Raw genomic sequence first — 144,179 nt, 5'->3', positions numbered from 1 at the left:
AAGTTTCATTTATTTTGACCAATGTATACACATTTAAACAAGAATACTAAGTCATGTATGTATGTTTTCTGCATTTTAATCTAACGTTACATTGTTATGTTTCATATTTTAAAAAAGAATCATGAAAATCGGATTTGAGGTTTTTGAGTTATGGACCCTCAATGGAATCTCTACTCATCATTGTAGTCATTGAGAGAACCAGTCCAGATTACGTCATCTGGACTGGTTTTGACTTGGGGAAAATTAAAATTTTCTAGGACAGGGTTACACTGACAGTGTTTACAAAGCCTACTCATATAATTTAAACATTCAATCCAAATAGCCTTAAGATAGTATAGCATGACAGTGCCTCTTTAAAAAAAAATACACACAATATGGTCATGTATTATACACATACATAGAATACACAATATTCTTTTCTGTTTGCTCTTCCACTTATCCTGTCAGGAGAGCCAGCCAGTGGTCCTGGCAGTCTGGAATGGATAAGAGTAGAAGAGAACATGAGCACAAAACTGAGAGAATTTTGATTTGAAATGTACCATTAACTAATTTAACCATGCAAAAGCATCAGAAAGACTAAACAACAACAACAACAACATAATGCAACTGTATTAAAATACAAATAGCCCACATGCTATAACTAGCACCGATAAAATCCACTCATCAGAGGAACATATTCACAGCTTTTGTATAGAAATGCATTAAGGATCAGGTCATGTTTCTCCTTCTGCCTCTCTCTCTCTCTCTCTCTCTCTCTCTCTCTCTCTCTCTCTCTCTCTCTCTCTCTCTCTCTCTCTCTCTCTCCCTTACCTAATGTGCATATTTCTGAAGAATGTATCTTCTTCAGGATGGCTTTGTTGCTGGCTAGCATATCCATGATCTCCTGACAAGGGAGGTTGATGTTGTTCTTCACTATTAGCATGGCCTTGATGGTCTCAACGGTGAATCTATTTCTGCTGTCTGTCCAAATGTCATTCATGAGGGACAACACCCTCTCTACTGGTGCATTACTCCCAGGTAGGCACAGGACAACAGATACACATCTGGCCAGGTTAGTGTGTGGGATTTCGTTGGCTTTAAAGTGAGAGAACACTGTGCTCCATCCCTGAAAGAGAGGTGTCTCATCTTTTCTCCAGTCTTCAAGTGCCCCCCCTTTCCAGAATTCATGCAGAGCAGAGACCTTGTCAAATAGTGTATCCTCATCGATGTGGACTCCAGGGCACTTTTCTTTCAGTCTTGTGGCTGCCTTCTCAATCTCCTCACGCTGAGGTGTCTTTTTTAAAAGTAGACAGTTTAGGTCTGTATGTAGTTGACAGCGGTGGTGAAGAATGACCGGGATGTGGTTAGAAAGGTGTCTCGTCATTGCTCCATTTACTTCAAGCTCCCTTAGGAGTCCTCTGGCCAGAACTGAAATGAAGTTGTCGTCATGTCGTGCAGTCAGTTTTGCCTCTAGGTTTCTCAGGATTGCAGCAGACTCCACAGCACAGCGGCCCTGGCCTTCAAGCATCTTGATTGTGTCACTGAAAATGGTCATGTTTCCGTGGGCAAAGGTCAGCCACAGCCCAGTCAGTGGATCTTCAAACATCCTTCGCAGGACAACAGGGCATTTCTCTTCAGAGAGAAAAAAGGATTTCAGTGGTGCCTACATTTTCAGCACTCTTTCTAGTGCAGGGAGCATAGACAGCCAGCGAACATTGCTGTGCCCTAATATGTTGTGGTACTCCTGGCCAACAAACTCACAAAAGCGCTTCAGTCTTTCTACTCGAATGGTAACGTTACGGTAACGTTAGCCTACTTCTGAGTCGCTATTTCCAATGTAACTTTTCCTACTGTATGCCAGTGTGTGGCCACTCCTAGCTTATGTTACACTGTTTGTGCTACACTGACTAGCTGAGGGATGTCGAGGGTGAGGGGATGAGGGATGTTGGCACTAGCGTTAACTGTTAGCTGAGGGATGTCATGGTTCACGTATGCTAACGGTTAGCCCAACTCACACTCCCACCGTATAACCGTATAACGCAGTAAATCCAGCCAGGACCAGGTCCCCAAAAATCCTCAAGCCTTGGATCAGTGACAATATAGAAGCCATGGCACGAATGACGAGAGCTCTTCTTTTGATTTCAGCGCGCTCTCTGCTCGCTCGGGCTTCATAGTAGCCTTGCAACAGCAGTGCATCGGCAGCAGTGTGACCACCAGCTACCGGTCTCGTGCATAGATGACGTCTATCTATCTGGTCTCGCGTAGCTTGCTCCGCCTCCAAACAGGAGGCGAAGGGCGAGAGGCTACATTGTTTCTTTGTTATTATTAATATCGAAACATTAACACACCGTTGTTCTGTGTTCTAGTCTGCGCGCATCAAGACGTATACCATACATAAAATGCTGAAATCGGGGACATTTCCGGGCACAACTTTAGCCGGGGACAGGACATCCAAAACGGGGACTGTCCCCGGAAATCGGGGACGTCTGGTCACCCTACTCTGGGGTGCCAGGGTCATCGTACTCCCCCCCCCCCCCCGGTCCGTTCACAGATTTTGGAGGAAATACACAAGACTAACCCAGGTGTGTCGCTGATGAGAAGCCTTGCAAGATCCTATGTCTGGTGGCCAAGATTGGATCAAGACCTGGAGAGCAAGGTCACATCATGCACACAGGTGTCAGACAAGTCAGAACACGCCACCAGCAGCACCCTTGCGCCCGTGGGAGTGGCCAGGCCGCCGCTGGTCTAGGCTACATTTGGACTCTGCCGGCCCCTTTATGGGGAAGATGTTCCTAATAATGGTGGATGCACACTCAAAATGGATAGAAGCCCACATCATGAGATGTCTGTGAATGTTCTCATTCACCCAGGTCATGGGTATCCAAAGGAATTGAATCAAGTGCAACCAAGTCCAGTTGCACTTGATTCAATTCCTTTGGATACCCACATCATGAGCAACATCACAGCCCACACAACCCTAGACAGACTCAGGCAAGTGTTCGCCATACACAGGTTTCCGGACACTCTGGTCACTGATGACGTCACCAGTGAGCTGTTCAGTGAGTTCCTGCAACAGAACGGAATCATCACATACGAACGGCTCCTTTCCATCCATCCATCCATTATCCGAACCGCTTATCCTGCTCCTCTCAGGGTGGCGGGCATGCTGGAGCCTACCCCAACAGTCACTGGGCGGCAGGCAGGAAGACACCCTGGACAGGCCGCCAGGTCATCACACACACACATTCACACCTAGGGACAATTTAGTACGGCCGATTCACCTGACCTACATGTCTTTGGACTGTGGGAGGAAACCGGAGCCCCCGGAGGAAACCCACACAGAGGACGACTCGGGACGACCCCACAAGGTTGGACTACCACGGGGCTCGAACCCAGGACCTTGCTGTGAGGCGACCCCGCTAACCACTGTGCCACCATGCCACCACAGGCTCCTTTCCACCCAGCCTCAAATGGTTCGGAGGTGCGGGCTGTTCAGGCAATGAAGGAGGGGCTGAAGCGGATGACAGGGGACTCGCTTAGCACTCGTTTTTCATGTTTCCTGTTCAAATATTACCTCACGCCCCAGACTACAACTGCACACACTCCAGCAGAGATGCTGATGGGTTGTAGGCCCAAGACAAGATTGGACCTGCTGCACCCGGACGTGAAAGTAAAAGTGGAAAGGAAGCAGGAAAAACAGAAGGAGGGTCATAATCAAGATGCACGAGAGAGACAGCTAAAACCAGATGACCGTGTCTACGTGAGGAACTTCAGCAGGAACAACACTCAGCAGTGGCTACCTGGGGTTATTCTCATGCATAGTGGTTCAGTCTCCCATGTTGTTAAGCAGACATCAGGACTATGTGCGACTGCGTCATGATCCAGGCTCGGAGACAGTCGGTTCCACAGTGTCCTGTGGTGGGACAGACCGCTGGGGGCGCATGTCTGCCAGAGACTTTGTCAGAGAGAGAGAATGAGGGAGAGGTGTCGGTGTACCCCAGAGAGGATGGACATTCTCACACTAACAAACAGACCCCTCCCAGTCCCCCAGCACCAGATCCACCTAAAACTCCCTCGCCAGTGGCACCTGCTGGGTCCCCGGGGGTAGTGTGCAGGTTACAGTGCACCCGCAAACCTGCAGCACACTGAACGTTTACAACATGGACAGTTTTTGGGAGAACGAATGCTAAATCACCCATGTGTTCCAGCTGTTTACATGGGTAAGTTGTTGCCGAGACACCAGTATATGTTTGAGGCGTACATCAGCTAAAAAGAAACAGAACTGAAAAGAAAAGGAAACGTTACTGTTATTGTTCTGCAGGCTCGTTTTCATTTGGGGGATGTTGGAATTTAAAGGGGGAGAAGTGTTGCAACATGAGCTTTTATTTTGGAGCTTAATTTGGAAGAGAACGGCTGTGTTCCCGGCATGTGTGTGTGTTCCCGTGTGTGTGTGTGTGTGTTCCCGTGTGTGTGTGTGTGTGTGTGTGTGTGTGTGTGTGTGTGTGTGTGTTACGCCCTCCAACTTCTTGGATGTTCAGTGCACGCTGTCGAGTTTTGCCAGTCCAAGGTAGAGTTCATTCAAAGGAGAAGAAGTTGTCGTGGGCTCATCTACCACATAATGACCAGTGGCGGCTGGTGCTAAAAATGTTTGGGGGGGGCGCAATTTAGCTTGGCGCAGCACACCCGACAGCTGCTTTAATGTCCAAACACTCACAGAGTTATTCAGAAGGACCATGTAGGCTGTAGATTTTATCAGGGTTCGTAGACGATGGATGATTGACAGGCGAGACGAGGCGTCATGGTGGGTGTGAACATGAATGACAGCCACGAGAGTTGTCCAATCACATTAGATCAAAAAAAATTAAAGCAATACCAATTCACTGCCAATAAAAGTGGGCGTGTCTGGGGCGCAGTTGGAAAACCTGAAGACGCCAGTCAGACAGCAGCCTCAGGTCACCTGCTCGCCATAAGTTGGAGGGCTTACATAAGGTATGGTTTGGCCAGCACCCCTCACCCAGGAAGTATATGTATTCAGACAGGAACCAACCAAAAACCATTTGAACCAATATTTAATGCTGCTGACAGGCGCTCACAGACTGACAAACACTTTTCTTTCATCATTATTTGCATCATACAACTAGATTATATTTAACATGTTTAAGTAGATTTTCATCTCTTGATATTTGAAGGGGGCGGCACGGTGGCACGGTGGCCTCACAGCAAGAACGTCCTGGTTTCGAGCCCCGGGGTAGTCCAACCTTGCGTGTTCTCCCCGTGTCTGCGTGGGTTTCCTCCGGGGGCTCCGGTTTCCTCCCACAGTCCAAAGACATGTAGGTCACGTGGATTGGTGGTACTAAATTGTCCGTCCATATGTGTGGGTGTGGGTGTGGGTGTTTGGGTGTGGGTGTGGTTGGGTGTGGGTGTTTGGGTGTGGGTGTGGGTGTTTGGGTCTGAGTCTGGGTGTGGGTGTGGGTATGTGTGTGTGGGCCCTGTGTGATGGCCTGTCCAGGGTGTCTCCCTGCCAGCCGCCCAGTGACTGCTGGGATGGGCTCCAGCATCCCTGAGAGCAGGATAAGCGGTTCAGATAATGGATGGATGGATGGATATTTGAAGGGGGCGGGGCCCCAGCACCCCGTATTTGTCAGCCGCCACTGATTCTGCATGATTCAAGATTCAAATGTGAATTTGTCACATACTTTACAGAAAAGCACAAAGAGCAGTGAACTCCATACTAGTTTGTGGGTGTGCATGTGTTCCCGTTAGAGCAGCCTCCTCTTTTTCCTGACTCTTCACACAAGATGACTTTGTATTTTTTGTAGGCCACTGTTGGTGATGCAAGAGGTTTAGGGTATGATTCACAATCAGCAAGAAGCCAGCTGGCAGTCACAGAGCTGGGATGACTGGAGGGCTGAGCTATGTGACACGGGCCAGACTCATCTGAACCACAGGACAGAGGCACTGACAGCAAATGCTGGGTTCCAGAAAAGAAAAGAAAAAAAAGAAAAGGGAGGGAAGGCAAAATGAGGGGAAACAAGTGTTGATTAATTTCTTCCAAAAGCATCCGTACCCTAAGATGCATCAAAGTGTGAAGTGAGACTATACGTTTTTTCAATCACTGCAAGATAGTTAAGTTAGGTTAAGGTGAGGTTAAGTTAGGTTAAGGTGAGGTTAAGTTAGGTTAAGGTGAGGTTAAGTTAGGTTAAGGTGAGGTTAAGGTGAGGTTAAGGTGATGTTAAGTTAGGTTAAGTTAGGTTAAGGTGAGGTTAAGTTAGGTTAAGGTGAGGTTAAGTTGGGATAAGGTGAGGTTAAAGTGAGGTTAAGTTAGGTTAAGGTGAGGTTAAGGTGAGGTTAAGGTGAGGTTAAGTTAGGTTAAGTTAGGTTAAGGTGAGGTTAAGTTAGGTTAAGGTGAGGTTAAGTTGGGATAAGGTGAGGTTAAAGTGAGGTTAAGTTAGGTTAAGGTGAGGTTAAGTTAGGTTAAGCAGGGGCGGCTGGCCAGTACGGGGTGCTGGGGCGCCGCCCCCTTCAAATATCAAGAGATGTAAATCTACTTAAACATGTTAATAATGATGATAATAATAATAATAATAATAATAATAATAATAAATTAAGCTTATATGGCGCTTATCCAGCACTCAAAGTGGCTTTACAGTAAACGGGGTGAAACGAGACAACAGATAAACAACACAGACATACAGGGGTGGATGGGAAGGGGGGACGGAGAAGACATACGGGGGTGGATAGGAAGGGGGGGCAGACATACAGGGGTGGATAGGAAGGGGGGATTGAGAAGACATACGGGGGTGGATAGGAAGGGGGGCAGACATACAGGGGTGGATAGGAAGGGGGGATTGAGAAGACATACGGGGGTGGATAGGAAGGGGGGGCAGACATACAGGGGTGGATGGGAAGGGGGGGCAGACATACACGGGTGGATGGGAAGGGGGGAGGGAGAAGACATACAGGCGTGGATGGGAAGGGGGGAGGGAGAAGACATACAGGCGTGGATGGGGAGGGAGAAGACATACAGGGGTGGATGGGGAGGGAGAAGACATACAGGGGTGGATGGGAAGGGGGGGCAGACATACAGGGGTGGATGGGAAGTGGGGAGGAAGAAGACATACAGGGGTGGATGGGAAGGGGGGGAGGAAGAAGACATACAAGGGTGGATGGGAAGGGGGGAGGGAGAAGACATACAGGGGTGGATAGGAAGGGGGGAGGGAGAAGACATACAGGCGTGGATGGGAAGGGGGGAGGGAGAAGACATACAGGCGTGGATGGGGAGGGAGAAGACATACAGGGGTGGATGGGGAGGGGGGCTACGAGAGGGAGAAGCGGCAGCCACACACCACGCCAGCAGGACTCTCCGAAAAACAAACATCATAAATCTCAGATGCAGTCTGAAGAGGTGAGTTCCGACCAATGACCTGAATGTGGGCAGACCGCCGCAGTGTCCGGTGCGCTTGGGGAGGGAGTTGAGGGAGGGGGCAGGTCGAGCACTCAGTCCCCAGCCTGCCCCAGACCAGGGGTAGACGAGAGGACGGGGGGGGGGGGGGCACGAGAAGGCAATGGAGAAAAGGTGTCTCTTGAGACGGGAGTGGGAGGGATTCTGAGTCTCTAGTGATTTGGGGAAGTGAGTTCCAGAGCCTGGGAGCTGCTGTGGAGAAGGCCGGGTCACCAAAGCCGCGGAGGTTGGACCTGGGGGTAGAGAGAAGGGAGGCTGAAGTGGATCTGAGGGACCGAGAGGGTTGGTAATATAATTGTATAATGGAAATAATTATGAAGTAAAAGGGTTTTTCAGTCTGTGAGCACCTGTCAGTGTCAGTGGTGAACCACAGGCTTGGACTCAAAACGCAGACTCAGTCTCAGTTCACAAAAATCAGTCCTTTTAATAAAATGAGGTCGGTACACAGGTGATCAGATATCAAGGCAACAGTGTCCAAATTGGCAGGCGAAAGGCGAGGTCAGAAAAGGCAAAAACAGGTCAGGAAACTATAGGGCTCACACAAGGGGAACCATGCTGGAACGCTGTCACACGGAACAAGACGACCTGGCCCAGAAGGAAGGGAACACTACGACTATATACTCTAGAGGAGGGGAGACAATGAGACACAGGTGCAACACATTAGGACAGGGCAGGTAATCACACAGCAGGGAGACACGTGAGGGCAGGAAGTAAAGGACCTGAAACGAGACAAGAGGTGAGTAACAAAATAAAACAGGAAGTACGAGACAAAGAACACTGGGAGAAACACAAGATAACTTAAAGATCCAGACGGGGCGTGACAGTCAGCAGCATTAAATATTGGTTCAAGTGATATTTGATTGATTCCTGTCTGACTACATATTGTAACGTGCGTGGATAAGTAGATGCGTTAACGGGTCGGATCCTTTAGTCGAGCGGTCAGCGATGTCGCTCGCGGTGCGGGAGATACGGGTTCGCGTCCCGGCTGCGGCGGTTCCTGTGGGTGCCCCCCCCCCCGAATTCACTACAATGTACTTCCTGGGTGAGGGGCGCCGGCCAAACGATACCTCATGTAAGCCCTCGAACTTGTGGCGAGCAGGTGACCTGAGGCTGCTGCCTGATTGGTTTCTTCAGATTGTCCATGTACCCCTGTGGTTTGCTCGAAATGCTTCGGCGCCAACCAGGGACAGTAAGTGACCGCAACCCTAATGTCGTTTTACCTACTTTTAATTTGAGATAGCTTTACGTATGTGTGGGGACTTTTATTTTGAAGGAATGTTTTCTTTGCCGTCCGACTAGCTGAAGTTCACGTTGGCTCAACGATAAAGCAGGTGAAGGCACGTGCACGTGAGATCACCGTATGAAACGGATCGTAGTGTTCACTGCATAACTCCAGAATTGGCCTAAATGTTTATGATTACTGCACAACAATTGATTCGAAACACTGATAATCAGTTTAAAACGTTTGCGACCAGAAGACTGTTAGAGACGAAGAGCAAGTTGCAGAGTTTCTGGCAAGTTGCTAGCAGTTCCAAGACGTGTCTCAGGTTGGCGTTGTAAGAGTTTCCTAGCCCCTTGATAAGCCGAGCGAGGTACGTCATCTTTTACGTTAAGTGTAGCCTACTATTGCTCATGTGTTTTCTTTTATGGTACATTCCTCTAAATGTGTATTATTTTGTGAGGCTATGAAGTAGTTAGCATAATTGACTTCCATTCACTGTGGACAATTTAACCCAAAACTTAACCTTAACAATAACCATAACCATAACCAATTCATGCCTAACCTTAAGCTAAACCTAACCTCAATTCACACCTTACCCCTAACCTCAACCAGGACGTCAGAAATTATGTTTTGCCTCACTAGGACCTGGCTTTGGTCCCCATGAGGACTACTGGTCCCAACAATGTTAGTGTTTATACTGGGAAAGATAGCAAAAATGCGCACACACCTATGGCATAGGCGGAAGTCACAGTGTTGGTGGGCACAAAGATAATCAGGTGCCCGCCCAAGACCAGGTTCTGAAACACATATGTTAAACAAAATAGGCCATTACAACGATACTTGCCTGAATGCACCACAGTTTACCACAGTACCTTTCTGCTTCAGGTGTGGGAAGATGAGGGGCGCGAATTCACATTTTCAGTGGCCTCACCCAGTACTGGTGTGGGAAGATAGCGGTGTGGATTCACATTTGCAGCGGCCTCACCCAGTACCATCCATGCAGTGTCTTTGTCCACGTCTGCGTCTAATTTTTGTCTTTGATTGGTGGCTGGGAAAACAAGCGCTGGATCAGCTGGGAGAGCTTGGTCTGCTGCACCCTGTGGGCCCAGGGACCACGGCCTTGCCCGTAGCTGTGCCCAAGGAGGTAACACCGAGGGCCGTCTGACAGGACGCGGAACGGTGCAGGCTAAGCCAACTGTTAGCCCATGCAGACCAGTGGTTCCAATAACCCCGAGGGCGGTCTGGCGGCGGCCTCACCTGGCGTTGACTGTGGTGTTTTTGATGTCGTCGTGAGGAGTGCGGGGAGGTGTGTCGAAGGTGTCTGGCTGGGAGAGCTTGGTCTGCTTCATCCAGTGGGCCCAGGGACCACGGCCCCAGCTGGGAGCTGCACCCAAGGAGGAAACACCCGAGGGTGGTTTGACAGGACACGGAAGTGGGGCGGGCTAAGCTAACTGCTAGCTACCCGTCCATCCCCAGCCTGCAATCATTGCCACCAGTGCATAAGTTGCAACGTGTCCCTGATAGGATTTCGGCGTTACCGCCCGACCTCGTCGTGTGGGATTACTGATGTTGTACTTACACTCACTGGCCACTTTATTAGGTACACCTTGCTAGTACCGGGTTGGACCCCCTTTTGCCTTCAGAACTGCCTTAATCCTTCGTGGCATAGATTCAACAAGGTACTGGAAACATTCTTCAGAGAGTTTGGTCCATATTGACATGATAGCATCACGCAGTTGCTGCAGATTTGTCGGCTGCACATCCATGATGCAAATCTCCCGGTCCACCACATCCCAGAGGTGCTCTATTGGATTGAGATCTGGTGACTGTGGAGGCCATTTGAGTAGAGTGAACTCATTGTCATGTTCAAGAAACCAGTCTGAGATGATTCGAGCTTTATGACATGGCGCGTTATCCTGCTGGAAGTAGCCATCAGAAGATGGGAACACTGTGGTCATAAAGGGATGGACATGGTCAGCAACAATACTCAGGTAGGCTGTGGCATTGACACGATGCTCAGTTGGTACTATGGGGCCCAAAGTGTGCCAAGAAAATATCCCCCACACCATTACACCACCACCACCAGCCTGAACCGTTGATACAAGGCAGGATGGATCCATGCTTTCATGTTGTTGACGCCAAATTCTGACCCTACCATCCGAATGTCGCGGCAGAAATCGAGACTCATCAGACCAGGCAACGTTTTTCCAATCTTCTATTGTCCAATTTTGGTGAGCCTGTGCGAACTGTAGCCTCAGTTTCCTGTTCTTAGCTGACAGGAGTGGCACCCGGTGTGGTCTTCTGCTGCTGTAGCCCATCTGCCTCAAGGTTCGACGTGTTGTGCGTTCAGAGATGCTCTTCTGCATACCTCGGTTGTAATGAGTGGTTATTTGAGTTACTGTTGCCTTTCTATCAGCTCGAACCAGTCTGGCCATTCTCCTCTGACCTCTGGCATCAACAAGGCATTTTCGCCCACAGAACTGCCGCTGACTGGATATTTTCTCTTTTTCGGACAATTCTCTGTAAACCCTAGAGAGGGTTGTGTGTGAAAATCCCAGTAGATCAGCAGTTTCTGAAATACTCAGACCAGCCCGTCTGGCACCAACAACCATGCCACGTTCAAAGTCACTTAAATCACCTTTATTCCCCATTCTGATGCTCGGTTTGAACCGCAGCAGATCGTCTTGACCATGTCTACATGCCTAAATGCATTGAGTTGCTGCCATGTGATTGGCTGATTAGACATTTGCGTTAACGAGCAGTTGGACAGGTGTGCCTAATAAAGTGGCCGGTGAGTGTATATGTAACCCATATGACATATAGGGCTACTAAGAGTCATTGATTTAGAGGTGTAGTGACATGCCGCTCCTTAAGGGGCGCACTATGCAACTCGCTAGGGTAGAAACTGCTACACGTAGTCGTCTTTTTTTCTCCTCTTCTTTTTGTGAACATCCTGGAAATTGTGCTCTTGAACCGACGACTTAATTTTATTATACATAGCCTCAGAAAGTTAAACTATTGACATTTTTGATTGTGAAAAGTGTTATGTATAATCAGAAGCTCATCTGTGAGTTTACGAGACGAAGGTGTGTGGAGTTTTAAGTATTGGGAACTCCGGTGAGCAAAGCAGGGTTTTGTGCTAGCTTATTGCTAACCACTGAAGGGGAAAGCTAACGCTGGGTCATCATATAGCTGTTAAGATACTCTTCATAAAACCAGTCGGGGTTAAAGAATGTCTAATGTTTGAATAGTCCGTACTTTGGTACGTATTGTATCATAGTTATGAGAATGTTAATGTTTAGAATCCAAAGGAGTTGAATCAAGTGCAACTGGACTTGGTATATATCCGTGAAGACGTTTCGCCTCTCATCCAAGAGGCTTCCTCAGTTCGTGCCTTTCTGACTAGACCAAGCTAGTCTGTCTGGCTGGTGATGAGACTCAGAATTTATCCTCTAGGAGTCATTGTCAGAGCTATTGATATGCGTGGCTCTTTTGTGTACCGATGCCATAACATCGGTACACAAAGAGAGACCTACCTGTGTACAAAGCACAGCCCATACATGGAGATGATCCTATCTGAATCTTACATAGGGACCTCTTACTCCCTTGTGGTGACTTATCTGAAGCAGCGGAAGTTGAACAAGACGAGCCAAAGGCCTGCAGGCCAAGAACCAGGCATGGTCCACCTCAGCCTCTAGAGGAGCACTCTTGAGTGTGAGGATGACTCACCTTTCTTTCCCACCCAGCTGTCTGTCCTTCCTGAGGAAAGATACGTTCATGTGTATGAAATTCCATGGACACAGCAACCCACTGTAACATAAGCAGTGGACGGTAAATGCTCACCAGCCCTGCCAACGACCTCCCATCCTCAGGACGAATCTCATGTTGGTCATTCTGTAATGCCAGCTGAACCTGTTCAGACGCCCCCTGGTATGGTTGAAGGACAGACGCCAGACACTAGGTATGAACATTCCCCTACTGGAGAGGATACAGCTTCACTGGGCATGATAAATGAAATTCCGGCCATTGCTGTTGATGGATATGACGCAGCTCCTGTTAATCTGGAGGATCCTGAAGATGACAATGCTGTTGAGGAAGTTCAGCAAAATACTGACATGAATGATGAACCAACCTGTAAGACGACTGATAAAGGAAAGGAAAGTGAAGATGTGGCACATGAAGAAACAAAGGATTCTACACGTAAATCTGAGAGGTCACAACGGCCACCCGGCCGTTTTCACTACCCCCAGTTGGGGAAACCCTTAATCTCCTTTGCACAGAGTCTCTTAGAAAGCTTTAATGTTGCGCTTGACACCATTATTGACTATAAGGCTTCCTCTGTTCAGTCTTTTAGACTGGCAATAGGTCAGCGCATGAAGGGACTCATGCAGAGTCAAGGGGGGAGGGTGCAACCCATATGTTATATAGGGCTACTAATAGGGGTGTAGTGACATGCCGCTCCTTAAGGGGCGCACTATGCAACTCGCTAGGGTAGAGACTGCTACACGCAGTCGTTTTTTTTTTGTTTTTTTTTACTACCAGATAGAATTTGGAAGATGGTGACAGCGAGCCCAGCCCAGTGAGACTGTGGACCATCATAGAAGCGGTGGCCTATCGTAGGATCTGTCCCAGGAAACGTCTGACAAGCCTGACTCATTCATCCAGACACCAGATAAGAACCCATACACACAAGCCTATTTCCTCTACCAGGGTAGAAATAGTCATGGTTGAAGTATATTCAGTACACTCACAGATGAGTAACTGAGCTCTTGGACCAACACATACACTCAAGGACCAGGAACTGAACTTTTCTTTCATCTCAAACCGCTAACACTCATCGAGGGTTGTGATTGAACAAGGTGCTCTTTGGTTTATTATTTTATTTACTTTAAAGAGCTCTGTTTTGTTTTATTTCAATTCTTTTACGTGAAAGTCAGCGTTGTGTATATTTTGCTGTTGTGAGGCAATAAAATTGTCAACTGTTCAAGTGCACATCAACTCCTCTCGTGAGTTAGTCAAGGCAAACCCCTCACCGAACCTGGTTAGATGTTAGCGCCTTTACTGCCACCCCTCGTTTGCCCTGGAGGCGCTACATACATGACATCAAAATGTGTTGTATGTGACACCACGTTTAATGACCACTGCTCTTTTAGCAACGTGTGGCACAGTATGTGTCATGTGTGGGTGGTCATGAAACAGAATACTTTCTTATTTATTTAATGTAAGCTAAGAGTTTTTGTTATGGTTCTTATGTTGTTACGGGGAAAAGAAAAGTGTTCATTCTAGTTAAAATTGGAGGTACAAGGTTAGTCAGTGTCACAGTTGGGCAGGACCATCAGTAACTAGCCAGTAGGTGGAAGTATCGCTGCGTGAGCCGCGTGTGTACAGGGAGAGTCAAAGGGAAGTCTCGCGTGAGTTCGTCAGAAAATGAGATTCTCTGTGTCCAAGGCGGAAGCCGGAGACGCCGTGTAGCGATCGGGAATCTAAACACATATTCTTGCATTTCGCAGGTAAGCTGGTGAAGCTGATTTGGTGTTCTGGGTTAGGGAAATTTTTAGTGACACTGCGTTAGTTTCTGTATGTGTGTATTTGCGACCGTTTTGCCTGTGTATGCTTAGCTAGCTAGTAGCAGCTAATGCCAGGTTCATGGCTGCCATTGCAGTAGCAGAAGCGCGGGGTGGGAGTCTGAACAATGGGCCTTCGTGCGAGGAGCTCCCGCCACTCATATAGTATTTCTTATGACTGTGTTTAATTGTGTTTATTGAGAAATATGGTGTTATACTGTGAGCAGTAGTGGATCTAGAGATTTTTTTCCTGGGGCGGCAAAGGGGTGGCAAGACTGTGTCCCAGAGGTGGCAGCTGCCAGCCTGTAGATCCGCCCCTGTGAGGGGGAGGGGGGATTCTAAATCGGCGACTTCTGTTTGAGATGAGTTTGGTGCGGGTCTCATTGACCTTCACCATGCATGTACATAAAATATACTTTAAAAACATATTATCTGATTTATAAATGGGGTGGCAACAGGGGTGGCAAGACTGTGTCCCAGAGGTGGCAGCTGCCACCCCTTGCCACCCTGTAGATCCGCCCCTGACTGTGAGACATTGCCCTCGAAAGAACTGACCCAAATCTCGGAGTGTGAGAGGTGGTGTAATTATTTTATTTTTGTGCATTTGTGATATTTTGTTATTGTTTATCTTGAGTTCGTCAGAAAACGAGATTCCCCGTGTCCAAGGTGGAGCAGAAAACGCCGTGTAGCGATCGGGAATCTAAATACACGTTCTTGCATTGTGCAGAGACTTTAATTAAATGCGTAGCACCGGATTGAGTCTGTGTGACGTCATTCTGTGCACCGCTGCAAACGCAAAACAGAAACACACAACATAAAATGTCCCTTTGTTTATATTGAGCTTAAGACCCGGAAGCTTCTGAAAACTCCCCAGTTAGTTACATGTACTGCACTCTGTATTTGTCATTTATCTTAAGAAATAATACCGTGTCATCGGCTGGCTGTGTAATTTTCATCCGTCAACAATAGTTAAGCCTCGTATATCTGGACTATGTGAAATATTTGGAGAAAAGTTCAGCAGTAATCAAAAACAAAAAACAAGAAGTAGGACGTCCTTGGCGTACACCTCTTGAAACGAGAAACCTTTTTGAAACCTTGGGCTATAGAATGACACAGCTGTTTGTCCTTATAGCACATGGCAGTATTTTTGATAGTATTGTTTCCAAAACCAAAAATTTGCAGGGCTTGTATAATGAAAGAATGTTAAAATGAATCGAATGCCTTATAAAAAAAAAATCATGGAATACAAATAATGCATTTGAACTTATGCAGTTCGAATAGTCAGTGAAGTCTAATACTAATCTGATGTTGGAGCTTGGAGTTTAGCATGAACCTGCAATAACGTTTTATAGTCTGTGAAATGGGCCTCCAGTTTTTAATTACTAAATTATCTTTATGTGGTTTAGGAATTAGGGTTATCAGACCTTGTTTCATGGTTGTTGTCATCTCTGTTCTGGCTATGCATTGTTTGAACATGAGTAATCTCACAACCCCCGGCTCAAGGGAAGTAAAAAAAGGAGGGGAGACAAGTCGAGGGTTGCAATGATAATCAGAATATTTGATAATACAAAAAAAGAGGAATAGTCACAAAAGAGTATGAGATGTGTCAGTCAGTAAATCAGTGCTGTAAGGGAATGGATGTGTGGTCAGTCAGTCTGCGGGGTGTTGTTAGGTGTAAAAATAAAGATAATAAAGTTCTTCAAAGATGCCACCAAAGAATAAAGTAAAAAAAAAAAAAACCAATGTGCTGGTCGGAGAGAGGAATTGCCGACTGCTCGGTAGGCCCCAGCTTAAAAAGGCCCCAAGACAGATGTACTCAAGTCAGCTGCAATCAGGCCTCCTCCCCCACCTGCCAACCTAAAACTGAAACAGAGACAAAGCCAGCAGGCAGGAAGAGGAGGCCGTAACCCCCCCCCCCCCCACACACACACACACACACACAAATCGGGGACGATAAAAGACCCAAAACTAACAGGCACAACAAAAACAAGCAAGACACAAACAAATCCAACTAGATAAAAAACAAAATCCTGGCCTGACCTGGGACAACCTCTGCCTCCTCCGGTCGGCTCCCCTGGTGGACCCCCACCCCTCGGCAACCAAGAGCCTAGGAAGCAAATTTAAGAGGTGCAAGAGAGCCAGAGGATGGGGAGGTGCGTATCCTCTGGCTGCAACCCCACTGAATATTCAGGCCAGCTTTCGGGTGACAGGGATTCAACCTTACTACAGGGACGTATTCTTGGAGACAGAATATGCAACATCCTATGTCTCAGATCGACCCTTTCAGGACCCAGCCGTTCCAGGCCCCAGCACCATCCCAGTCTTGCCAGGCCTCAACACTAACCCAGCCCTGCCCATTAGCACCCACCTCACCCTTGCCTAGTAATGCCAGCTCCACCCACCAATCAACTCCAGAGGACATTTGGCCATATCCAAAAGCTGGTACAAGAAAACTAGCCTGCCAACCAAAAAAAAAAAGCAAAACAAAAAAACAAGAAAAACTGCTATTCTCACTAACACACCAGTGAAGGGTGCACTTGTGGCTGAAAGGCAAGCACAAGGTAAAAAGAAGATATTCCCAAAGAAATGCAGGGGAACCAAATCTAAAACACCAAAGAAAAAGAAGGCAGGTATAAAAAGAAAAACTCCAGATGTCTCTTCATCAGATGAAGATGAGTGCCTGTGCCTTGTTTGTGTGAGCCATTTGCAAACAGCCGTCCAAGAGAGACATGGGTCCAGTGCATGAAGTGCAAACAGTGAGCTCATGGAGAGCGCACCCCTGGCAAGGTGATTTATGTGTGCCAGAACTGCATTACTGACGATGAGTCTGACTAGTGAGGTCTGAGACCTGGTTTGAGATTTGGTTGAATGCTTGACATGTTTTATTTGAAAGTTTTTTGAAATGGTTTTCCAGTTGTTGTAGTTGGGACTGATTTAAGGGCCATGTTCCAGGATTGATTAAAGTTCAATGATTAATCAGTCTTTTTTTTTTGTAGCTGAATTTGAAGTAAAAAAAAAATAACCAAACAATGAATTGGTTCTTGTTTTATTTGTTGCAAAATCCAGCACACTGTTTCCCTGGAGTCACAGTCCCTGTCATCTTGGCTAAGCTTCCGGGGCTGCTTAGCTCGCGCCCAGCTTCTACCAACTGCGTGATAGTGCATGTTGGGACAAATGATGCAGCTCGTCAACAGTCTGAACTAACCAAAAAGGATTTTATTGATCTTTCCGGCTTTTTAAGTACGTGTGGAAAGTCTGTTTTTATCTCAGGTCCTATTCGGACACTGGCCCGTGGAGCGGAGCGTTTCAGCAGAATCCTCAGCCTGCACACGTGGCTCATCTCTGCCTGCAGAGCTCACAATATTGGCTTTATTGATCATTTTAATCTGTTTTGGGATCGTCTCTCCTTCTTCAGAGCTGACGGAGTCCACCCAAACAGTCTGGGTAGTCGGATGCTTGCAGCCAACTTGCAGCACGCAATACAGTTCTCTCCGTGTGACTGACTATTTACATCTCACCCTTCCCACCCGGAGCCTCCGCTTCCGCCTGTGGTGGCTCTTGAAGGTACTGTTCCACCTGCTGTCTCCCCCCGCTGACCTCATTTCTCTTTGACCCTCTTGCCGGGACTTTTCCCCATACAGACTATTGTCAGACACCGTGCCTCTCATCCACACGATGTATCTAATAGCAGAAATAACAACAACCGAATATCTGGGGAAAATATGTTCAATTTGCGTCCTATTTATTGTACTCCTGTTGGTGTTAATTCTGCTGTGACACCAAACAATTTTGACCTCTTGAATGTGAGATCTCTGGGTAATAAGTCCTTTATCTTTAATGATGTTATTGTTTCCAATAATCTGGACTTTTTTATGATTACTGAGACATGACTGTCCCCAGGGGACACTGTTCCCCTGATTGAGGCTAGCCCCCCTGATTTTGCATATTTTCAAATTTCCAGGCCCCCTAGGAGAGGGGTGGCCTAGCTGTGTCACAGTCCGGCCGAACTAGCCTGCAACATGGCGTGCATGTGCTGCTCCGTGCACTCCAGGCCAGGTTTTCCCTTCTGCCCTGTCTCCTGGTTGATGGACATGTGAGACAGCCAACAATCAGCTCCTGCTCTACCACACCTGCTGCCACTCTCCTCGTCAGCCATGGCTTTTTAAGCCATGCCAGGAGCTAAACTCCTTGCTAGATTGTTGCGTCGCTCGGAGGGAGATCTTGCTCATGCTTACTACTTTTGGACTCCTGATTTTTGACGCACGCCTGTCTCTGGATTGTGTTTTCGGCTATTGTCTTGGACACTTTGCTCTGCCTTGTCTTGTTGCCAATCTCTGCCTCTTTAGCCACGTGAGTCTGCCTCATCCCTGCTTGTACCTTTGCTGTGTTTCCATGCTCACCTGTGTATCGAACTCTGCCAGTTTTTGACCTTTTGGATATCTGCCTGATCCCTACCTGTACCATTGCTAAGATTTTTTGATATTTTTGAGTTTGTCTTTTTACTACCTCATCGGTTCCTTAATTCCATGTTTGGCTTCTAAGTTATCTGCTCTCCTGATTAAGAACACCTAAACCCATTTTCTGTCCCTGAGTCTGCTTTTGGGTCTGCAGTCTTTACCCGGCCACACCGGCCCTGACAGTACAATCTAGCCAACATGGACCCAGCGGACTTGGAACAGGTGAGGGCTGCTGTGGAGAAACAGGGGGCATTGCTGGGCACTCAGCAACAGGAGCTCTATCAGGTGAATCAAAACCTTTTGAGATTTAATGAGTCTTAACACCCTCTCTGCCCAGGTGCAGCAGCTACTGACTAATGCCCCTCAGGGCCCTGCACAACCAAGCCCGCCCCCACAAGCCCCTTCCCCTTCTCCTTTCAGAGAACCAAGACTCCCTGCTTCTCAGCCATATGATGGTGGTCCAGGTACCTGTCGGTCTTTTCTCTCCCAATGCTCTCTATCTCTGGAACTCCAGTCTCTCGCTTTTCCAACAGAGTGCTCCCGTGTTGCATATGTCATCACGCTCCTCATGGGAAGGGCTCGAGAGTGGGGAACTGCCTTGTGGGATTCCAACGCCGCGTGCTGCTCAAGCTACCAGGAGTTCACTACTGAAATGAGGAGGGTTTTCGACCGCTCTTTTTCTGGCAGAGAGGCAGCGAGAGAGATCATGGGACTTCACCAAGGCACACGGTCAGTGTACGATTATGCCATTGAATTTCGTACACTAGCAGCTTCTTGTAACTGGAATGATGACTCCCTGTTTGATGCTTTTCTGAATGGTTTATCTGATTCCATCGAGCTCGAGTGAGGAATGCCGACGAGGCATGCTTCTATTGTGGGAAGGTGGGTCATTTTTGCCAGTCATGCCCTTTAAAAGGAGGGGCCCACCAGTGAGATTGGGGGGCCTGGTGGGTACGGTCCAGAATCACTCCCCTATCCAGCATTCCTATCTGCCAGTTGTGTTTTTTCATGATGCAGACAGGAACTTGATATGCTCCGCTACTGCTAAAAACCTTGGAATTCCTCTTGTAGTTCTTGATCAGCCCCTCACTGTTCAGACCCTTGATGGCAGCTGTTTGAGCTCGATCACCCAAAGAACAGCTCCCGTCTCACTACGAATTTCAGGTAATCACTCTGAAGTGATATTCTTCCACGTCATAGAGAGGCCCCATGTTCCCATTGTTCTTGGACTCCCCTGGTTGTCCATGCATAATCCCAACGTTAACTGGTCAGATAACACCATTTTAGGGTGGAGCCCCTTTTGTTTGTCCTCATGCCTCGTCTGCCTTCACGCCTGTCTCTCCCTCCCCAGACATTGAGGAGTTCCCTGACTTATCTAATGTGCCCCAGGAGTATTTGGACCTCAAGCCTGTGTTCAGTAAATCTCGTGCTGTCTCTCTACCCCCTCATAGGCCATATGACTGCACCATAGAGCTTCTCCCTGGTACCTCTCCACCTAAGGGCAGACTCTATTCCCTCTGTCCCTCAGAGAGAGAAGTCATGAACAAGTATATTTCAGACTCCCTAGCTGCTGGAATTATCCGGCCATCCTCAAGCCTTCTCTGGCCTCTGGTTCTTTTCCAGACAGTTTTAAGCATGCCATCATTCACCCATTGCTGAAGAAACTTCATTTAGACCCCCTGTCCCTAAATAACTACAGGCCAATCTCCAAATTGTCTTTTTTATCTAAGGTTCTGGAGAAAGTAATTTCTTCTCAGTTGATTTCTTTTGTGAACACAAATACTGTTTTTAATTGTTTCCAGTCTAGTTTTAGAGCACTTCATAGTGCTCTAAAGACAAGGAACAACTCCCTAAAAAACACTTTAACAGGTTAGATACGGGTTTGTTTGTTTGTTTGTTTGTTTTTTTCTTTTTTATTTAAGATAAAGATTTTAACAGTCCTTCATCTCTTCCCTCTCTCCCTCCCACCAAAAATACTGAAAAAAACGTGCTTGAACCCTTTGTTGCTAGCTTGTTATTTCCTTTTTTTCCTTACTAGCTTGTTAATTCCCTTCCTTCCTTTGTTACTAGCTTTTTGCTTTGTTTACTTCCTTTGTTACTAGCTTGTTACTTCCTATCCTTCCTTTGTTACTAGCTTTTTACTTTGTTTACGTCCTTTTTTTACTAGCTTGTTACTTTGTTTACTTTCTTTGTTAGTAGTCTGTTACTTCCTTTCCTTCCTTTATTACTAGCTTGTTACTTCCTTTCCTTCCTTTTTTTACTAGCTTGTTACTTTGTTTACTTCCTTTGTTAAGAACTTGTTGCTTTTTTCTTGTGTACTTCCTTCCTGTCTCTCCTTCCTCCCTTTACAGTAGCAACCTTCTGGGAGCCATGTCCCTGTAAATCATATATGTTAATATCAAGGCCCGCGGGCCAGACATGGCCCTCCGAGACTTGTAATCAGGCCTGCCAATAAGTTCTGATAATTAGTTTAATGTGGCCCATGTGCTGGTGTTTAAATTTACATCTGTGACAATACAACATTGAAACACAGGGGGCGCTGCTGCGCTCCACTGTCATGCTTTTATCAGAGGCCAAATAGGCTATTTAGGTTACAATACAAACAACCAAAGGTAGCTAGCATAAAGAATAGCCAATAAAAAAAAAAGTGGACGGTGAATATCGACAATTTCAAGAAAGCTGGGAAGCTGAATATTTATTTTGTGAATTCAAACCAAAGCCAACATGTCTCGTATGTCGAGTCATTTGTAGTTTTCAAAGAGTATAAACTTTGGAGGCATTTCAAAACAAAGCATGAGCAATATGGACATTGAACAGCGGCTGCAAAAAGTCAAAGAATTGAAATGCAACCTTCAGCAACAGCAAAACGTGTTTACTCGCATCAACAGTCAGTGTGAGGGAACTGTGAAGGTGAGCTTTATAGTAGCAGAGGAAATAGTAAGAGTATGCAAGCTGTTCACAGAGGTAGAGTTTATTAAAAATTGCATTGAAAAGGTATGTCATGTCATATGCCTCGACAAGAAGTAGGCATTTGTGAATATCATCCATCCATCCATTATCTGAACCGCTTATCCTGCTCTCAGGGTCGTGGGGATGCTGGAGCCTATCCCAGCAGTCATTGAGCGGCAGGCAGGGAGACACCCTGGACAGGACCGACATACACACACACACGCGCACACACACACACACACACACACACACACACACACACACACACATTCATACCTAGGGACAATTTAGTACCTTCATATTTTTGGACTGTGCGAGGAAACCGGAGCACCCGGAGGAAACCCACGCAGACACGGGGAGAACATGCAAACTCCACACACAGGACAACCCAGGACAACCCCCAAAGTTGAAGTACCCCAGGACTTGAACTCAGGACCTTCTTGCTGTGAGGTGACCACACGAACCACTGTGCCTTTGTGAATATCAGCCTTTCCCAAAATACCGTGGCTAGTTGGGTGGACGAGGTGGCCCAACTTACAGATCCAGCTAAAAACTAGAGCCAAGGAATTTATTTCATATCCGTGGTTTAGTCGGTTTGGATCAAGACAAGATGGGGCACACGGGAGAAAACTTGACAGCCTACCACTGCATCATCCACTAGGAAGCCTTCTATGGAAAGATGTTGGGCATGAGACATGTAATGACAGTTGTAACCAAAACAGTGAACTTTATTCATTCACGGGGCTTGAATCACCAGCAATTCAGGGCACTTTTAGATGAGGAAAGCTCTGTGCACGAGGATGTGCCATAACCACACACAGAGATGTGCTGGTTGAGTTGGGGGAAGGTGTTGCGAAGATTTTATGATACCCGTGTTGAGATCGCTCGTTTCATGGAACGCAAACAAAAGGTCATCCCCGAGCTTGAGGATGAAAAGTGGTTGAGCGACTTGGCGTTTATGTGTGACGTAACAGAGCACCTCAGTGCCTTGAATGTAAAACTCCAGGGTCGAAAGTAGCTGATCACGGAAATGCGAGACTCAGTAAAGGTGTTGCAAATTAAACTGCGTCTATGGGAGGGCCAGATGTGCCAAGGCAACTTGCCTCACTTTCCTACTTGCCAGTCAGTCAGTGACATAGTCACCATCCCATTATCGACCAAAGTGTATGTTCACAAACTGAACACAAAGTGGAATTCAGCAGATTTGCTGATTTTGAATCACAGAAATTCCACATTGATTTGTTCACAAATCCATTTGCAATTGTTGTCGACACTGCACCTGAGCACTTGCAGTTGAATTGCAATGTAACGGTGCCCCGAAAACCCAGTACCAGTCAGCTGGGGCTGCCGAGTTTGAGCCTCTACTCCCTGAATCAATGCCACAGTTTCGCCTTCATGCTGCACATCCATCCATCCATCCATCCATCCATCCTATATCTGAACTGCTTATCCTGCTGTCAGGGTTGTGGGGATGCTGGAGCCTATCCCAGCAGTAATTGGGCGACAGGCCGGGGAGACACCCTGGACAGGCCGCCAGGCCATCACAGGGCCCACACACACACATGCACCCGCGCACACATGCGCACATTCATACCTAGGGGCAATTTAGTACGGCCGATTCACCTGACCTACATGTCTTTGGACTGTGGGAGGAAACTGGAGCTTCAGGAGAAAACCCACACAGACACGGGGAGAATATGCAAAGTCCACACAGAGGACGACCCGGGACGACCCCCAAGGTTGGGGGTTGTCCGCAAACAGTCCACTTCGCAAACAGTTTTTGTGGAGTGTCTGTTGTTGTCTATGTATGTATTGTGCTGCAGAGTGTAAAGCTTACCAAAAACAAATTCCACCAGCCTCGGTCGTGCGGCTAATAAAATAATCTATTTGTTTTATTTAATACAGTTACTAGCCTACTTACACTACCGTTCAAAAGTTTGGGATCACATTGAAATGTCCATATTTTTGAAGGAAAAGCACTGTACTTTTCAATGAAGATAACTTTAAACTAGTTTTAACTTTAAAGAAATACACTCTATACATTGCTAATGTAGTAAATGACTATTCTAGCTGCAAATGTCTGGTTTTTGGTGCAATATCTACATAGGTGTATAGAGGCCCATTTCAAGCAACTATCACTCCAGTGTTCTAATGGTACAATGTGTTTGCTCATTGGCTCAGAAGGCTAATTGATGATTAGAAACCCCTTGTGCAATCATGTTCACACATCTGAAAACAGTTTAGCTCGTTACAGAAGCTACAAAACTGACCTTCCTTTGAGCAGATTGAGTTTCTGGAGCATCACATTTGTGGGGTCAATTAAACGCTCAAAATGGCCAGAAAAAGAGAACTTTCATCTGAAACTCGACAGTCTATTCTTGTTCTTAGAAATGAAGGCTATTCCATGCGAGAAATTGCTAAGAAATTGAAGATTTCCTACACCGGTGTGTACTACTCCCTTCAGAGGACAGCACAAACAGGCTCTAACCAGAGTAGAAAAAGAAGTGGGAGGCCGCGTTGCACAACTGAGCGAGAAGATAAGTACATTAGAGTCTCTAGTTTGAGAAACAGACGCCTCACAGGTCCCCAACTGGCATCTTCATTAAATAGTACCCGCAAAACACCAGTGTCAACATCTACAGTGAAGAGGCGGCTGCGGGATTCTGGGCTTCAGGGCAGAGTGGCAAAGAAAAAGCCATATCTGAGACTGACCAGTAAAAGAAAAAGATTAAGATGGGCAAAAGAACACAGACATTGGACAGAGGAAGACTGGAAAAAAGTGTTGTGGACGGATGAATCCAAGTTTGAGGTGTTTGGATCACAAAGAAGAACGTTTGTGAGACGCAGAACAAATGAAAAGATGCTGGAAGAATGCCTGACGCCATCTGTTAAGCATGGTGGAGGTAATGTGATGGTCTGGGGTTGCTTTGGTGCTGGTAAGGTGGGAGATTTGTACAGGGTAAAAGGGATTCTGAATAAGGAAGGCTATCACTCCATTTTGCAACGCCATGCCATACCCAGTGGACAGCGCTTGATTGGAGCCAATTTCATCCTACAACAGGACAATGACCCTAAACACACCTCCAAATTGTGCAAGAACTATTTAGAGCAGAAGCAGGCAGCTGGTATTCTATCGGTAATGGAGTGGCCAGCGCAGTCACCAGATCTGAACCCCATTGAGCTGTTGTGGGAGCAGCTTGACCGTATGGTACGCAAGAAGTGCCCATCCAACCAATCCAACTTGTGGGAGCTGCTTCTGGAAGCGTGGGGTGCAATTTCTCCAGATTACCTCAACAAATTAACAGCTAGAATGCCAAAGGTCTGCAATGCTGTAATTGCTGCAAATGGAGGATTCTTTGACGAAAGCAAAGTTTGATGTAAAAAAAATCTTATTTCAAATACAAATCATTATTTCTAACCTTGTCAATGTCTTGACTCTATTTTCTATTCATTTCACAACATATGGTGGTGAATAAGTGTGACTTTTCATGGAAAACACAAAATTGTTTGGGTGATCCCAAACTTTTGAACGGTAGTGTATATTTCTTCAGTAAAAGAATAATCATTGTAATAAATGTCTGGACCCTGATTTCGTTCACAACCCTCAGTAAGTTTGAATTTCACACCCCTGTTGTAAATGTTTATCACCTCATTGTGGTTTACAGGAATGTCTTTCTTAATAGTGAGGAGGAGGAGGAGATCCGGTAGGCTCTCTTCCATGCATAGGCCTCTTGAGTGTTTATTTCAGCAGCTTGACATCTGCACTGTTGTTGTTGATACTGGAATTGTTCCATATGATCTTATCGTTTCCACCAGTGTTGGAAAGATATCCTGTCCACTGTTGTTTCTCAGTGTTTTTAACACCCCCTTCATGATGGATGTGTCTGGAAAAGAAGCATGAAAAACGCTGAGCTCTGTTTTCAACTTCTCCTTGCCCCCGACTCCATAGAATTCTCACAGTCTGTCTCTCTTATGGTGAATGTGGCTAGGGCTTTTATGAGCTCGTTTTGGGTTCTGTTTGAGAGGAGCGAAACCTGACACCTCTTCTTATCCATCTCTTTCTCTTTTGGATGTGATAAAAGAATTTGGCTGTATCTCTGGGTACAAAATAAACACCTCAAAATCATCCATAATGTTCCTTAACTTGGAAGAGAGGTCTAAACTACCCAAAGAAGTTGGTCATTTTAGAGCAGCAAATACTTTTACTTATTTAGGAATCCAGATTGTTCCCAAATTGAAACATGTCGTAGATTCCAACTACAACCCTATTACAGCATCTATTTCTAATTCGGTTGATAGATGGACAAAACTCCCAATTTCCCTAATCGGAAGAATTAATATACTCAAAATGAATATACTCCCCACGCTGCTATACTTGTTTCAGAATATCCCCTTGCCACCTCCACCAAACTTCTTTTCTAGAATGAAGAAATTATTTAGTAATTTTTTTTTACGGAATAATAGATGCCCCAGACTACGTTTTTCTCTTTTATTTTTACCTTATGATAGAGGAGGGGGGCAGCACGGTGGCGCGGTGGCACAGTGGTTAGTGCGTTCGCCTCACAGCAAGAAGGTCCTGGGTTCGAGCCCCAAGGTAGTCCAATCTTGGGGGTTGTCCCGGGTCGTCCTCTGTGTGGAGTTTGCATGTTCTCCCCGTGTCTGCGTGGGTTTCCGCCGGGTGCTCCGGTTTCCCCCCACAGTCCAAAGAAATGTAGGTCAGGTGAATCGGCCGTACTAGATTATCCCTAGGTATGAGTGTGTGTGTGTGTGGTGGGGGGGGGGGCCCTGTGATGGCCCGCGGCCTATCCAGGGTGTCTCCCCGCCTGCCGCCCAGTGTCTGCTGGAATAGGCTCCAGCATCCCCACGACCCTGAGAGCAGGATAAGCAGTTCAGATAATGGATGGATGGATAGAGGAGGGTTACAGTGTCCCATCGTGCTGTGGTATTACTGGGCAGCTCAATTAACAACATTGATGTTTTACTACAAAGCAGAAAACTCTGCAGCATGGAAAGACACTGAGTCATACTCTCGAAAGCTACCACTTCCCACATATACAGTGCATCCGGAAAGTATTCACACCCATTCACTTTCCCCACATTTTGTTATGTTACAGCCTTATCCCAAAGTTGATTAAATTCCTTTTTTTTTCTCATCAATCTACATACAATACCCCATAATGACAAAGTGAAAAAGGTTTTGTAGAAATTTTTGCAAATTTATTAAAAATAAAAAACTGAAATATTGCATGTACATAAGTATTCACACCCTTTGCTATGACACTCAGAATTGAGCTCAGGTTCGTCCTGTTTCCACTGATCATCCTTGAGATGTTGGAGTCCACCTGTAGTAAATTCAATGGATTGGACATGATTTGGAAAGGCACACACCTGTCTATATAAGGTCCCACTGTTGACAGTGCATGTCAGAGCAGAAACGGAGCCATGAAGTCAAAGGAATTGTCTGTGGCCCTCCGAGACAGGATTGTATCGAGGCACAGATCTGGGGAAGGGTACAAAAAATTTCTACAGCTTTGAAGGTCCTGAAGAGCACAGTGGTCTCAGGACTCTTCCTAGAGCTGGCCGCCCAGCCAAACTGAGCAATCGGGGGAGAAGGGCCTTGGTCAGGGAGGTGACCAAGAACCCGATGGTCACTTTGACAGAGCTCCAGCTTTCCTCTGTGAAGATGGGAGAGCCTTCCAGAAGGACAACCATCTCTGCAGCACTCCACCAATCAGACCTTTATGGTAGAGTGGCCAGACGGAAGCCTCTGCTCAGTAAAAGGCACATGACAGCCCACTTGGAGTTTGCCAGAAAGCACCTAAAGGACTCTGACCATGAGAAACAAGATTCTCTGGTCTGATGAAACCAAAATTGAACTCTTTGGCCTGAACGCCAAACGTCACGTCTGGAGGAAACCAGGCACCTCTCATCACCTTGCTAATACCACCCTACAGTGAAGCATGGTGGTGGCAGCATCGTGCTGTGGGGATGTTCTTCAGCGGCAGGAACTGGGAGACTAGTCAGGATCGAGGGAAAGATGAATGGAGAAAAGTACAGAGAGATCCTTGATGAAAACCTGCTTCAGAGCGCTCAGGACCTCAGACTGGGGCGAAGGTTTACCTTGCAACACGACAACGACCCTAAGCACACAGCCAAGACAATGAAGGAGTGGCTTCGGGACAAGTCTGTGAATGTCCTTGAGTGGCCCAGCCAGAGCCCAGACTTGAACCCCATTGAACATCTCTGGAAAGACCTGAAAATAGCTGTGCAGCGACACTCCCCATCTAACCTTACAGAGCTCGAGAGGATCTGCAGAGAAGAATGGGAGAAATACCCCAAATATAGGTGTGCCAAGCTTGTAGCTTCATACCCAAGAAGACTTGAGGCTGTAATCACTGCCAAGGGTGCCTCAACCAAGTACTGAGTAAAGGGTGTGAATACTTATGTACACGCAATATTTCAGTTTTTTATTTTTAATAAATTTGCAGAAATTTCTACAAAACCTTTTTCACTTTGTCATTATGGGGTATTGTGTGTAGATTGATGAGAAAAAAAGGAATTTAATCTATTTTGGAATAAGGCTGTAACATAACAAAATGTGGGGAAAGTGAAGGGGTGTGAATACTTTCCGGATGCACTGTATCTAGTATCTACTTGGATAAGCCCCAAAAGCTCAAAAAGATAACACCCAACTCTACAGTCGAAAACATGATAAGTGTATGGTAGGAAGTTAAAAAACACTTAAAGTTAACGTCTTCCCTCTCACTTTATTCCAGTCTGGGGTAATAATAATTTTGTGCCAGTTAGGGCTGATAAGGGCTTTAAAATATGGGCTGACAAGGGGGTAGGACGGTTGAAAGATATCTTTGGGCTCAAACCCAGGACCTTCTTGCTGTGAGGCAACTGTGCTAACCACTGCGCCACTGTGCCACCTGAAGAACTTGTCATTAAATATAATATCCCTCGTAAGCACTTTTGAAATATGTACAGCTCAGGAGCTTTATTGGAGCTAATCGAAATCAATCCATGGTGGTCCCTTCTTTGTGTCTATTGGAGAAAGTTGTAAACAAAAACCCCTTTGGGAAGGGTATCATCTGAACTCTGACTTGTTGTTAGCATGTTCTTCAGAATCCTCAGACTAAACTTAACGCACGGGAAGTTGACTTACAGGAAGAACTGACGCCAGAACAATGGAGCAAGGTCTGTGAGATAGCCGAAACACAGACAGCTAATACACAGTTAAAACTCCTGCAGTATAACTGGCTAATGGGAGTGTAAATTACACCAGAACAACTTAATAAATGTAATACTAACATTCCAGACCTATGCAGCAGATGTGATGAAATAAGGGTACACTGTTCCATTGTTTCTGGCAATGGCCCAAAATAAGGGAGTTTGGGGAAGAATTTTAGACCAACTGCAAGAGATTTTACTGATTCAATTGCAGTTGGAGCCTTGTGTGATGGCCTGGTGGCCTGTCCAGGGTGTCTCCCCGCCTGCCGCCCAGTTACTGCTGGGACAGGCTCCAGCATCCCTGCGACCCTGAGTGGGAGAGAGTGAGTGGTTTGGACACATGAGTGGTTTGGACACATGAATGGTTTGGACACATGAATGGTTTGGACACATGAGTGGTTTGGACACATGAGTGGTTTGGACACATGAATGGTTTGGACACATGAATGGTTTGGACACATGAATGGTTTGGACACATGAGTGGTTTGGACACATGAATGGTTTGGACACATGAGTGGTTTGGACACATGAGTGGTTTGGACAATGGATGGCTGGAATTACAGCTGGAGCCAGAGTCTTTTTACTCGGCCTCTGTCCAGATGGACATAATGTAAAACACAGTGAACAAATCCTCATGAACACGTGTTTCTGACGAGCAGAAGGAGTGAGTGCGCTACCATGGAAAAAGATAGGCGGTTCAAGTGTTGCACAGTGGTTAAGGAGCTATCTTAATGTTTACCCTTGGAAAGACTCACAGGCACTCTTAAAGATAAACAAGAGGCGTTTCAGAAAGTGTGGGGGCGACGATACATTATGTCAACAACGGTTTATGTGACGTAACGGACGAGTGTGGGGCAGGGCGACAGCTCCCGCTGCAAAAACCCGGTCGTCTATCGGGATGGACTGTCATACTCTAGTGCCTTGATTGAACGTGCCTTTTTAGTATTATTATTTGTTTTTGTTGTTGTTTTTCCCCTTTCACTCTTTTTTCCAACAATTTTGATATCCTACAGTCTGCGTTGCCCAGCGTCACGCCCCCGTCCGGTCCGACCGAAATTAGGGGCTTGACGCGGGGCAACGCAGACTGTAGGATTCTTCGTTGAACCACATCAGCAGCTGATGAGTGCGATAGAAACAGGCCCTGAACTGCAGCGTATTAAAATCTTTTTTCCTGAATCCTCGGTGATGTATATATAAAGAAAGAAAGAAAGATAGATAGATAGATAGATAGCAGAATATTAAGATAATGTCTCTTAATATTCCGCTCCTCATTTGTTGAGCACTTTTACCAACACCATTGATGGTTTCTGGAAGAAAATGCGGCACGGTGTCGCAGTGGTCAGCGCGGTCGCCTCACAGCAAGAAGGTCCTGGGTTCGAGCCCCGGGGTAGTCCGACCTTGGGGCTCGTCCCGGGTCGTCCTCTGTGTGGAGTTTGCATGTTCTCCCCGTGTCTGCGTGGGTTTCCTCCAAGGGCTCCGGTTTCCTCCCGCAGTCCAAAGACATGTAGGTCCAATACACTCCAGCAGCAGCAGCAGGAGTCAGGAAGTCTCGGCACATCATTGGCTTGTCTGAGCGCAGAGCTGTCTGGGATGGAGGCCTCCAGGCGGAGCTGCTGCAGTTGGAGTCTTCTCTGTAGGTCAGATGAATTGGCGGTACTAAATTGTCCCTGTGTGTGTGTGTGTGTGGGGGGGGGGGACCTGTGATGGACTGGCGGTCTGTCCAGGGTGTCTCCCCGCCTGTCGACCAATGACTGCTGGGATAGGCTCCAGCATCCCTGCCACCCTGAGAGCAGGATAAGCGGTTCAGTTCAGATAATGAGTGGATATGTTGTAATGTTTTTGAGTTGTAGAAAGTTCAATAAATATATTGACGATAAAAGAAGAACTGATATGGGGGGGGGGGGCGTCCGGATAGCGTAGCGATCTATTCCGTTGCCTACCAACAGGGGGATCGCCTGTTCGAATCCCCATGTTACCTCCGGCTTCGACAGGCGTCTTAACAGACACAACTGGCCGTGTCTGCGGGTGGGAAGCCGGATGTGAGTATGTGTCCTGGTCGCTGCACTAGCGCCTCCTCTGGTCGGTCGGTCGGTCGGTCAGTCGGTCGGTCGGGGCCTCTGTTCGGGGGAGAACTGGGGTGAATAACGTGATCCTCTGAGGCAAATTTTTTATATTGGGCTATACAAATAAAATTGATTTGATCCTCCCACGCGCTACACCCCCCCCCCCCCGGTGAAACTCCTCACTGTCAGGTGAAAAGAAGTGGCTGGTGACTCTGCATGTATGGAAGGAGGCATGTGGTAGTCTGCAGCCCTCGCCGGATGCGAATTTACGAATCTTACTATGGCCACGCCAAGACCCGCCCTACTCTGTCTGTGATTGGCTGGGCTGCATGCAACTCAACCGGACGCTGTAGAGCTCCATCGTAGTCTCGCTGTGAGCGCTCGAGAGCGTCACAGCTGAGCTTCTGAGCTGCTTCAACGCTGTATTTGGCTTTGCGGAGACGTTTCGTTTGGCTGCTAAAGACACGTTTTGCTTCCACGTTGACAAGACGCAACGAACCACTCATTTAAGTATATCTGGCCGTGGAAGTTGCCCATTATTTGTTCATTGCCTTGCTGTTGTTGTTTTTTTTGTTTGTTTTAATAACTGTAACGTTGTGTAGCCTATAGGCTACCCTTTTGACCACATTCTTCATGAGTGGTTTTATGTTTATGTTTATGTTTAGGCATTTAGCAGACGCTTTTGTCCAAAGCGACATACAAAAATACAACAATCTAAATTAACATCAAATTTAATCAAATTGTAATCTAAATTATTACGTGAATTCTAAGATGAGAAAAAAGCTCAACAATCCCAGGGAATAGGAACAGGTGCTAACACTGGTATCCCTCATTGATGTTGCAGGTGTTAAAATCTATTGTGCAGCAATAGATTTGGTTGGTCCTCTTCACTGCTGTGGCCTGCCGCCATGATCCATCAGCAACAGAACAAAGGAAACCCCAACGGAACGATAAGCTCCCAACAATACTTATAGATACCAACAATACCAACAAACCTCACCACATATGCCGAGCAGGACATGTAACTAGGTAAATATAAGGTGAACAGACGTGTCTTCAATCTCCTATTGAAGGACTCTAAACTATCCAGATTTGGTAACTGCAGCAATATGCTCAGTAACAGTCGGTCCATCATCAGTCAGTACACCCAGATTCCCTGCAGCTTTACACGAAGTCAGGGAGGGGGAATCAAACTGGATGCTGACCTGCTGGGAAATAGCTGGTTTACATACAATATGACATAGCCTAGTTTCTCACTCTTAGACATTCAAAGCCAATGTAATGAGTCATGTTTACCAGAGCAGTGTTTGAGTTATCATGTGTAATAGTGGCACTAAAAGGTGTTCATTTACAAAATATGTAGCCCACTAAGCCTAGTAGCAATACCAAAGGAGTGAGCTACCGAGAGGAAAATGGTTAGGCTACATGATAAAACTCTCTCGCTGAACCAACAGCCTGCTTTATCAGGGGACATCGGACAGACATGTTCCACCTCCCATATGGAGCCATGCACTTTGGCTATACCTTCTTCAGAAAGAACGGTTGTTTCTCTATAAGCGTATCCTTCTTGAATAGTACGCCTGATTATTTGTGGAAATGGTATAAGGAATAAATTATTATGGTGCCAAGGGAAAAAAAAATCTGGTCTTGAAAAGATTTCCCTTTGTCTCAAGAAATGAGTCATGTCGAATTGAGATCTCACGCTTTTTCAAAATCACCCTTGTAAAATTATTGAAAATAACATCTTGAGATATAACAATAGCAGGAACAACTGTAAAATCACCCTTCAAGAATGCTATAGTACTTTATACTTTTATACTTGCAGTACAATTCGGAGACTATACTTTCTTACTGTAACTTGAGTAAAGCAGCTGTATCAGTACTTATAATTTTACCAGTAGTTTTGTGTACAAATATCTATACTACTTGAGTATGGGAAGTGTGTACTTTTGACACCTCTGTTCAGAATCCACTAAGGCATGGTAAATGCAGTCTGGCTAGATGTGGACTGAAACTTAAACCGCCTTGGGGAGCACTGCAGGTGAGAAGAGGGTGATGGTGATGCTAGTACTACAGATGAATGAAGAACCAGTCAGCCAAATCAGTGACAAAGTTTAATTGGATTCGTGACAGTAGTCAGAGTTAAAATCACATTTTAACATGAACTTGAACTCTTCGTCATAACATTGATTAGACATAACAATGATTTTTTTTATGAAATTCTGTATTCTTGTTTTAGAGAGGCAGGTGGGGGATAAACCACAATACCCAATTCACAACAAGCGACTGTGATATGACACTGTTACTGAGCTCATGACCACCTAGCGGCACAGGCTCTTACAGTGATGAGCAAGTGAGCAATCAAAAGTTAACATGAACTTGAACCACAGAACATTGATTAGACATAACAATCACAACAAGCAACAGATTGAACTGAACTCTTCAACATAACATTGACTAACAGGCTCTTACAGTGATGAGCAAAATTATCAAAACATACCAACCTGTTACTTACCTTTCCTTTCACCACACAGATGGAATGGGGCTACAGAGTGGCACTGTAGTTGAGTGTCCGATGAGGTGGGTGGAATGGGGGGGGGGGGGGGCTGGTGAGTGTCCATTGGGATGGGGGGGTGGCATACAGGGTGGCACTGCAGGAGGGTGTCCGATGCGGTGGGTGGGCAAGGTGGGGGAGTGGCACTGTGGAATGGGTGGGGGCAGGGGAAATACAGGGTGGCACTGCAGGTGAGTGTCCAATGGGATGGCTGGAGGGGAGGAATACAGGTTTGCTGAGAACTACATACAATATAGTATATAGGGGGAAGTGCTGCCAGGGGGAAGTGCCGTGAGGGGGGAATGGTGTGAGGGGTGAGTGGTGTGAGGGGGAAGTGGTGTGAGGGGTGAGTGTGGTGAGGGGCACTCAAATGCAGAGTGTCCATCCTCAGGGAAAGAGGAGTGGTGTGAAATAAATCCTTCCAGGTTGCAGGGGACAACTGATGTTCCAAGCAAACACCCGTACGTATAGTCACCGGGGAAGCGAGGACACACACAAAGTCGGATGCCAAGACGCTGGAGGAAATAATATTAAAAACAAGTGCACAAGCAGAGCAGGCAACTCAACAGGAGTGAGGAAGGCAGAGCAGGACCACGGGCAGCATAACAAGAGGATGTGATGTCAACCCTGGTTGACCCTGGTGTTTCTCAGAACAACCTGGCGCTGCGTGTTCAGTTCCTCTAGGTGGACCTCGAAAACATCTGGGGCTGTCCAGGGAAGACGTGTCGTCAACTTTGCATGCCCCCAGGAGTCCCCACCCTTTGCCAGGCGCTGCATGTTCAGCTCCTCTAGGCTCAGGGTTGGTCTCCCCGGGGGAATACCACACACCTCTTCGGCCAAGATGGTCCTCCACATGCAGTAGGCCAATACAGACGGGGAGGGGGCGAGTGGTGTGGGGAGGGGCGCTCAGTGGAAGGAAGTGTTCTCCTGGACACAGTACGAAAGGTTGTGTGGTACACCCTTTGGTCTGCCTTGTCTGGAGTACACATGTTCCTTTCTGGAGCTCTTTGGGGGTCTGCCAGCTCCAAGGGTTCTCCTACCACCCAAAGCTGCCTTTCTCCGAGACACCGCTGTCGGTTGGACACCTACGGTGGCACGCGTTTGAAGGAAGCCCTTCGGTCTTGCACGAACGCTAGATTGCACTTGATTGGTTTTCCCGAAGGAAAACAATGCTGACTGTAAAGCGCTGTCAGTGTGGAGCTTCCCAAATGTTTCTACAAACGATTTCCCTGGAGCAGTGAAGGTTGTATCCTCACGCAGCTTGCGCTTCAGGACCCCAACAATGTCCTCAAGCTGCTTCTCCAGGAACGCTGTCCCCTCAACTTCCCCTGATGTGCCTAGACAAATTGAACAGCAAACAAATTAAATGCTGCCTGTGTCAGTGTAAAGGGAAACAAGTGGTTTAATATGAGATTTTGTAGGGTGAACTTACTAGCTCCTGCTTCCTCAGCTTGATAGGACTGGGAGTTGTCTGTATATAAATACATAAATAATTCTAAAATCTTTCAAGCAGACTTACATGTTGCACATATCTAGCATTTTCTCCAGTGTAACACACATTATTATCTTACTGCAACACCGTTATTACCTGAGATGGTCTTTGGAGCTGGTCCAGCTGAATCTCCATCATCGCACCCACAGTACCCATCTTCTTCTTACTTGAGAAAAAGAAATGGAAGTTGAGTATTTGAGCTGCAATGAATTTCACAGCCATACGCTGCAAAAAGTCAAAGTCTTGAAAAGTCTGGGTAAAGATAAATCCTCTTAAATCAAGGGAATATATGTTTATTTTAAGACTTTCAGGACAATTTTGCTTACAATGAGAAATATATGCACTTGTTTTAAATATATGCACTGACACCACAGTCATCGGCCGTATCACCAACAATGACGAGATGGCCTACAGAGACGAGATTCAGCACCTCACATCATGGTGTACTACCAACAATCTTGTCCTTAATGTGCAGAAGACAAAGGAGCTGATTGTGGACTTCAGGAGGTCTAGAAGCTGCAGCCACTCCCCCATACACATCAATGGTGTGGAAGTGGAGCGTGTCTCCAGGTTTACATTCTATGGAGTCCACATCAGCGAGGATCTTTCCTGGACATTCAACACCCAGGCCCTTGTGAAAAAGGCCCAACAACGCCTCTATTTCCTGAGGAGGCTGAGGAGCGCCCGTCTACCCCCCAAAATTCTCACCAACTTCTACCACTGCACCATAGAGAGCATCCTGACCATCTGCATCTCAGTGTGGTACGGCAACTGCCCCTCAGTAGACCAGAAAGCTCTGCAGCGGATCGTCAAGGCGGCCCAGCATATCACCGGTACCCAGCTCCCAGCCATAAAAGACATTTATCACAAACGCTGCCTTCGAAGGGGTCTGAGCATCAGCAGAGATCCCACCCACCCCAACCATGGACTGTTCTCCCCCCTGCGCTCTGGGAGGCGCTACAGGAGCCTCAGAGCCCGCACTACCAGGCTCAAAAACAGCTTCTTTCCACAAGCTGTTGCCCACCTGAACCTGGCTACCCACTGAATGTCTGTAGATATTTTTTAAATATTTTGTACTCCAGCTCTCTTTTAACTTATTTTTAGCTTTTGGTCTTCATGTGTGTATATCTTATACTGTGTTTGCTGTGTTTGTCTGTGTCTGTCTTGCACTGTTTGGTGAAGCCACAGCCCTCATTTCATTTTTAACATGTGCCTGCACATTGTTTTTAATGACAATAACATTGAATTGAATTGAATTGAATTATTTTAAGCTTTTTTGAACTTGTTATAAGTGAAATTCTACTCATTCCATTGGCAAATCTAGACAAGTGAAAATATCTTATTTTAAAGGAAAATGTGCTTGTTCCATTGACAGATAATTTTGCTTATTTTAAGACAAATTTTACTAATTCTAAGACATTTTATCCTTAAAACAAGACGCAAAAAAGGCTGCAATCGGACCTAAATTTCTCCGAAATCTAAAATCAAGCAAGTATTCTCTTGATTTAAGGTGATTTATCTAATCTAGAGTTTGACTTTTTGCAGTGTAGCCTTGCAATTGCAACTACAGCTAAAATCAAATGTTTGTACTCACCCACCAAAGCCTTGTCATACGCCAGTGTCTCCCACCAGTCCTCGGGAGTACTACCCCCTGAGTGGAAAGCACACATTTGTTGTTGCATGTGTCAGTATATACTACATCTAATAACAAATAATCCACAATGACTACGTCATTATCGTGCACAGCGAATTTACTGGGATAGCCATGTGTGAGAATGCACTGGTCCCAATAAAGTTGACCTGGCTACTACTAGTGTCAATCTAACCCGGGACGGTTTTTGTGGGAATTAAGTGGAATTAGTATGAGAATGAGGCATATAGTACAGCTTCTCACTTACCGGAAGCGAGTCTATGGAAAAGCCGCCTCAGAAGAGGCGCGCTGGTTACAGGGACTGCCTCTGTGATGTTAAATGTCTGCACAACTGCACTTTGGTGCTTGCATGGAGCACCGGTCATACCAACTGGACAAGTGCAGCAACTTGCTAAGGTGTTACATGGTACCAGTCATTGCTTGATGCACTGGGCACCACGAAGTTGCTGTCATCCTCCTATTTTTAGGAAAGACAAGGGACAATTAATAGTACCATATAGTAGAGTACAGCACACATACTGGCGTAAGTAGAGTAGAGTACAGCACACATACTGGTATAAGTTCTATAAATATTGATGGTTAAAATCCCTAAAATAATAACCAATAGTAAATAGGTGTGCATGGGCCTTTACTACAGTGCTGTGCTTAATTTGTGCATTCTCTTTGCATGAGTTAAAGTGCATTGCTCACTGGGCCGCAGACATACATACACATAACATTACCCGTATGATCCGCTGACAGTCCACGTCACCGCACTTGGGAGGCCTTGACTGTAGACTTCCCACGCGGTTGTTGGCGAAATCGGTGAGGCGCCTGATGTAGTAGGCCTCTAACCGTGTCACCATGAAGTCCACCAGCTGGGTCAGATTATATGCCTTCAGCCTGTGCAACACTTTGTCCTTGACGATCCTCATGGCGCTTTCAACATAGTTGTTGGTATTGTGGCCACGTGTTAGCGGGTGTGACCGCAAGCACAGTGCCCACTCGTTACGTCTCCCAAACACCTCTGCCAGATGTTTTGCAAAGTTCTGGTATTTGCTGGTTAAAGCACTACCGGACAGCAGCGGTGGAATGTAACGAAGTACAAATACTTCATTACTGTACTTAAGTGCATTTTTTACGTATCTGTACTTTACTTAAGTAGAATCAATAATGCATACTTTTGACTTTTACTTAGTTACATTTTGCAGCAGTTATTTATACTTTCTACTCTACTACATTTCTACAATACGTTCCGTTACATTTTATGATCAGTTTTTTTTTCTTCGCCAAAATGCTATCTGACCGGCGCACGTTTGTTTCAACCGCAAGTTGGTGGATCTCTCTAGCACTAAGCAGGACCATCCCGCTCTGAACCAATCAGGTATGACCCTTCCAAGAGCAGCATCGTTCGCCTATAGGCTAGTTCAAGCGGCAACAACTCGCGCACTCGCGCTAACAGGCTAGTACTAGCAAACATGTCTGAAGCAACATCTGAATCAATGAACCACCCATGGCCCTATTTACAGGAATTATTTGAAATAAAAGGATCAAAAAACGACTCGTGGAGATTCCAGTGTAAACTATGCCTGCCACGAAAAAATGAGCTGCTGGCGTTCAAGAACTCTCCTTCAAATTTGAAGAAGCATGTTGAGGTAAGCAAACTTGAATGCTATGCTATCTAGCTAGTTCTAGTACTACGCTAGTTAATGTCCCTGCTTTTGCATGTTGTTGTAGTGCTTGTTGTGGTGCTATTAATTCTGTTATCCTCTTTCAATGTTGTATTATGTAAATTGCGTGAACACAACATCCATTGCACGCTGTCCGTCTTGGGAGAGCGATCCCTCCTCTGGTGCTCTCCCTGAGCTTTCTTCCTAGTTTTTCTCCTGGTTAAAGAGTTTTTTTAGGGAGTTTTTCCTTATCCGATGAGAGGGTCTAAGGACAGGATGTTGTGTTGCTGTAAAGCCCACTGAGGCAAATTTGTAATTTGTGATATTGGGCTATACAAATAAAATTGATTTATTCATTTTGGCTGCAGTCTAGCAAAATGTGTCTGACATATGGCAATATCAACAAAAGAACACGTTTATGGCTATTATAAATCCAGCGTAGAACTAAATGGTGGGAAGATAAAGCTAGTAGATTAGTAGACTGCTTGCTAGCAACGTCGTGGAATCTGCAGTGGTCGTGGTCCCGCCTGTCATATTTTGATCGAGTGAAGTGGATTCATACATTCTAGAATGTGGAATGAATCATATTTCCTTAGGTGGGCTATCCCAGAGCCATGAAAATAGTATATACCAAAGCTTGATGAATGGCAGAGTTAAGCGCAGTGATTGGCAAAGTCAAGTGTGATCATGATGCTAACCGAATTTTACAGTGAATTGACCCTTGTCACTCTTTGCAGGGCTTTTTTGTGTGCATGTAATTGTAGATCTAAAGCACACAATGGATGGGCAGATACTTGCGGGAAATGGAGGAAGATAGAGGGGCACAGATACTGTGTAATAAAGTGTGCATGGCTGCTGTGAAAGCTTGCAATGAAATAAGAGCCATATTATTTAATAATATTTTGGGGGCCTTAGTCAGAGATGGTGTTCTAAATTATCCACATTTTCAATATTAGCCTAAAACTCATCAACAGTTTATGAATATTTTTTTGCCACTTGTATTGTAATACATTTTGGACAGTAACCTCCATCATAATAGGAGTATTACATAAATGAGTTAGAATTATCTAATTAACTAACAGTATATTGTAATTTTTTATTTTCAGACAAAACATGGACATCATCTCAACCGATACCTTCAACTGACAGCAACCGTAATCAGGAGGAAGGGAAGCTTGCCTGCTGGTGAGAGTGCGTCAACAAGTAAGCAGCAGAGACTTCAGGACACCAAAGCCTCAAAAAAGAGCACGGATCGGGCAGTAATTAACTTTGTTGTCCAGGGTTTGCATCCCTTCGGAGTTGTGGAGCAACCAGGATTCAAGGATTTAATGCAGCATACCATGCCAAACTACACAGTGATGTCCAGAACAACGGTCAGAGCCAAAATTGAAAAAACAACGCAAGAAATTAAAGCACAAGTAAAGAAAGTGATGCAGAACATTGAATACATTGCTACATCCACTGACATCTGGACGGCTTTTCGTCTAAGTTTTATTGGAGTGACCGCCCACTGGATCGAGCCAGACAGCCTAGAAAGATTTTCGGTTGCTCTTGCGTGCAAGAGGCTTAAGGGATCCCATACGTTTGGTGTCTTAGCAGCTGCCCTTAAGGACATCCATACAGAATACAACATTCGTGAAAAGATCATGAGGACCACTACTGACAACGTCTCAAATTTTGTGAAGGCCTTCAGGGTTTATGGCTTCGATGAAGAACGTTTAGACGAGGGAGAGAAGGAAGATGTGAGTGACAGTGAGGAAGATTTAGATCTGGAAGAGGAGATAGAGGGTGTTGAGGTAGAAGGTCTCATGGATGAAGAGGATGGTTGTTCCGAATATCCGCTCCCAAAGCATCACCGTTGTGCGTGTCATCTCCTGAACTTGATCTCAACAGTTGATGCCGCAAAAGCCAACTCATATGATGTCTACCAAAAAATGTCACGTGCAGCATTTGCAAAGTGCTCGGCACTGTGGAACAAAAGTGCTCGCTCCTCCACAGCTGCAGAGGTTATTGAAAGGGAGTGCAAGCTCCAACTTATTCACCCAAATGACACAAGATGGAATTCCCTCTTTCTTTCAGTGGAACGATTGCTAAGAATCATCCAAGACAGTGGAGAAGGAGCCATCAGAGCTGTTACCATTGCACTTAAAGTCCCCATGTAAATGTTATGCTGCCAAACACATTGTCTTGTATAAACATAGTTCTCATCAATATTTGCATGTAATGTTACCTAAGGTTATATTTAGTAACAATAGCCATCTGTGTATGTTACATATTGCATTGCCATATGACATTTTGCTTAATTTTCTATCACTGTGTAACAGGTTCAGCCCTGCAGAACTTTCCTTCTTGGCTGAATATGCTGCAACTATGACCCCAATCGCCAAGGCACTGAACATAATGCAGACAGAGGTGGATGTCCATATGGGATGGCTGGTGCCCACTATAACCCACCTAATTGTGAAGCTTGACCGCCTCCTAACCTCGTCCAAGTTCTGCCGGCCACTGATCTTTGCTCTTCAAGAAGGAATACAGAAGCGGTTTGGACCCATGCTTTCCGACCCTGAACTCATTGCTGCTGCAATTTTACTTCCCAAGTTTCGCACATCCTGGACAAGTGATGAAGACTTGCTGAAACTGGGTAAGTCATTAGCTCTTTAAATTGCAAGATGGAAAGGTAGTGGAAGAGGTTCTTTTATTAAGCCTTGCAAAGAGCAGCTCCTAACAATAGATCCAAAAATGTAAAATCTATTGTTACAGTTTCATGCAAAGGTTTGGGCGCCTGAATTTCAGTTTATCATCTGCTGCTCATCCTTTAACACATTATACACCTTATGTAATCAATGACATTTCAGTTCCAAAATAACATTTATAGAATAATCATTAACAATGTAATGTGCATCAGACAACAACAGACAGGTGCAAAAGCTTAGGTGTCCTAATGGAATAAACACATCATCAGTATTTAGTAGAGCCCCTTTTTTAGTGAAATAACCGCCTGTAGATTATTCAACTAACCACACCTAAGTCTGACTGCAGGTATTTTAAAACATCTCCCCTCCCCTTACAAAATATCTCCAGGTCAGTCAGGTTTGATGGCTGACAAATGTGGATTATTGAGGTTGTTTTATAGAGGTGGTGCGCACATCCAGAAAATATTTTTCAGGTGCCAGACAAAAGAAAGTCAGAAGGTGAAGGAAAGATGATCTTGTGTGATCGAAACGTTGCTACTTTTTAGAGTTAATTAAAGTATATTTACTGGAGCATACAGTGTGCAGACCTTCTCCTTCACCCACCGATTATTGAGGTTGCCCAAACTTTTGCATAAAACTGTATGGTTACTAAGGAGCAAAATGACCTAGCCTATAGTCCCCCGGTCATATCTGGTTATGGAGACACATACAGTATTCTTTTCTTTCTTTCCCTTATTTGGTGTAATGGACATTTCTGTGTAGGCATGAACTACATCAAAACTCAGTTGGAGCAGGAGCCAATACAGTCTAACCAGTCAGAGCAGATGGAGGACGATGATGACGACGACTACTTTGACATGATGAAAGACAACGTTCAGGAGACATCCAAGCAGCTGGATGTTTACCTGGCCAGCACAGCTACCTCAATGAATGTTCTAAAATCAGTGCCTGCAATCTACAGATTGTCGCTTAAGGTAAATACGCCTTTACCTGCCTCTGCTGCCTGTGAGAGACTTTTCAACACAGCAGGGCAGATTTTTACCCCCAAAAGAGGCAGGCTTGGTTCTAAGAACTTTGAAAACAACTCCTCATGAAACTCAACAAAAAATACTGGTAATGTGAAGTTTAAACTGAAAAATGTGAAAAGACTTTAATCTTGAATAAGTACAAGTTCGGCACAGGATGTGTTAAAGTGACAGTTTGGTTCTGAGAGAGCCTCAGAGTCAGTTATAAGCCTTAAGCCTCACCTGGGAGAGTTCTGATTAAAGAGACCCAATGCAGTTTTATTTAGCTTAATTTACCTTAATTAAACAGCTTCGAAGTCATTGTGATGGTTCTATAACATGTTCTGGGTTGATTCTGTGGCAGTCTCGCCTCCCTCTACTGTCTATAAATCAAAACACACCAATGCAACTGTTGGTGGCGGCGAGCCGCCGCTGCACCACCTCGAGTCAGAAGTTCTGTTCGTTTTAAACCTTGTTTTCTACCTTATTAGTCCACATCATTTTGCCAAACTTATGCTAACCGTTTCCACAGCTTGTAAACAAATTCAAATGTGCATTTTACAGTCAGTTAGTGTTTGTTATATAGCATAATGCACAACTTCTCCTGAAGATGGAGCACTCCCGCATAATACTGCTTTAAGTGATTTGAATTCAGTGTTTGGGACTGCTTATGTGTCTGACACACAAGTTTTTTTTGTAAACTGAAGTATAAAATCTTTAACAATGTTTAAATGAAACGAAATAAATCTTTTAAAGATGTATAACCAGTGTTCTTTGTTTGATTTTGCTTAATGCTATTTAATTCTCCAGATCACATTTTACAATATCCAGAATTGTAAGTCATAATGTAATACAGATGGTAAGCACAAGTACATTAACCTAAAACCAGCTTAGTTAAAATGCAACAGTCCATACTGTTTTTATTATAATGTAGACATTAAGAGAATAAATCAATACGCAAGTACTTTTACTTTTAATACTTAAAAGTACATTTAAAAGCAAGTAATATTTACTTTTACTTAAGTAGGGGTGTCATTGTGGTACTTCTACTTTTACTAGAGTATATATTTCTTTGGTTATTTGTACTTTTACTTAAGTACTGAGATTCAGTACTTCCTCCACCACTGCCGGACAGCTGGGCATAGGCCGTGTGAAGCTCGGGATCTGTGGCTGCATAGACGAGCTGCCCGAAGCCATTGAGCAGCTGTGGTCTGTGTCCTCCTTTGTGATTTTGCTGTGACTACTCCATAGCCACCGCCACATTGCGTGCAGAAGATGGAACGTGCAGAGCAATAGGCTTGCACCCGGGTAAACGACATGCAGAGCCTGGCGAAGGGCAGCACAGTCATCGGTCATGATTGCCTGGGGACCGTCACCCTCGCGACCAAAGAAAGCGCCTGGTGGCAAAAGGCCTTTCAGCAACCCGAACCCGGCAGCAAGGGTTGATGCACTCTCGGATGTGGTGATAACCACGCCGAGCGGAACCCCCCCCCTGCAGCAGAGTGAGTCATCACTAAGAAAAGGCGGTGGTTCTGCCTGTCGCAGTTCCCAGAGGAGTCAATGAACACAAGCTCACCACTCTGCTGGACTCGTGTGTGGACCCGCTGCATCAGTGGTGTCCAGATCACCACCACAAACTGCCCATCCATGGCCTTCACCCCCGCACAGACACTGCCATGCTCGTTGTTCATGGTATCTATACGTGCCCTGAGGTCAGCAACCATTTGTTCTCCAGAGGGGGCTCCATATTGTTGCTGGAAGATTTTGTAGTACAGCCTGTTGCGACACAAAGATGATCAGCACCCATGTATGCACATACCTTTATAGGAATTTGTCTTGATGTGTTCACCCATCAACCACCATCAACTACTAATTCGTTTAAAAATACATATATAGGCCCTACTTTAACACCGTAGCCTACACCAAACCAGACAATACAGATAACTGTATATCAACTGTTGTTAAGAACAACGAAATGAGGAGCACGTCTCCATCTCCAAATGAGGAGCACGTCTCCATCAACAAAGATGTAGGCCTACTAATCAAGGTAATTTATTACTTAATCGATCCTTTCAATCATGTAAACTCAACAACCATCATTGTCAATTACAGCGACAAACTATTTCACTACTACATCTGTAGATCATTTCCATTTTGCTTTAATAAAGGGCACTTACCTTGGGCTATGTAGGCTGGTTCACTGCTGAGTCTATCCACTTTCACGAATTCACCTCAGACTGACAATTTGACAGTAGTGTAACCTATTTTTCTGGACTTGCCTGTTAGTGATTTTAAGTTCCTGTTATAAGCTGTTGCCACAGTATATGCCTTGAGCTCTTATTTTGAAGGCTGAAGAGAGAGCGGAAGTGCTGTACGCAGTGTTGTTGCTGTGGAGTTCTGTTGGGGGAAGAATCCAAATAAAGTGGTCCTCGTGTGAAAGTGGAGCCTCCGTATTTGTTATTTTATAGTTTCATGCAGTATAGGCGACATCTACAAACCCTCGGTTACATTGGTGGCAGCGGCGGGATCCGGAAGTGTGCAGATCCTCAGAAGTCTCTTCGGAGCGCGGGAAGAACAAAGCGCTTCCGGGGAGGGTGACGACTGTAAACTACTAATAAGACACGTTAGCCCCTAGCTAGCGGGTCTGACCCTTTAGCCGAGCGGTTAGTGACGTCGCCTTGTGGCGCAGTACACCTCGTATCGAATCCCGCACCGGGCAAGAAAATAACCGGTTACGGTAGTAACAGTGACCTAAAGACAAGTTATCGTGCATCGCTGACGACATCATCAAAAGAACCAATTCGCGTCTTAAGCTAAGACGTAGGCACGTCCCTGTTGCGTAGGCGCGCGCGCGCGAATTTGCTTCCGGCTCCATCGACTTGTTGACAATATGCCTCACTGCTGTGTCCCCCTTTGTTTACATCGATCAGAGAGTAAAACTGAGACCAAACTGTCTTTCTATCGCTTTCCTCCGAAAGACAAAGATAAGAAGAGGTGGCTGCAGTTAATACGGTAAGTTGCTATTGAAGAAATGCATTGAAAATCGAAGTTTGGCGCCGACTTTTGTGCTAAGTGCAGACTAGCTACCCTGCACTGCAGACTAGCTACTACCGGTAGCTACCCTCTTGTTACCGAAATCCACGTTACATACTAGACAGGTATTTAGATTTTTAGCTAATTCAACAAGCGAGGATCAATATATGTGCTTTTCCATATGTTTTTCTGCTCAATAAGGCTTTAATCAGAGTGTAGTGGAGGGTAAACAAGCATCGGTTAGCCACTTATGTTGTTACTACTACAACCCTGTCTGTGAAGACATACAGTTACTGTAAGCAAGCATTATGTCAGCTACACACTCGGAAAACTGCATTATTCTATGCATTGTTAGCCCATGATTATCTAAAACGAGATGATGCATCTCAAGGGGATTATGATTAAAGAGACTTGGAGTAAATGCATGAATAAGCAGGGGTACATAACGTTAGATAGTCCAGGTGAATGTGCTGTTTCTGCCTGTTTTGTTACACTCATTTCATTTCCAAGTTTTCCTTGTTTCTGGGAAGAAAACACTTTGGTTGTATCCAGTGTGTCCATATCGGCATTCTGCATAGAACGCCACTTGTTCCCCCACCAATCACAGACGTATACTAAGGGAATGACGCTTAATCTAATCTGTATGCGGGGCAAGAAATGAGGGTCAGGCTGGGGAAAATATAAAGTATAGGCTGGTTGTCTTAACGAATGCTATAGTGCTACTAGCTACATTAGCAGCTAATATCAAGCCAGTAAGCCTACAAGCTAGCCTACTGACTTAATAGAACGACAGAAAAAAACAGACGTCGAGGGTCATTTTTAACTCCTTTATCATCACAACGTGACGAACTTACATCAGTGTACTTTAATTTGTACGAGTCTCTTGAGAGGCGTCCTCTCTCGCGCAGCTCCTCCAAGCCAAGCGATACTCCATCACACGCGTCTCAAAAGCGCGGTAGTCGAATTAAAGAGAGGCGGGACGTGTTGTGACGGACCAATTAGAAATAAAGGCGGGACGTGTTGTGACGGACCAATCAGAAATAGAGGCGGGACGTGTTGTGACGGACCAATCAGAAATAGAGGCGGGACGTGTTGTGACGGACCAATTAGAAATAAAGGCGGGACGTGTTGTGACGGACCAATCAGAAATAGAGGCGGGACGTGTTGTGACGGACCAATTAGAAATAAAGGCGGGACGTGTTGTGACGGACCAATCAGAAATAGAGGCGGGACGTGTTGTGACGGACCAATTAGAAATAAAGGCGGGACGTGTTATGACGGACCAATCAGAAATAGAGGCGGGACGTGATGTGACGGACCAATCAGAAATAGAGGCGGGACGTGTTGTGAATGACCAATCAGAAATAGAGGCGGGACGTGTTGTGACGGACCAATCAGAAATAGAGGCGGACTTGTCTTTTCGGGGTCTTGGCGTGGCCATACACCCGTTTCACGTCGCGGCCATCTTGGATTAAAAAAAACCCCAAGAGGTGGGAATTTAGCCACGCCCCCTTCTTACTTCAATGAAAACACTGCTGGAAGCAACATGTCATACTGCTGTGTACCATCCTAAATTCAACTGACACATTAAGATGCCATATGGCTAAATGTTTACTCCTCCTGCTATTATTGCAACAGACATTATGTACATGTAGGCCTACTGTATGCATTGAGCTGCAGAGGTTGCATGTACATTTAACGTTACTGTATGCATTGAGCTGCAGAGGTTGCACCATGTACAGCCAGCTAAATAATATTGGGGTGACCAGTTTCACTGTGACTAAAACATTAGAAGGGAGACAGAAGTTTGACGTTGAAAAATGTTTGCTCCTGTTTGTAGTCGCATTGGTGACTTAATAGCGGAAGAAGATGAAGAGGAACATGAAGAGGAACATGAGGGAGATAGGTGAGTTGTTACTGTCAGTACAATAACATTTTTCAAACATGTAGATTACTGCACTGTATAATATGTATATATATATGTATATATATATATATGTATATAACCCAGCCACTGAGGATGCACAAGCCAGTGCATCCTTAGTGCCGGTCCCAAGCCCGGACAAATGGGGAGGGTTGCGTCAGGAAGGGCATCCGGCGTAAAATCTTTGCCAAATCAAATATGCGGATCATAAATAAGACTTACATACCGGATCGGTCGAGGCCCGGGTTACCAACGACCGCCACCGGTACTGTTAACCAGCAGGGTGTCGGTGGAAACTATGCTACTGTTGGGCGAAGGAGAAGGAGAGGGGGAAAGCATGTCCAGAGGCAGCTAGAGAGGAGGAAGGGTAGGCGTGGAGGTGAGAGTTGGAACTTTGAATGTTGGCACTATGACTGGTAAAGGGAGAGAGCTGGCTGACATGATGGAAAGAAGAAAGGTAGGCATACTGTGTGTGCAAGAGACCAGGTGGAAGGGGAGTAAGGCCAGGAGTATCGGAGGTGGGTTCAAACTCTTCTACCATGGTGTGAATGGGAGGAGAAATGGGGTAGGGGTAATTCTGAAGGAAGAGTATGTCAAGAGCGTGCTGGAGGTGAAGAGAGTGTCAGACAGAGTGATGAGTATGAAGCTGGAAATTGAAGGTTTATTGCTGAATGTTATCAGCGCATATGCCCCGCAAGTTGGGTGTGAGATGGATGAAAAAGAAGAATTCTGGAATGAGTTGGACGACATGGTGGAGAGGGTACCCAAGGAGGAGAGAGTGGTGATTGGAGCGGACTTCAATGGACATGTTGGTGAAGGGAACAGAGGTGATGAGGAGGTGATGGGAAGGTATGGAGTCAAGAAGAGAAATGTGGAAGGACAGATGGTGGTCGATTTTGCGAAAAGGATGGAAATGGCTGTGGTGAATACATATTTCAAGAAGAGGGAGGAACACAGGGTGACGTACAAGAGTGGAGGAAAGTGTACACAGGTGGACTATATCTTATGTAGAAGGCGCCATCTAAAAGGGATTGGAGACTGCAAGGTGGTGACAGGGGAGAGCGTAGCTAGGCAGCATCGGATGGTGGTCTGTAGGATGACTTTGGAGACCAAGAAGAGGAAGCGAGTGAAGACACAGCCGAAGATCAAATGGTGGAAGTTGAAGAAGGAAGACTGTTGTGTGGAGTTCAGGCAGGAGTTAAGACAGGCACTGGGTGGTAGTGAAGAGTTGCCAGATGGCTGGAAAACCACTGCAGAAATAGTTAGGGAGACAGCTAGGAAGGTACTTGGTGTGTCATCAGGACAGAGGAAGGAAGACAAGGAGACTTGGTGGTGGAATGAGGAAGTACAGCAAATTATACAGAGGAAAAGGTTGGCAAAGAAGAAGTGGGATAGTCAGAGAGATGAAGAAAGTAGACAGGAGTACAAGGAGATGCAGCGTAAAGCAAAGAGAGAGGTGGCAAAGGCAAAGGAAAAGGCATATGGTGAGTTGTATGACAGATTAGACACTAAGGAAGGAGAAAAGGACTTGTACCGATTGGCTAGACAGAGGGACCAAGCTGCAAAGGATGTGCAGCAAGTTAGGGTGATCAAGGATAGAGATGGAAATGTGCTGACAAGTGAGGAGAGTGTGCTAAGAAGGTGGAAGGAATACTTTGAGGGGCTGATGAATGAAGAAAATGAGAGAGAGAGAAGGTTGGATGATGTAGGGATAGTGAATCAGGAAGTGCAGTGGATTAACAAGGAGGAAGTGAGGGAAGCTATGAAGAGGATGAAGAGTGGAAAGGCAGTTGGTCCTGATGACATACCTGTGGAGGCATGGAGATGTTTAGGAGAGATGGCAGTGGAGTTTTTAACTAGATTGTTTAACACAATCCTGGAAAGTGAGAGGATGCCTGAGGAGTGGAGAAGAAGCATACTGGTACCGATTTTCAAGAACAAGGGCGATGTGCAGAACTGTAACAACTACAGAGGTATAAAGTTGATCAGCCACAGCATGAAGATTTGGGAAAGAGTAATAGAAGCTAGGTTAAAAGGAGAGGTGACGATCAGCGAGCAGCAGTATGGTTTCATGCCACGAAAGAGCACCACAGATGCGATGTTTGCTTTGAGAATGTTGATTGAGAAGTATAGAGAAGGCCAGAAAGAGTTGCATTGGGTCTTTGTAGATTTAGAGAAAGCTTATGACAGAGTGCCGAGAGAGGAGGTGTGGTATTGTATGAGGAAGTCAGGAGTTGCAGAGAAGTATGGAGGAGTGGTGCAGGATATGTATGAGGGAAGTGTGACAATGGTGAGGTGTGCGGTTGGAATGACAGATGGGTTCAAGGTGGAGGTGGGATTACATCAAGGATCGGCTCTTAGCCCTTTCTTGTTTGCAATGGTGATGGACAGGTTGACGGACAAGATCAGGCAGGAGTCTCCATGGACGATGATGTTCGCAGATGACATTGTGATCTGTAGCGAGAGTAGGGTGCAGGTTGAGGAGAGCCTGGAGAGGTGGAGGTATGCACTGGAGAGAAGAGGAATGAAAGTCAGTAGGAGCAAGACGGAATACCTATGCGTGAATGAGAGAGAGGACAGTGGAATGGCGAGGATGCAAGGAGTGGAGGTGACAAAGGCATTTGAGTTTAAATACTTGGGGTCAACTGTCCAAAGTAACGGGGAGTGCAGTAGAGAGGTGAAAAAGAGAGTGCAGGCAGGTTGGAGTGGGTGGAGAAGTGTGTCAGGAGTGATTTGCGACAGAAGGGTACCAGCAAGAGTTAAAGGGAAAGTTTACAAGATGGTTGTGAGACCAGCTATGTTATATGGTTTGGAGACAGTGGCACTGACGAAAAGACAGGAGGCGGAGCTGGAGGTGGCAGAGTTGAAGATGCTAAGATTTTCACTGGGAGTAACGAAGAAGGACAGGATTAGGAGCGATTATATTAGAGGGACCGCTCAGGTTGGACGGTTTGGGGACAAAGCAAGAGAGGCAAGATTGAGATGGCTTGGACATGTGTGGAGGAGAGATGCCGAGTATATTGGGAGAAGGATGCTGAATATGGAGCTGCCAGGGAAGAGGAGAAGAGGAAGGCCAAAGAGGAGGTTTATGGATGTGGTGAGGGAAGACATGCAGGTGGCTGGTGTGACAGAGGAAGACGCAGAAGACAGGAAGAAATGGAAACGGATGATCCGCTGTGGCGACCCCTAACGGGAGCAGCCGAAAGTAGTAGTAGTAGATAATATGTATATATATGTATATATATATATATGTGTATATATATATATATATATATATATATATATATATATGTACTACTGTTCAAAAGTTTGGGATCACATTGAAATGTCCATATTTTTGAAGGAAAAGCACTGTACTGTTCAATGAAGATAACTTTAAACTAGTCTTAACTTTAAAGAAATACACTCTATACATTGCTAATGTGGTAAATGACTATTCTAGCTGCAAATGTCTGGTTTTTGGTGCAATATCTACATAGGTGTATAGAGGCCCATTTCAAGCAACTATCACTCCAGTGTTCTAATGGTACAATGTGTTTGCTCATTGGCTCAGAAGGCTAATTGATGATTAGAAACCCCTTGTGCAATCATGTTCACACATCTGAAAACAGTTTAGCTCGTTACAGAAGCTACAAAACTGACCTTCCTTTGAGCAGATTGAGTTTCTGGAGCATCACATTTGTGGGGTCAATTAAACGCTCAAAATGGCCAGAAAAAGAGAACTTTCATCTGAAACTCGACAGTCTATTCTTGTTCTTAGAAATGAAGGCTATTCCATGCGAGAAATTGCTAAGAAATTGAAGATTTCCTACACCGGTGTGTACTACTCCCTTCAGAGGACAGCACAAACAGGCTCTAACCAGTGTAGAAAAAGAAGTGGGAGGCCGCGTTGCACAACTGAGCAAGAAGATAAGTACATTAGAGTCTCTAGTTTGAGAAACAGACGCCTCACAGGTCCCCAACTGGCATCTTCATTAAATAGTACCCGCAAAACACCAGTGTCAACATCTACAGTGAAGAGGCGGCTGCGGGATTCTGGGCTTCAGGGCAGAGTGGCAAAGAAAAAGCCATATCTGAGACTGACCAATAAAAGAAAAAGATTAAGATGGGCTAAAGAACACAGACATTGGACAGAGGAAGACTGGAAAAAAGTGTTGTGGACGGATGAATCCAAGTTTGAGGTGTTTGGATCACAAAGAAGAACGTTTGTGAGACGCAGAACAAATGAAAAGATGCTGGAAGAATGCCTGACGCCATCTGTTAAGCATGGTGGAGGTAATGTGATGGTCTGGGGTTGCTTTGGTGCTGGTAAGGTGGGAGATTTGTACAGGGTAAAAGGGATTCTGAATAAGGAAGGCTATCACTCCATTTTGCAACGCCATGCCATACCCAGTGGACAGCGCTTGATTGGAGCCAATTTCATCCTACAACAGGACAATGACCCTAAACACACCTCCAAATTGTGCAAGAACTATTCAGAGCAGAAGCAGGCAGCTGGTATTCTATCGGTAATGGAGTGGCCAGCGCAGTCACCAGATCTGAACCCCATTGAGCTGTTGTGGGAGCAGCTTGACCGTATGGTACACAAGAAGTGCCCATCCAACCAATCCAACTTGTGGGAGCTGCTTCTGGAAGCGTGGGGTGCAATTTCTCCAGATTACCTCAACAAATTAACAGCTAGAATGCCAAAGGTCTGCAATGCTGTAATTGCTGCAAATGGAGGATTCTTTGACGAAAGCAAAGTTTGATGTAAAAAAAATCTTATTTCAAATACAAATCATTATTTCTAACCTTGTCAATGTCTTGACTCTATTTTCTATTCATTTCACAACATATGGTGGTGAATAAGTGTGACTTTTCATGGAAAACACAAAATTGTTTGGGTGATCCCAAACTTTTGAACGGTAGTGTATATATATTCACAAATCTTTCAATAGTGGATAGCTCTGTTCTGACACAACATCTTGATAACAGGAACATGTGTGGATTTATATTGCTTCCCACATGTATATCATATCCTCATGTGTCCAGTGAGGTTTGGGTGACTCTAACTGATCATGGCTACGACGTGAAGCCCCTTTCTGTGGAAGACCAGCTTGACGCAGTAAAGAAACGCATCGCTTCCCTGGAGGACGAAAATAAAAAGCTGAAAAGTGAGCGTTTTGGTCTAGAACGCTTCCAGTGTGCGCCCAATCTGATCAGGTTTTACACTGGTTTTAAGGATTACCACACCCTCAAAGCACTCTTTCTAGCTTTACAGCCTACTGCAGAGTCCATGGTGCGATGGGCTCAAATGCAAAGGGACAGCCATAACCTAGAACACATTTCTGTGTCTGGCTTCCATGCAGAGCATTTATCGCTGATTGATCAGTTTTTCCTGTTCTTGTGCCGTGTGAGGCAGGGCTTTGTTGCTCTGGATTTATCTGTACGATTCAATGTGTCGCCAGCCACAGTCAGCAGGAACTGTACGACATGTGCCAACTATTTGCTCTTTATGTTAGGGACCCTCCCAATATGGCCTGGTAGAGCAGCAGTAGACGAGCTAATGCCACCAGTATTCAGGGAATTCTACCCAAACACAAGAGTGATACTAGACTGCACAGAGATCCGCATCGAGACAGCTAGTTCGAAGGTTTTGAACACCATGACATACTCCCATTATTAAAGTAACACTACACGGAAATCCCTAATTGGGATCACTCCCTCAGGGTCAGTTAGCCTGGTAAGTAATCTATACACAGGATGTATTTCTGATAAGGAGATAACTAAGAGGTCAGGTGTTCTGGACCTCTTAGAGTCAGGTGATGAGGTCATGGCCGATAAGGGCTTCCTTATCAAAGACCTGCTCGATGAAATAGATGTAACACTTGTCATCCCTGCATTTTTAGGCCCAAGTGGACAGTTTAGCTGTGATGAGCTCACAGACACACAAGAGTATTGCTGGCTCGAGAATACACGTCGAACGGTCAATAAGACGCATAAAGGAGTACCACATTTTTGATGGAGTCATACCCCTTTCACTAAGTGGAACAGTCAACCAACTGGGGACTGTGTGTGCTCTCCTAACACATTTTCAGGGACCACTGTTTTAAACCTTTGTTAAATTCAGCTGACAAGAAAATAGTGCACACAAACCTTAGATAGATTGAAACATATTTAACTTCATTTCAGTACAGTCCCATTTTTTAGCCCACACCTTGAGATGAGCAATCACTATCTTAGTTTAGTAAACAATTGATGATTTGAGTTGGTAGCCAGTTCCAGTTTATTGCTACAACAGAAGGACAGTTGACCCAACATATTTTAGTTTAAAATGAAGCAACAGTTTTGTTAAAGTTAAAGGACAAAGAATGGAAATATTGTAGATGGGACAATCTAATGTATAAATATTGAATGTACAGTATAAAAATGAAATGTATCTTATTTTTTATTTTATTGTGATTAAACAGCTTCTTTGAATACAGCCATGTGTGTGTGTCTCTCCTCACTGGCACAGGAGAGGCAGAAAGTACCCGAAGAAGAAAAGATCCAGCTTAGTTTTCATATTGTGGTAAATGACGGTAGGTGCTCAAGGTTGGTGGTCCAAACCATGTTTGCTGCTGCTGCTGCCCCGGCTGCATTGATTTCCGATTGAGTAAGAAGGGGGCGTGGCTAATTTCCCACCACTTGGTTTTTTTTTAAAATCCAAGATGGCCGCGGCGTGAAATGGGCGTATAGTAGGATTCGTAAATTCGCTCCCCGCATCAGCAGAGGGGGTGGAGCAGTGGTGAGTGGGGTAATTGGCCGAGTACAACTGGGGAGAAAAGGGGGGGGGGAAGTGATAGAGAAATTTGTTATTTGTGACATTGAGCTGTAGAAATAAAATTGACATGACATGACATGACATGACATGCTTGGACTGGTTTTCATTGAGAAGTGATCGGAGGCGTGGTTAGTTGGTGTTTATAAAGACGCCGCTGTGAGGCGCCTGCGCATTCCTGGAGTCCGTTAATGGCGGCAGTTTGCGCGAACGCCAGCGTGATCACGCTGTTCAGGACGCGACAGGTTCGCACCGTCCCAGCTCGAGGACTCCGAAGAAACCTTTCTTTTCTGTTTTAGGATCCATCCACCATCACCCTAAACTGGACTACAATACCAAGACGGAGTCCGCCGCTTACGGGGAGCCGAGACCCACGCGGCCGAGACCTTGTCGGAGGGACCTGCTACCGGCTAGCCTGCTACCTCGGTAAGCTAGCCCACCTCCCGGCTACCTCTCTAGTCTCTGAAATCAGTCCTCTGTTGGACTTCAGCTCACTCTACCAACTCATCTTCATCTATGTGAGGGCCTAGTCCTGCGTGGTTGTTGATAAAGCAGTAGGAGGAGATGTTCGGTCTCAAAACCATCCGTTTTATTTAGCAGTAAATGGATAAAGCATACAAGAGCTCTGGGTCTGGATCTTCCTATCCCTGGCAAGCAACAGATTGTGTCAGTTCACCAAGCCTGACTCTCTCTCCTTTCCCTGACCCAGTCTTTATACTATACAAATAGTCTAGCAGGAGGGGCCCTCAAGAGTTTGAGGTACCCCTACCCGAGTTAGAACAAAACACAACCATGTTTTTTCATATCCCATATGTGTCCCATTAATGAAATGGATGGTTGTGGAACTTTATGTTTGTGGGAAATAAGTTTGTTGGGCTATTCTTTAGACTTACCCTAATATCTGAAAAAGAGCCAAATTAGTCCAGTCCGGATAGGGGTGAGGTGACAAAAAAAGCCCATAATTTCATAATGCTCTCTCAAATTTGCATCAAATTTGCTGTGGTTTGACCCAAGTAACTGTCCAACAACACCAAAGAGTTAAAATGTAATTTTTCCAAAGAAATACTAGAATATTGTCCTGCAAACATGACTTTAGTGTAGGCGGAAATTGTTAGTCTAGCAGGAGGGGCCCTCTGACTTTGATGTACTGTACCCTTACCCAAGTTAGGACAAAACACAACAATGGTTTCTTTTTATCTTCAGGGTCTCCCATTCAAGAAATGCACAGTTGTGGGACTTTATTTTTGTGGGAAATTAGTGAACTCAACTGAAGAAGTGATGCACCCCATAGAGCCAATAAAGATCTTTCTGGGGGTGCAAGGGTTACAATGTGCAGTCTAGTTTTCCAAAGGAAGCTCTGATCCACCTACAGTTTTGTGTGAGAGTAGTCAGGTATCTTGTGCACATGGATTACCTGAATTTATGTTGATAATTTGTTTTAATTATGTACTGTTGACCTCTAAACACAGTGATGAATAGGCGGAAAGCACAAGTAAATTATTTCTCATGGTGAATAACACAAAACCTTTTAATTTGAACAAAATCAAAAGGTTTTGGAAGTCAATATCCTTTTCATTTACCATAAGCTATCCCTTCCTGAGAGATATATATTCATTGTTTAGTGTTAATTTGGGATATGTAATCCATATCACTCTCTGAAGTCAACAGGGTAATGAACAAAATACAGAACCACAGTCCATTCACACTCTCAAACATGGGTTGATTGCTCTTTGGCGTGCCTTCTTGTTTTTTCCCCTGTTTGTTAAATTCCAACTGCCATTTTTAAACTGCCTCTTCCAGAGGATTGTCAACGTTATGTGGCAGAAATAAAAAAAGAAAGAAGAAACCATCACCACCAGTCTAATGACAGATCAGGTAACACAAATGTCTGATTCATTTTTATATTCTTAAATTGAGTATAACATGTTTTGTGTTGAAAGAATTATTATTTTAGCTAGCTTAGCCAGCTTACTATCCCTTTAGCTAGCTAGCATACCACTGCACAGGGCTAATGGCAGTTATGCACAAAGCTAACTCTTGACAGTGTATGTGTGTGTGTGTGTGTGTGTGTGTGTGTGTGTGTGTGTGGCAAATACGTTAACTGTGTTTTCCGTATTCACCAGCTGTGTCTGAGTCCAGCTGTGCACTTATGGAACCAACAGAGCCAGCACAGTCACCAAGCCAAACACTGGCACTAAATGAAAAGCTATGCCTGATATGTGGAGAAGCTCTGCGAGATGATAAAAAAAATCCATATATTAAGAACCCCAAATTGGAAGGACTAAAAACAATATTGAAAATTGCCCAGGAACGAAATGACGAGGTTCACAAGAGACTCTCTCTCCACTCAAGTGACCTACTCTCCTTCAAAGTGAAAGTGTCATACCACAAGTCATGCAGAGCAAATTACTCCAGCACAACCAACCTTACTTAGAATGCTGCGTTCAGAGCATGAGGCTAACTTTGAACTTCATCTCAACTGCATGTCCGAAGCAATACCATGGTTCCGGGCTGCTGGCAGGATGAACTATACAAAGTGCATGCCAGTGTACATAGCTGAGATGAAAGCTCTCGAAAAAAGCCAACCAGAATCCTATAGATTCCTGAGAGAGGGAGGGTTTGTTGTGCGGCGCTCAGACAACAGAAACTTCAACTGTGTGGCCACTGATCAAGCACTTGAACAAACTATCAGCAGAGAAGGAAAGAGTCGAGGAGGCATTGTCGGCTTCACCCTACGAAAAGGAGCTCTGAAAAGATGGCTCATCACAAGACATGTCACCAGTGAGCCCCGCAATGCAACGATAGAGCTTTGCGATGGAGACACACATACAGGTACACCAAAATCCCACAAAGAGCATGGAGCAGCCCGCGTGGACAGGGATAAGAGGGAAATAGCATAGATGATGTACAAGACAGGCAGAACCCTTTTGATTTGGAGAAAATTCCTGATGAGCTAATCAACATTGCAAGTGGACAAGTAGCATCACAAAAAGTGACAAAAGATCTCTCAAGCTTTCTGGACTATGGAGAAAAGGTAAATACAGCCTTCATAGAGGAACGACTAAAGAGTGAAAAACCAACAAGTTTCTGGAACCCAGAGAAAAGACACACATTGGCAACATTCACTGATATGAAAACATGCATTGCAACCAGTAAATCTACGAAGCTTCAAATGGATTCAGATGTGCTCTTCAGGAGACTCCTGGCCGTATCACAACAAAGAGACGTGTCATTGGAAAATGTAATGTCTCGCGAGTTGGCTGCCGTTCCACCCTCTCTCTCTTCTTTGATGATGGAGAGATGAGGAATACCACAAAAGCTGACCTAGCAAAGAAACTGGAGTCTGTGGTGGGGGTGATGCAAGAGCTGCCTGAGATCACAGCAAAATCGGCCTATATCATTGATGGCGTGGCTCTGCTCCAAAGTCTTCCTGATTCAGCTTTCCTGACTTTTAGTGACCTTGCTGAATGCATCCTCAAGAAGATCTTGTCTCTTCTAAAGAAGCAAGAGATAAAATATGTCGTCATAGTCTTTGACAGATATGACAACCCACAGTCAATAAAGATCCCGTTGAGACAAAGGAGAGGAGCAACTGATGGGCCCACACATGTGATCACAGGTAACGCAAATGTTCCGAACTACAGAAGGTACCTGAGGGCAGTGGAGACAAGACGGCACTGTGTCGCTTTGTGAGCAGTTACATCATCTCTACAGGCCCACAGAGGATCCAATCAGATGGCTCCATCATCCTGGCAGGTGGATTTGAGAAAGGAGAGGAGGTGAGGAGCATAAGCAGAGCAGGAGTCAGCACTCTCACATCACTTTACAGTGATCAGGAGGAGGCCGATACGAGAATGGTCTTACATGCCATACATCTTGCCGATTCATATTCTTCCATCATTGTGAGGTGTGATGACACAGATGTAGAAGTACTGCTGGTGTATTATGCAAGCAAAGGTGTGTTTGGATCATCTCAAGTCTACATGCATGCAGGGCATGGAATGAGAGAGAGGTATGTCCCCATCAACACCATAGCAGACAAACTCGGAAAAGACATGTCCAGCTGTCTTCCAGCATGTCATGCGCTCACTGGCTGTGACACAACAAGCAGTTTTTTATAGAATAGGCAAGACAACAGCATTCAACAAACTCAAGACACATCTCAGTGAGCTCAAAGACATGGCTCATTTTGGACTCTCTGGATGCTTGGAGGAGTCTTTGCCAGTAGCAAGAGAGTATGTGCTTCTCCTGTATGGGAAAAAGAAAATGGAAGAATGTGCACTAACCTGGATGAACTTCGCTACATCACTGCGTCGACAACAGATGCAGCCTCTGGAAATCTCCCTCCAACAGAGGATGCCTTCGAACAACATGTACAGAGAGCGATGTTCCAGACCACAATATGGTGCCACAGTCACCTCCCCAAACCTATCCTATGGAGTCCAGTTGGCAGAGGATGGACTGTCAGCGATGGAGCCCTTAAACCCGTCCTCTTTAAGAAACCCCCGGCACCGACAGAGGTTAGAGACATTACACACTTATACTGCAGAGGATGCAAATTGTGGACAGACTGGGAAGTGCCAGTGCCTCTCTGTTGGCCTCCCCTGTACAGAGTTCTGTACTTGCTGTGCAGAATGTCAAGATGTACCCCCAGATGTGTCTGAAGAACCTGATATTTGACAATTCACTATCTAAAGCACACTTCACCCAGTCATGAAACTCAGGTTTGTAACAAGGAGTCACAAAGACACACACACACAGAGACAAGGGGAACAGTTGAACATAAGAAACTAACTCAACTGAACAATCATACACTAGATGGCGTGGGGAGAATACAAAGAACAAAACAATGAGCCAAAAGGCTTCTAGTGTCCAGGGGGGAGGAAATTGAATATACCGAACACCAATGAAGGAGCAAACTAACACAATGGGGAATACTGAGCTAGGGGAGAGGACAAATGGACAACCAACAAACAAAGGGAAACAAACAAAGGCTTGTCAATAAGACAAACCAGACTTACACACAGGAAGACTGGAGCATTGCGGAACAAGGAACAGAAGCACAGAGGAACCAGAGGGACTAAAATACTGGAGAAAGCTGGGGATCACAAAATGCATGGAGCAAAAAGGACCGGGCAAAGACACGGAAACATGGAAGCTTCAAAAGGAGAACAAGCAAGGAGTGAGGGGAAGAAGGCCACCCGGGCACGAGGGGAGTGGACGTCAGCCTAGGACACGGAGAATATGAGCTAGGGGCCGCCGGACTGAGGCACTGGGAGATACTTTAGGGGCCGCATCAGGCTGCAGAAGTAGCATTTGCTCCACACTCATTCATACTCACACACACACACACACACACACTTTATTTTATCTGTTCTATTTTTGTATGGTATGTTCTTGTTCTTGGTTCTGATTTAAATGGATTATTTCAATAAAAGTTATTCTACCTACACCTTAGATCTTTATGTTTGTAATTTAGTTAAGCTTTATTGGGTTGCTCACATCCTGACTGTTTGGTGCAGCCTACAGCACCCGGCCTTTCCCTCTCCAAATATGGGCATTTTGTAATCATCTAATTTGTTTGGTTCCAGAGAAGTAGTAGGTCTTAATTCACCTTGTTTGCAATAAAAAACAAAATTATAAACCCACACAACCATTTGGTTTTAGTTCAGTAGCACCCGAGGCCAACCAGTACCAGTATATCCCATGGGAATCCATGTTTTCCCAGTGAATAAGAGAAAGGTTAAGGAGTGCTCTTGTCCTATCCATAAACATGCAATTTCCACCTAAGTTAAAGCTATGTTTATATGAGCTTATATCAGTATTTATTTATGTATAAATATAAAAATTACTCTCTGGTTATGTTGGGCCGATACCTACTTCATACCCCAGCAAATCTGAGGAAATTCTGAGTGAGCATTATGAAATTATGGGCTTTTTTGTCACCTCACCCCTATCCGGACTGGACTAATTTGGCTCTTTTTCAGATATTAGGGTAGGTCTAAAGAATAGCCCAAAAAACTTATTTCCCACAAACATAAAGTTCCACAACCATCCATTTCATTAATGGGACACATATGGGATATGAAAAAACATGGTTGTGTTTTGTTCTAACTCGGGTAGGAGCATCTCGAAAACTAAAGCCCTTTTTGAGGGCTTGCTGCTAGCGTAAAAGTGTTGACTGAACATGAATGTGTGGTCTTCTTTGTGATTGGTCCGTTCATCTGACTCCATTTCCGCCTCCCTGATATCCAGACTCCAGGTAATCTTCTTCTACATCTGCTGTGACCTCCTTGTTGCAGCTGCCGTCGTAAAATCCTGTTCCTATTTCTGAAACCACAAATCACAGCACATCTTGTCTCTACTCCCTTTCCTATTCAGAGCCGCTAACCTTATCTAAGGTCAGCGACCCTCACTCTTTTACCTTCCATGGAGATGGACACAACACACTCTCCTTCTTGGGACATCCTATCCTATTATTGCCCCCCACTTCTCTTCCTATAATGTACTCTGCATTCCTCTGTCTGCTGACATACTCGGTACTTTTCCACCGCCACTATAGCCCCTCATGTCCTTGTAACAAGCCTTGTTCCTTATGCATATGATTTCCCAATGATTAGTATATCCTTATATCCCTTATTCCAATCAATACGTTGTAATCATCATTATTAAACATCACACCATTACATTTATCTACACCTCCTTCCTGTTTCTTTTTGATCTTTTCTATCCACTCCAGGTTAGGACTAGTATTGCGTGTTTAACCCTGAACCCCTCGACCCGACTAGTCCGTAACATAATTTGGGGCGCTCGTCTGTGATTTATTGGAAGGTTGGTGTGTACTGATGTTTGATAAAACCGGTTAGCGATGAGACGTCAGTCAGCGAGTTACATCGAAGCGTTCCATTTGTGAGAGGAGGCACAAGTGAGTTGGGTTCAGCTCGGGACAGGCCGCATGCTGCTAGGTTCAGAAGTAGGCCGTGGACATACAGCTACGTGCAGAATAGCTGCACGGTGCTAACTTCTCACTTAAAACACATGGTTGTGGATGTAGGCAAAACTAAGCTAGCTAGAAGGGAAGTTAGTGAATGCATTTATCGTGTGTGTGTGTGTGGGGGGGGTCTTTTCGACACACTGTGAATCAAAGTCAGTTAACCAAGGTTCAATAGACGATCAGTGTCCAATACTTACAAGTCTGATGTGAGTAGGTTTGTTGTCAATAGTCCGCAAAGGGGTATAACAGTATACCGAGCTGGTCCATGGAGCAACTGAAACTACCTGTCTAAAGCACTCTCTCTTTTATACTGTATTTTTGTCCCCGCCTATTCTGGAGCTCAACCTTGGACCACACCTTTGATTTGAGATCATATCCCACCATACACCATGATTTTCTTAAGACATTGTTCTGAGTTTCCAAAATCTACTGGCGTCTCTCCATCTTCCAGGCACTGTGGTCTAATGTCGCCTATTTCACAGACTGCCATGTAGGGGTCTTGTCTATATACTACAGTCCCTATCCTGTTGTTCTTTACACCATTATTTCCACAATTCTCATATAGCTGATAAAAAAAATGATTACCTATAAATTATAATCCATCGTTTGATTCTGGATTTATAAAGATAATCCCACACTGTATAAAATAAGCCTATTGATTGTACATGATTAAACAAATTATTTCCCCCGTGGGTTGAGGTTAAAAATGAGGCTATACTATGTCTACAGGTTGGTTTGGCTGGTTAAGTGATAGCTACTTGGCTAATAGTGGCAGGTGTTTTGCTGGTGTATACTGCAGTGTATTGGTTTGTGGTCTGTGAGTAACATTAGCATTGTTCTGAGTGCTCAGTGTGCAGCCTGTTTGTATCAATTTCTGGGGATATAGTGATCTATGACCTACCACATGTTGCAGGTTATACGTTTTGTTGATAAGGCTATTTGGTAATAGTTACCTTTGAGGTAATGTGAGAGTCTTGTCTCTTTTGGTTATTGATGAGAATTTGATAATAACCATGGCAACGTTCAATGTAGAGGAGTTTTGTGGGATTTTGGGTGCAAGGAGTTCCGTAAGCTTAAAAGGAAGATTTGAGTGCTGTGCCTCATTTTTTATTAATTGCCCCCCCCTTCTTTTATGGACCAGTCCTGTAACATTGTTTTGTATGTATGTTGTTGTTGTTTTGTTTAAGAACAATTTATTTATTTATTTTAAAAAAAGGAAAGATTTGCTTGCAGTAGCTCAATATTGTCAAGTAGACATCAATCCAGAGACTAAAAAGCCACAGATTGTGGAGACCCTGATTTCAGTGTTCCACCTAAAAGATCCCATACATCAAAGAGCAGAGAGAGAGGAGGAGCGGCTGTTTCAGCTTAGGTTAGCAAAACGGAAATTAGAGCAAGAGAAGCTTAAAGTGAACAACAATGACTTACAACATAAGCACAATGCTTGTTTTGGTGTTTCCAGCTGTTTGAGACTCATGCCAAAGTTCAGTCGGGGTTATGTGGGTCTTTCTTTGACACTTCTGAGAAAATTGCCAAAGAGCTAAAATGGCCTGAGAATAGACGTTGCTTATCTAGAGTGTGCTTGAGGGCAGAGCCCAGCAAGCTTATGCTGCATTAGATGCTTCTGACAGCAGAGACTATGATAATGTGAGGAAGGTGGTTTTGGCAGCCTATGGGGTGGTGCCAGAAACCTACCGACAGAAGTTCAGCTCTCTGCAGTGAAAATCAAGTGAGACTGTCCTTGATTTGGCTAGGCAACAGGAGGTTGTGTTTGATAGGTGGTTGGCAAGCGCTAACACTTAGACCTTTCAAGAGTCTCGGCAACTTATGCAGGTGGAGCAGTTCAAAACCAGTTTACCCGGACGTATGGAGATACATCTAAATGAGATGGGCATTACTGAATTGCGAAAAGCTGCTACGGAAGCAGATTCTTATGAGTTAACACAGAGAATTCCATGGAAAGGAAAGTTAGGCAGACAGGATAGGAGGCGGACTGCGGCTGACAGGCCTGGTGAGGCTGTCATGACAAAATCTACTCCCACCTCTGTTCAGTCTCCAGGGCCAGGGAAAAGATAAGAGAAGCCTTATTTTCTCTAAAAGGATGTCGTCTGCCAAAAGGGAAAATGGAGAAACTTGGATCGGTCCCTGTGATGTGGACAGTTTGAACCTGCTTTCCTGCCTAATAGCAAAAGGGTCTGAAGGCTTTGTGTCAAAGGGGGCAGTTTCTATTATTGTATGAGGAAGTTGTGAGTGGCAGAGAAGTATGGAGGAGTGGTGCAGGATATTCATGAGGGAAGTGTGACAGTGGTGAGGTGTGCAGAAGAAGTGACAGGTGGGTTCAAGGTGGAGATGGGATTACATCAAGGATCGGCTCTGAGCCCTTTCTTGTTTGCAATGGTGGTGATGGACAGGTTGACGGACGAGATCAGACAGGAGTCTCCGTGGACTATGATGTTTGCAGATGACACTGTGATGTGTAGCGAGAGTAGGGTGCAGGTTGAGGAGAGCCTGGAGAGGTGGAGGTCTGCACTGGAGAGAAGAGGAATGAAAGTCAGTAGGAGCAAGATGGAATACCTATACATGAATGAGAGGGAGGACAGCAGAATGGTGAGGATGCAAGGAGTAGAGGTGACAAAGGCGTATAAGTTTAAATACTTGGGGCCAACTGTCCAAAGTAACAGAGAGTGCAGAGGAGAGTGCAGGCAGGGTGGAGTGGGTGGAGAAGAGTGTCAGGAGTGATTTGTGACAGAAGGGTACCAGCAAGAGTTAAAGAGAAGGTTTACAAGATGGTTGTGAGACCAGTTATGTTATATGGTTTGGAGACAGTGGCACTGATGAAAAGACAGGAGGTGGAGCTGGAGGTGGCAGAGATGAAGATGCTAAACTTTCACTGGGAGTGGTGAAGGAGGACAGGATTAGGAACGAGTATTTTAGAGGGACAGCTCACGTTGGACGGTTTGGAGACAAAGCAAGAGAGGCAAGATTGAGATGGTTTGGACATGTGTGGAGGAGAGATGCTGGGTATATTGGGAGAAGGATGCTGAATATGGAAAAGATGAAGGTCAAAGAGGTTTATGGATGTGTTGAGGGAGGACATGCAGGTGGTTGGTGGGACAGAGGAAGGTGCAGAGGACAGGAAGAGATGGAAACGGATGATCCGCTGTGGCGCCCCCTAACGGGAGCAGCCGAAAGTAGTAGTAGATATAAAGCAAACCCTAGTTAGCACTGCTGCCACCAGTTTGTAACTCTTAAAGGGGACCTATTATGCTATTTTTCGACAATTTAATAAAAGTCTTCGGGGTCCCCAAAACATGTCTTTGACTATTTTTGCTGAAAATGCCACTCAAATTAAGCATTCTAGCATCCTTTTATACCCCTCTGTTGACCTCCTGTTCAGATTACTTGGATTGAGCATATGCTAATTGATGCAAATGAGCTGCTGCACCCCAGGCCCCAGTCCGTTGTCCTTCCCAGGTGAGAATGAGATGTGAACAGAACCTCTTCAATCCACTCTACCGAGTTGACTGATACTTGAGGATCTTCTTTGAGTGTGAAAAATAACACGTCAATCACTGTGTATGTAGCCATCCACAGTTTCACTGTGTGTACTTAGACTTGCATGGCTGAATCTGTGAGGCAAGTATATGCTACTGGCAGGACCAACCAGGTAGCCTCATATCGCTGAGCCCGGCTGAACAGACTGGGCTGGGCGGACCTGAAAACCGCAGCCCCGTTGGTGGTGGGGTGTACGGACGGGTAGGTGACGGCCCTTGCTTCTTCTTTTTTTTTAAGCGTGCACTTCAGTGTGCGAGGCATTTGAGAAAATGTCTTCCGGGAAGCGCCCACGAGGCACACACCGAGCTCTTGGACCGGGGGAGGGGCGGCGGGAACCGTGGAAGAACTGGGACAAACGGTTCCGGCTGAGCTCCGCCGCGAGAGCTGACGAGCGGAGCAACGGGGAGGACTGGGCGCTAGAGCCCCGCCCACTTGGCACTCCGCTCGCTGCAACAACAAAAATTAGTTCCGCAAGACCGGAGCAATGCTGGCAAAGCGGGCCGGCGGAGGCCCTCCGAAAGCGTGTTAAGTTAGCCCATTGGTCAGGACACAAAGACACAGAGCGAGTCCGGGTATGGCGTAGGCCAGTGGTTCTCAACCTTTTTGGGGGTCCTGGACCCCCTGCGTATTTTTGATCTACCCTGAGGACCCCTCCACCTGATCTTGGGGGAGGGGGGTTGCAATTTGATAGAAACAGTATAAACTGCATTTTAAATTGCATTATAGCATTTAGTCACTCTTTGGGGCAAAAATAAGAGCTTTCAGTTGTAACTTAGATATATGTAACAAAACAGAATTCTTATGCAGTAACTTTCAGATATATGTAACAAAACAGAATATGTATTCAGTAACTTTCAGATATATGTAACAAAACAGAATATGTAACAAAACAGAATATGTATTCAGTAGCTTTCAGATATATGTAACAACAGAATTTTTATGCAGTAACTTTTAACAATGCAAACGGGAGCGAGATCTCTTATTAAAATACAATAAATTACACTTGTGAAACAGATGTAATTAGAGAAAAAAGTCCTGTTACCCTTTATAGTTTAGGTAGATAAAGGTCTCAGTCACATTTGAGTAAAATAATCCTATTTCTATAAATGTCATAGGATCTTTTTTTAAAGATATTTTATTTTCACGGACCCCTTGCAATTACACCACGGACCACTAGGGGTCCGCGGACCCCCGGTTGAGAAACACTGGCGTAGGCAGCCCGGCCAGAGAAAGCGACACATCCCCTGGCTCTCACATTGAAAACCTGCGGAAACCCGCCACATGCCAACGTTAGCGGGAACGTTGCATCAAAAGTAAACTTTATCCCCTCAGCTCTTCTGCCCCCTGAGGTTGGGAGCCGATGTAGCGACTTGTGCGGGTTGTTGCAGCCAAGAGCAGCGCAGTTTCCCCGCGAAGACATCATGCTAGCTGGCGGTACCCGCAAAACCTGCCGACCTTTATAGCCATGTAAGGCAGGTGGGTGGAGCTATTCAGCTGAGGGCGGGATTATTCTAGTGATTTTCCTTCCGTGACGTAAAGGGCGGAAGGATATTTGAACGGCTTGCTGCTGGGTCTGAACTCTTCTCACAAGTTTTCAGTTTGGCTGCGCACAACAACATGACTGGGTAGTCTGTGTGAGTAGGCCCATCAGAGACTCTCATGTATATGCAAAAACACCGAAAAAGTGAGTTTTGCCTAATTGGTCCCCTATAAAAGTGGATCGACATCCCGGCTGGAATGACATATTTCCTCCCTAACGTTCCAGCTCATTGTAACCCGTTCGGTGACGGGTTACAATGGAGCAGTATCTCTTTATTGGACCGTAAAGCAGCCAAGGCGGTAGAAACATTGGCTCACGCTGTCGACTGAACTTGGTCTTCTGGATTCTCTTCCCCCTTCTCTGTGCCAAAATAACAGTCCTACCGTTGGCTAACCGTTACAAAACAAAGCGCTTGTTCCAAAACGAGTCCTACAATAATTCGTGTTGACGGGCTGCAGACAGAACGGGAGTAATCGTCAGAGCTGATCCACAATATCTGAATGTTGGGAAAAGGCCATATATTAACCGGCATGTATTAACAGTAAACCGAACGTCTTGCACGTGTTGGAAAGCCAAGCATAGAATCGGGCTGTTTGAGGGGAAAGGGCGGAAAGAAATAAAAAGGGCACCACTTGTATGCAGCGGACCTTTTTGTTATCGCATGTAGCGGGTTTCCTCCCGGGTGCTCCAGTTTCCTCCCACAGTCCAGACATATCGGTCAGTGAATCGGCCGTACTACATTTTCCCTGTGTGTGCATGGGCGCCCTGTAATGGCCTGGCGGCCTGTCCAGGGTGTCTCCCCACCTGCCGCCCAGTGTCTGCTGGGATAGTCTCCAGCATCCCCGTGACCCTGAGAGCAGGATAAGCGGTTCGGATAATGGATGGATGGATGTAGTACCATGTGGAGGCCAACTAGTTTTCCAGCATGTAGGCCAGGCAGCCTATATGGCACTGTATTGCGTTTTCTACACCGGCAGGGCACCCATTAATGCACTGGATCATGGTGTGTCTACTGGAAGGGCACCCTAAAGCACCTTTATCAGTTTGTCCAATGGAAAGGCCCCCTAGAGGGCACCACACCATGTTGTCTTGCACACCGGGCCACCCTAGAGGGCACTTTTATGACATGTTTTTTTCAAACATGCTCCTCCCCCCCCCCCAGACCAGCCTGCCGTGTTTTGTTTTGCCCCCCCCCCTTTTTTTTCTCCCAGTTGTACTTGGCCAATTACCCCATTTTTCTGAGCTGTCTTGGTCTCTGCTCCACCCTCTCTGCTGATCCGGGGAAGGCTGCAGACTACCACATGCCTCCTCCAATACATGTGGAGTCACCAGCTGCTGCTTTTCACCGGACAGTGAGGAGTTTCACAAGGGGGATGTAGCGCGTGGGAGGATCACGCTATTTCCCCCTCCCCCCGAACAGGCGCTCTGACTAACCAGAGGAGGCGCCAGTGCAGCGACCACAACACACACCCAAATCCGGCTTCCCACCAGCAGACACGGCCAATTGTCTGTAGGGACGCCCGACCAAGCCGGAGGTAACATGGGGATTCGAACCGGAAAGCCACGTGTTGGTAGGCAACGGAGCAGCCCGCCATATTTTTAGCCCGTCGACGTCCTCAAACTCACTAGAGTGGTCTAGTGATTAGTTACGCTTTAAAAAAAAGTACAAGGAAAAAATACAAACGGAACCGGAAGACGTGTTGTGAATAGAATGGACTGGACTTCATGTCATTTGTACATACGTACAATGAAATTCACTTAGCATTTAACCCATGCTAGCGGTGTAGCTAGGAGCAGTGGGCAGCACCCGGGGACCAACTCCAGTTATTTCTTCCTATTGCCTCGGGCAGGGGCACGAACCGGAGTATCAACCCTAACATGCATGACTTTTTGATGTGCTGTTGTGATCCTGTGCTGCCATTGTTACCTTCAGCCCCTCCGCACCACCGTCCAATGACTGCTTACTCTTTAAGCAGCATATGATTAGTGCCGTCTTCATGTTGACACTCCTACACGAGGAACTGGAAACGCAGACTCATAGAGACAAACCTTACAAAAAAACCAAACAAACTCTCAAAAGGCAGGAAGTTTATATAGATTTGTTTCATTACAGAAACTGAAAATCAAAATTCCATCTCAATTTTTCTTGGAACACTTTTGATGATGTCATTTTTATGCAACCTGTAAATGATGTCGTTTGTTGGCTTTTAGGCCAGCTAATGGAAACACGCATGAAATGCAGATAAAATTGACTACTCAAAAGTACAAAGGAGAAGGTATAAAAAACACTGGCATTTACATGTAGATGACAGTGACAGGACAGACTTTCCCCTCAGGGATAGAAGAGACAATAAATACACCAACTACAATCTAACACAAACTTCTCAATCTAATTTGACAAAACATGCTTTGGGATTTTTCCCTTTTGTGAATCATTACTTCAACAGAACAACATTTTCTTTAAATCTTACAGAACCTGTGTGTTTGGATTCAACCATACATCCATAGTGGCGTGTGAGTTCTGAGGCGGAAGCGTCACGTCACATGATCAGTCATCACTGTAAACAAGTTGGATGTGTACTTGATCTTTTAAGGCCTCATTCTCCCTGTAGACATACATGGTTGTGTCTGTCGGGGATGAGCTGGCTTCTCCCCCTTTTTCCTCACTGCCCCTCTCCTCCTCAGCCATCATGTCGTCGTAGGAGGCCACGCAGAGATCGTGGTCCTGGAGGGAGGCTGGGTAGCGAACCGAGGTCCTTTCGATTCTTATCGACCGCCTCACAGGGGTGAAGAACCGCACCTCCTGGCCATTGACCTGCACTGGCTCCCTCTTCTGGCTTTGAGGACCACTGCAGGCAAAGCAGAATAGAAACACAAAGGAAATTATTCAACAGCCTTTACTTGATCTGGTTTAAATTAAATTGATTGATGTACATGTGTGATGCTGTCTGCCAGGGATTGTGTGCAATCAGGTGCCTGAGAGACAGGCCAGAAAGCCATCACCATGATTTAGTACACCGGAATGGGTTTCCTCTCTTGGCCCTTAAAAAGGCATACTAGTGGGCTATTTTCCCTGTCTACCACTTGCGCCTTAAGCCTCCTGTAGACTGTGTGATGTGGGCTGTCCCAGATGAAAGATGACTACACATGGGGATGTCTTTGGTTGTGGCTCCAGAATGGTGGTCCTACGTCACACTGTGGTAGGTTCAAAGACAGCCGTTATTACGGTCTTGCGTCTGAAGACAAGCTGGGACAAAAGTCTGACCGTGTCAGAAATTTAGGATGACCATCTGATAGTGTGACTGCTGCTACGACCTACGTCTACTAATCGACACCACACACAATCTTTGCTGGCGCTAAACACAAACAGACTGTTAGCATCTGTGACCCAAATGCGATGGATTCAACAAAACGAGCTTGGTGTCATGTTGCTCTACCAGCAGTGTAGACTGATGACGCACACTAATCAGTTTTTTATGGACTTGAGTTGTAGCCTGTGATTCAGTTGGCGTTATCATACAGTCTGTACACATGAAACTTGATGTTGTACCCAAGTTTACCAAATCCATATCGCACAGTGTGACTTGCAATAAACTTATAAGATTGCTAAAATCCCGCCGTCTGTCGGAGGCTTTAGTTTGTTTCAAATCTTTTTTTCCCAGCATGCAACATCCACTTTGCCAAACTATCCATACATCCCCTCCCTAACAACTCTTAAGTCAGCTGATTAACATATCTCATTGTATTATTGTTTAGTTTTTCCCTTAGTCAATACTCAGTTTGGGTAATACATTCTTGAAAATTCTCTCTGAAATTGTGTCTCCATTTTTGTTGTGGTCAGGACCCAGGCCATAATGCACGCAACAGGTAAAGACGTAGACTCGCACAACATTTATGACACACATATCTTCTTGGAGTTGTTTGCTGTATTTCTTACAATGTCTTGTTTGGAAGTATGAGCAGAATATCAGATAAAAAGTGAACCCACACCACTCTTAGAACAATGAGTGGGGGAAAAAAACAACAACCCAACCGAGGATGTATCAGACGACAAAACTCAGATAAGATCATTAAGATAATTCAGGTCTGATATGAAGTGGGTGGGGTAGGCCTAGGGGCTGTCACAATCATGACATTTTAGTTGACGATTGTCATACAAATAATCGCGATGAACGATTTAATTTCTTTTTTGGCTTTTTCTCCCCAGTTGTACTTGGCCAATTACCCTACTGTCTGAGCCATCCCGGTCGCTGCTCATCTAATGCCCCATCTGCCAAAGCAGACTGAAGGCATTCTGCAGGTGTATCAGCTGTGTGGTTCTCTGGTGTATATCTTGTTTCTAAACACTTGGACTGTAGAGTCCAGTCAGTGGTGAGGTAATGTGGTGTTAAGCTCATGTATGGGGTCATATTTGAGCTTGACCACATGTCTGTAGTGGCTGAGTAAAAGTCGATTTCTTTTAAATCCTTGATAATATCATCCTTGGTTGTATAAATTGGAGATTACAGTTTGGGAGATGTGTGTTTTTCCTGATAATTCGTACTGCTTATCAAACTTTTGCAGCATTTCTTTAAATACTGGTTTTTCAACCGTATCGAACAGCTGCATTTCTTTGACTATATACCACATTACACTGTTAACGTGCACCATCTGGTACTACTACTACTACTTTCGGCTGCTCCCGTTAGGGGGCGCCACAGTGGATCATCCGTTTCCACCTCTTCCTGTCCTCTGCATCTTCCTCTGTGACACCAGCCACCTGCATGTCCTCCCTCACCACATCCATAAACCTCCTCTTTGGCCTTCCTCTTCTCCTCTTCCCTGGCAGCTCCATATTCAGCATCCTTCTCCCAATATACCCAGCATCTCTCCTCCACACATGTCCAAACCATCTCAATCTTGCCTCTCTTGCTTTGTCTCCAAACCGTCCAACCTGAGCTGTCCCTCTAATATACTCCTTCCTAATCCTGTCCTCCTCCATCACTCCCAATGAATATATTAGCATCTTCAACAGCTCCACCTCCTGTCTTTTCATCAGCACCACTGTCTCCAGTGGTGCTGATGAAACATAGCTGGTCTCACTACCATCTTGTAAACCTTCCCTTTAACTCTTGCTGGTACCCTTATATTTAGACAATCGTCTGAAAGCTTCAGGAACAGCTAACTGCCGGGGTGGAACTGTGGCGGTGGCGGTCTTTCCAAGTTTGGCAAATTGGCTGGGGTGGTGGATCCGTAGATGGGTTTTTTTAATTTGTGGTATTGGCGCTTTTGACCGCCACCTTTTTGCTGCAAATCTGACAAATCACCTCCTCCAAGTTATTGGGCTCTCCTTTTTCATTTGGCTTAAAACCAAAATGTGCCACAGCAGTGCTGTGGTGTTCGGCTTTGCAACTACGTCCACGTCAACAAATGCTCATCCAAATGCAGTTGTTGAATATTATAGAATAAGCATCTCAAGATAAACTGTTTGTTGGCACTATTTCACCACTCGTGTGCCAGGGGCGCAACAAGATGACGTCATTAAAAGAGCGCTAGTCAAACGACAAACGGTGGAAAACGACGTTGAAATAGTGATGGAAACATGACATGTCTGTTAGTTTCATCCAGCTTTTTTTATACAACTGAATGGAAACGATTCTAACGACTATGCAAGATGATCGCGGGCAGGTCAAATAATCGTGATCAGGTGATGTAATTGTGACAGCCCTAGGTAGGCCGATTATGAAATCAGGGCAAAAGCCACAAATCAACTTTCATGTCAAATGTCTTGTTAGTGACTGTTTTTATACAGGTTTGGTACCACATACCCAGGGGTGGCAGTGATCTTGTACTTGATTACAGAAGAGTCCCCTTTGTTCCCGAAGATGAGGGCTCTGACAGGCTTAGGAGTAACTAAAAGGTCGTCTGTACCCTCAGGAGATTGGTCCCCCTGACCCGGTGTCTCCTTCCTCTGGTCCCCCTGACCTGGCGTCTCCTGCCCCTCCTCCACAAACTCCTCAGCGACAGACAAGGGACCTAAGAGTCAGAGTAGAGGTCATTTTATTAACCGGATTACTACAAATTCTGCTATTACTACTCTTGTTACCAATACTACTACAACTAATAATATTTCTTACATATTTATTGAAAAAGTACACTTTCAAATACACTTCAAACAAACAAATTAAAAGATGTTAATATTGTTAGGAAAAACTACTCAAAGAAACGAAAAATGTTTGCAACTTCATTGCTTCTTCACACATTTTTGTTTTAAGCTCTTTTATTTACGTCACAGCACAATCCCAAAAACAACCAAAATTAAGATAGAAACTTGGGTAAATGTACCCAAACTAATATATAGAGCAGTACACACCTAATTACAAAAGCAGTTATAAGGGAAAAGAAATTAAAATTAGAGAGTAGAGGCGTAAGAATATATCGACACACTCGAGCATCGCGATATTATCTTTTGTGATACTGTATCAATTCTCAAAACCACTATATGGATTTTTAATGGTTTATATGTAAAGGTTCGTGACAAACATTTTGTGTTGTGTGTAACCCCACAACCGCTAGATAAGTGTTGTAATCTATCTTCAGCCATCTGACTCTTCCACTCCAACGTAAACTGAGACAGGAAGTAGCATAAGCACAAAGAACACAGGCTTATGAAACCACAATATATCACCTTTCTTACAGTATCACAATATATCGCGATATATTGAATCATAACCCCTGTATCCTGGTAAGTATCGTATCGCCAGATTCTCACCAATACACAACCATATTGGAGAGCAGGACACAAGACTTGTCTTCCTCTGGTCTGTAGAGCTAGTTGCATGTTGAGTAGTGATAGTAAATCACTAATTTCCATTCAAAACGGCTTGTGCCTTGAACCACTGCTGATCTTCAAAGCAATGCACTTCTTACTATAACGATGGATCGAAAGATATATTTGAATTAGAAAGCAGAGAAAATATTGTGTCAAACATTTGAAGTAAACGGAATAATTTTTTGACAAAGTTGTGGCTGAAAAATGATTTGTAACGGCTCTGGTTTTGACGCTGCTGTTTCTCTCTACACTGCCCACATTCCTAAACAAACTGGTGGTTTAAACTGCCATAGTTTGTTCACATAGAATGTGAACAAATACACCCACCAGCCATTCTTGTGCCATACTCCCTTTCATGTACCTGTACTTTTTTCACTATGCTGTCAATGGCCAGGAGATTTCCGTACTGTACCTTTATTAACTTCATGGCTTTGCTGGCTTTCTTGCCCAGTAAAGGAATTCTGCCTTTCTGGTCCACCACTTTAAACTCCATCCATTATCTGAACCGCTTATCCTGCTCTCAGGGTCGCGGGGATGCTGGAGCCTATCCCAGCAGCCATTGGGCAGCAGGCAGGGAGACACCCTGGACAGGCTGCCAGTCCACCACAGGGCCCACACACACACCCATTCATTCCTAGGGACTATTTAGTACGGCCAATTCACCTGAACTAGTACATGTCTTTGGACTGTGGGAGGAAACCCACGCCGATATGGGGAGAACATGCAAACTCCACACTGAGGACGACCCGGGATGACCCACCAAGGTTGGACTATCCCGGGGCTCGAACCCAGGACCTTCTTTTGTGAGGCGACCACGCTAACCACTGCACCACCATGCCGCCCTCACTTGACACTCCAGTCTGTACAATTTATTGTTTCTGACCTTGACTTTACATTTACCAAGGGGACACACTTTTTGGTCTCGTTGCACATCACAAGCACTTTCTCTATGTGCTCCAGCTTGGTGTCTGGGTTTAGGAGATGTATGTCAGTGACACTGCAGGTCGCTCCACAGTCTATCATCATTCCTGCAAAGAGTTGCTGGCCTCGGCTGTGGCCCTCTTTCACTTGGTCTCCGTCTCTCCATTTACTTCTGTTATGGTCATAATGTCCTCATGTGTATCAGTGTCCTGCTCTGTGACGGCTTGCACTGGCTGATATGTCCTGCTCTTCTCTTTCATTTGCATTTTGCAGCAAAATGATTTTCTTTCCTGTGATGGCCTGGCGGCCTGTCCAGGGTGTCTCCTCACCTGCCGTCCAATGACTGCTGGGGATAGGCTCCAGCATCCCGTGACCCTGAGAGCAGGATAAGCTGTTTGGATAACGTAACATTGAGGTAAACAATCATTTTTGACAAAGTTATGGCTGAAAAACGATTTGTAACTGCTCTGGTTTTGACGCTGCCGTTTGTCTCTACACTGCCCGCATTCCTAAACAAACTGTGGTGGTTTAAACTGTAACAGCAATCATGGAATGTGAACAAATACACCCACCCACCATTCATGTGCAGTACATCTGACCAAAGCCTGTCAATGACCAACATATAAGCCACAGCAAATAATTTCTAATTTTTCATTCCTGTTTCTACCGTGACTGAAGGCTTGATGGTCTTACTGAGTGAGGAGCTGGGTAAAAGGGGGCTGAAAACATGGTGGTATGACACTAAAGTGATAAAAAAGTTAACCCTAATGATAAATTCAACAAAAACAAGATCACACCCGTGGCAGGAAGAATATCTATGCTTTCATTCTTCCAGAAGAAAATGCACATTTGATCAACAATCATACTGTATGAGGAGACCCATGTCCCTTTTGCGTACTGCAAATTAGCAAATACAAAGAAATGTTTATCCTATGCAGAAATATCATATGCTTCAACTACTGAAGTAAAAGTAGCTAGAGACCAGTTTTGCTGATACTAGACATTAAGCAATCGCTAAAGTTTTAATAATGGAAAAGGTTGGTACTTCCCATGTCATTGTTAATGACTCTCAAATAATTGCGGTGTAAAAAAGGTTTTGAATCACCGCAACCATGAGAGGTCCTTGATCATACAGTCGTAACTGTGCACAAAAATTATTAGGCTGAGAGGCCCAGCAGTGTGTGAGATTAGCAGTGGACAGATACACGCACAAACTGACAGAAAAGCCAGTGTTTTTCCTGCCATTATAAGACTTTTGTGCAGCAACCAAGCCGACTGAACGGGAAATATGAAAAGAAAAAAAGTTTTTAATATGCAGCTGTTCAATAATAATTGGGGCGTCGGGGTAGCGTAGCGATCTATTCCATTGCCTACCAACACAGGGATCACTGGATCGAATCCCCGTGTTACCTCCGGCTTGGTCGGGCATGTCTGCAGATGGGAAGCTGGATGTGGGTGTGTGTCCTGGTCGCTGCACTAGCACCTCCTCTGGTGGGTCAGGGCGCCTATTCTGGGAGGAGAGGGAACTGGGGGTAATAGCATGATCCTCCCACATGCTACGTCCCCCTGGTGAAACTCCTCACTGTCAGGTGAAAAGAAGTGTCTGATGACTTCATGTATCGGAGGAGATGTAGTAGTCTGCAGCCCTCCCCGGATTGGCAGAGCGGGTGGACCAGTGACCGGGCCAGCTCGGAAGAGTGGGGTAATTGGCCAGATAGAATTGGTGAGGTGGGGAAAAAAAGAATCTACCTCATAAAAACATTTTGCCTGTCAGTCTGTGGATGCACAGACTCCTATGTGGACCCTCACATGAATGCAACCAAGTCTAACATGAACTTGCGCTTTCCAAAAAGAAAAGGTTTGCACCATTTTGTTCTAACCCTAACCATGTCTTTATTTTTATAATATAATAAAGCTGGGTAAATCATTTACGCTCGTTCATGTGCGACTCACATCTACGGTTGACTCGGATTGGGCAGCTTTTTTTGTTCATGAAAGAGCTGGGTGTTTAACTTCATCTTAAAGATGGTGAGGGACTCAGCAGATCGAACGGAGTTTGGTAACTTGTTCCACCAACGGAAAACTACAGAAGAGTCTTGGTAATGAGTTAGGGTCCCGTTGTGGCGGAAGTGCCAGGCACCTTTCATTGGCAGACCGTAGTGGGCGGGACTGAGTGTAGACCTGAATGAGGGAGTTCAGGTAGGCAGGAGCCATTTTAGTTGCTGTTTTGTAAGCGAGTATCATGGTATTGAATTTGATGCAGGCAGGTACTAGGAGCGAGTGGAGGGATATGAACAGCGGAAGGACATGCTGTTTTGAGTTGATTGAAGACCAGACACGCTGCTGCGTTGTGGATTTTTGCAGAGGTTTGAAAGTGCATGCAGGGAGACCTGCCAGTAAGGAGTAGCAGCAGTCAATGCATGATATTACAAGAGCCTGTACCAAGAGTTGTGTTGCATGCTCAGACAGGTAGGGTCTAATATTCCTGATGTTGTACAGGGCAAATTGGCAGAACCAAGCATTCGAGACCACTCAAACCTTAAAGGTTAGTTGGTCATCAATCATGACACCCAGGTTTTGGGCAGACTTTGTGGGCATGAGTTGGGTTGATCCGAGCTGGATATTGATCTGTGTTGTAAGGATGGACTGGCTGGGATGACAAGGAGCTCAGTCTTAGATAGGTTAAGCTGAAGGTGGCGTTGTTTCATCCATGCAGATATCAATCAGCAAGACATGACAATATCCATGCTAAGACTGTGAGGTCATCTGGTGGGAATGAAAGGAAGAGCTGTTTATCGTCAGCATAGCAATGGTATGAGAAACCATGGGAGCGGATGATTGCGCCAAGTGAGGTGGTGTATATTGAGAAGAGAAGGGGACCAACCACTGACCCTTGAGGCACCCCTGTGGATAAGCTGTGTGGTTTTGCCACTTCTCCCGTCCAAGAGATCTCCCTGAGAGGTAGGACATGAACCAGCAGCGGGCAGATCCCGAGATACCAAGCTCAGTGAGTGTGGAGAGGAGGATTTGGTCGTTAACTGTGTCAAAGGCAGCTGACGGATCTAGCAGCATTAAAGCTGAGGACTGACAAGCAGCTTTAGCCAAACACAGTGCAGTCTCAGTAGAGTGACCCCCGCTTGAATCCAGACTGATTTGGATCGTAAAGATTCTCAGAAAGGAATTCAGTTTTGACTGCAATCTAAAGGAAGTTCTTTATAACGTTTGCATTTTTGGATTATCAAAATTCTTTGAATAACTTTTGATCATGTTGCTGCCCGATCCGAGTCAACCGTAGATGTGAGTCGCGCATGCCCATGGTTGAGAGCAGCACTGGTCAACCTAGCTAGAGAGTGGATAAAGAGAGGGAGCGGCTGTAGCGAGAACAAGCGTTTTTCAAAGGGTTTAAATTACTGCAACCACTAAAGGTTCTTGATCATACATTCATAACTGCACAAATAATTTTTGGCTGATAGGCCCAGTAGCATGCAAGATTAGCCGCAGACAGATGGGATTGTTTCTCCCTCTTCAGAACAGATGAGTCCACCTGAACAGGCTGGGTAGCCGAATACTAGCGGCCAACCTGCAGCCCGCTGTACAGTCTTATCCACAACTGACTGTTTACATCCCACACTTCCCTCCCGGAACCTCGGTTTCTGCCTACGGTGGCGCTCCAAAGTACTATTTTGTCCACTAGCCCCCCCCCCCCCCCCAACACTTGCCTCATCTGTGATTAACTGGGCGTTTTCCCCATACAGACTACTATTAGGCACCAGGGCTCTCATACACACAACATATTACGACGTGACAGGCATGTAGACCACAGTGTGCTAACTCCATTTTCCGAACTGATTATCCTGCTCTCAGGGTCGCGGGGATGCTGGAGCCTATCCCAGCAGTCATTGGGCGGCAGGCGGGGAAACACCCTGGACAGGCCACCAAGCCATCACAGGGCACGCACACACCCACACATTCATAGCTAGGGACAATTTAGTACGACCAATTCACCTGACCTAACATGTCTTTGGACTGTGGGAGGAAACCCACGCAGACACGAGGAGAACATGCAAACTCCACACAGGACGACCCGGGACGACCCCCGGGGCTGGAACCCAGGACCTTCTTGCTGTGACGCAACCGCGCTAACCACTGCGCCACCATGCCGCTAGTTAAACGCGCACAACCTGTCATAAGTTTTGCCTAAATAATATCCGATCTATTACCAACAAAGTCCCTTTGGTCAATGACTTCATCACAAAGCACAAACTGGACTATTTAAGTCTCATAGAAACCTGACAGTCACAGAATGACTTTCTACAGCTAAATTCAACAACTCCACCAGGATTTGTTTAGAATATGCAAACCTTGGTCTTCGGCAAGAGGAGGTGGCCTTGCGCTGATCTATTGCGATAGTATAAAACTAATGCCACTCTCTCTACCTGATCAAGCTTCCTATTAACTGCTGGCTGTTAAGCTCTATGGACCTCCACCCATCAGTATTGCTGCTCTGTAGAGACCACCTAACGCTCTGAAACTGCTCTGACCAGAGTGGTGAACGATATTCTACTAACTATGAACTCTGATTCCATGTCTGTGCTTCTACTACTGGACCTCAGTGCAGCCTTTGACGCCACTGCTCACTGTAGACTATTAGACAGTTTAAATTGTAATTTTGGTGTCTCTGGCTTAAGTCCTATTTATCTGGAAGAACACATTGTGTGCTATAATATTACGTTGAAATTCGCTGACGTTAAGTATGGTGTACCTCAGGGCTCAGTTCTTGGCCCTCTACTTTTCTCTCTTTATATTTCACCTCTTGGCCAAATTCTACGCAGTCATGGAATACATTTCTATTGCTATGCTGATGATACTAAGCTGTATGTGCCTATAAGGGCTGATAATTATACTCAAATGACTAATTTAGAGGCCTGCTTGGCTACTGTGAAAAATTGGATGCCACTAAATTTCCTGCTTTTAAATTTGGATAAAACTGAGATGGAGGCTGTTGGCCATGCAAGACGCAGACAACAATTTGATCAAGTAACAACAATCGACAACTCTGTGGTTTCACAAAGCGTGGCAGCCAAAAATCTTGGTGTTACGTTTGATCCCAGCCTTTCATTTGATAAACACATTAAAGAAATCACCAAGTCTGCCTTTTTTCACTTGCATAACAAAGCTAAAATTCGGTCTTTCCTGTCCATGGCTGACACAGAGACTCTAATACATGCATTTGTTTCATCCAGACTTGATTACTGTAATGTTCTGTTTTTAGGTCTACTACATGCTAGTACTAAAAGTCTTCAGATAGTTCAGAATGCTGCAGCTAGAACCCTAACCAAAACTAAAAAAATTTGACCATATTACACCAATTCTTGCCTCCCTTCCTATCCATGTTAGATCAGACTTCAAGGTGCTTCTGCTGACTTATAAAATCCTAAATGGGCTTGCTCCTTAAACCATACATTCCATCTCAAGCTCTTCACTCTCAAAATACAGGGCTCCTGTGTGTACTCAAAGTTAAGAAGTCAGCTGGTGGCAGGGCCTCTTCCTATCAGGCCCCGTTCTTTTGGGATAACCTGCCTGCTGCTGTCAGACAGTCAGTCTGAGTCCTTTAAATCCAAACTTAACTCATCTTTTTGCCTTAACCTACAATTGGTTGCCTTTAAATTGAGTACTTCACAACCTGTACTGCATGGCGGGTCGGTTTCTGTTTCAATGAATTTACCAACCACTGTTCTGCCGACAAGAATATAGACTATAGATTGACTGTTGCAAACAGTTCTCTCTCTCATGTCTTTTCTCGTTCTTAATTAATGTCTTGTCCTTTCTCTTCTTCTCCTTAGTCTCCCTTGTGTGCACGTGTAGTCTGTCCTCCTCCCAGGTCTCCATGGTGATGGTTGTCGCCACCTGGACACTGCTCGGCATTCCCCTCAAAACATTTTCTTTTATATATATATCTTATAAATACATATTTTGTTATCCTGTTTCAATGTTATATCCTTCTCTCACAGACATGTTACTAACGTTTTTTGTTTGTTTTTTTGTCTACATGATGATGGTGGTCATGTAGCTTGGCATCCTCCATCATAATCTTTTTCCTATCTTGTTAGTTTTTAGTTATTAGAGCGCGAGTGTCTGTAATAGAACTCAATTTCCCCACGGGGATAAATAAAGTATTCTGATCCTGTTATCCTCTTTCAGTGTTGTATTCTGAAAATTGTTTTGCTCTCCCTGAGGTTTCTTCCTATGAAGTTTTTTTAGTGAATTGTTCCTTATCTGATGTGATGGTCTAAGGACAGAATGTTGTGTTGCTGTAAAGCCCCCTGAAGCAAATTTGTGATATTGGCTACTGATAATATTGACTTAATTAGAGCTATTTCTCCAGGCTCACAGCTACGTGGAAGACAAAGCCCACCCAACTACGACGCATCATGCGTTTCCACTTTCAAGAAAGGAGGGTTACACTTTATTTTAGGGGGTCAGAAATTACCTAGTATTTTCCTAGTAATGAGGTGGTAATTATCACGTAATTTCTTAGAAATAAGGTTGAAATTACCTTGTAATTTGGGTTAGGGTTAGCTGTAAAATTACCTGTAAAAACTACCACCTTATTACTAGGTCATTTCCGACCCCTAAAATAAAGTGTTACCGAAAGGATTGCCACAGAGCAGCTAGCCTCTGAAGCACAGAACAGCAAAGAAACCCCTGTTTCCTCATGCGCGTTTTAGATTTAAGGCAGAAAGTACTGTTTGCTTCCCAAGCATCAGAATCAGGGCTTAAGTAGTATGTTCCAGCTTTGGTCCAGCGCATGTGTCTACATGTATGGCCTCAAGTCAGAATAGACATGCAGCTTCTACACTAGATACTGGGACCTCAGACAAGCCTTTGTTAGAGAGATTAAACGTCGCCTGTGCTACTGAGACCAAAAGAAGTTTAGCATCTCACAGTCAGCTACAATTGTAAGTGTAGTGCAGTCAGAAGATAGGCCACCTGCTACGTGCCTGGTGAAGGAAGCCAAAAAAAAGGTTTCCCCTGAACTGTTAACAGAGATGCAAGAGCTTAAGACAGGTCTAGCTTCTATAAAAGGTCTCAGTACGCAGATGGCTCAGATTAATGAGACTACAGCAGACTAGGTTACAGCCCTATGCCCCACCTGCAGTTAGGCCAGATAGAGACCCTCAGCCACCCGTTTCACCACAGCAGCCATTGCAGCCTCAGTATGGACCTAATCAGTACACTAACTGATCGTCCGTGCTCCACGGAGATCAAGTCAAGTAGGTTTTGTTTGACCCCAGAGGAGCAATTGTTGTTTAGCAGCAGCAACATTTAAACACAACATGCAGTGAGGAGAACAAAGCAATGCGACAGTAAACAGTGTTTATCAAGGTTGAGCTGGTATTACCTCTTGCTATTGGAGTTTAGCAGTGAAATGGCTGAGGGAATGGAGGAGTGTGTGTATGTCCATCCATTTTCCGAACCACTTATTCTGCTCTCAGGGTTGCGGTGATGCTGGAGCCTATCCCAGCAGTCATTAGGCGGCAGGCGGGGAGACACCCTGGACAGGCCGCCAAACTGTCACACAGGGCCGACGTACACACACACATTCACACCTAGGGACAATCTAGAACGGCCGATTCACCTGACCTACATGTCTTTTGGACGGAAACCCACGCAGACACGGGGAGAACATGCAAACTCCACACAGGATGACCCGGGACGACCCCCAAGGTTGAACTACCCTGGGGCTTGAACCCAGGACCTTCTTACTGTGAGGCACCCGCGCTAACCACTGCGCCGCCCCACTGTTTGTGTTTATGACAAATCTAATATCAATGGGATATTGTAATACAGGCACTGTGGTGGATTGTCCAATTCACTTATTTCAAGAAGTTGTGATGAAACATCAAACTACAGCTCCTATGCATAAAGGATGTTACACAACTACCTTGGGCCTTGTCTTTTTTCTTCAGGATCTCAAACACCACAGTCCGCAGCTCATCTAGAGGCTGGAGAGAAAAGAAGGAAAAAAATGTGAATCGTATGAAACCAAGTGATAAACATCAAAGCAGATACTAATCTGATTAGCTCCTATTACAACGAACACTGTTTAGGGTAGGGCATCTATGGCATTGTAGCCGACTCAACTGCAAATTCTGTTAACCGACCACTTAATACAGATAAATCCAGAATCTTTCACTGCTAATTTTGACAGTGAGTAGATTTAGATTTCATTTTCACGTTCATCCATCCATCCTGAAATTCATACTGGAAACGAAAGCTCCTGCTAGCTAGCTACATGGCAATGCAAGGAGCTACACTACAATCTGCATGTGAAAAATAAAAGTTGAAGCTTACTTTTATATCTATGCGGGCATGAATGACTTCCTGTATTTGAGAATCTGTACTTGTAGAAATGTTTTGCACTCTTGATATAAAAATACGCATGACTACAACACCCATTTCTCGAGTATTTGCCAATTTATTTGTGAAATTATGAATCTTTCACTGTTCTCCCAGAGCCCAAGTTTGTTCTCCAGGTTTGAAAGCTCAGAAATGAAAGTCTGAATAAAAGTAAACAAAATTTTAAAAAGTTTTGAAATGCTATAACCTTGATTTTGGAAGGGTAAATCTTTTCAGGTATGAATTTACGTCCAAGTGATTACCAGTAGTAGTCACTCTGGCACAGCAAAGTAAAGCATCAGAGGGAATTTCACAATAGGAACTACATTTTTTTTTAAGTGACCACTCAAATTCAGTATGAGAGTCTGTTGTTGCATCATGTTAGCATTGGCTGAACTATGGACTGTTTCTTTGCATCGATCAAGGGTTGTGGATTCGTTCCAAGTTTAATGCATCCAATTCTAGATGGCGAGCTGGAGTTACATGTCCAGTATTGACAAAAGGATGGATAACCCTGTGATGGCCTGGCGGCCTGTCCAGGGTGTCTCCCCGCCTGCCGCCCAATGACTGCTGAGATAAGCTCCAGCAGCATCCCCGTGACCCTGAGAGCAAGACAAGCGGTTTGGATAATGGATGGATGGATGGACAACTGAGAAAATGAAACGTGCCCATGTGTTACATGAGTCATGAGTGTAAATTACAGATATAACATAATGGTCTGAATATAGATAAGGGTAACGTAAGCTAGATAGATCGACTTCTGTTTTTTTTGGGTGGGGGGGTTTCCTCCCCAATTGTATACAGCCAATTATCCCACTCTTCTGAGCCGTCCCAGTCGCTGCTCCACCCACTCTGCCAATCCGGGGAGGGCTGCAGACTACCACATGTCTCCAATACATGTGGAGTCGCCAGCCACTTCTTTTTGACAGGGGAACGTAGGCCGTGGGAGGATCACGCTATTCCCCCCAGTTCCCCCTCCCCCCTGACCAACCAGAGGAGGCGCTAGTGCAGCGACCAGGACACATACCCACATCCGGCTTCCCACCTGCAGACACGGCCAATTGTGTCTGTAGGGACGCCTGACCAAGCCGAAGGTAACACGGGGATTCAAACTGGCGATCCCCGTGTTGGTAGGCAACAGAATAGACTGCCATGCCACCCAGACGCCCGTGAGGATTTCTTTTAAAATACCTGATTATATTATCGGGACTTAACAAAACAGAACTGACAAACAATCAACTATATTTAATGGGGAGAAAAAAATTAAGAGAATAAATCAAACCCCTCACAACCAACAAAACAGAATCTCATCGGATGATAGCCAAAATTTTGCAGATTTGGGCTTGGCCTTTCTAGAATTCAATGAGGAAGCAGCAAGAGAGAAAGAGATGATGAGGTGGTGGAGAGAGCTTGTCGATTTACCTCAGACGCCACACGAACGGCTTCCTGAAACACAGGCAAGATGTCATAGTTTCCCTCTTTTTCCATCAGACGGGCCTGAAAGATCCAGTACTTGGCAAACTTCTTGGCCACTGCAGGCAAACGGGAGAGGACCTCCTTTCCCTGCTCTGGGGGGCAGCCCTGAGGATGGACAGCAAAACATATTCATACACCTACCTTTCTTTTTCACTCAAAAAAAAAAAAAAAATCCTGAACACATTTGTCTTGTGGAGCCAAGCAACTTGCATTTTAGTGTGGTGAGGAAAAAGGAAAGAAAAGATAAAATGGGTAAGAGGATTTTTGGTTCGTGGAGCAACAGCAAGCTCTGAATAACATTTCTTCAAACAATAAGATGAAAAAATAGAGTTATTAATAACTTTACATAGTAGGGCATTGGTATAAGTGATGATTTAACAAGGCATCTCTGTTAGCATTAGGCCCAAGCACGACATCCATCCATTATCCGAACTGCTTATCCTGCTCTCAGGGTCACGGGGATGCTGGAGCCTATCCCAGCAGTCATTTGGCGGCAGACAGGGAGACACCCTGGACAGGCCACCAGGCCATCACACACCTGAGTCGTTTTGTTTTGTTGTTGCTCTAGTTTGTAACAAGGCCTTGGGTTCCCAAAAGGCACAAATTTAATGTATAATAATAATTTGGTGACTAATGATGCAATTAAAGAAAACATGACATCCTTCAACTAATGACTCGATTTTCTTCTTGGCCCCATCACTCCAAAGGTGTGGTGAGTGTGTGTCTCAAAATAAAGTGAGAAAAAGTGGTCAAATCTACCTCAAGGACTATGATGGGGCAATCCCAATAACAAAAAATAACCCACTGAGGACTGATTCCACCTAATGTGTATAAAACAGGGCTTAAAATACTCATAATTCTACTCAAGTGGGAGATTAACAATGAATGAAACCCAGATCTAGTTGTTCCTACTGGACTCTTCAGAGACCGAGGACACTGGCGTTTATGTCGCCGCTTCTCAATCTGAATCAATTTCTGCTTTTTATTGTTCTCTGCCACTATTATCAGGACTATCCCTGACCCCTCTTTTGAACCTGTCATCCTGTTTTGGCTTACTGCTGCACCGCTGCTGTGGTCCAGGGCTGAGTGCCTCCTCTCTGGCTACCAGCTTCAGTAGCTAGCTGCTGCGCCTCTGCTGCTGATATGGCGTTAATAAAATACTTTGCACTGGAACATCCAAACCTCAGCCATCAAATCACTCCAAACTGCCTCGCTGAATACTTCCCCCGGACTCTAGCGTCAACCCCCCCCCCCCCATGTCCACAGGGCCTCCCGATGTACGTTTGTTTACTCTGATCATGCTATTCCATCTGTGCTGTCTGACCGGCATTCTATCACACTGCGACATCAACATCATCACAACAAACTACTCGTTCACCCTGGCAATCTGAAGCCCCTGGTTTGTGTTGACAGTGTCACCCCTCCCACAGCACCTTCCTCAGCATCTATGAACAACACTGCAACATTCATGCTACTGAACACTCAGCTCCTTAAACAGTAAAGCACAATAAAGCATCCATGACATCTTCAAGGACAGGAAAATTGACTTTCTACGCCTAACTGAAGACATGGCAAAATCAGCAGGACTTTGTGACGCTAAATCAAGCCACACCCCCAGACTATGTGTGCATACAGAAACCTTGCTCCATGGGTCGTGGTGGTGGGCTGGCTATTACATCAAGCTGACATTCTGGTTAAAGAATTTCCAGTACTCACTGTCTCCTCATTTGGGTGTGTTGCCTCCACACTAGCTGGGTCAGCACAGCTTCAGGTGATCCTTGTGTATTGCCCCACTAAAGCCTCCACTACCTTCATGTGTGAGCTATCTGAGCTACTAACCTCTGTCTGCTCTGTCTCCATCTACACTCCTGTAAGGTGATTTCCTTTTTTGTTTGTTTTTGCCTCCTTTTTCTCCCCTTTTGTACCTGTCCAATTACCCCACTCTTCCGAGCTGTCCCGGTTGCAGCTCCACCCTCTCTGCCAATCCGGGGGAGGGCTGCAGACTACCATATGCCTCCTGTGATACATGTGGAGTCACCAGCCGCTTCTTTTCACCTGACAGTGAGGAGTTTCACCAGGTGGACACTGCGTGAGAGGATCATGCTATTCCTTTCAGCCTCCCCCCACCACCACCCAAACAGGCAGCCTGACCAACCAGAAGAGGCACTAGTGCAGCGACCAGAACACATACCAGTACCTATCAGACCTCCTAAACTCCTATATTCCGTCCTGGAATCTGCGGTCCGCAGATACAGGTCTGCTTTCCATCTCCCACACCAGCCTGCAGACTTTTGGGGATAGAGCCTTTAGTGTGGCGGCCCTCACCCTTTGGAAGTCTATTCCTGCAGAGATCCGCAATGCTGCTTCTTTGGACAATTTTAAGACTACTGAAAACCTACCTTTTTTTTTAACTAAGGCCTATGGTCTGTAGTCTTTTGATCTTTGTTTTAATCTTGCTGTTCTTATAAGAGTCCTCGGGTTCCTTGAAAGACGCTACACAAAACTAAGTTGTTGTTTATCGTCAAACGTTATCCATTACCCAACCCTCAAACTTCTCCTTTACCTTTTCCAGCATTCGGACACAGTCAGCCAGGGACCGATCCACAGCACAAATAAGGGAGTTAGCCTCGTCATTTTCTTCCATGTAATCCCAGTAGGGCCGGGCCAGTGCAACTGTGCGTCTGCCCTGGGGCTTCACTGGCATGGGTGGCCGCTTATAGGAGATGCCCCTGGCTTCCCGCCATTCCTGTAGCTTCCTCCTTGACATCAAACAATAAATCAGAGAGAGGGTATGAATGAAAATAACATGACATGTAAAAACAAGCTTTTTCATATGTGCTATGTTCCCCAGAGGTACCTGGTCGGTGGAAAAAAAGAAGCAGTCGGCTAGTGCTACGTGTATCGGAAGTCACGGGGAATCTATGCCTTCCCTAACTGCGTAAGTGGATGTGCAGTGCTGAGACTTCAGGAGAACAGGGAATGCCATCCATTCCATCCATTATCCAACCGCTTATCCTGCTGTCAGGGTCGTGGGGACGCTGGAGCCTATCCCAGCAATCACTGGGCGGCAGGCAGGGAGACACCCTGGACAGGCTGCCAGACCATCACAGGGCTTATACGTAGCCTATATAAGGCAATAAAAATCAATTCCAATAGACAGAACAAAATGCAGGGCCCTCCTAAATTCAGGCCTTCTACAAATTTAGACAATATAAACGGCAACAAAGAAAGGCTAAAGCCAAGTACTGTATAAAGCATTCCTCAACAGTTACATGTTTTTACAACCTGCCATGGCTACCATTCTTTAGCTTAGCCTACTTCTTAAGCACAATGGCAAGTTTAAGCGTAAGTTAAGTTTAAGCACGATGGCAAGGTACACGGAATACACACAGTAAATAGAGCATAGGAAAAGATAGAGACGGGTGTACGAAAACGGCTCAGGCCTTGAAACAGCATAACAAAATTATATGGCTTTATAAAATATATTTTTTTAAAGTGATGGGGCAATGCCAAGCAGTGTCCAGTTGGCAACCACCGTCATCATTTAGACCTGGGAATGTAGAACAGGGAATGCAAAATGTACCCACATAGAACAGGGAATGCGAAAAGCTAAATTGGGATGAAAAACACACCTGTGTATCTTGTATTTAATTAGTTCTCCATGCTAAATCCTATTGTTTTAACATGCACTTTGTTAAGTGACCAATACAGAAATGCATTATTGTCCACCTAATGCCAGACATAAAAATGAAGAGCTGCCACCAACAGTCTCTTGAAATAGCAAATTTTTAATAAAGTTGGAGAATATTTGTAGTGGTTATGAACGGGTGAAAACCTGAAAAATCAGAAAAACAAAAGAATGCGACAAGCCAAGACTATTCTCAAACAAATTCTAAATGCAGGATCAAACTACACAAATTCCTCATGATTTTGACATGATTTTGTCGCCGCTGACAAATTTCCAGCGTTGGGCCTAATGATGAACGTCAGGAATGACAAACGGGCGTCTTCACCCCATGTAGTGACATAATCGAAGAACAGTCCAAGATGCCACGTTGCTGTGACCCCGACAAACAGTCTAGAGGGCAAGTACTTTTTTGGATTTTCCTGCATAGTCTGACACCTCCTACAACGTTTCTTGACGTTGGCCAATAGGATGACAGAGTGCTCTCTGGTGCACATATATTAAAACATAGCAAAGAGAAACAGAGATGCTACGGTTAATGCTGTCAGGTGGAACAACGAAACCGAGGAACGGTTTGTTGAGCAGTGACAACAATACCCCTGCCTTTTTGACATTTCCTCAAGTGAGTACCATGACAGAGTCAAAAAATGTTAGATTAGACAAGACCGCCAGCACCACACAGAGTGCTTCTGTAGCCATGATTGACTATTTCTTGAATGTCCTCCCCATGACCCATGAACTCGTGAAAGGCAGCATACAATGATTGGTCGGGATCATTCTTGTAGTGTTGCTAGTCTCCCGGCCAAGACACGGCAAGAATTTATGGCACTATGCTTGCCTAATCTGACATGGTGACCATCGTGAAAGACAATAATACTGTGTAGTCTGATCCTGATATAAGACCTCACTCTTTTTTTTTTTGATTGTCATCTGATATTGTCAAAAAATATTTTCAGCAACTATTTCTGAGTAAAGAGGGTTATGAAAATCAAAGTAAAAATAATAGAGATGTATCGGTCAATAATCAGTTCTCAGCTGATAAAACTACAAATGTAAACAATTAGTGGTTTAATCAGCCATTGACCGATTGTTTGAAAGTCCATTGGATAATTTGCCACAATGTCAGACAACAAATGAGTGGAATAGTAATAACTGTTTTTATAAATGTTCGTTATAAATTACATTACCAAAAGAAGATGAAATTTTTCTTTTTTTGTACCCCCCCCCTTTCCTCCCCCATTGTACTTGGCCAATTACCCTATTTTCTGAGCCGTCCCGGCCTCTGCTCCACCCCCTCTGCTGATCCGGGGAGGGCTGCAGACTACCACATGCCTCCTCCCATACACGTGGAGTCACCAGCTACTTCTTTTCACCTGACAGTGAGGAGTTTCACAAGGGGGACGTAGCGCGTGGGAGGATCACGCTATTCCCCCCAGTTCCCCCTCCCCCTTGAACAGGCACGCCGACGGACCAGAGGAGGCGCTAGTGCAACAACCAGGACACGTACCCACATCAGGCTTCCCAACCGCAGACACAGCCAATTGTCTGTAGGGACGCCCAACCAAGCCGGAGGTAACACAAGGATTTGAACAGGCGATCCCCGTGTTAGTAGGCAACGGAATAGGCTGCTATGCTACCCGGATGCCCAGATGACATTTTTGATTACCACACAAACTAGCTTTAATGTCCACCAGGCCTCTGACTTCTACTAAGAGTAACGGGACGTTACATAAAGTGCATAATTTCTAGTGAGACACTAACTTATCTGGTCTATCTTTACTATGGTTACTCATTCACCTTACATTCGGGTTGAACGGCTACTTACTATTCACTTTTCATCCCTGTGACTCAGGACTCAAAATACTTTTTTGGTACAACATGATTTGTGAATTTATTTCATTTGTTGTTTAATGTAAATTATATTTATATTTATTGTACTCATATATTACCAAGTAATTACCACTCATCATAGTTCAATTTCACTGATATTATTCATATATTATTTGTTCTGCATAATTAATGGCCTGTGATTTAAAGTGTTATCCAGAAAATAAATGTCAAAATCTTGCTTAATTCTACAAATCATAGAATCCTCAGAATCTCTGTGTATATTTGTAAACCATTAACGGCATTACTTACATTCTCTCCTCCTGGGCAGCAGTTGGCCTCTTTGTCTCTGTCTGGGGCATGACCCCACGTCGAACCTTGGGAGTCTTCATGTCTTCAGGCCTTAGCACTTGCCTGCAGCTCTTAGCAGAGCATGGTACCTTCTGTGGTACAGATGGACCAGCACTCAGCACAGGCTGGACTTCCGTCGAACCACCTTCCTTCTTGTTGACTGCCCTGCTACATTCCTTGCTTTTCCTTGCCAGCTCTGCTACTTGAGCAGCCCTGTTTACCACCTTGGAATGGCACCGGTTCGCAACCCCTGAGGATGCCTGAGAGCTAGCCCCCCACAATCGAGCGGCACCAGTTCCCTCAACTTTAGAGCTCTGCTCTGAGGGCTGAGCAACTGATTTCACAGTTTTTGCTAAACCCTCCTGCTGACGTGTTTTGACTGCCGCTGTTGTGGTCCTTGTGGGACATCTTCGTTTAGGGGCATTAGTAGATTCTTCCTGGCGTGACGATGGAAGAGGTTTGGTAATTAATGGTTTAGCTCTGGTCTGGTTGTGAGCTTGAGGTCTGATCCCTGTGCCTGTGGTTCGAGTGGCAATGGTTTTCTTCTGAACAGGCTTGTTCACCACGGTGGTAGGTAATGTGTTCATCTGAGCCATGGCAGACATCCGAGAGACTGATCCTGTTTTAATAGGGTTGGGTATTCTGTTGGCGATGGAAGTGGTTCTGGTTGCAGTAGTTAAGTCTGCTCTTACATTTCTAGGCTGGACCACAGCAGGGATGAGGCCTGTTTTGGTTTTAACAAAGGGACCAAGAGTCCTGACGCAGTAAGTTGTGCTGAGAACTGATTTGACTGCATTTGTGGTACTTTTTGTTTGAATTTTGGGCAGTGCAAGACATTTGCTCGAGCTGGGATCAGAGACATGTTTGACTCTCACATTTGGCTGCGTTTTGGTTTGGCTGGTTGCACTGAGGTGGGATTTGAGGGATGCAATCGTGTGTGTTCTTGTAGGCTGTGTTTTTTGACTTAAGGTAGTTGGCTTTTTTGGACCAATAGACAAAACAGGACAGGGGATGCTTGGGGCTGTGGGTAATACATCCTCCTTTTGCACAGGTAGTTTCTTAAGAGCACCATTTGATGTTCTAGTATGGCAAGATATTGCTTTTCTAGCCTGGCACTGAACTTGTGTCCTGTCACTTCCCATGATGACAGCAAGTGGTGCTTGGTTTTCTTTTTCCTTGACCAGCTGTGAATTCAAAAGAAGACCTGGTATTAATTTTTTTTTTAAAAACACACCATGGGATGTGCAGTAGATCACGTTGGGGTTTTTTTCCTTCTTTTTTTTTTTTTGGCTTTTCTCTCCAATTGTACTTGGTCAATTACCCCACTCTTCCGAGCCATCCCGGCTGTCCATCTGTTTTATTTTAATTATGGATCATTACAAATATGCTGTGTTTTAAAAGTAGCAAGTAGTCACACAGTGAGAAAAAAATAAATCATGTACAGAAATAAGAATCAAGATGCATCAATAATCGTTTTATAATCGCATTGTAACCCTCTGAATCAGAATCGACTCGTGGAGTGCCTAGAGATTCCCACCCCCAATCGTCATATATGGATTTTATAATTTTCCTGCACTACATGTATAACATGGCTATCTGTCATGACTTGGAGCGGTCCAGCCTCAATGGACATGGTAAACTTTCCCGTGAGGAATTAGTAATGTGCAATTTACATAAAAATGGTTAACTTCAAAATAATTTTGAATTATGGAACAATGTGGGTCAGCTGTCAATTAACATTTGCCACAGAATTTTGCAAACCCGATAATGATCCGCACAAATAATGTCGCTCACACTTACTTGTGCCTTTAGTCTGGAAATAGAAGGCTTCTTAACCAGACAGTCATCCTGGGGGTGTGACCTGAGGAAGAAACAGAATTACGTAAAAGTTACACATACTTTATTTCCAAACGTAATAACGCAGAACTAGGGTTGAACTTGTCAGTTATTATAGTATTGCGCCTCTGTTCTTACTTAGCGTTAGGTTGTGACAGTTGCCCCTTTGCTGCCAAGTATTCCATCAGCTTCTGCCTGCGTAGCTCTGTGAAATAAAATTGTGGTCACAAAATTAATTCAGTGTTTTTTTTATCATTGCGGGGTTTTTGTCAAGTTTTGGATAGCCTTTATAATTGAAACCATGCGAGCAGGCAATACATAGCATACAACTTGCAGGTATCCCCACCATTATGAAAAATACAGTGGCATAACGACCAAAAACGATCGGTTTCATATGCAAATTGCCGTGAACATTAACTAGAGTTTCAATGGCCGTGTGTACTAGTCACAGTCAGCTGAGACTGAAGAAGTCACTCAGATGAGTGATGAAACATTTCTCTCAGTAAACGTTGCGTCCAGATGAACTGATTCAACTCTCTGGGATTTTCTTACCAGGATTATTGAGCATGCATAAAGACATTTTGACTTATTTTCGGCGAGGATTTCCTTAAACTTGTACGTGAGTACAAGCGAACGGTACGTAAAATTGCAGACTACAGGAACCACCAGGTATTCAGCCTCAGGTGCAGACAGAGCGGGATTACACCCAAGAGCCTCAAATCTTCGGTAGAGGGCCACCGAGCTAACAAGATCCTCCAGAAGGCACAGATCCAGCTGTTGAACGAGTGGGTGAGACAAACTCATTTTACTATCGATGCTTTGAAAGCCGAAGAGGAGCAGATCCAGCACAGACTCACGCCACATCTTGACGGGGGGTGGGGGGGCTAAGAGTACGTCTGTCGCCGCCTTACAAAACTGTGATTGCAACCATTTCCCAATCCTCGGTGAATAGTACACATGGCCATTTAAACTCTATCCAAAGGAGTTGAATCAAGTGCAACTGGACTTGGTGTATATCCGTGAATACGTTTCGCCTCTCATCCACTGGACTGACACATCCAGATCACCTGTTTTTTGGTGATCTGATTTTGACACAAGGTGGTTGAAGCCACTCCAAGATGGAACAACTTCCGAGTTCTGTTGCCTGCACAGAATCCAGGCAAGATCCTGGTTCTTTGATTGTTTAGTTAGTTGTGTGTCTGCATCATACATTTCTGGTGTAACTGGCCCATGAAATTTTGGAGGGGGCTTCTGTGATTCCATTTTAGCATCCTTGAGCTCAAACATCCCTGATGGAATTGAGAGTGACTTTCATCTGCCTGATTTCAGTTTCACTTTAGGGATTTGTTCTTGAGGTTCACTTCATCTGAAAGCTGCAGTCTGGGAGGCATGAAAGGTTCCTTTCCCATCAAGGGTTTCTTCATTAATGTCGATGTTGTCATTTGCATACATGATGTATCCAGGGAGCCTTGCATTGACAAAGTTTTGTGGAATAACAGGGCTCGAGAGTGCGACCAACATTTTTAAGAGTACGACTGAAAAAAATTATAGGTCGCACTGGTGCACCCGATGCTGCTCGGGTGAACACTGAAATCTCTTTCGCAAGCGCAGCATCTCTCTGTGTTCTCCTGATGGTATCGTGGTCTAAACCAATAAGAGACAAAGCTCGGGCGGGTCCTTGCCTCTGATTGGCTGTGGTCCTTTTCACTGCTCTAAGTGTCAGTTCAAAAAATGCAAGCGACCTGAGCAGGCTGAGCGCCAGAGAACTTGAATGGGAAAATAATAGCCTATAGGTCTACGCGACAAAACGAGTGAAAATGAAGAGCGGTAGAGCCATTGAAAGTTTTTTTCATTAAAAAAACGAAACCTACTCCTTCAACCAGCCCTACTGTCACTCCATCCATCTCATCTACCGAGAGTAGGCCTACATCCAGCCAAGACACGGAGCCCTCGGCCTCGGTCCCTGGGAGAATGCCAAGCCCCGGTCCTTCCGTGATAACATCAGACTCGGAACCAGAGGAGACAACCGAGTCTGAGATAGAGCCCGGCCCTGAGAGTCAAATCAAAAGCCCAAAATATATTCTTTCAGGCATCACTGGTTAAAACAATTTCCCTGGCTGAGGTACAACAAAGAACGGAACACAATGCACTGCGTTTACTGTCGGGAGTGTGGTCAGAGTATGGCCGGTAATAGTGCATTCGTCGGAGAGTAGACAACGTTTCGGATCGAGACATTAAAAAAGCATAACTTGTCCAAAAAGCATGCTACATGGCCCGTGACAAGTGTGTAAATACAGTGGGCTCTCTCCCAACTGCATTTCAGCGTCAGGCGGTATTGATCAGGTCCTCAGAGGAATCAGAAATGATCATAAAATTCAATGTCGCATACAACATTGCCAAGGAGGACATGCCATTCACAAAATTTAAGTCAGAGTTCATTCTAATGAAGAAAAACGGCTTAAATGTCAACCCAACCTACAGCAATGACAAGGCATGCGCGCAATTTATTGGTGTAATAGCCGACACACTGAAAAATAAGACAGCTGCGGACGTTGGAACATTACATTTGGTGTGGAAGACCTACCACTTTAGTCCAAAATCAATGAGGGAGCTGAAGGCCATTGCAGCAGACCTGGGAGTGGATGCCCTAGTCCCCGGAGGGGTTAAAGGAACATGATGGCTTCCACATGTCTCCAGGGAACCTGGAGACATTCCTCAGACCTGGACAGAATGGCCATGGCCAGTTCACTGCAGTCTACCGTCATATGGACCATTTGGCAGGGTCCTCGGCCAATGCAGATATTGCAGGCCGAGCCAGAAAGGTCAGTGGGTTCCCACTGGAAATGTACTAAATTAGTGCCATTTTAACTTCAGTCCTTTCCCTGCCCAGAAGGCTGTTTATTCATGTTGAAGACTATATGAATATACAGTATGCTCTGTATGATACAGGTCAAGAAATCAATGGAAGATGGCACTTTTGTGGCTTTTTGTCACTTTCTGGCTGATGTTTTTGCTGGAATAACCAAGTTTAGTCTCCTACTTCAGAAAAATGAGACCATCCTACCACAGGTAAGGGAGATGAAATGGGATTTAATTTTTGATTATGTTTGTTATTAGCTTCAGCTGTATTTATTAAAGTGCTTGATATATCTATACAGGCTGCTTGTGCTCTTGAAAATCTGCTGGTGACCACAGAGGTGATGGCTACAAGACCTAAGCCTGGGGGCAGACTGTCACAGTTCATGGCTGACCTTAGGCTGCAGAGAGGGCAGCAGGAGGATATGCCACTCTACAAATTCCAGTTACATTTGTGGGTTTGTTTCTTATATAAGAATATATATATTTAAAATATCTAACTCACAATTTGTGTTTATGCTTTATGTCCCACACAGACAGTTACACTCAGTGGGGAAGTCTCTAAGCTGGCAGGGGATGGTGGTGCTGCCATCACTAAATTACAAAGAGCAATGGAGGCAACGATCAAATCTACAGTCAAACACTTGAAAGCAAGATTCTGTAGCCTCCTAGGCAAGTGTACTCCCTTGTCTTATGAACACACTGATAGATCAGAAATGTATGTTAATCATTTTTATTAAAATGTATTTATCCTTCCAATAGGAGAGGATGCTACCCAATCCGCCACAAGCAAGGCTGTCAAATGCTTCAATATCTTTAACCATGATAGCTGGCCAGAAGACCAAGAGGAGTTAGTGGATCATGGTGCTGATGACCTTGAATTCCTCTTGGATCACTTCTCCCCTGTCCTCACAAGGTAGCATAATGGATCACTACCCAAGGGTATGTAGTAGTGCTGATAGCAATCATGTTAATTTAAACACTGATTGGCTGTTTATTCCATATCAGTTTCAGAAATGGTGTGAACACTGAGTTGGCAAAAGAGGAGTTTATGGGCCTGAAGCTGTTGATTGCCAGGATGTTCAAGGACAAGACCAACCTCAGCCTTTGGGAGCTAATGTTAACTAGAGAGCCATACTGTTCAGAGTACAAGGTTTTACTCTTTTTCTTTTTAATAACATTTTGATATCAATATGTTAACTTTGACATCAAAAACAACTTTAACAGCTTGTACAGCCCTATGAGAATGTGTTTGAATGTGTTTTGTATATTTTTCAGAATATACTGAACCTTGTCCACATTCTGCTCGTCCTCCCAGTGTCATCTGCTGTGTGTGAGAGAGGATTCTCTTCACAGAAGAGAATCAAATCAGATGTTAGAGCATCACTCCACACAGACACAGTGGAAGACCTGATACGAATCAGTTTAGAGGGGCCCAGTTTGGAGGATTTTGATGCTAGGGAGAGTGTGGCTAGTTGGTTTAGCCAAGGCCAAAGGGCTAGAAGGCCAAATCACAGGTGTTGGCCATCTGAGGGACATGTGGCAGCAAGCGGAGACCTGCTATAAGACTTTGGAGGACTTGAGCACTTTTTATTTTCAAATGTTTTATTTTACTTGAAATGTTTAAATCGAACATGTTCAATTTCAGTTCATTGAAGCACTTTAAGCACAAACACTTTTATTTGGAAATGTTTAAATGTTTTAAATGTTCAATTTAAGCTCAGTGTAGCACTTTAAACACTTTATTTTTCTTTATATATTCTTCATATATATATATATATATATATACTTTATATATTGTGTTTAAAATAAAGACAAGCTTTTTCTACACCTTATTGTTTTAAAAAATCATTCCCATTATATTACAGAGGAGCGATAAAAAGGAGACCTCTTGGTGTTAAAGGCGACGCAATGAAAAATGTGGGTGCACCTATATTTTGTGCTGGTGCACCTAAAAAAAAGTTAGGCGCACCAGTGCAACCAATGCAAAAAGTTAGTGTAGAGCCCTGAATAAATACTCTACCATTGTCAAAGTATTGCTTCACAGCCTCGTTTGCTATAGCAGTATCTGTTCTCAGCACTGACTCGTGGCTTATACTGTGCCCAGCAGCATGAAGTAACTGCACTAAGCCCTTTGAGTGTGTAGCTTGGTGTACTGCAACTCCAATTCCAATGTGCTTTGGTGTTGGTCTCTTTCCACCAGATGCCAGGAACACAATGTCTTGAGCAATGCTGAGTAGCTTTGTGTTCACGGTTTGTTTATCCATATTTTCTTTGTCGCCATCATCAGTGCATAGAAGTCATAACAGCAGGTACAGACTCTCAGGCACAACTTCTTCTGCATGGTGCTGATCAATCCCTCCAATGACATCATGTCTTGGGGACTCCCTAATGTCTGCCTTGATCTTTAATGACACCCAATACAGCCAACTCAGTATCTCATCGTCACAACTAGCCATACTCCTTCCTTTAGTGTAATCTTGGGATGCCTGTTCATCAGGAATAGGGTGAGTCAAGATTTAGCAGACAAAACAACTTTGGGTACATGTATGAGCCATAGAACTGCAACTGATTGTACACTGCAGCATGATACTAATGATTTCTCTGTAAAGGCAGATCGTGGAGATATGTTAATCGGTCACGATCTAATAGCCGTATTGCACACCCCTATTACCAACTACAAACCCAAACCTCCCCCACGCTGAATGACTCCAGACTTGCTATTGAGCTGAATAAGTTCTACCGTCGATTCGAAAGAAAAAGGGTCAGCTTAGACTATCTGCCAACCCCTACCACCACCCAAAACTCTAGGCCCAGCCTGAGCACCGATCAATGCCCTGCCTATAGTAGGACATGCCGTGCATGAGGCATTTCAAATCACTTTGCCAAAGTATGTCAGGCTAGTAGCATCCATCCATCCATTATCCGAACCGCTTATCCTGCTCTTAGGGTGGCGGGGAATCGGGGATGCTGGAACCTAGTATCCCAGGAGTCATTGGGCGGCAGGCAGGGAGACACACTGGACAGGCTGTCAGTCCATACACACATACACACACACATTCACACCTAGTGACAATTTAGTACGGTCGATTCACCTGACCTACATGTCTTTGGACTGTGGGAGGAAACCGGAGCACCCAGAGGAAACCCACACAGATACGGGGAGAACATGTAAACGCCACACAGAGGACGACCCAGGATGACCCCCCCAAGATTGGACTACCTCGGGGCTCGAACCCAGAACCTTCTCGCTGTGAGGCGACTGCGCTAGCCACTGCACTGCCGTGCCACCAGTGCCAAGTCCAACAGAATAAAAAAAGAAGTGAATGTGCTTGAAGATGTTGAGCAAGGGACTCAGATACCGATGATAGACTGTTACATTACATTACAATACAGTCATTTAGCCAACGCTTTTATCCAAAGCGACTTACAAGTGCATTTAACGTAGGAAATCAGGAGAACTACTAGTCATCAGAGGTCATAAGCGCATCTTCTCTCTAAACAAGCATCTAAGAGCAAAACCAGTGCTAAAGTAAAAGCGCGAGAAAGAGACTTTTTTTTTAAGTGAGTGAATACAATAAGTGCTAAGAACAAGTAACAGGCTAGTATTTCTTGAAGAGGTGAGCTTTCAACCTGCACCAAAAAATTGGCAGCGACTCCGCTGTCCTGACATCAGTGGGGAGTTCATTCCACCACTGTGGGGCCATGACCAGGTCGATCAGCAGCAGGGGCCTCTGAGCGACGGGGCAACCAGGCGTCCCGAGGCAGCAGAGCAAAGTGGTCGGGCGGGGGTGTAGGGCTTGACCATGGCCAGGTGATAGGAAGGAGCTGTTCCTTTCACTGCCCTGTAGGCTAGCACCAGAGTCTTAAACTGGATGCAAGCAGCTGCTGGGAGCCAGTGTAGGGACATGTGAAGGGGAGTTGTGTGGGAGAACTTAGGGCGGTTGAACACCAGACGAGCTGCAGCTTTCTGAACAAGCTCCAGAGGTCTGATGGCCAACGCTGGGGCGCCAGCAAGGAAGGAGCTGCCGTAGTCCAGCCGGGAGATGACCAGAGCCTGGATGAGCACCTGTGCCGTCTCGTCGGTGAGGAATGGGCAAATCCTCCAGATGTTATAGAGGAGAAATCTGCAGGAGCGAGCAACCGATGCAACGTTTGCAGCAAACAACAGTTGGTCGTCCAGAATCACACCCAGATTCCTCGCAGTCCGAGTTGGCGTCACCACAGTGTTGTCAATGGTGATGGTCAGGTCTCGGTGCGGGCAACCTTTCCCTGGGAGGAACATCAGCTCTGTCTTTTCCAGATTGAGCTTCAGGTGGTGTGTCGCCATCCACTCCGAGATGCCAGTCAAGCACGCAACAATGCGTGTCCCTACTTGTATGTCAGAGGGAAGGAAGGACAAGATCAGCTGGGTGTCATCGGCATAACAATGGTAAGAGAAGTCATGCGAGCGAATAACAGAACCCAGGGATGTCGTGTACAGGCAGAATAGGAGAGGACCCAGAACTGAACCTTGTGGAACGCCTGTAGTCAGTCTGCGAGGCTCCGACACAGATCCCCTCCATGTCACCTGGTAGGAGCGACCTGTCGGGTAGGATGCAAACATTGAGAGTGCAGAGCCTGTGACACCCAGCCCCTCGAGGGTAGAGAGGAGGATCTGGTGGGTTCGCTGTGTCAAACGCAACTGACAGGTCCAGGAGTATCAGGACAGAGGAGAGAGTTTGCTCTCGCAGAGTGCAGCGATTCCGTCACTGCAAGGAGGGCTGTCTCTGTCGAGTGACCCACCTTGAACCCAGACTGGTTGGGGTCCAGGAGCTTGTTCTGGTGGAGGTACAAAGAAAGTTGGTTAAAGACAGCACGTTCGAGAGTTTTGGATTGAAAGGGTAGAAGGGAAACCGTCAGAAGGGTTACGTGATGGTTTCTTGAGAAGAGGGGGGGGGGTGACTCTAGCAGTCTTGAAGGCAGATGGAAAGCATCCTGCCTGGAGGGAGGTGTTGATGAGCTGGGTTAGAAAGGGGAGGAGTTCAGGTGCTATAGACTGAAGAAGAGGGGAGGGGACCGGGTCAAGGGAGCATGTGGTGGGGCGACTGGATGTGATGAGGTTGAGGACCTCGTCGGGGGAGAGAGGAGCAAGGTGGGATAGGGTGGGACATGGAGAGGTGAGGGAGGGTGCAGAGGGTGGGCTAGTGCAAGGAGCGCTAACCGGGTGGTGAGAAAAGGAGGATCTGATATCGTTTACCTTCTTGTCAAAGAAGTTAGCGAACCTCGGTCTCGTCAGATCCGACTATGGCCGGACTCGATGAAGCAGCAATCATTGACAACGCTGTCTTCGGGAGGGGGGCGGAATCGGCTTGTGTTCGTCACGTAAATGCGTCTCTGTGTGTGTCGGAAAAAACAGTGGTTCGGCCTGGAGTCGCCTTGTCACGAAAGTGGGGAGGCGGTCTCCTTCGAGACTGCCGGCCGGAGAGATGCAGTTGGCGAATGCATGCCATACGAGGGTGGGTGTTTGAATTAAAATAGGGATTGAGGTAGAGGTAACAGGAAGAAAGATCAGTGGCGGAGAGAGAGCGGAGGTGTCTACGGGTGGGAACCATGTGGGTAGGGGGAGGGGCTGAGGGGGGAAAAGAGAGGGAGAGAGAGTAGGACATGAAATAGTGGCCAGAGAGCTCGAGGGGACTAACAGAAAGATTGGAAATAGGACAGTGTCCAGTAAAGATAAGGTCCAGCTGGTTGCTGGCCTTGTGGGTAAGAGGAGGTGAGAGATGAAGGACAAATGAGGAGAGGAAAGAGAGAAGAGGATCTAGCTTGTCAGTGTGGATGTTGAAATCATCGAGAAGGATAAGTGCAGAGTCATAATCAGGGAAGTGTGAGACAAGTGTGTCAAGCTCCTCCAGAAACTCACCAAGGGGGCCTGGTGGGCAGTGCACAACCACAATGGTGAGTTTGACTGGATAAAAGACAGTAACAGCATGAAATTCAAAAGAGGGCGGAGAAAATTGTGGAATGGAAACAAGAGAGTATTTCCATTTCGGGGAGATTAGCAGGCCATTACCACCACCTCGCCTCCCAGCTCTGGGAGTGTGAGAAAAAGAGTACACATCTGACAGAGCTGTGGGCATGGTAGTGTTTTCTGACGTGATCCAGGTCTCAGTTAGACTGTTCTTAGCCACTGAATACATTAGCACCCTGAAATCCCACAGGCTCAAATGGTTTGTGCACCTGCATCTGACTAAGGCAAGGCAGATATGCCAGGCAGATACAGGCACCACTTCCAATGTTACAAGCGGCAAGATCAAGATCTTGACCAAGCTGAAACTGTATTCCAGGGAAACGCTGCCGTCAAAGGGGAGATTCCACACGCAATGTGTCATTCGAGGAGAACAGCAAGACCTCTTGTCGGTTTTCTCTTTCATGTCAACAAGAAAAACAGGTTTCTTTTCTTGTTGGTTCTTTGCTACGCTGGGAAACATGGCCTTCAGTTGACACATCTCTTCTATTTGTTACTGTATTAATAAAAGATAACGGAAGTAAAGTCATCTGTTTATTTAAATATTGATCATTACAAATATGCTATGTTTTAAAAGTAGCAAGTAGTCACACAGTGTGAATCTCATCGTAGCCCTCTGAATCGGAATCGAATTGTGAGGTACCTAGAGATTCCCATACCTATAAATCAATCTATTATCCGAACCGCTTATCCTGCTCTCAGGGTCGCGGGAATGCTGGAGCCTATCCCAGCAGTCATTGGGCAGCAGGCAGGGAGACACCCTGGACAGGCTGCCAGGCTATCACACAGGGCCCACACACACACACACACACACACACACACACACACACACACACACACATATTCATACCTAGGGACAATTTAGTAATGCCGATTCACCTGACCTACATGTCTTTGGACTGTGGGAGGATACCGGAACACCCAGGGAAACCCACACAAGACACGGGGAGAAAATGCAAACTCCACACAGAGGACGACCTGGGACGACCCCCAAGGTTGGACTACCCCAGGGCTCGAACTCAGGACCTTCTTGCTGTGAGGCGACCGCGCTAACAACTGCGCCATCGTCAGGGCTCGAGAGTGCGGCCAAAATTTTTAAGAGTGCAACTGAAAAAAATTATAGGTCGCACTGGTGCACCCGATGCTGCTCGGGTGAACACTGAAATCTCTTTCGCAAGCGCAGCATCTCTCTGTGTTCTCCTGACGGTATCGTGGTTTAAACCAATAAGAGACAGAGCTTGGGCGGGTCCTTGCCTCTGATTGGCTGTGGTCCTTTTCACTGCTCTAAGTAGTCAGTTCAGAAAATGCGAGCGACCTGAGCAGGCTGAGCGCCAGAGAACTTGAACGGGAAAATAATAGCCTATAGGTCTACGCTACAAAAGAGTGAAAATGAAGAGAGGTAGAGCCATTGAAAGTTTTTTCATTAAAAAAACAAAACCTACTCCTTCAACCAGCCCTACTGTCACTTTTATTTGGAAATGTTTAAATGTTTTAAATGTTCAATTTAAGCTCAGTGTAGCACTTTAAACACTTTATTTTTCTTTATATATTCTTCATATATATATATATATAGTGTTTAAAATAAAGACAAGCTTTTTCTACACCTTATTGTTTTAAAAAATCATTCACATTATATGACAGAAGAGCGATAAAAAGGAGACCTTTTGGTGTTAAAGTAAAGGCGATGCAATGAAAAATGTGGGTGCACCTAAATTTTGTGCTGATGCACCTAAAAAAAAAAAGTTAGGCGCACCAGTGCAACCAACGCAAAAAGTTAGTGTAGAGCCCCGATTGTGCCGCAACCCTTAAAAAGTATTATTCAAAAATACCTAGTACTTTTTAACTCAACACATCAGTTATTTATTTACATTAATATCTATGGTTAATAGTTTTTGATGACTGGTCATTTTGACTTGAACTGAACACAAGGATTTACTGTGTCACCAGGCACACATTTCTTTTCAAAAGCAAAACAACCTCTTGGTATCAGTTGGTTGTTAGTGAAATTGGCTGTGAAAAAAGTACTTGTTGACTAAAGGCAACAGTTAAAAATACATGTCTAGACACCCGTGAAAGCAGATTACACATGCTTTCCCTTTTTCTGTTTGGTCTACTCAGCGAAACGCAACCCATCCTAGATGTCCATCCACCCATCCGTCCATCCATTATCAAAGCCACTTATCACAATCAGGGTCACGGCATGCTGGAGCCTATCCCAGCAGTGATTGGGCGGCAGGCGGGGAGACACCCTGGACAAGCTGCCAGGCCATCATAGGACCGACATATACACACATACACACACATTGGGACAATTTAGTACTGCCGAGTCACCTGACCTACATGTCTTTGGACTGTGGGAGGAAACCGGAGCCCCCAGAGGAAACCCACGCAGACACGGGGAGAACATGCAAACTCCACACAGAGGACAACCTGGGACAACCCCCAAGGTCGGACTACCCCGGGGATCGAACACAGGACCTCCTTGCTGTGAGGTGACCGCGCTAACCATTGCGCCACAGTGCTGCCCTAATACTATAATAGTAAAAACAAAAACACACATGAAGGGGAAAGTACTAGTTTCTCTGATGTCCATCACACTCTTTTTGAAATCAGCAGTTTAGCATCTTCATCCTTGTCAGCAAACATGCACACCAGGCAGAACCCAAATTATTAGGGTCAACCAAGTTTGTTAGGCATCTGATTAACCAAGCAGCACTCGATGGTCAATTTTTTAAAAAAAAAATCAATTTGCAGTACTTTCCATCACCCAATGTGAAACACCCATCCTATGTAGTAGCTATATCTGCTATGTGTAGTAGTACTGTGGGTGGGGCCTGGGTACGATTTCAAAATAAATGGGGCTACTCTCTTAAACTAAAATAACTGGTGGTGCCTCCAAATAAATGTATGATATATAATAAAGATATATCACTTAGATTTTGGTTTTGTCTCTTGTCCTACCTTATATATTTATATAGTGGGTATATGTGGAAGGGAACTGATAGAAATGAAATGCAAACCATTTATAATGTTGACATCGCTGATTGGTTGATGTTATGTCGACTAACAGACACTTCCGATCTGGAAACACTGTTTGTTAACAGAGATGATGAACCCCCAGTCCAGATAGTTGGGCATTTGGGAGGGCTTTTGTTTTACAATACAATAAGCGGGTGTCATTCGGCCTCTTAAAGACAGATGAAGGAATCTGGAGCTATACATCTTGTAGTATAGAAAATTAACATCAAATGTACCATGAAGGCTTTTAATCCATCGAACTGCTTATCCTGCTCTCAGGGTCGCGGGGATGCTGGAGCCTATCCCAGCAGTCACTGGATGGCAGGCGGTGCAACAACCTGGACAGGCTGCCAGTCCATCACAGGGCCACCACACACACACACACACACACACACACACACACACACACACACACACACACACAGGGACGATGTAGTACGGCTGAGTCACCTGACCTACGTCTTTGGACTGTGGGAGGAAACCGGAGCACCCGGAGGAAACCCACGCAGACACGGGGAGAACATGAAAAACGCCACACAGAGGACGACCCCCAAGGTTGAACAACCTCAGGGTTCAAACCCAAAACCTTCTTCTAACCGCTCCCCCTTTTCCCAATCCCAGAACTATGGACAGAGAAATACACACCCTTCACTACTCATTAGAACGCACTCCTTGAATCAATCTGTTTTTGTTTTGTTTTTTCCTCCTTTTTCTCCCCAATTGTACCCAGCCAATTACCCCACTCTTCTGAGCCGTCCAAATTAATATAAGTTTTTTTATAATACTCAAGCACAGTTGAGGTTGTGGTACAAGCCTCTCAAAACATCAACATCAGCTGGTAACATGTCCTTCAATCCTCAAACAACTTTTGGATTTGTTTGGGCTTGGGACCGGCACTAAGAATGCATTGGTTAGACATTTCTTACAAAAGCAATTTCCAGAACTTCCAAACCATCCTACTCATTCTGAAAGTGATTCCATTCTCTCACTGGACCCCAGTGTTAAGAGCCTAATTTCAATTACATACACTGAAATAGAGTCCATTAAGTCCGATACTCTTAATCGTCTGAAAGTTGCTTGGGAGCAGGATTTGGGTGTGGAGCTGACGGGTGGGACGTGGGACACTGTGCTGGGGGCTGGGGCTAGTCCACACTGCCTCAATATGTGCTATAACAGTCTTACACAATGTAAGATCTTACATGGCAGTCATTATACTAATGCTAGACGAGCAAGGATATTTCCTGATACAAGTGATGCATGTAACTGCTGTGGACCATCACCTGCAGACCTGCTTCACATGTTTTGGACCTGCCCTCGCTCATTTGAATTCTGGACAGACATTTTTACATCTTTTGGGGATATATCTGGTGTGGACGTTCCACCTGATCCTCTTACGGCCCTGTTTGGCATTCCCCCCAGGATTAACACTCTCCTGTATCTCAATAGAGTTATGTCTTTAGATGAGAAAAAGAGAACAAATCTCTCTGACCAAGGCACTCTGTGTAATTAAAATGTCTTTATTGAAACTTGGACATATCCAAAAAGGACCTAAAAATGCCCACGCGTAGCGGCTCGGGCCTTCTGCAGGGCACAGTGAGACAAAACAGGGGTGAATGGTTTTTGTGCAGCACAGAGCACAGGGGGTAGTTGCTTGATTGGATCTGAAGCAACCAATTGCTAAGACCCGTCCCTCACACAGATCCTAGAGAGCAGTCACGTGCCAAACACAGTTCTTTGTAAAGAGAAAACAAAAACACAGATTAAGTGTACACACACCCACAACTACATCACAATAAAGCACGCTTAAAGACCTTTGGGGAAGGCAACATCTACCAGTGGAGAGAACTCACAAAGCGACAACCTCGCAAGCGAATGGTGTCTTTCAATCCAAGCACGAGTGAAGAGGAGTCTGATGCCACACAAGCAACCACGTCTGCGGGTTTTTTAGGGACCCGATCACGCAAGACCACCAAAAGTCACCAGCAGAAACAACAAAGAAGAAGAAAATCAGGAGGGGGAGACATCGAACCTGGTCCACAAATATCAAGGGACAGTCTACGGAGTCGAACGAGAAATCAACGGTAATCAATATCTCTAAATGTACACTGACACAAGACTCTGTGAATATGCTATCAAAAGGACTAACCTTTGCCCCTCTGTGTAATGCTGGTGAATTTAAAACAAAAGTGGACCTTTTTAGATTCTATAGGAATCTTCATTTAAAAGTGTGGTACCATCAAAATAATAAACACTTTAACAGCACACCTAATGTGAACTCTAATTCCACTTGTGGCGCTAAGACACTCTTTAAACCGAAGTCTAGTTTCATGCCAATGTGCACCAATCCCACTTTGATTGCTTTTACCAAAAAAGTCTCACATGATATGGATGAAATGTTTTGTAAGAGACAGAAAAAAGTGAAAGACAACCTTACAAGAAATGAGAGAGAAGCACTTGAATCTTTGACAAAAAAATGAACAAATTATTATTAAGCCTGCTGATAAAGGCGGTGCAGTGGTGGTAATTGATAGAAGTTACTATGTCACTGAAGCTCAAAGGCAATTGGGCAATAGTGTCTACTATGAACAACTGAAAAGAAACCCAATTGAGGCAATGAAAACTGAGCTAAGGGCCATTTTATCTCATGGTAAAGACCAGAATTGGATCTCAGACAATGAATTTGCATTTCTGATGAATGAGAATCCACAAATGCCATGTTTTTACATGCTGCCTAAGATCCACAAGAATCTGGAGCACCCTGAGGGGAGACCAATCATCTCAGGCAACGGATCATTGACAGAGCCGTGTTCCCAGTTTGTGGACTGTTTTATAAAACCTTTAGTGCGGGATCTCCCGTCTTTCATTGAGGATACCACTGATGTTTTAGGCAAACTGATGAATATTAACAATGCTACTGACTGTTTCATGGTGACTTTGGATGTAGCCTCTCTTTATACTAATATTGACCACCAGGAAGGCCTGTTAGCTTTACAGCATTATTTGTCATTCCGGTCTGATAGCGCACCACCCAACCAATTTTTACTCTCTCTGACAGAATGGACTTTACACAATAATGTCTTTCTTCTCCGGGACTCTTTTTACAGACAGCTTAAAGGCACAGCTATGGGTGCGTGTTTTGCGCCAAATTATGCAAACCTTTTCTTGGGTCACAGGGAAGAAACATTCATATACAATCAATTGAATAATCATTTTTGTGATAAGATTGTATTTTGGGGCTGCTTTATTGATGACATCCTTTTAATTTGGTCAGGAAGTGAGGGTGAACTCTTACAATTCCATGATTATATCAATGCGACAAATTCTAACATCAAGTTGTCAACTGACTATTCCAAAATGTCTGTAAACTTTCTAGACTTATCGATTTCTATTGATGGGAGTGGCTCTCTACAAACCACAATATATAGAAAGAGTAGACAGGAACACTTTACTCAGATCTGACAGTTTCCATGCCAAGGGACTTAAAGACAACATTCCCTTTGGACAGTTTCAGCGTTTGAAACGCATCTGCAGCAATGATTCAGAATTTTGAAAAACAGGCCAAAGACATGAAATTGAGATTTTGTGAAAGGGGTTATTCCCCAATTTTGATTGATGGTGCAGTAAAAAAAGCCCAGTTCCAAAACCGGTCTGACCTCTTAACGAAAAAGAAGAAAACTAATGTGGTTAAAAACAATCCCAGACCATGCTTCATCACACAGTACAGCCGCTGTGCCTCCAGGATGAAACACATAATCAGGTCCAACTGGAAAATGATTAATAGTGATCCACTTCTAAAGGAACTTTTCCCAAATCCACCTGTGACAGTGTTCAGAAAAGCACCGTCTATGAAAGACAAACTTGTCAGGAGTTAGCTGCCAGGCTCAAAAGAGAACACATGGTTGCATAAAGACCTTTGGGGAACTTATAAGTGCGGGTCATGTAAACACTGTGTGGGTGTCATTCAGTGCAAGACATTCCTTGACCTGAAAACCCAAAAAGAATACAAAACCAATGGCTTTATCAGTTGTAATGCTGAGTTTGTTGTATATCGCCTACAGTGCCCATGTGGGTGCTTTTACGTAGGTAGGACAAAGAGGAAATTAAAAGAAGGTTTTTCTGAACACAAATATGCAATAAGGATCAACAATGAAGATTATCCAATGGCCAAACACTATAGAGAAATGCACCATAGCGACCCTTCATCCTTAAGAGTCCAGGGTATTGAGATGATACAGAAATCTGTACGTGGGGGGGATAGATTGAAAAAGTTGCTGCAGCAGGAAACTTTTTGGATCTGGAATTTTAAGGCAATGGAATATCCAGGTTTGATATCCCGGTTTGAACGAGGAGATAGACTATAGGCCTTTTTTGTAAAAATGTCTAATTTATAGTCTACTGTCTTTCCGAGTCACTGTGAACATGTACCTTTATTGTGCTATAGTTGTGGGTGTGTGTGTGTCCACTTAATCTGTGTTTTTGTTTTCTCTTTACAATGAACTGTGTTTGGCATGTGACTGCTCTCTAGGATCTGTGTGAGGGGCGGGGCTTAGCAATTGGCTGCTTCAGATCCAATCAAGCAACTACCACCCGTGCTCTGTGCTGCACAAAAACCATTCACCCCTGTTTTGTCTCACTGTGCCCTGAAGAAGGCCCGAGCCGCTACGCGTGGGCATTTTTAGGTCCTTTTTGGATATGTCTAAGTTTCAATAAAGACATTTTTAATTACACCGAGTGCCTTGGTCAGAGAGATTTGTTCTCTTTTTCTCATCTAAAACTACAAACCTTGGACCAAAGAGCACCCAACAAATATATTACTTAACTACAGAGAGGACCGAGCACGCCACTGACTCCAAACATATGCAGACTTATGTCTTTCACCTCTCTGGCTGGACGTCTAGTACCTCTGAGATGGAAACGGGTATCGCCACCTACTCACAGCAGATGGACCAAAGATGTGTTATCCTACATAAAACTAGAGAAGATTAGATCTTCCCTGAAAGGTTCAATGAGAAACTTTGAAAAAACATGGTCACCTTTTCTGGACTATGTAAAGACCTTAACAGCTGCTCCAGAGGATGGGGACAGCTAAAGCCACAGAGGGTTAGATAGAGTATTCCGCACAAATGCACACAGTGTTGTTGTTGTTGTTGTTGTTGTTGTTTTTCTTCTTCTTTAGGGGTCCATGCATGTACTGCAGGAACCCTGTTGTTACTGTAATGACATGACTTTGTATGAAATTCTGTCTTTGTTATTTATGATTGTCACCAGTACTACAGTTTTTCCTGTTTATCTGCTCTGGGGATGGAAGGAAGGGAGGGAGGAAGGGAGGGAGGAAGGGAGGGAGGGGATGCATATGCTTGTTAGAAAAAATTGCAAAAACCAATAAACAGATTTTTTTAAAAAAGAAGAATGCACTGGCTTGTGCATCCTCAGGTTGATTCGCATATTACAAAGCTCATCTAAATTAATACTTTCGGTTTGGCATTAATTTAAAAAAAAAAAATTCTGATTTTTCCCTTTTTCTCCCAATTTAGTAGCCAATCGATCCCCTATTTTAATTCAATCACCACCCTCGTACTACACGCGTTCGCCAACTGCATCTCTCCGGCCGGCAGTCTCGAAGGAGACGCCTCCCAACTTCTGTGATGAGGTGAATCCAAGCCGAACCACTGCTTTTTCCCCACACACACACACACACACACACACACACACACACACACATTCATGTGACGAACACAAGCCGACTCCACCCCCATCCCGAAGACAGCGTTGCCAATTATTGCTGCTGCGTCGAGTCCGGCCATAGTCAGATCTGACGAGACCGGGGCGCGAACCCCGGTCCCCAGTGGGTCAGTTTGGCATTAATGATACAACCCCATAGGAAGTAACTTAAAACTATAACACAGACTACGGTTTAATTCATCCATCATCCAAACCGCTTATCCTGCTCTCAGGGCCGCAGGGATGCTGGAGCCTATCCCAGCAGCCATTGGGCAGCAGGCGGGGAGACACCCTGGACAGGCCGCCAGGCCATCACACACACACACACAGACACAGACACACACACACTCACACCTAGGGAAAGTTTAGTAACGCTGATCCACCTGACCTACATGTCTTTGGACTGTGGGAGGAAACCGGAGCCCCCGGAGGAAACCCACACAGACACGGGGAGAACATGCAAACTCCACACAGAGGACCACCCACCAAGGTCGGACTACCCCGGGGGCTTGAACCCAGGACCTTCTTGCTGTGAGATGACCGTGCTAACCACTGGGCCACCGTACCGCCCTACACGGAGGACAAGACATGGAATATCTGTGAAGAACTAAGTAACTCAAAAATGAGGACACAGCATAACACTTGATGTTGGTGTTGTTTAGAACCAAAGTATTTCTAAATAAACTCGGGTACCATACAAAGAAAGTTAAGTAGATGTTTTTCTCCGGCTTACTAACACTTTTCATGTAATACTTGATGCTATTAACAAAACAACTTTTACTACTACTACTACTACCTATCTATCTATCTGTCTGTCTGTCTGTCAAAATACTGCAGTGAAACACTCGATCTGGACTCATACTTTTGAATCAACTTTATGGGCGCGTCACGACACATTCAAAAGGCTCACAGTGCCCCCCTCAGGCCGAACGCAGACATCACCGCTGCGCTCCTACATTCATCACGTGACTATCTCGCGTTTCCACGTGTTGTTGGGTGAACTGTTCACCCCTGGTTGTAGGGCAGGGGTGGGCAGTCTTGCCCAGAGAGGACCGGTGTGGGTGACGGTTTCTGTTCCAACCAAGCAGTTACACACCTGATCCCACCAATCAACCAGCAGAGTCGGAGGAACGTTATACACCCCGTTACAGTTGGTAGACAGTGATCACGTGATTTAGTATGCGCGCGCATTTTGGCAACAAAAAATGGCGGAAGTACGGTCGCGCCTACTAGGCGTGACGTAGGTCATAAAAGGGCCTAATTTGGGAGAGACAGGTGTGTAACTGCTTGGTTGGAACAAAAACCTTCACCCACACCGGCCCTCTCTGGATAAGATTGCCCACCCCTGTTGTAGGGCATACAATGACGAGCCATTTTAGCTCACTGCACGGCTGTATAAGTTATTGCAGTATCAGCTGTACATATATTGCTGAATATGGAGCTGCCAGGGAAGAGGAGAAGAGGAAGGCCAAAGAGGAGGTTTATGGATGTGGTGAGGGAGGACATGCAGGTGGCTGGTGTGACAGAGGAAGATGCAGAGGACAGGAAGAGATGGAAACGGATGATCTGCTGTGGTGACCCCTAACGGGAGCAGCCGAAAGTAGTAGTAGTAGTAGTAGCAGCAGTAGTAGTAGTAGTAGTAGTAGTAGTAGTCAAGGGCGGCTGGCCAGTACAGGGCGCCCCCTTCAAATATCAAGAGATGAAAATCTACTTCAACATGTTAAATATAATTTAGTTGTATAATACAAATTATGAAATAAAAGTGTTTTTCAGTCTATGACGCCTGTCAGCAGCACTAAATATTGGTTCCAAATGATATTCAGTTGATTTCTGTCTGAATACATATACTTCCTGGATGAGGGGTGCCGGCCAAATGATACCTTATGTAAGCCTTCAAACTTTTGGTTTCTTCAGATTTTCCATGCACTCCCACTTTTATTGGCAGCGAATTGGTATTGTTTTAATGTTTTTGGATCTGATGCGATTGGACAATTCTCGTGGCTGTCAATCATGTTCACACCCACCAAGACGGCTGTCTGGACTGTCAATCATCCACCGTCTATGAACTCTATAAGATCTGTAGGCTACATGGTGCTTCTTAATAACTCTGACTGTGTGGACATTAAAGCAGCTGTCAGGTGTGCTGCACCAAAAGAAATTAGCACCAACCGCCACTGGTAGTAGTAGTTAGTAGTAGCAGTAGTAGTAGTATTACTATTAGTAGTTGCAGTAGTAATAGTAGTAGCAGTAGTATTTGTAGTAGTGAAGAGTTGAAGATACTAAGATTTTCATTGGGAGTGATGAAGAAGGACAGGATTAGGAACGAGTATATTAGAGGGACAGCTCAGGTTGGACGGTTTGGAGACAAAGCAAGAGAGACAAGATGGAGATGGTTTGGACATGTGTGGAGGAGAGATGCTGGGTATACTGGGAGAAGGATGCTGAATATGGAGCTGCCAGGGAAGAGGAGAAGAAGAAGACCAAAGAGGAGGTTTATGGATGTGGTGAGGGAGGACATGCAGGTGGCTGGTGTGACAGAGGAAGATGCAGAGGACAGGAAGACATGGAAACGGATGATCCGCTGTGGCGCCCCCTAACGGGAGCAGCCGAAATTAGTAGTAGTAGCAGTAGTAGTAGTAGTAGTAGTGGTAGTAGTAGCAGTAGTAGTGGTAGTAGTGGTAGCAGTAGTAGTGGTAGCAGTAGTAGTAGTAGTGGCAGTAGTAGTAGTAGCAGTAGTAGTGGTAGTAGTGGCAGTAGTAGTGGTAGTAGTGGCAGTAGCAGTAGTAGTAGTAGCAGTAGTAGTGGTAGCGGTAGCAGCAGTAGTGGTAGTCGTGGTAGTAGTAGTGGTAGTAGTGGCAGTGGCATTGGTAGTAGTGGCAGTAGTGGTAGTAGTAGTAGTAGTAGCAGTAGTAGTAGTAGTAGTAGCAGTAGTAGCGGTAGTAGTAGCAGTAGTAGTGGTAGTAGTAGCAGTAGTAGCGGTAGTAGTAGCAGTAGTAGCGGTAGTAGTAGCAGTAGTAGTGGTAGTAGTAGCAGTAGTAGCGGTAGTAGTAGCAGTAGCAGTGGTAGTAGTAGCAGTAGTAGTGGTAGTAGTGGCAGTAGCAGTGGTAGCGGTAGCAGCAGTAGTGGTAGTAGTGGTAGTAGTAGTGGTAGTAGTGGCAGTGGTAGTAGTGGCAGTAGTGGTAGTAGTAGTAGCGGTAGGTTCGGCAGTACATACGGCGGGCTAGTCCCTGTAGTAGTTCTGTAGCAGGAAAGGAGAAGACAGTTACACCTTCGTCTTTCGTTGTTCTGCGACGCACAACTCGTAACGTTGGGTATCACGGAAGTAGCCCGACTTGTCGTAATTAAAATGGTCACCTTCGCCGCCCGCATAGCCACCATGTGTATATATATATATATATTCCAGTGCTAACGTCAGCCATTCCCATGGACGTGTCGGCGGAGCTCAGTGTGGTGGGGGAGACTTTCTTTAGCTCACGTTACAGAACGACGCCGCCGCGTAATGGCGCCGTGAAAGCACCGCGCTCGCTATAAACGGCCTATTCGCTAGCTCATGTGGGGGTGGGGGTGGGGGGGTAATAAGGTACTCTCTAGAAAGCCAACTACCTTTTCTGTTTGGTATCGAAGCGGTCCCTCCTTCGTCCATGTTGGGTACCATAAATTGTATTCCTATTCCGTGTCCTGGGGTGAAAAGCCTTGGCTGGGCTGACAGCGGGATGAAGCGCTGCGCGTTATTATGGCGCACGCCCCCTTCCCCGCCACTATTTTCAAAATGAGCGCCGAGGGCCCGCCCTCTTCGCCTATTGGACAATTTTTCAAAAAAAAATCCTCCGTCGTCGGCGCCAACGCCAATTGGACCGCGGGTAGCAGCCCGTTGCTGACGTCATCCGGAGCGCTCCGACGGCAGTTGGTTCCTGCTGCGTCTCTAATTGGCTAATCCTAACCCACTCGACATTAACTTAACCAATCGGAGGGGAGCGCTCAGGAGCGTGGTTTGGAAAAACATAACAAGCGTTTTTTTTAAATCATATAATAATAATCAGTCAATCAAGTTGCATTTTATAGCGCTTTTCTAGCTGCAACAGCCATTCAATAATAATCATAATCATCATAATAATAGTACATTTTATTTGTGGGCGCCTGTCAGAGCACTCCAGGACACCTTACAGAACACAGTAAAAAACAAGCAGCACTGTATCAGACAGCATAGCATCAAAACAAAGCAGGTAGACGATAAAAAGTTAACACAACACATAAATATAAAATCATCATCTGCACAAAACTCAGTGAGGTGTGGATCAGACTGAATACGCCAGTTTGAAAAAGGTGCGTTTTGAGATGGGATGTGAAGGTTGAAAGAGAGTCGGTGTTGTGAATGTCTTGTGGGAGACAGTTCCACAGGCAGGGGGCAGAACGACTGAAGGCTCTAGACCCCATGGTAGTCCAGCTCTAGACCCCATGGTAGTCCAGCTCCAGTCCCCATGGTAGTCCAGCTCTAGACCCCATGGTAGTCCAGCTCCAGTCCCCATGGTAGTCAAGCTCTAGACCCCATGGTAGTCCAGCTCTAGACCCCATGGTAGTCCAGCTCCAGTCCCCATGGTAGTCAAGCTCTAGACCCCATGGTAGTCCAGCTCTAGACCCCATGGTAGTCCAGCTCTAGACCCCATGGTAGTCCAGCTCCAGTCCCCATGGTAGTCCAGCTCTAGACCCCATGGTAGTCCAGCGGGCCGACGGTGTGGTGGGTTGGAGAGCAGAAGAGGATCTGAGAGTGTGGGAGGGTGTGTGGATATGAAGGAGTTCAGAAAGATATGAAGGAGCTGGGTTATTAGGGGCCTTAAAGGTGAGGAGCAGGATCTTGAAGTTCAGGACACGAACACTTACATACCTGCTGTACCATTCCCGCTTGCATGTGTTAAATCCATGGGTACAAGTGCAAAAACAGTTCAATTATATTCAACATTTCTACAGCTATTTGTTTCGATAGATCCCCCTTATCGGTTAATGATGATTACGAATAGCGTTTAAGCAAATGAAACTATTGTTAGCTGCAATTTTGAAATGCCACTGATTTAAGAAGCATCATTAGGCCACATCGGACTGAAAACATGGAACGATATACCTCAGGATAAAACATATACATGAATAATGGAACTGTGGAGTGGGACCCAGCACAACTTTGAATGCTTTTTTTGTTTGGAAATGCTACCTTAAAAGGTTTTTGTTAAAATTTAGGAATCCAGCTGCAAGGCATGGATGGTAAGCGAAAAGCTGCTGCAAGAGTGATATGAATGATGACTGTTAGAAAAAATTTTGAAAGGCCCTGCATGGTTAAATGGTATGAAGAGTTCAGGATTCAATGATCAGTTCAAACTTTTATTACACATTTATTACAGTCCAATAAATAAGCACTAAGACAAATAATAAACAAATAAATACATAAATAAATAAATAAATTTAACATTGTGGAATTTTAAATACAGTGCCATAGTTAGTACAATAAATAAACGGGGGTGCCTGCCTGATAGACATTACAATCCCACCATCCTGTGGTGAACTCTATTTGCCTCATTGTACTTAGTACATACAGTACGTACACAGTATAAAAACTGAAGAAGTTCTCTCAAAATGAGAGCGCTTCCATCAGTCAATCCTTTAGAACAGAAATACCCATAACTCTTGGCATGAAGGGCCAGGGTTCACAATTTAACAGAGGTAATGGACACATGGGCTACAAATACACACATGGGACACTGATTGATTAGACATATAGCAAATATAGCAAAAAACAGCTTCTTTGGATTTATATTATTGAGATCCTTATTAATATGCTTCGTGTTATGCTGATAACCTTGTAGCCCATTTTCTAGAAAAATAACTTTTGCTCATAATTTACTTAAATCAAAACAAAATAATCACCAAAAAACAAAAAATAAAATAACCAGAATATAGAGAATAATTTACTCTCTGAAATAAAATGACCACCCTTGTGGCCATTTTGATTTTCTTCAGCGCTCACTAGCAGGCCTGCCTTTAGACATCCTTTCTCTAAAAATCATCACCAAGCCCTCTTCAGTTCTGGCGCTGGATGGTGAAGTTTCTGTAGCGTCGGGCCGTCTGTTGGCACATGTCTACGGGCCTATCATCTTCCTGGGCCGTGCTGATGTACCAGCCAGGGAAGTGGGCCGACATGAAGGTGCTAATATCAAGCCCACTGTCCCGTTTGTAGAAGAGGAATCGCACCATGTCAGTCCCCTTGCTGATACTCCTCAACCACTCCTTGCCCTGCACCTCCTGTGGCAAAAAGGAAGACAGACACAAAAGCCTGTTACTTCTGTAATCACACTAACAGAATCTATTACCCAGGGCTGGCTCTTAACTAATAGAGGCCTTGGGTAAAATTTCCTTGAGAGGGCTGATTTGTTGCCTGACAGCGCTACCCACTATCAAACAATAAATACAAATTTGGTTGTTTAAAGTTTGTATATATTATAGCAAATAAAAAAATAATAATTAAAGGCTATTGCCAAACAACGGTAATTGAAAATATGTGCCTGCCAACTATGCTAAAACTGCATATCAAAAACACAAAAGCCCTTTTGGGCTCTGATGAAGGCAAGGTGTACCACATGCTAGCATAAACCATCTTGAGAGTGTGCTCAAGCTAAGCTTGGTATTGCCTTTGAATAGCAAGGTAAATTATAAAATCAGTGGGTGTGATCAGCACTCAGATTCATCAACACAACTGCTGCTCCTATAAATCCCAGAGCCTAAACTGTTCTTTACCACAGTTTAACAACATCAGCTCTATGAAAGGATGCCATGTTGTCTCCAGAAATGTGTTACCCTTACCTCCAGATGCAGGGTTGGCCTCCCATTTTCCTCAGAGCATGACAGGTAGAGGTCTGTACCCCTGATACCCAAGATCACAGGTCTCGCATCAGTACTGGGCGCAGTGTTCACATAGGTGCACATGTTCAGATTCACTGTGGGGAGAATGAAGAAAAATTTTGATTTTTGTAGGATTTATTTAGTAAAATAGCATATGGCTAACAAACAAAACAGGTCAGCCTGTTTCACACACAGGACAATACAGGTTGTTCTGCCACTATACAATAAAGACTTTTGCACAAGTACAAATGTTTTGTATGCATTTTTTTTTTAAATCTTTTTTTTAAAATCATGGTCTAACAACTCTGAAAACTGTGAGAGCTTATTGACAGATGATAAAAAAATAACTGCAGAAAATCGAAACTGTTCCAAAAACTTATGACAGATGATTTTCTTCAGTTATTCTGTAAACTAGTATATGTGCAAAGTGTGAGGTTATAGTAATTTTTTAACATGGGAAATTTTCAGAGAAAAAATGTAGACTTGGTGTGCAAAGTCCTTAAGGGTCACAAGGAGGCCCAGAAAGACTAAATCTTTTTTTTTTACATTTTTTTAAATCATAGTCTAACAACTCTGAAAACTGTGAGAGCTTATTGACAGATGATAAAAAAATAACTGCAGAAAATTGAAACTCTTCCAAAAAATGTATAATGGATGATTTTTTCAGAGTTGGACTGTAAACTGTATGTGCGAAGTGTGAGGTTATAGTCATTTTTTAACATGGGAAATTTTAAGACAAAAAATTTAGACTTGGTGTGCAAAGTCCTTAAGGGTCACAAGGAGGTCCAGAAAGACTGACTCGACAAATAAAATGCCTGGTAAGTACACTGAGAGGCATTCCTTTGAATTCCAAGCGATCAAGAAAGACAAGATCAAAAAGATTTAGTTTGGGATCTGTTATTACTAGTGGGGTATTTCACAAAGCAGGATTAGCAATTTAGCCAGATAACTGAAAAGAATGCTGCAATATGCTGATAATACTGGGTTGATTCTGTGAAACTAAACTTGAGATGAAGGTTTAGGGATATGATTTTTCCGTACATATTTATCACTGCTGACAAAGAACATTCAGGAAGCTATTGCATGTAGCGTTTTCAAAATAACTTGACTAATTTGCTAATCCTGCTTTGTGAAATACCCCAGGCCAGAGAAAAAGTCCCAACCAAAATTACCTTTATTCAGTATCACATCATAAAGGCCTAATCAGAGATTTATTTGACCATATAAAATTAAGGTATAGAAGAATGCATGTGTCTTTCTCAACCACTCATAATTAAAAATATGAGTGTGTTTTACACCAATCTTAACAACTATTAGTGATGTAAACAGCATCAGAAAACACTAGAAACTTATATTTAGTTGTTGTTTAGGGTTAGTCCTTGCATGAAGAGATCTGGGAGGCGACAGCCGCCCGAATCCTATGTTTTATATTTTGGTGACATTTTGGTTTAGATTTAGATCAAGGATTGTACCATTAACCTTGTGTCACAGAAGGATTTTTCCTGACCGGTAGCTGACTGACAATGGGGATGCAGTACACGATACATGATGTTGAGCAATCTATGTCATCTGATGTTACCTTGGCGATGGCTGCTGCCTCCTTGCAGCATCAGGGCATGGAGCTCCATGGCGTCTTTAACAAGCACCCAGTTCCTCTTCTGGGTATCAGTGATACGGTACTCGTGTTCCCCCGTCTTGTTAAATTTGCTATGTCTCTCTGCCGGCGGTGCTGCAGTCACCTCAAACACAAATTCCTCTAAGGAAGGGGCAGGAGAGAGGGGGGGGGGGGGCACATGTTAAAAGGCATTTTATTTGAGATTTTATTTTTTACAAGGAAAATCTATGTTGTAACACAACCACCAACCACCAGATACAGCATCTATGATGAGGACAGCCCTGTTGGGTACATTTGCTTTGGTAAGCACCAGATGATCACACCATATAATAAGCACATAAGATACCAATTCCTGGCTGTTTCAGTAAGTTATGGTCTCAGGTGGCTCGTATTGGGCCACAGACAATGACAACCCCTTTGCAGCTTGCAAGTTGACTGAGATACTGCTTTGTCCACTCCTTAGTCAAGTGGTAATTCATTTCCCAGAAACCATATTTAAAGAACCTGCTTGCAAATTCAGTAATAATTGACTCAAACAGCAGGATTCCTGGAAATAGGCAAGTCCTATTTTTAAAAGCACTCACAATAGCTTGAATCGTTAAAAAAGTTCTACCACAAAAAACAAACTGCTGGTATTGTCAGCCAAGCCAAATAAAAGGACGCACATTTGTATAATAACTAGCTGTAATCTTCGGAACCGCTCTTCTAAAGCTGGAAAGAATAACTCTGATTGTAGAATCTGAGATGTAAGGCTTAGACCTACACTGGTCACAATGAATGGGGCTGTCTGAACTGTATGACTTGAACATTTACATGATTTTACGTTAATGCAGTACCCAGTAAAGAACAAGCTGATTAACTATAACTCTGGACACAGACTATACTGCACTCCAGTGAGGATGAACAGGCTGGACCTGATGGATTCAGAGATATGCTAACACTAGGGGTATAAGAAGATATCGATACACTCGGGTATCACGATATTATCTTTTGTGATACTGTATCAATTCTCAAAACCGCTATATCCCTTTCTCATTGTTTACATGTAAAGGTTCGTGACAAACTTGTTGTGCTGTGTGTAACCCCACGACCACTAGATAACAGTGTTGTAATTTATCTTCAGCCATCTGACTCTTCCACTCCAACGCAACAACGTAAACTGAGACAGCAAGTAGCATAAGCACAAAGAATACAGGCCTATGAAATTGCAATATATCACCTTTCTTGCAGTATCACAATTTATCACGATATATTGAATCGTAACCTCTGTATCCTGATACGTATCATATTGTCAGATTCTCACCAATACACAGCCCTAGCTAAGACCTCCAGCTGTTGAGACATTTTGGGGACAAGGTTTATAATCCTGAATTGCACCATGCCCTCTTAACTTTTAACCTCAAGTATTGCTGAACAATGTGGAAAATATCATTATCACAATAATCAATTTTTTTACACAATATCAAGATACATCATGATATCCACCTGCCTATGAAAAAAACACATTTAAGATCCGACTGATGTTAATCACACTGAGGTGTTTGGCAATGTTAAGTATGATGTCAAACCAAAACTACTTTACAAATAATATTCCTTCAAATATTTCAGATCTCACGTTGTGAAAAATGTTAGTTAATAGATCACTGTCATTGGACAGTAAAATTGCGCATCATGATATAATATCTCAATGTCATCCCTACACAATACAATTGAGAGACAAAAGACAGTAATATTGAATTATTGCCCTGCCCTATCCACATGGCTCGTGATCTGAACACCATGCGGTCAATTGTTATAAGTACTACAACTATGACAGCAGAAAAACTGATTTCACTACACTGGAAATATGCTGTTAAAACAAGTCATGACTGTGAACCTTTCTGGACATGTTGGCTTGGGAAAAGGCAACTACGAAACTGTTCAACTGTTAAATGAGGAGCAGTCCGTTTGGTGCAAAATAACTGGACTAAAACATATACGCTTTTAATGTAATGCCTCCTCGCCTTCGCCCGACACACTGTGATTTCATTATGCGCCACTGTAAATCCTTGTTTGTTTTACTTATTTTTATTTCCTTGCATTTTTGCAGTTTTGATTGTCTTCGATGTGATGTCTGCATTTTGTAGTACTTGAAAACAATACTACTACTACTTCTATACTCGAAAACAATAGAAATTTTCCAAAAAAAAACGTTATTATGATACTGCCAGCTAGGGATCTAAAATAGTAACTCGCTGCCCACCTTCCCCCAACTCATTCTCCATGAAACTGCTTTAATGCCACACCACCAGGGAAGGAAAAGATGAGGGGAAAGGTGCAGGAAAAATGTTCCTTTCTAAAGTTCTGGGCATGTGGGACATCGGTGAATGATCCTAGACACACACCACAAGCATCACAGGCCATATTGAATGATATTTCCAAGATTAAAATTCTGTTTTGAAGAAAACAATACTGCCTATACAAGATTCTAGGTCCCTTTACAGCCTTCCTCCATCTGTGCGTCTATTTGAATCCATGCACAGATTCGTGTGTGTGAGCGTCTAGTATCTCGCTTACCTTCCACCGCGCTCTCCAGCATGATGTTGAGCAGATCCTCGTCTCTGAACTCGGAACTCATTGGCGATTCTGACTTGGTGGTGTCCTTTAACCTCTCCATGGCGATGATGAGATTCACCACGCTCTTCATCGTCAGAGGATGCTGGGAGATCTCCAAGTCCAGCCCCTGAGGCATCCTCGATGTCCACCTCTCGCTCATGGAGGTGCTCTGAAAAGCAAAAAAACCCAGAAAAAAAACCCAGAAAGACAATTAAGAAATAAATAAAACGTACATGAGAAAATAAGCAAAATGTGTGACGTTTAACATTTGATTTGATGTTCAAGGTGGCTGGTTTCTTGCACAATACTCACAGTCATCAGGCTGCACTGAGATTCAAATTCCATCTTTTCTTCTGAGTGGGGAAAGATCTGCCAACAGAAAGACATACACACATAGATTTATTTCACGATTAGCCTGCTTTCTGGTTTAACTTTCTATCTATTCATGTGTACACCTTTTAGGAAACACATTTCATAAACGTCTCCTTTGTTTGCTGCTGAAATGACTCAAGACATCTTTCAGGTTTGGTCAATTTCATCTATGACACTCTTTCAGCACCATGCTGAAAAGCATCCGATGCAGATGACTATGTAACTATGAACACACACATGTGATACAGTATAAAAAAGGAAGGTACAATATAAACATAGCCAATGAAGCCTCCAACTCTACGAAGCAGGTTGGGCAGTAGAATGGCCTGGCAAATCAGGAGAATCGTCGAATATGTCTTTAGCATTTATTATCGTTATTATTATCACCAGTGCATCCTTTACCAGTACACCAACTCCCAACTGTCACCCCTGTATTTCAGAACAAATGCTCAAATACTAATTGTAAACCTGTGTGAGTTTGCTGTCAGAAGATAGATTGAGTTGTTCTGTATTCCTCAGTCACTGCTGTTAAGTACTCCTTTAGTGACAATCGTATTCTGGCTTCATGTGGTTATCTGCAGCATTTATATTGCAGGGCATGAGGAATTCCCCACACAGCAGGAAGTTGGAAGGGTACTATTTACAGTTTTGCAATTCTTAGTTAAAATCTCTGATGATGAAATACAGTACTCACGCACACGTGGCTGCAGACAAAGGGCTCCGGAGACAACCTGTTCGACTGCAGCACTTGCACAATAAACTGCTTTACGTGGAGTTGACGATGCCTTCTGTAATAGAAGAATTTTACATGTGTGCCATTTCATTCTTTTGTATATTCCTTTGGAAAATCTCATTCAAAGGAGTCATGGGTGCGTGTGTAGTTTGACGACACACTGAGGTGACTTTACCCTTACAAAAAGTAGTTTATTCAAGTGTACTATTAGTATCTCTATTTTAAACTAAAAATCAGTGTGCATAATTTCAGTTTGTACTTATCAGAGATATACTAAACAAAATTATACATCAGTATACTTACAAGTATACTACTAGTATACAGTTAAGGTCAAAATTGTTAGCCCCCAAGGAACTATGGAACATTTCCCTAAAATTCTGCCCAATGTTTACATCATTCATAAAACTTTACATAGTAAAACATTCATCAATGTTAAGGCCCCTATTTGGTACATTTTGTAATGTAAAATAAATCTTCAGGTTTGCTTTATACCAAATGTAGTGAAAAATGAGGTGGTCAAAATTATTAGCCCCCCCCCCCCATGTGATTTTTTTGCTTTCTTAAACACACCTGAGCAATCAATCAGCTTTCAAACCACACCTGATCAATCAATCAGCATCGAGCTTTACTTAAGGGACTCCAGTGAACAGGGCTAGTGGTACTTGAACACTTGATTGAGAGGGACTACTCTTTAATTCTTGGTAAGAAGTAATTTCATCATGGCAAAAAGTAAAGAAATCAGTCTGGAACTCAGAAAGAAGATAGTGGATGCTCATCTTAAGGGGGAAGGCTATACTGCCATTTCCAAGCATCTCAGTGTCTAGAACAGCTGTGTGTTGTATCAATGCAAAGCACAAGGAGACAAATTGTGTTAGAAACAAACCTGGGCCTGGTCCAAAGTGCAAGATTTCAAAAACTTTGGAGAGGAAAATATTCAAGAGATGTCAACAACAATCCCTGGATCTCTGCCAAGATGACTGTTGCTGAACTGGCCTCTTCTGGACTTGATGTTTCAGGGAAGACTGTTGTGAGGGCTCTTCATCGTGGTTGGCTTTGAGGTCATTGTCCAAGAAAAATGCCATTGCTTACACAGCGGCACGTCAAAGCCAGACTGAAATTTGCTCGTGAACATTCGAAAAATGGGCATGAGTTTTGGAAGTCTGTCCTTTGGTCTGATGAGACTAAACTTGAGCTGTTTGGGCACATGGATGTTGCTTTTGTTTGGCGAAGGAAGGGAGAGGCCTTCAACCCTAAAAACACAGTTGCCACAGTTAAACGTGGTGGTGGGAGCATAATGCTGTGGGGCTGTTTTGCTGCTTCAGGCACAGGGAACCTTGTTGGGGTGCATGGGATCATGAAGAAAGAAGATTATGTTGACATTTTGAAGGATAATGTAAAGAAACCTGCAGCCAGTCTAGCTTTAGGTCTCTACTGGGTCTTCCAGCAAGGCAATGACCCGAAGCATACATCCAAGTTGGTCCAAAACTTTTTGAAGGACAACAAAATCAAGGTCCTGGAGTGGCCCTCTCAGAGCCCAGATCTCAATCCTATTGAGAATCTGTGGCGGGAGCTCAAGGTTCATGTCCATGCTCGAAAACCACGCAATTTGGACGAGCTGGAACAATTTGCCATGGAAGAATGGGCTAAGATCCCTCAAGAGACATGAGCCAACCTAGTTAGGAACCACCATAAGAGGATGTTGTCAGCTGTGAGCCAGAAAGGTTACACTATATTGACTATTAATTGTCAGAGGGCTACTAATTTTGGCCTTGTCATTTTTGTTTTTTCTTGTTTCAATTCAGCGAATCAGTAAAATATCTTAATCAAGCTTCGTGGCGATTTTGTCTTTGTTCCTTTGGAAGTAATTCAACTATTAACACTTTTGGTTATGGTCCTTTCCATGGAAAAGTTAAGGGTTTTGTTTGATTTCATAAAGGGGGCTCATCATTTTGACCTTAACTATGTACTTGAACTTTACTTGAAGTTTACTTGATAAAATAAACGTCAAGCCTATACTATTTTTTGTAAGGGCTGATGTCCATGGAGTTGACAATGCCCTGTTTAAGCTGACCATGTCGATCTGTAATAAAAGACATGTATGTACATGTGCACTATCTTATTCTTCTGTATATTCTTTTGGAAAATCTCATCCAGGGGTGGTGCGGCCTTCATGTGTGTGTGCAGTGTGAGGACACACCGAGGTGAGGTTACACTAGCTTAGCTCAGCTCAATTGCTGGATATTTACCAGAATCATTCGCAGCTCGCCTCAAAAGAAAGTCATCACACCTTTTCCAAAGTCGACAGCTTAAACTTTTTACTCGTGTGTCTGGCGTAAACAAATACATTTAAGGCTTTACAAATGTCTACAGTTTTAACTGCTTTACTCTTCTTCAAACCACGCAATGTGTCAATATAATGACGAAATTCTATTTTAAATTGTGGTATGTGTGGATTTCTTTTGGACCACTTGCACTTGTGTATATAATATTTTCCATACAATAATAAATAAAAATGAGATGCAAGATAAACAGGTTTTTATAATCAATGTCATTCTTATCATAATAAAAAATAATATCTCGTTTTTCCAGTCGAGTAGTTGAACCAGTCAATCTCTTTTAAAGAAGTACTCTATGTCTAACCAAAATAACTTAATACACATGCATTCATAAAATAAATGTCAAATGGTCTCAATGTCGTTATTGCAAAAAACACACCTATCAATATCGTCTCTGATTCTTGAAAGCACCTGGTTTACAGGATCAATCCGATGTATCATCTTAAATGAAACTTCTCTGATGTCGTTGGTGACACAATATTTTTTATTGAAATTCCAGACTGACTTCCAATTGATATTTTCAAATTTAGAGTTCCAGAATGATTTGGCAAGAGGGGTTGCGGACCCCTGACAAAGTCTCCTAATGTGACTATTAGTACATTTTCTGTCTGTGATCCTTATACCTCCTAACATAGGGATACAATTCAACTGTGGAGTAATATCAAACATGTCAATTCCTTGAATTAATCTTAAAATACCAGAGGGTATCGCATCAAAAACTACACTAAATTCTTTTGGAGTAACTGGAAATCCGCAATTTTTTTTAGAAATTCTGCATAGGTAAATAAATGTTCGCTTTCATTTAATAATTGTGTCACCAACAAAATATCTTTTTTTAACCCAGCTATCAATAAATAATGTTTTATTTTTAAATTTAATATCTTTATTTTTCCAAATTGAACATTTGTGGGGAGAAAAGTTGTGATTATATATAAGTAACCAGGACAATAATGCTTGCTTATCGTAGTTAGATAGTTTCACATGGAGCTTATTTATATCAAAATTGCATTGTAGGGGAAATTCGCCACCACCTAGCTTTTCAAAAAATAGTTCTGGAATACTAAACCTTAATTCATCTTTTCCTTGCATATAATTTTTTAGCCACTTGACCTTGAAAGTAGTATTGGAAGTACCAAAATCTAAGACAGTAAGTCCCCCTTCACAATATGGGTTACATATCACCTTCTTTTGTAAATAATGGGGTCTATTCCTCCAAACAAACTTAAAGATCATAGTATCAATTTGTTTGATTAATTTCTGCGGGATATCTATGACCATCATAGTATATACCAATCTCGATAACCCTTCACTTTTAGTTAATAATACACGCCCTTCTAATGAAAGATCTCTTAATAACCAAATATCAAATTTCTTTTTAATCTTTTCAATCAATGGCTTAAAATTCAATTCCACCCTTTCATTTTGATTTTTGCATATTTTAACACCCAAGTATGATATGACATCTTTCACGGGAATACCACATGTTTCAAACAAATCCCTCGGCCTGTCCTTCAGAGCAACAAGGTCACATTTTTTAATATTTAAAGTTAGACCTGATACCAAGGAGAATGCACCAAGACAATCAATAGCTTTTTTAACTTATTTTTCATCCTGTAAAAAAATTGTTGTATCATCTGCTAATTGACAGCATTTTAATTCTTTTCCAGCTATTTGGATACCTTTGAAATGGTTTTTGTTGATGTGAAGAGCCATTGTTTGCATGACTAACAGAAATAAGAAGGGAGCAGCCGGATCCCCTTGTTTAATCCCTCTGCCAATATTAAATCTAGAAGTGGTACCAAATGGTATTTTAACTGAGCTATTACATCCTTCGTATAATGTCTGAACTGCACATCTAAAATAACTGCCGAAGCCAAAGAAATCTAAAGTACTGAGTAAGAAACTGTGCTCTACAGTGTCAAATGCCTTATAGTAATCCACAAATAAAATATAGCTTTGTCATCAATGAACTCGTTGTAATCAATCAAATCTAAAATTAGGCGAATATTATTACTTATGTGTCTTCCACTCATAAATCCAGATTGACAGTCATCAATAACTGTATTGACACATAACTTAAGTCTTTGAGTAAATATATGAGCAAACAGTTTAGCATCATTGTTGATTGAGGTTATAGGCCTCCAATTTTCAATTATCAATGGATCTTTATCTGGCTTGGGTATTAAAGAAATAAGCCCTTGAGACAAAGTAGGGGGTAGCTTCCCAGCCTCAATTCCTTCCTTAAATACACATAAATTCAGAAATGTCGTCTTGAAACACTTTATAAAATTCACCCGTTAGGCCATCATTCCCAGGGGATTTATTATTTTTACTTTAGAGATATTGTCTTTTATTTCTTCTAAAGTTATATTCTGGTCACACATATTTTTTGAATCCTTGTCTATAGCCTTTGCCCTCTCCCTTATGGAGGAGAAAAAAAGATGCATCACAACAATAATTCCTCTTTGTGTACAATTTGTCATAAAATGTTTCAACAAAACAACATATATCTTTTGGATTTTTGGAAATGTGGCCATTAATACTGAGTTTGATCAGGGAGGAAAGTTCTGCATTGCGTTTTTCCAGATTGAAAATGTTGCATCTTCCTTAGAGTATTGACCAACTTATACTGCTAGGTTACAACATAAATCAGTCGGGAGAGGGATTCGAAATTTGCCGTCATGACAGCCGGTGGTTTTATTATACAACAGCTGTCACATGACACTCCAAGGCAGCCGTAATATCAATACCCTGGTCCGCCTATAGGTGGCAGCAACGGACCAGGTATAATCACAATATATAACGTCTCCTCCCCACTTAATGAACACGTGGCATCACTAATATCAGAACAAACACCTGTAACCAATAAACCACTATCATGACATGTAAACACTATGTTGTCCATGGTAACTAAAATATCTCAAATCCCTGGAATCCAAACTGTTCAATTACAAATAACAATATAATTAACAGTCCCCCTTACTCCCAGTGACAAGCAACAATATTACTTTTTTTTTTAACTAAGGAAATGAGGTGGACTACTCAGACCCTGCCATAACCCTGGGGATTATTCTGCCCCATTCTTCAGGGTGTGGCTACTATAAATCTAGGCGTTTAGGAGACCGCCGTTCTCTCTGGGGATACCGGCGGTTAGCCTCTGGCGGATCTACAAGGGGTGCAACAGAGACAGACGTCAGGGTGGAGCATGATGACAGTTCTGTCTCTGAAACTGCTGAAGAGATGGGCCCAGAAGAAGCAGGTTCTGTGTGACCTGGTGGATTCTGGGTGAGGGTGGGTTGGGCTGGGTTGTCCTGCTCATATGGTTCAGCACAGACCACTGGTAGTGGTGATGTAGTGTTCTCAGATGCTGTTTCTGCAGCAAGCAGTTGGTCTGTGTGTCTCCTCCAGATGGTGTCCTCAGTTGTCCGGACTGTATAGGACACAGGCCCTGTCTGTGCCAGGACGGTGACTGGCACCCATTTTGGTCCGGTGTTATAGTTGCATGCCAGTACACTGTCACCTTGGAAGAAAACCCTTTCTTTTGCTTTATGTTGGCGTTGTTGAACCTGAGGTCATTGGTGGAGATATTGGGGAAATTTTCTGACCCCAAACACAATTCCCAGCGCTTCTCGTTCAATTTGCGCGTAGTTGCGTTCGGCTTGGTTGAGTGTGCGTGAAGCAAACGCGACCGGCCGCTCTTCATCACTGGGCATGATGTGAGAAATGACTGCCCCCACTCCATAAGGGGAGGCATCACATACGAGTTGTAAGGGCAATGTGGGGTCAAAGTATGTCAGCGTGTCTGACTCAAGCAGCGCCTTTTTTGTTTGCGCAAAGGCAGCCTCACACTGTTCAGTCCATTCCCATGCCTTGCCATGGCACAGCAGCTGGTGAAGCGGTTGCAGCAGAGAAGAGAGGCTCGATATGAATTTCTCATAGTAGTTTAGGGGCCCGAGATAAGAGAGTAGTTGACTCACATTTTGAGGCATCAGCGCTTCCACGATCGCTTTGATTTTGGATGGAGCTTTTTGTAAGCTCTCTGAATCTATTATGTGACCCAAATACTCTACTGCAGACTGGAAAACTCACACTTTGATCTGCGGACCCTGAGTCCATATTCTTCTAGCCACTGCAGTGTGGCATCCAGATTTTCCAGGTGCTCTTGCTCTGTCTTCCCGGTGACCAGTATGTCGTCCAAGTAGCATTGGACACCAGCCAAGCCGCTCAGTATCTGGTCCATCGCACGCTGGAAGAGAGCCGGGGCCGATGTTATTCCCAAGGGTAGCCTGCAGTGTTGGTAGAGGCCCTTGTGAGTGACTATTGTGAGCAGCTCTCCCGACTTCTCATCGACTTGCATCTGGAGGTAGGCTTGTGTGAGGTCAATTTTGCTGAATTTTTGTCCTCCAGCCAATCCCGTGAAAAGCTCCTCAATGTGGGGCAGTGGATATTGTTCAGCCTCAAGCGCTGGGTTTATGGTGACTTTGAAGTCGCCGCAGATTCTCACCGAATTATCTTTTTTTATAACTGGCACAATTGGAGCGGCCCAGTCACTCCGGCTGACAGGCTGCAGCAACCCCCTCTTGACCAAGGATTCCAGCTCTGCGTACACTTTTGGCTTTATTGCGTAGGGAACTGGTCTGGCTTTCATGAACCTTGGTTTGCTATCCGGCTGAATGTTCAGTTTAACCGTTATGTCTTTCATCGTCCCCAGTTCCTCCTTGAACACATCTGCATGTTTGTTCAGAACCGTTGTCAGACGTTTTTCACCTTTGCACACCATAAGAATTGCAGGCCAGTCCAGTGTGAGCTCCTCCAGCCATGACCGACCCAGCAGAGATGGAAAGTTCCCTTTGACTATATACAATGCTAGTTTAGCTGTCTGGCCATTCACCAGGACTGTGACATTGACGACGCCTTTTGTTCGCACTGACTCGCCGGTGTATGTTTTCAGTTTGAGGCTGGTTGGTTGTAATGAAAGGTGCTGCAAGGTTTCCTTGTAAACAGCATACGACATGATGGAGACAGCTGCACCAGTGTCAATTTCCATGCGCACTGGTTTCCCCTCCAGCAGTGGAGTTTCCCAATATCCATCTGGACCTCCCTGCACTGACAGCACACACACTGATGCCTCATCTGATGAGCTGTTGGGCTCAGCGGTGGTGTGGCTTGGTTCCAGGAAGTGAAGATTATAACCAGCCTCTGGAATGACGGCCCGGCAGATATCGATCGCACGCCTTTTGACATCTTCGCCTTCTTGTTCTTGTAACCCGTAAAGCCTCAGATTCCATCTTCTTTGATAGCGCTCAGCCTCATTCCCCTTGTCTTCAAGCTCCGACAACCCTCTTCTCGTGGTTGACGGCTGCCGTCTTCACTGCTGTGACCTCTGCTTTCATATCTTGGATCTCTTTGAAGAGAAATTCTGAGTTTTCTTTCAAGGCGTGGATAGTATCTGAATTTTTCTCGATCAGCTTCTCCAGATCATCACTCTTCTTTTCTAAACCATCGGCCCTCTCGCTTATTTTGTCCACCAGTAGCCTCACAATATAGTCTTGCACTTCAGCAAGGGTTGGTTCAGACTTCCCTTTTTTCTGCGCGAGAGAGCTGGGCACGGAGTCAGGAAACAAGAAGGCACAAAACGGCACACATCCACGGCTAATGTGGGATGTATAAGAGTGCGTACGCACTACAGACTAGCTTGGTCTAGTCACAAAGGCACGAACTGATGAAGCCTCTTGGATGAGAGGCGAAACGTCTTCACGGACATATACCAAGTCCAGTTGCACTTGATTCAACTCCTTTGGATAACCATGACCTGGATGAATGAGAACATTCACAGACACGTATCTACAGAGGTGACTTCCATCTCAGGATCAAGTCTTACCTGTCTTGTTTTTTCTATCCATCCTCTTTTCTCACACATTGTCGTATTTTCAGTTGTACAAGCGAAGACGGTTAATACCAGAGCTAGCTAGCTAGCCAGCCAGTTAATTCAAGGGCTAACGTTAGCTGAGAGTTCACTCGGCTAAAGACTCAAGTTGAAAGGGTATAAGATGTTAGGGCCTGTGTTTTCTGCTTCAATACAACCTCAGTACAACTTCATATCTTATATGTGGTCAGATACTAATCCAAAGATTGTTAACAGGATTGAAAATCAGACAAACTTCTTCAGCCACGAGTGAACGCTACCGGAGTGGTCGCCATGCCATCTTCTCTCATATCCGTGAAATACGCGTACGTGATTTCTTTTCGTACCCGTTTTCCGGGAAGTCTGCCTCTGATTGGCTAGTACTCCTTGCCTCCGTTGATTAGGTTGGTTAAGTTTAGGGTGGGTTTAGGGATAGGGTAAGCCAATCAGAGATAGCGTAGGGGCGGGTCTTCCGGGAATCCAGGCGAACGCTCTCTCAACGAGTACTAGCCAATCAGAGGCAGAGTTCCCGGAAAGCGGGTACGAAAAACAATCACGCGTTCGTCTCCCAGCCGTGTGACGTCATCAGGTGGCGCCGTTGCAGAACACAGGCGGCCGGGGGCGGGGGTTAAAAAAACTTTTTGTTTTAAAACATTGTTGGCGGTCAGTGTGTCCTGTATTTTTTTTCTTAATATTCTTCACCTCCGCAGACACGAAGTCAGTTGTTGTTTTTTAAGCCTTCAACTATAACGGTGTTGGCACCGACCAGTTTGTAGAGGATATCGGCCCGGTTATTTATGAGGAAGCAAAGCCTTTTCACGAAGCTAGCTGAGTGTTCTGCGTCGCCATTTTACCTTTCTTGTACACCGGCAACATGGCGGCTTCCGGTAGCAGGTGTCCGAGAGGTCGACCGCGGGTCTCTCTGGGCGCGCTTTGTTTTTAACGTTGGGCGGGGTTACAGGCAGACACCAGATGTGTTTTACTCGTCAGAAAGCACTTTCTAATTTGGTTCAGAATAGCTGGCGGGGGCTCGAGAAGTCTGTCCTGCTAAACCCGTATTTGCGTCACACGCGTCATCTGACGTAATACACCTCTAATACGTCATATCCTTGAGAGGGCGCGTCCTGTCAAAAGCGGAGGGTATAGCTAGACTTACTTAGTGTGTGGCTCTCTCTTTGGAAGTCGGTAATGTATTATCCCAAAGAATCGACAATACGTTGTTTAACTTTGTGTAACCGGTTATTTTGTTGCCCGGTGCGGGATTCGATACGGGTGTACTGCACCACATGGCGGCGTCACTAACCGCTCGGCTAAAGGGTCAGACCCGTTAGCTAGGGGCTAACGTGTCTTATTAGTAGTTTACATTTGTTTGGAAAAACAAAAGGCATTTTGTAAAAAACTCAGCAATAATGAATACATGTCAATGTGGAGGTTTGAGTTTTTTGGACTTCACAACTCTAAATAACACATTCAAAATGAATTGGCTTAGCCCAGTGGTTCTCACCCTTTTTGGGGTCCTGGACCCCCTGCGTATTTTTGATCTACCCTGAGGACCCCTCCACCTGATCTTGGGGGAGGGGGGTTGCAATTTGATAGAAACATTAGAAACTGCATTTTAAATTGCATTATAGCATTTATTCACTCTTTGGGGCAAAAATAAGAGCTTTCAGTTGTAACTTAGATATAGTTAACAAAACAGAATTCTTATGCAGTAACTTTCAGATATATGTAACAAAACAAAATTCTTATGCAGTAACTTTCAGATATATGTAACAAAACAGAATATGTATTCAGTAACTTTCAGATATATGTAACAAAACAGAATATGTATTCAGTAACTTTCAGATATATCTAACAAAACAGAATTCTTATGCAGTAACTTTCAGATATATGTAACAAAACAGAATATGTATTCAGTAACTTTCAGATATATGTAACAACACAGAATATGTATTCAGTAACTTTCAGATATATGTAACAAAACAGAATATGTATTCAGTAACTTTCAGATATATGTAACAAAACAGAATATGTATTCAGTAACTTTCAGATATATGTAACAACACAGAATATGTATTCAGTAACTTTCAGATATATGTAACAACAGAATTTTTATGCAGTAACTTTTAACAATGCAAACGGGAGCGAGATCTCTTATTAAAATACAATAAATTACACTTGTGAAACAGATGTAATTAGAGAAAAAAGTCCTGTTACCCTTTATAGGTAGATAAAGGTCTCAGTCACATTTGAGTAAAATAATCCTATTTCTATAAATGTCATAGGATCTTTTTTTTAAAGATATTTTATTTTCATGGACCCCTTGCAATTACACCACGGACCGCTAGGGGTCCGCGGACCCCCGGTTGAGAAACACTGGCTTAGCCCATTCATTTTAACCCATCATCTTTATGGAACTTTATCCCAAATGTTGTGTTCTCCAAAATTTGTGGCCTGGAATTTCTTTTAATGTGCAACTACAATATTAGTAAAACCTCAACCGAATGATCACACATTCATAAGCAGATGCTTTTGGCCTGGTCTCTCACGTTTAAACACTGCCTCTCAGCGCATAGATATTACATTTGGAATAATGAGGACATTCTCTACAAAAACAAGTCTTTATTTTGGAAAATGGTTCAAAAACGGTTTAATTCTTGTTGGTCAACTCCTGGACTCAAATGGTTTGTTGTACAACTACTTGGACTTTTTGAGAAAATATCAAATTCCCATAACAGTTAAGGAATATGCTGTTGTGTTCCATGCAATTCCTTCTGGAATTATGACACTGCTGAGGGGTATTTACTTCCCATGGCCGCTTACTCACCCTGTCAAATTATCTCATACCGCTGTGGGTGGTTTGTGCTTTTCAGCAGAGCATCAGAGTAAAAACAGAACAATTAGGGCTTTATTTCAAACAGACACTGTCACAGTTCCTGACATGGTCCCATTTTGGAATGGTACAATAGAGAAGGTGCCATGGAGAACGGTTTGGTCCTCACCTTTCAAATATTTTATTACTAAAAAAAAGTGAGAGAAGTTAAGTTTAAGTTAATTCACAGGTTCTACCCAGTTAAATCTTTCCTTAAGATGTATAAAAAAAGACATTGAATCTGAATGCTCATTTTGTAAAAATTCAGTTGAAAATGTTTCTCGCGTGTTTTGGAATTGTTGTCATACAGAGAAATGTTGCTCAGACACTCCAGTGCAGTGGTTCTCAACCTTTTTGGGGTCCTGGACCCCCTGCGTATTTTTGATCTACCCTGAGGACCCCTCCACCTGATCTTGGGGGAGGGGGGTTGCAATTTGATAGAAACAGTAGAAACTGCATTTTAAATTGCATTATAGCATTTATTCACTCTTTGGGGCAAAAATAAGAGCTTTCAGTTGTAACTTAGATATAGTTAACAAAACAGAATTCTTATGCAGTAACTTTCAGATATATGTAACAAAACAGAATATGTATTCAGTAACTTTCAGATATATGTAACAACACAGACTATGTATTCAGTAACTTTCAGATATATGTAACAAAACAGAATATGTATTCAGTAACTTTCAGATATATGTAACAACACAGAATATGTATTCACTAACTTGCAGATATATGTAACAAAACAGAATATGTATTCAGTAACTTTCAGATATATGTAACAAAACAGAATATGTATTCAGTAACTTTCAGATATATGTAACAAAACAGAATATGTATTCAGTAACTTTCAGATATATGTAACAAAACAGAATATGTATTCAGTAACTTTCAGATATATGTAACAAAACAGAATATGTATTCAGTAACTTTCAGATATATGTAACAAAACAGAATATGTATTCAGTAACTTTCAGATATATGTAACAAAACAGAATATGTATTCAGTAACTTTCAGATATATGTAACAACACAGAATATGTATTCAGTAACTTTCAGATATATGTAACAAAACAGAATATGTATTCAGCAACTTTCAGATATATGTAACAACAGAATTTTTATGCAGTAACTTTTAACAATGCAAACGGGAGCGAGATCTCTTATTAAAATACAATAAATTACACTTGTGAAACAGATGTAATTAGAGAAAAAAGTCCTGTTACCCTTTATAGTTTAGGTAGATAAAGGTCTCAGTCACATTTGAGTAAAATAATCCTATTTCTATAAATGTCATAGGATCTTTTTTTAACGATATTTTATTTTCACGGACCCCTTGCAATTACACCACGGACCACTAGGGGTCCGCGGACCCCCGGTTGAGAAACACTGCTCTAGTGTACATCCAAACATATTTCACTGCTGATTTTTCTTTCTGTTTTCAGGATTTTTTTCCCCTTTGGTATTTATGTTTGATTTTAAGATGCAATGCAAAATACTTTATAATAAATCTTGTATTTTTACTTGCTAAACATTACACCCACAAGAGCAAATTCAGTGGTTCCCCCCATTTTTAAAAATGAACTCGATGAGTAAATGGATACCATAAAACATTCAAAGAACAGTAAAGCCACGAGGACTGTACACCTCTATGAGCCACTTGTGAACTTGCTGGGCTGACGTTGGGGCAGCCTGAACTGAATTTGGTGCTGAGTTTTGACCTTTTGAATGACACTCTTTTTTTGGCCTGTACCCCTGCTTCCTGTGGTGTTGATGTTGTATTTCGTTTGTCTTTATGTGTTCTTTATGTTCTGAATTTGATACTGTTTTCAATAGTTTATTAAAAAAAGAATATGCATGGAGAGGTTTGATCACTTTTTCCTTTCAAAGTTAGTCAGCTCTTGTTTTGGCATGAAGTATAACTCGTGCTTCAAGGATCGACGTGTTTTATGTGTGTATTGGCATTAATGAACCAGACAAAGCCTCAACATTTTACATTGAAAACAAGGCAAGAAGACAGTGATTCTGATGAGTTTTGTTATTTTAGGTGTTCCAGGTTCTGTATGCAGTATGTCACACACACACACACACACACACACCACAAGATTCAGTTGTTGTGTTGCATTCTAGCATTTCCCAACAGTCACATTTTCTGTCTACAAATTGAACTTGTACCAAAGAAATAAAAAATGGGAAACCGACCAGAGTCCAACACAAGATGTTGTTAACCAGCTGTTATGAGGCCAGGTGAGCAGCAATGAGGGCAGTGAAGCTTCAAAACAGAACTGAAAACCAAACGCATGCATTTTCCATATCCATTAAGTTTTATTTGTTCTATTTTTTCTAATTCTTCCACGGACGTCAGTGGAGTGAGACCAAACAGAGCTGAGAACGCGTTTTTTTGTTTTTGTTTTGTTTGGAAATGCTACCTTAAAATGTTTTTCCGTTAAAATTTAGGAATCCAGCTGCAAGGCATGGATGGTAAGCGAAAAGCTGCTGCAAGAGTGATATGAGTGATGACTGTTAGAAAATTTGTTTGAAAAGCCCTGCATGGTTAAATGGTATGAAGAGTTCAGGATTCAATGATCAGTTCAAACTTTTATTACACATTTATTACAGTCCAATAAATAAGCACTAAGTTAAATAATAAACAAATAAATACATAAATAAATAAATAAATTTAACATTGTGGAATTTTAAATACAGTGCCATAGTTAGTACAATAAATAAACGGGGGTGCCTGCCTGATAGACATTACAATCCCACCATCCTGTGGTGAACTCTATTTGCCTCGTTGTACTTAGTACATACAGTACGTACACAGTATAAAAACTGAAGAAGTTCTCTCAAAATGAGAGCGCTTCCATCAGTCAATCCTTTAGAACAGAAATACCCATAACTCTTGGCATGAAGGGCCAGGGTTCACAATTTAACAGAGGTAATGGACACATGGGCTACAAATACACACATGGGACACTGACTGATTAGACATCTAGCAAATATAGCAAAAAACAGCTTCTTTGGATTTATATTATTGAGATCCTTATTAATATGCTTCGTGTTATGCTGATAACCTTGTAGCCCATTTTCTAGAAAATAACTTTTGTTCATCATTTATTTAAATCAAAACAAAATAATCACCAAAAAACAAAAAATAAAATAACCAGAATATAGAGAATAATTTACTCTCTGAAGTAAAATGACCACCCTTGTGGCCATTTTGATTTTCTTCAGCACTCACTAGCAGGCCTGCCTTTAGACATCCTTTCTCTAAAAATCATCACCAAGCCCTCTTCAGTTCTGGCGCTGGATGGTGAAGTTTCTGTAGCGTCGGGCCGTCTGTTGGCACATGTCTACGGGCCTGTCATCTTCCTGGGCCGTGCTGATGTACCAGCCAGGGAAGTGGGCCGACATGAAGGTGCTAATATCAAGCCCACTGTCCCGTTTGTAGAAGAGGAATCGCACCATGTCAGTCCCCTTGCTGATACTCCTCAACCGCTCCTTGCCCTGCACCTCCTGTGGCAAAAAGGAAGACAGACACAAAAGCCTGTTACTTCTGTAATCACACTAACAGAATTTATTACCCAGGGCTGGCTCTTAACTAATAGAGGCCTTGGGTATAATTTTCTTGAGAGGGCTGATTTGTTGCCTGACAGCGCTACCCACTATCAGGCAATAAATACAAATTTGGTTGTTTAAAGTTTGGTGTTTTGTTAATTGTTATATATTATAGCAAATAAAAACAATTAAATTAAAGGCTATTGCCAACCAACGGTAACTGAAAATATGTGCCTGCCAGCTATGCTAAAACTGCATATCAAAAGCTCAACAGCCCTTTTGGGCTCTGATGAAGGCAGGATGTACCACATGCTAGCATAAACCATCTTGAGAGTGTGCTCAAGCTAAGCTTGGTATTGCCTTTGAATAGCAAGGTAAATTATAAAATCAGTGGGTCCGATCAGCACTCAGATTCATCAACACAACTGCTGCTCCTATAAATCCCAGAGCCTAAACTGTTCTTTACCACAGTTTAACAACATCAGCTCCATGGTGTATTTTGCATCTATGAAAGGATGCCATGTTGTCTCCAGTAATGTGTTACCCTTACCTCCAGATGCAGGGTTGGCCTCCCATTTTCCTCTGAGCATGACAGGTAGAGGTCTGTACCCCTGATACCCAAGATCACAGGTCTCGCATCAGTACTGGGCGCAGTGTTCACATAGGTGCACATGTTCAGATTCACTGTGGGGAGATTGAAGAAAAATTTTGATTTTTGTAGTATTTATTTAGTAAAATAGCATATGGCTAACAAACAAAACAGGTCAGCCTGTTTCACACACAGGACAATACAGGTTGTTCTGCCACTATACAATAAAGACTTTTGCACAAGTACAAATGTTTTGTATGCATTTTTTTTAAAAATCTTTTTTTTAAAATCATGGTCTAACAACTCTGAAAACTGTGAGAGCTTATTGACAGATGATAAAAAAATAACTGCAGAATATCGAAATTGTTCCAAAAATTTATGACAGATGATTTTCTTCAGTAGTCTGTAAACTATATGTGCGAAGTGTGAGGTTATAGTCATTTTTTAACATGGGAAATTTTCAGACAAAAAATTTAGACTTGGTGTGCAAAGTCCTTAAGGGTCACAAGGAGGCCCAGAAAGACTGACTCGACAAATAAAATGCCTGGTCAGTACATTCCTTAGCATTCCTTAGAATTCTGAGTGATCAAGACAGACAACATCAAAAAGATTTAGTTTGGGATCTGTTATTACTAGTGGGGTATTTCACAAAGCAGGATTAGCAATTTAGCCAGATAACTGACAAGAACGCTGCAATATAATGATGATACTGAGTTGAATTCTGTGAAACTAAAGTTGAGATGAAGGTTTAGGGATATGATTTTTCCGTACATATTTATCACTGCTGACAAAGAACATTCAGGAAGCTATTGCATGTAGCGTTTTCAAAATAACTTGACTAATTTGCTAATCCTGCTTTGTGAAATACCCCAGGCCAGAGAAAAAGTCCCAACCAAAATTACCTTTATTCCATATCACATCATAAAGGCCTAATCAGAGATTTATTTGACCATATAAAATTAAGGTATAGAAGAATGCATGTGTCTTTCTCAACCACTCATAATTAAAAATATGAGTGTGTTTTACACCAATCTTAACAACTATTAGTGATGTAAACAGCATCAGAAAACACTAGGAACTTATATTTAGTTGTTGTTTAGCGTTAGTCCTTGCATGAAGAGATCTGGGAGGCGACAGCCGCTCGAATCCTGCATTTTATATTTTGGTGATATTTTGGTTTAGATTTAGATCAAGGATTGTACCATTAACCTTGTGTCACAGATTGATTTTTCCTGACCGGTAGCTGACTGACAATGGGGATGCAGTACACGATGCATGATCTTGAGCAATCTATGTCATCTGATGTTACCTTGGCGATGGCTGCTGCCTCCTTGCAGCATCAGGGCATGGAGCTCCATGGCGTCTTTAACAAGCACCCAGTTCCTCTTCTGGGTATCAGTGATACGGCACTCGTGTTCCCCCGTCTTGTTAAATTTGCTATGTCTCTCTGCCGGCGGTGCTGCAGTCACCTCAAACACAAATTCCTCTAAGGAAGGGGCAGGAGAGAGAGGGGGGGCACATGTTAAAAGGAATTTTATTTGAGATTTTATTTTTTACAAGGAAAATCTATGTTGTAACACAACCACCAACCACCAGATACAGCATCTATGATGAGGACAGCCCTGTTGGGTACATTTGCTTTGGTAAGCACCAGATGATCACACCATATAATAAGCACATAAGATACCAATTCCTGGCTGTTTCAGTAAGTTATGGTCTCAGGTGGCTCGTATTGGGCCACAGACAATGACAACCCCTTTGTAGCTTGCAAGTTGACTGAGATACTGATTTGTCCACTCCTTTGTCAAGTGGTAATTCATTTCCCAGAAACCATATTTAAAGAACCTGATTAAAATTCTGTTTTGAAGAAAAAAATACTGCCTATACAAGATTCTAGGTCCCTTTACAGCCTTCCTCCATCTGTGCGTCTATTTGAATCCATGCACAGATTCGTGTGTGTGAGTGTCTAGTATCTCGCTTACCTTCCACCGCACTCTCCAGCATGATGTTGAGCAGATCCTCATCTCTGAACTCGGAACTCATTGGCGATTCTGACTTGGTGGTGTCCTTTAACCTCTCCATGGCGATGATGAGATTCACCACGCTCTTCATCGTCAGAGGATGCTGGGAGATCTCCAAGTCCAGCCCCTGAGGCATCCTCGATGTCCACCTCTCGCTCATGGAGGTGCTCTGAAAAGCAAAAAAACCCAGAAAAAAAAACAGAAAGACAATTAAGAAATAATTAAAACATACACGAGAAAATAAGCAAAACGTGTGACGTTTAACATTTGATTTGATGTTCAAGTTGGCTGGTTTCTTGCACAATACTCACAGTCATCAGGCTGCACTGAGATTCAAATTCCATCTTTTCTTCTGAGTGGGGAAAGATCTGCCAACAGAAAGACATACACACATAGATTTATTTCATGATTAGCCTGCTTTCTGGTTTAACTTTCTATCTATTCATGTGTACACCTTTTAGGAAACACATTTCATAAACGTCTCCTTTGTTTGCTGCTGAAATGACTCAAGACATCTTTCAGGTTTGGTCAATTTCATCTATGACACTCTTTCAGCACCATGCTGAAAAGCATCCGAAGCAGATGACTATGTAACTATGAACACACACATGTGATACAGTATAAATAAGGAAGGTGCAATATAAACATAGCCAATGAAGCCTCCAACTCTACGAAGCAGGTTGGGCAGTAGAATGGCCTGGCAAATCAGGAGAATCGTCGAATATGTCTTTAGCATTTATTATCATTATCATTATTATTATCATCAGTGCATCCTTTACCAGTACACCAACTCCCAACTGTCACCCCTGTATTTCAGAACAAATGCTCAAATACTAATTGTAACTGTAGAGAAGGAAACTTACAAACCTGTGTGAGTTTGCTGTCAAAAGATAGATTGAGTTGTTCTGTATTCCTCAGTCACTGCTGTTAAGTACTCCTTTAGTGACAATCGTATTCTGGCTTCATGTGGTTATCTGCAGCATTTATATTGCAGGGCATGAGGAATTCCCCACACAACAGGAAGTTGGAAGGGTACTATTTACAGTTTTGCAATTCTTAGTTAAAATCTCTGATGATGAAATACAGTACTCACGCACACGTGGCTGCAGACAAAGGGCTCCGGAGACAACCTGTTCGACTGCAGCACTTGCACAATAAACTGCTTTACGTGGAGTTGACAATGCCTTCTGTAATAAAATAATTATATATGTGTGCCATTTTATTCTTTTGTATATTCCTTTGGAAAATCTCATTCAAAGGAGTCATGGGTGTGTGTGCAGTTTGAAGACACGCCAAGGTGACTTTAGCCTACCCTTACAAAAAGTAGTTTATTCAAGTGTACAATTAGTAACCCTATTTTATACTAAAAGCCCCCAAGGAACTATGGAACATTTCCCTAAAATTCTGCCCAATGTTTGCATCATTCATAAAACTTTACATAGTAAAACATTCATCAATGTTAAGGTCCATATTTGGTACATTTTGGAATGTAAAATAAATCTTCAAGTTTGCTTTATACCAAATTTAGTGAAAATTGAGGTGGTCAAAATTATTAGCCCCCCCCCCCCCCGTGATTTTTTTGCTTTCTTAAACACACCTGAGCAATCAATCAGCTTTCGAGCAGTCAGTCAGCTTTGAACTTTACTTAAGGGACTCCAGTGAACAGGGCTAGTGGCACTTGAACACTTGATTGAGAGGGACTACTCTTAAATTCCTGGGAAGAAGTAATTTCATCATGCCAAAAAGTAAAGAAATCAGTGGGGAACTCAGAAAGAAGATAGTGGATGCTCATCTTTTTTAACATGGGACATTTTCAGACAAAAAATTTAGACTTGGTGTGCAAAGTCCTTAAGAGTCATAAGGAGGCCCAGACAGACTGACTCAACAAATAAACTGCCACATCATAAAGGCCTAATCAGAGAGTTATTTGACCATATACAATTCAAGTATATTTACATAGATGATTGAAGAATTTGGATTAGTCATTGCTAAGCATGTGTCTTTCTCAACCACTCATAATTAATAATATGGGTGTGTTTTACACCAATCTTAGCAACTATTAGTGATGTAAACAGCATCAGAAAACACTAGAAACTTGTATTTAGTTGTTGTTTAGGGTTAGTCCTTGCATGAAGAGATCTGGGAGGTGACAGCTGCTTGGAATCCTGTGTTTTGTATTTTGGTGACATTTTGATTTAGATTTAGATCAAGGATTGTACCATTAACCTTGTGTCACAGAATGATTTTTCCTGACCGGTAGCTGACTGACAATGGGGATGCAGTACACGATACATGATCTTGAGCAATCTATGTCATCTGATGTTACCTTTGCGATGAATGCTGCCTCCTTGCAGCATCAGGGCATGGAGCTCCATGGCATCTTTAACAAGCACCCAGTTCCTCTTCTGGGTATCGGTGATACTGTACTCGTGTTCCCCCGTCTTGCTAAATTTGCTGTCTCTCAGCCGGCGGTGCTGCAGTCACCTCAATCACAAATTCCTCTAAGGAAGGGGCAGGAGGGGGGGGGGGCACATGTTAAAAGGAATTTTATTTGAGATTTTATTTTTTTACAAGGAAAATCTATGTTGTAACTCAACCACCAACCACCAGATACAGCATCTATGATGAGGACAGCCCTGTTGGGTACATTTGCTTTGGTAAGCACCAGATGATCACACCATATAATAAGCACATAAGATACCAATTCCTGGCTGTTTCAGTAAGTTATGGTCTCAGGTGGCTCGTATTGGGCCACAGACAATGACAACCCCTTTGTAGCTTGCAAGTGGACTGAGATACTGATTTGTCTACTCCTTTGTCAAGTGGTAATTCGTTTCCCAGAAACCATATTTAAAGAACCTGCTTGCAAATTCAGTAATAACACTCTCACACTCAAACAGCAGGATTCCTGAAAACAGGCAAGTCCTACTTTTAAAAGCACTCACAATAGCTTGAATCATTTAAAAAGTTCTACCACAAAAAACAAACTGCTGGTATTGTCAGCCAAGCCAAATAAAAGGACGCACATTTGTTTAATAACTAGCTGTAATCTTTACTCTTTTTTATTTTTAAGTACTTATCAAAGATATACTAAACAAAATTATACTATCAGTATACTTACAAGTATACTGCTAGTATATGTACTTGAACTTTACTGAATAAACGTCAAGCCTATACTATTTTTTGTAAGGGCTGATGTCCATGGAGTTGACAATGCCCTGTTTAAGCTGACCATGTCGATCTGTAATAAAAGACATGTATGTACATGTGCACTATCTTATTCTTCTGTATATTCTTTTGGAAAATCTCCTCCAGGGGTGGTGCGGCCTTCTTCATGTGTGTGTGCAGTGTGAGGACACACCGAGGTGAGGTTAGCCTAGCCTAGCTTAGCTCAATTGCTGGATGTTTACCAGAATCATTCGCAGCTCGTCTCAAAAGAAAGTCTACTACTACTTTCGGCTGCTCCCGTTAGGGGGCGCCACAGCGGATCATCCGTTTCCATTTCTTCCTGTCTTCTGCGTCTTCCTCTGTCACATCAGCCACCTGCATGTCTTCCCTCACCACATCCATAAACCTCCTCTTTGGCCTTCCTCTTCTCCTCTTCCCTGGCAGCTCCATATTCACCATCCTTCTCCCAATATACTCAGCATCTCTCCTCCACACATGTCCAAGCCATCTCAATCTTGCCTCTCTTGCTTTGTCTCCAAACCGTCCAACCTGAGCGGTCCCTCTAATATAATCGTTCCTAATCCTGTCCTTCTTCGTTACTCCCAGTGAAAATCTTAGCATCTTCAACTCTGCCACCTCCAGCTCCGCCTCCTGTCTTTTCGTCAGTGCCACTGTCTCCAAACCATATAACATAGCTGGTCTCACAACCATCTTGTAAACTTTCCCTTTAACTCTTGCTGGTACCCTTCTGTCACAAATCACTCCTGACACTCTTCTCCACCCACTCCAACCTGCCTGCACTCTCTTTTTCACCTCTCTACTGCACTCCCCGTTACTTTGGACAGTTGACCCCAAGTATTTAAACTCATACGCCTTTGTCACCTCCACTCCTTGCATCCTGACCATTCCACTGTCCTCTCTCTCATTCACGCATAGGTATTCCGTCTTGCTCCTACTGACTTTCATTCCTCTTCTCTCTAGTGCATACCTCCACCTCTCCAGGCTCTCCTCAACCTGCACCCTACTCTCACTACAGATCACAATGTCATCCGCGAACATCATCGTCCATGGAGACTCCTGCCTGATCTTGTCCGTCAACCTGTCCATCACCATTGCAAACAAGAAAGGGCTAAGAGCCGATCCTTGATGTAATCCCACCTCCACCTTGAACCCATCTGTCATTCCAACCGCACACCTCACCATTGTCACACTTCCCTCATACGTATCCTGCACCACTCCTACATACTTCTCTGCAACTCCTGACTTCCTCATACAATACCACACCTCCTCTCTCGGCACTCTGTCATAAGCTTTCTCTAAATCTAAAAAGACACAATGCAACTCTTTCTGGCCTTCTCTATACTTCTCAATCAACATTCTCAAAGCAAACATCGCATCTGTGGTGCTCTTTCGTGGCATGAAACCATACTGCTGCTCGCTGATCGTCACCTCTCCTCTTAACCTAGCTTCTATTACTCTTTCCCAAATCTTCATGCTGTGGCTGATCAACTTTATACCTCTGTAGTTGTTACAGTTCTGCACATCGCCCTTGTTCTTGAAAATCGGTACCAGTATGCTTCTTCTCCACTCCTCAGGCATCCTCTCACTTTCCAGGATTGTGTTAAACAATCTAGTTAGAAACTCCACTGCCATCTCTCCTAAACACCTCCATGCCTCCACAGGTATGTCATCAGGACCAACTGCCTTTCCATTCTTCATCCTCTTCATAGCTGCCCTCACTTCCTCCTTGCTAATCCGCTGAACTTCCTGATTCACTATCCCTATATCATCCAACCTTCTCTCTCTCTCATTTTCTTCATTCATCAGCCCCTCAAAGTATTCCTTCCACCTTCTTAGCACACTCTCCTCGCTTGTCAGCACATTTCCATCTCTATCCTTGATCGCCCTAACTTGCTGCACATCCTTTGCAGCTTGGTCCCTCTGTCTAGCCAATCGGTACAAGTCCTTTTCTCCTTCCTTAGTGTCTAACCTGTCATACAACTCACCATACGCCTTTTCCTTTGCCTTTGCCACCTCTCTCTTTGCTTTACGCTGCATCTCCTTGTACTCCTGTCTACTTTCTTCATCTCTCTGACTATCCCACTTCTTCTTTGCCAACCATTTCCTCTGTATAATTTGCTGTACTTCCTCATTCCACCACCAAGTCTCCTTGTCTTCCTTCCTCTGTCCTGATGACATACCAAGTACCTTCCTAGCTGTCTCCCTCACTATTTCTGCAGTGGTTTTCCAGCCATCTGGCAACTCTTCACTACCACCCAGTGCCTGTCTTAACTCCTGCCTGAACTCCACACAACAGTCTTCCTTCTTCAACTTCCACCATTTAATCTTCGGCTGTGTCTTCACTCGCTTCCTCTTCTTGGTCTCCAAAGTCATCCTACAGACCACCATCCGATGCTGCCTGGCTACGCTCTCCCCTGTCACCACCTTGCAGTCTCCAATCCCTTTTAGATGGTGCCTTCTACATAAGATATAGTCCACCTGTGTGCACTTTCCTCCACTCTTGTACGTCACCCTGTGTTCCTCCCTCTTCTTGAAATATGTATTCACCACAGCCATTTCCATCCTTTTCGCAAAATCGACCACCATCTGTCCTTCCACATTTCTCTTCTTGACTCCATACTTTCCCATCACCTCCTCATCACCTCTGTTCCCTTCACCAACATGTCCATTGAAGTCCGCTCCAATCACCACTCTCTCCTCCTTGGGTACCCTCTCCACCATGTCGTCCAACTCATTCCAGAATTCTTCTTTTTCGTCCATCTCACACCCAACTTGCGGGGCAT

At 44.1% G+C, this 144,179-nt stretch overlaps 3 protein-coding genes and 2 long non-coding RNA genes across 7 annotated transcripts; all 5 read right to left on the bottom strand.

Annotated features, from left to right (window-relative positions):
- Nucleotides 1-5,887: 5,887 nt before the first annotated feature.
- On the bottom strand, nucleotides 5,888-16,308 carry LOC130124045 (uncharacterized). Of its 2 annotated transcripts, none has more exons than XR_008811356.1 (3): nucleotides 16,268-16,308; nucleotides 15,968-16,090; nucleotides 5,888-5,950 (listed from the first exon to the last, which is right to left on the bottom strand). It is a non-coding gene; the product is annotated as an uncharacterized LOC130124045 (long non-coding RNA). The 2 variants fall into 2 exon arrangements; XR_008811355.1 differs by lacking the exon at nucleotides 5,888-5,950 and adding an exon at nucleotides 7,514-7,674.
- A 52,057-nt stretch (nucleotides 16,309-68,365) lies between these two features.
- Nucleotides 68,366-89,884, bottom strand: ckap2l (cytoskeleton associated protein 2-like). The gene is made up of 6 exons (XM_056280381.1): nucleotides 89,250-89,884; nucleotides 85,989-86,184; nucleotides 83,372-83,530; nucleotides 81,502-81,555; nucleotides 71,625-71,800; nucleotides 68,366-68,666 (listed from the first exon to the last, which is right to left on the bottom strand). The coding sequence occupies exons 1-6, from the start codon at nucleotides 89,882-89,884 to the stop codon at nucleotides 68,366-68,368; spliced, it is 1,521 nt and encodes a 506-aa protein (XP_056136356.1).
- Nucleotides 89,885-90,436: 552 nt separating this feature from the next.
- Nucleotides 90,437-112,420, bottom strand: LOC130114537 (uncharacterized). Its single transcript, XR_008810401.1, has 4 exons — nucleotides 112,330-112,420; nucleotides 91,263-91,329; nucleotides 91,089-91,149; nucleotides 90,437-90,472 (listed from the first exon to the last, which is right to left on the bottom strand). It is a non-coding gene; the product is annotated as an uncharacterized LOC130114537 (long non-coding RNA).
- A 2,372-nt stretch (nucleotides 112,421-114,792) lies between these two features.
- LOC130114527 (interleukin-1 beta-like) lies at nucleotides 114,793-120,736 on the bottom strand. Its single transcript, XM_056282401.1, has 6 exons — nucleotides 120,662-120,736; nucleotides 120,134-120,190; nucleotides 119,783-119,990; nucleotides 117,191-117,367; nucleotides 115,573-115,706; nucleotides 114,793-115,014 (listed from the first exon to the last, which is right to left on the bottom strand). Exons 2-6 carry the CDS (start codon nucleotides 120,164-120,166, stop codon nucleotides 114,793-114,795), a joined length of 774 nt encoding a protein of 257 aa, XP_056138376.1. The 5' UTR covers nucleotides 120,167-120,190; nucleotides 120,662-120,736.
- Nucleotides 120,737-135,069: 14,333 nt separating this feature from the next.
- Nucleotides 135,070-139,149, bottom strand: LOC130107984 (interleukin-1 beta-like). 2 transcript variants are annotated; one of them, XM_056274820.1, is made up of 6 exons: nucleotides 139,071-139,149; nucleotides 138,519-138,575; nucleotides 138,169-138,376; nucleotides 137,496-137,672; nucleotides 136,148-136,281; nucleotides 135,070-135,555 (listed from the first exon to the last, which is right to left on the bottom strand). In XM_056274820.1, the coding sequence occupies exons 2-6, from the start codon at nucleotides 138,549-138,551 to the stop codon at nucleotides 135,334-135,336; spliced, it is 774 nt and encodes a 257-aa protein (XP_056130795.1). In that variant the 5' UTR covers nucleotides 138,552-138,575; nucleotides 139,071-139,149; the 3' UTR covers nucleotides 135,070-135,333. The 2 variants fall into 2 exon arrangements, with proteins under 2 accessions (XP_056130795.1, XP_056130786.1); XM_056274811.1 differs by having other exon boundaries at nucleotides 139,075-139,115.
- Between the last annotated feature and the right edge of the window lie 5,030 nt (nucleotides 139,150-144,179).

The sequence above is a fragment of the Lampris incognitus genome, chromosome 1 (genome assembly GCF_029633865.1).
Source record: "Lampris incognitus isolate fLamInc1 chromosome 1, fLamInc1.hap2, whole genome shotgun sequence".
Classification (NCBI taxonomy): Eukaryota; Metazoa; Chordata; class Actinopteri; order Lampriformes; family Lampridae; genus Lampris; species Lampris incognitus.
This window is presented reverse-complemented; position numbering and strand designations above follow the sequence as displayed.

What these genes read in the sequence shown, in the direction of transcription:
- ckap2l (XM_056280381.1), bottom strand. Translation starts at nt 89,884, where the DNA reads ATGGCTCAGATGAACACATTACCTACCACCGTGGTGAACAAGCCTGTT. An exon ending in GCTGCCCAGGAGGAGAGAAT is followed by an intron (nt 86,185 to 89,249) that starts GTAAGTAATGCC and finishes TTTGATGTCAAG; the next exon opens with GAGGAAGCTACAGGAATGGC. An exon ending in AAGATCACTGCCACCCCTGG is followed by an intron (nt 68,667 to 71,624) that starts GTATGTGGTACC and finishes CTTTGCCTGCAG; the next exon opens with TGGTCCTCAAAGCCAGAAGA.
- LOC130114527 (XM_056282401.1), bottom strand. Translation starts at nt 120,166, where the DNA reads ATGGAATTTGAATCTCAGTGCAGCCTGATGACT. An exon ending in AGGCAGCAGCCATCGCCAAG is followed by an intron (nt 115,707 to 117,190) that starts GTAACATCAGAT and finishes TTCTCCCCACAG; the next exon opens with TGAATCTGAACATGTGCACC. An exon ending in GGCCAACCCTGCATCTGGAG is followed by an intron (nt 115,015 to 115,572) that starts GTAAGGGTAACA and finishes TTTTTGCCACAG; the next exon opens with GAGGTGCAGGGCAAGGAGTG.
- LOC130107984 (XM_056274820.1), bottom strand. Translation starts at nt 138,551, where the DNA reads ATGGAATTTGAATCTCAGTGCAGCCTGATGACT. An exon ending in GCTGGAGAGTGCGGTGGAAG is followed by an intron (nt 137,673 to 138,168) that starts GTAAGCGAGATA and finishes CCCCTTCCTTAG; the next exon opens with AGGAATTTGTGTTTGAGGTG. An exon ending in AGGCAGCAGCCATCGCCAAG is followed by an intron (nt 136,282 to 137,495) that starts GTAACATCAGAT and finishes ATCTCCCCACAG; the next exon opens with TGAATCTGAACATGTGCACC.